This window comes from Haliotis cracherodii, unplaced genomic scaffold, assembly GCF_022045235.1.
Source record: "Haliotis cracherodii isolate W230 unplaced genomic scaffold, xgHalCrac1.p SCAF_8, whole genome shotgun sequence".
Taxonomy (NCBI): Eukaryota; Metazoa; Mollusca; class Gastropoda; order Lepetellida; family Haliotidae; genus Haliotis; species Haliotis cracherodii.
This window is the reverse complement of record NW_027266341.1, coordinates 12,894,963-13,016,858: the sequence shown is the minus strand read 5'-3', so window position 1 is coordinate 13,016,858 and position 121,896 is coordinate 12,894,963. Positions and strand designations below refer to the sequence as shown.

At 41.2% G+C, this 121,896-nt stretch overlaps 6 protein-coding genes across 10 annotated transcripts; 3 read left to right on the top strand and 3 right to left on the bottom strand.

Annotated features, from left to right (window-relative positions):
* Positions 1 to 492: 492 nt before the first annotated feature.
* On the bottom strand, positions 493 to 24,492 carry LOC139450679 (heat shock 70 kDa protein 4-like). The gene is made up of 16 exons (XM_071232478.1): positions 24,211 to 24,492; positions 23,099 to 23,303; positions 16,163 to 16,285; positions 15,553 to 15,652; positions 14,744 to 14,877; positions 12,758 to 13,002; positions 11,433 to 11,509; positions 10,653 to 10,804; positions 9,924 to 10,027; positions 8,931 to 9,064; positions 7,841 to 8,190; positions 7,150 to 7,278; positions 6,120 to 6,245; positions 5,404 to 5,511; positions 4,575 to 4,856; positions 493 to 3,428 (listed from the first exon to the last, which is right to left on the bottom strand). Exons 1-16 carry the CDS (start codon positions 24,315 to 24,317, stop codon positions 3,255 to 3,257), a joined length of 2,550 nt encoding a protein of 849 aa, XP_071088579.1. The 5' UTR covers positions 24,318 to 24,492; the 3' UTR covers positions 493 to 3,254.
* Positions 24,493 to 27,050: 2,558 nt separating this feature from the next.
* On the top strand, positions 27,051 to 39,710 carry LOC139449570 (serine/threonine-protein kinase PLK4-like). 2 transcript variants are annotated; one of them, XM_071231022.1, is made up of 18 exons: positions 27,051 to 27,219; positions 28,053 to 28,148; positions 28,420 to 28,515; positions 28,794 to 28,908; positions 29,265 to 29,377; positions 29,703 to 29,791; positions 29,931 to 30,163; positions 30,580 to 30,644; positions 30,803 to 31,077; positions 31,412 to 32,213; positions 32,833 to 32,937; positions 33,751 to 33,890; positions 34,255 to 34,370; positions 34,673 to 34,806; positions 35,320 to 35,529; positions 35,733 to 35,951; positions 37,966 to 38,072; positions 38,613 to 39,710. In XM_071231022.1, exons 1-18 carry the CDS (start codon positions 27,202 to 27,204, stop codon positions 38,737 to 38,739), a joined length of 3,060 nt encoding a protein of 1,019 aa, XP_071087123.1. In that variant the 5' UTR covers positions 27,051 to 27,201; the 3' UTR covers positions 38,740 to 39,710. The 2 variants fall into 2 exon arrangements, with proteins under 2 accessions (XP_071087123.1, XP_071087124.1); XM_071231023.1 differs by lacking the exon at positions 27,051 to 27,219 and adding an exon at positions 27,354 to 27,616.
* Positions 39,711 to 43,395: 3,685 nt separating this feature from the next.
* On the bottom strand, positions 43,396 to 48,232 carry LOC139450126 (uncharacterized). The gene is made up of 3 exons (XM_071231777.1): positions 48,183 to 48,232; positions 44,971 to 45,163; positions 43,396 to 43,518 (listed from the first exon to the last, which is right to left on the bottom strand). The coding sequence occupies exons 1-3, from the start codon at positions 48,230 to 48,232 to the stop codon at positions 43,396 to 43,398; spliced, it is 366 nt and encodes a 121-aa protein (XP_071087878.1).
* Positions 48,233 to 53,230: 4,998 nt separating this feature from the next.
* LOC139450292 (uncharacterized) lies at positions 53,231 to 54,371 on the top strand. Its single transcript, XM_071231971.1, has 2 exons — positions 53,231 to 53,501; positions 54,193 to 54,371. Exons 1-2 carry the CDS (start codon positions 53,231 to 53,233, stop codon positions 54,369 to 54,371), a joined length of 450 nt encoding a protein of 149 aa, XP_071088072.1.
* A 1,537-nt stretch (positions 54,372 to 55,908) lies between these two features.
* On the bottom strand, positions 55,909 to 96,092 carry LOC139450499 (adhesion G protein-coupled receptor L4-like). Of its 4 annotated transcripts, none has more exons than XM_071232223.1 (27): positions 95,869 to 96,092; positions 84,442 to 84,506; positions 79,136 to 79,377; positions 78,379 to 78,520; positions 77,473 to 77,651; positions 75,988 to 76,135; positions 74,129 to 74,734; positions 72,985 to 73,095; positions 72,115 to 72,227; positions 70,973 to 71,185; positions 70,589 to 70,657; positions 69,794 to 69,938; positions 68,990 to 69,118; positions 68,806 to 68,884; positions 67,922 to 68,042; positions 66,659 to 66,717; positions 65,740 to 65,863; positions 64,770 to 64,879; positions 64,499 to 64,610; positions 63,852 to 64,002; positions 62,891 to 62,957; positions 62,056 to 62,119; positions 61,191 to 61,291; positions 59,428 to 59,569; positions 59,037 to 59,078; positions 57,825 to 57,968; positions 55,909 to 56,901 (listed from the first exon to the last, which is right to left on the bottom strand). In XM_071232223.1, the coding sequence occupies exons 2-27, from the start codon at positions 84,485 to 84,487 to the stop codon at positions 56,620 to 56,622; spliced, it is 3,741 nt and encodes a 1,246-aa protein (XP_071088324.1). In that variant the 5' UTR covers positions 84,488 to 84,506; positions 95,869 to 96,092; the 3' UTR covers positions 55,909 to 56,619. The 4 variants fall into 4 exon arrangements, with proteins under 4 accessions (XP_071088324.1, XP_071088325.1, XP_071088322.1 ...); XM_071232224.1 differs by lacking the exon at positions 95,869 to 96,092 and adding an exon at positions 88,204 to 88,222; XM_071232221.1 differs by having other exon boundaries at positions 55,910 to 56,901; positions 95,873 to 96,092.
* An 8,368-nt stretch (positions 96,093 to 104,460) lies between these two features.
* LOC139450239 (polyprenal reductase-like) lies at positions 104,461 to 113,451 on the top strand. The gene is made up of 5 exons (XM_071231917.1): positions 104,461 to 104,642; positions 105,737 to 105,882; positions 106,803 to 107,006; positions 107,245 to 107,361; positions 108,701 to 113,451. Exons 1-5 carry the CDS (start codon positions 104,461 to 104,463, stop codon positions 108,958 to 108,960), a joined length of 909 nt encoding a protein of 302 aa, XP_071088018.1. The 3' UTR covers positions 108,961 to 113,451.
* The last annotated feature ends 8,445 nt before the right edge of the window (positions 113,452 to 121,896 follow it).

The following is a 121,896-nucleotide window of genomic DNA, read 5'->3' as shown; positions in this document are numbered from 1 at the left end:
GAATGTGAGTGAGTGAGTTGGGTTTAACACCGCTTTTAACAGTATTCCAGTCATATCACGGCGTGTCAGCTTAATGTGGGAGGAAAGCCCGAAGTGATGCAGGTCTCAGACGTTTACCACTTCGGTGAAACCCACGAGCACGGGTATGGTGCTGACAAACCTAGAAACATAATCGGGGCGAACTGGGATTCGAACCCACAATCATAGGTTTCTGTCGTGCCCAAGGGACGCAACTCTGCACAGCGAATCGCGGCGCCTGAGACGACTGGGCCACCCGTGCCCCCACACCTGAATGTATCCAAGGTTAAGGATAGCGTATCCAAGGTTAAGGATAACATATCCAAGGTTAAGGATAATGTACCCAAGGTTAAGGATAACATATCCAAGGTTAAAGATAATGTATCCAAGGTTAAGGATAATTAATGTATTCAAGGTTCAGGATGATGTATTCAAGGTTAAGGATAAGAGTCTACAGACAACACAAGGCATATCAATACAGCAACTGTTTTAACAGAGATGACAAAGTAAATACAATAGTTACAATTTTATTACAATTTTAAAATGTACATCGATGGTTGGACAGAAATGTAGTGACTCAAAACATAGAACGCCTTCCTTTGATCCATGCTGCTCAAAGATGGATTAATTGGTGAGTTGTGAACAAATTTGCCATTAAATATTGCAATTCAAGTAACCTTGCAACAACAAAAAGCTTTATCAACAAAACTACATCAGATGTAGAGGAGGCTGTTTTTTCAGAAAACATACGACCAACAGATGTTTCAATGACTGCATGATGATCTATAAATAAGAATGTGAATAATTTGTATGTATGGTGTGATAAAACTGTTGACTGACTAGCCCAGACTCTTATCTTAACGCCACACCCTCCATTTACAACCAAACTCTACATGTTTCCATGGAAATATGAAATTGATATATATATATCAATAAACCCTACCTCCACTATCAACACATCTATGTCTTCTTTAGGAATATTTCCATGGTTGTGTTACTACTAACCCAAATCTAGGAAGAAATGGGCTGAAAGAGCCTTGGCACCTTGATCGTTCTAAAACGACTGTTGGCATCCATTCATTTCTTGCTTGAAATCAACTACAAGTATCATATTTGTAAAAATATTGTACACTCATAACATAATGTGGCAACTTTTAACAAGGGCCTACACACGATTAATGTGACTGCATGTGGTATGACGCTCATTTTGACGACCACCCAAAGCTCACCACAAAGAGTACAACAGTGAAATACTGTAGCTCAGGGATATCCAGCATGTCAGCTCTTGGAGAGGAATCCCCGAACTGACACAGGTCGTCATTGCTTACAACTTCAGGGAAACCAAAAGCATAACCAATGAGCTGATAGACGCAGAACATTATCGGCGGCAAACTTGGATTGGAATTCTCCTCCACTGTCCTGTGCGTGTCTCTAATGATGAACACCAAGTCCATTGCAACATTAGCTTAGGAAGTGACATCACTATTTTGGTCTCTTATCAGGAACTTCAGTCTGAAGATCCCATCCCTCATTATTGATTAACAGCTATTTAGATGTTTCATTAAAAAATGACTCAATGCTTGCTAATGGGTTCATGGTACTTATCATAAATGAAAGGACATACAATACCAAGCTCCTCACAGCGATCGCCCATTTGTGGAGTACTCTATATTATCACTACCACCAGTCACAGCTCCCCGCTGTCCTAGGCAGCCACAGCCATGCATGGAATTGAACTTGCAACTGATTGACTTGTTGACAGATGACTGACATGATGCTGAATACTTTTCCCTCAGCTAAATTGCATTGTTTCATTAACAAGTTGAATTTCTATTTCATTTCAACTATCATAAAGTAGTATAGTGAGAAGGTACAGGGGAAGATTGGTGCTTTTCAGTTTGTTTAATCAGATTGGTACGAGATTGCAAACTAACTTAAATTTATCTTGGAAATATTAAGTTATTTGGTAAACGTTTCCCAATTCACTAGAATGGCATTCTCACTGGCCAAGACAAAAATAAAAGTATCACCTCATTTGGGGTTAGAGGAAAAATTTGGCAATATGCACACTGGTGGCAGCGATGATACCGTAAGGTAACGAAGGTGTCGTGTTGGGAAGAAGCTTGATATAATACACTTGGTCTGAGATGCTAAGGGACAACTCTGCATAGCAAGTTGTGTAAGACCACTGGTCCCCGATGCCCCTTGTACATGGTGCAACATTAGGCGGGAGTACCTCAGCAAAACACAAACAATATTTTCAGAGGATAACAGTAACATGAGAATGATAAATCATAACTTATAACTTTTCACATGAATAAATCAGTAACATTTTGATTCCTGCCTAAACATCACAAACGTTACACATATAACACTAAGTACAGTAGCATCCGAGGCAAAGATAACAACGATCTCTAATCATCCCTAATGATCTCACTTCTAACTGCCATTATGAATAGAATACATCATAGAGGGAATTTCAGGGTCAGAAATTGGACCTTTTTTTCTTCTCTGGTCTGTAAAACATTTCTGCTACAGACATACCATCCACTTAATGGCAAAGGACACAAGAGATGTCACTAGTCCTTCCCGTCTGCTACAGACATACCATCCACTTAATGGCAAAGGACACAAGAGATGTCACTAGTCCTTCCCGTCTGCTACAGACATACCATCCACTTAATGGTAAAGGACACAAGAGATGTCACTAGTCCTTCCCGACTTACTTGTCTTGGACTAACGAACATGTTAATTTTGAACCCTGAATTTACTTATCCGACTTATGTCACCTTCAACTCAGCATGTCAACAAAAGACAGTTCATTTGATGCTGTACAGGTTATTTAAGATGTTTGTACCTGTCCTCAATGCAAGTGAGCCCTGTTGAAGATTTACTCGACTCCGAGACGTAAAGGTTGCACTATGATCAGTGACATCCTCTAATGTATATTTTGGAAATGCAGAACAAAGATCACCTAACAACATTTCAGGATTTGGATGTCCTGAATTACCATTAACTAAATGACTGAGACGATAGACGTGCGGAACTTTCTTCATTGGCGTAACAACTTGTGTGTGACAATTGTGAACATTATGAAACACAATTAAACAAATCGGATTTGAAATAAGTTAGAGAACAGCACTTTCATTCAACTTCAAGAACGTTCTTCTGATGCCTGACTGCAGTACAACTTGCCGCCAGTTTCACTCAAACAATACCCTAGGGTTGGCAAATTATTAATCTACATCCATTTCCGGCTTAACCTCCGGTTCTTGTTTTGTTGACTTTGGTTCCTCAGGGGCGGCTTCTTCTTTCTTCTCTCCTTCTTTCTTCTCCTTCTTTTCTTCTTTCGGAGGTTCTACTTTAGGTTTGGGTTTTGACATGATCGGTGCCACAGTACTCTCTAGGGACTGAAAGCAAAAGACTGACAACATGAGTACAGAGCTACAGATAAGCTGCGTATTTGCGTAAAACCCCGCCCCCAAAATATTAAAAACCCAAATTTTTTTCAATTAACAGAACACAGAATACAGAAACACACGCATTAAATGAAAAACTCAAATGTATCAAAACAGCACGCACAAATACCCAATGAAGCTTTTTCAGCATGCGTACCCGACAGACAAGTGAAAAAAAATATTGTTTACCCATTGAAAAATGTAATAACTAATTAAAATAGAAACCGTCGAGTAAAATCTCAATTGCTCAAAATGTTATCTGGAGCTGTGAGTACAAGGAGGTATTTAAAGGATTCCAAACAAGATTGCCTGGCCGGGTAAACAGTGAAAAATCATATGCTGCAGTCTTGAGACGAATATAGGCCTATAAACAGGTCTAGATATATCACAGACAACACTAAGACAACGGTGAGATGTTTGTTAATGTCAGTCATCAATATTTCAGATACATAACAATGATGTGTGATTCTTTTGTTTGTTTGTTGTTTAACGCCGCACTCAGCAATATTCCAGCTATATGATTGCGATCTGTAAAATAATCGAGTCTGAACCAGACAATCCAGTGATTGACATTATGAGCATCGATCCACGCAATTGGGATCGATGACATGTATCAACCGAGTCATTGAGCCTGACCACCGATCCTGTTAGTCACATTTTACGACAAGCATAGTCGCCTTTTACGGCAAGTATGGGTTGCTGAAGACCTTTTCTACCCCGGAATCTTCACGGGTCAATAATGTGTGAAGATGTCTGGGCCAGGCAAGTAAGTGACAGAAATCATGAGCAACGATCTACAACGTCAAGTTCATGTGATGCAACTTTACTGTGAACATACAAAAAGCCAACTGCAGTGTTACCTTTCAGTCAGGACAACAAATTATCCAATCTGAACTCGCAAAAAGCCACAAGGCATCAGATAATTATTTGCTAAAAATTGAGTAGAAAAATATTTTTCCTTTTTTTTTTCTTGTTATGTTACGTTGCACTTAACAGTATTCTAGCTATAAGATGGTGGCCTCTACATAACATGGTCTGGACCACACTCCAGTAATTGATATTTGAACAATCCATGACAGCAAAATAAAGATGACTCACCTGCTTCTGTTGTAAAATCTGTGAAACCAGCACAACAGGACTCTCATATTTCTTAGCATTGTTTGAAACGTTCATGTTTGTCTCGTACCACTTTAACTTTTCATCGTAACATTTCTGCACTTTGTCCACATCAGACTTGTCTATATGGTCATACTTCTCATCCTTTTGACTCCACATATCCAAGAATTTCCTCACATGCTGTAGTGAGCTGCCTATCTCATTGAAAGCCTGTGGCCGGTCCTGGGCTTCTCTCTGGCGGTCCACAATTGGCTGGCCAAGTTTCTGAAATGAATAAATGCTTTGGGTTTAACATGTTTAATGCCGTTTGAACAGTGTGCTAGTCAAGTCACAGCGAGTCAGCTGGTTTTGGGAGGGAAGCAAAAATTAACGCAGGTCACAAACAATTCCCCGTTCAGTGAAAACCACAAGCACAGATACTGTGCTAACACACAAGGATCTGATTCAGGGGAATCTTGTATTTCAAGCCAGTGACCATCCATGCCTTATACAGTCAAGGGATGCCATTCTGCATAATAAATTGTTCATGGCACTTATTTTTAACCAATAAGAATTGATCCATTATTAGATAGATTAGCCCATGTTTGGAAGGAAGGATTAAGGCTTCTGTGCTATGTCAATATTTCAGTAGGCAGATGATCAGCAAAGCATTGATCCATCCATCCAGAAGGGACCAAATCATCCAGATGAACCTGGCCATACAGATATTATCCACATGGAACAACCATGGTCACCCTACCCCAACCTTAGTTCCTCCCATGACAAGCATAGCACTGGTCTTGGGAGTTACATTTTCTGATCAGGTACGAACCTTTAAACTTGCCAGTTTGTCAACATAGACTTGCTTATTCTGATCGTCTCCCTCGTCATAGAGCCAATCTTCTGTCTGCTCCAACAACTTGCTTAGGTGAGCCCGATCCTGTAACACACCCACGGAACTATAGTCTCTGTCAGGTTTTTGTTCACACAATCATTTTCTAAAATCAAACCTATTTCAATAAAAAACAAAAACAGATTTGACTTCACATGAAAAGAAATATATCAACTGCAAAAAGCATCCACTAAAAGCCTTAAACTTGTTCATAAGCAGTGATCAGAGCCTTCATAACATCTTGAGGGACACAAGCATCCCACCATGACATCACCACGGACAGGTCACACGAGGTCACCCCGACACACAGGAGAACCCTGTGGGCCAGAGATTACCCATGATCCCTCACCTTGCGGTGTTTCCATGGCAACAGGCACGTGATCTCAGAGAATGGATTAAGCGTTTCATCATGTCACTGTTAACAGCGTGCCTAAAGTGATGCAGGTCTTGATATAGATTACTTTGATGAAACCCATGAACAAGGGTAAGGCGCCGACAGATCAGGGAGCAAATCAGAACGAATATGGGATACTAACCCATAACTGATACTAATAAGGCTAAAACTGTGGCGAAATTCATCAATAAAGAAACCAATGTGAACATGTGATGGACTGTGGGTGTATTTCCAGTGCCTGTAACACATGGTCTGTCCTCACCTCCTCCTTGGCGTACTCCTCCAGCGTCGTGCTAAGTTTCTCCCTCATCTCATACACATACTCCTCCACTGCATTCTTGGAGTCCGCCCGCTCCTTCTCCAGCTTGTCCTGCATGATCATCTGGTTCTGGGGAACACAATCATAACACAACTTTATTCACTTGCCTGTTTGTTGTTTGACACAGCATGTGAAGCCTGCTGAGAAATCAATCAGAACACATTCTAGGTATCTTACTTATCTCGCAAAAGTATCATTGAGTTTCTGAAATGAACCGATGTTTATCTAAATGTATTTGGCAAAGGGAAGTAACTTGGTTTGTTTCGCATCATCTGCCCTTTGTTTTGTATTTTTACTCAAGACAGTCTTGCTAACACCTGTATGAATGAATGTTGGTAACATAAATTGGTTGTCAACCGATCCCTCTAGGCATATTGTGTGATGTGCCCCGTCTGCCTGATGTCAGACTCACACTGGGTGTAGGATCCAGGTGGACCCAGGTGGACCCAGACCCCTTCCCACCGAGAGGTGAGGTGAGGTGAGGTGAGGTGAAATGGGGTTTAACGTCGCGTCCAAGATTATTGCACTTATATAGCGACGTGCATGTATGTGTGCGTGTTTGTGTGGCTGCTTGTACTAGTCCGGACTGATGCCGATTTATAGTGCTAGCTCACAGAGATACCATGCCGCAGTTTAACATGAATACCCCACTCAGACACAGTATACTGACTCCGAGCCGACCAGTCCTTGTTTTAGCCCCTTAATGCTGAACACCAGACAGGGTAACAACAAGTACCATCTTTTAACGTCTTTGGGTATGAGGCGGCAGGGGATCGAACCCCGGACCTTCAGCTCTCCGGGCGGACGCTCTACCACTAGACCATGGAGGCGGTCTCCCACTGAGAGTATTTTGATATTTTGGATCCCTCCTTTTAAAAAATGCTGGATTGGCCCTTGCTTGGTACATAACACAATATACCCCTCCAGAATGGTTGAGAACACATAAAGAAGCCGGAGGGTGATGATAACATACCTCTTTCTCTATATACAAATTAAGCTGATCTTTAGGGATTGCTGGGGTGGTTGACTGGACCGGGAGTTCGACTGTCCGTGTCGTTTTCTTGGGTTTCTTGTTTCCCTTCTTCTTGTCCTCCTCCCCTTCCTGGCAGAGCACAAACAGAACACATCAATATCATTCGTATCATATCATATCAATTAAGTAAGAAATCAGACTTCCGTATTCTAGTTGCAAATTTGTTACAAATAAGAAAATTAAGACAGTTAGCAGCTATGGTATCAGAAGTATTTATCATATTTTACATGTTTTTGCAATGAACTGTTTGACATGGTTAATAAATCCTGTTTCTACCACTCCTGTTAAAAGTCTACTAGCCTGACCACGCGTTTTGGCATCATTTTCATGCCCTGTGACGTTATGAGCTCATCGTACTCGTGTGTAAAGTGGCCATGACTAGTGCTACACATTGCCCTGAATATTCACACTGATAATCAGAGATTTTTTTTCTCACTGAGCACTAATTGTTTTTGTGAGTCAGGCTTTAAACTGCGAGACAGCATACATATTACTTACAGAATTGCTTTATCAATGTGTCGTTTTAGAAATCAATGAATGTCAAGTTTGATTGAGTATTTGATCACATACACCACTACATGTGTTTAATACACTCAGCCTTGTGGAACATGGCAGGTACTACATCACCTACCGCTAGTTTCTCATCAGAGTTGGACATAGGTTGGGATTCGTCCCCAGCTTGTTCTGTGCTGTTTTCCCCCGCGGGGGCGTCGTCAGTCTGCATGGGCGTCTCCTCGCTGCCGGCCTCCTTGGTCTCCTCCTCCATGCTGGCATTAGCTTCTCCATTCTTCTTCTCCTCATTTTTCTTCTCGTCGTCCACCTCCATCTGCTCATTCTGGGCGCTCTCCTCCTCTCCGAGCTTCTCCACCATGCTGGCCTGTGCTATTTTGAATATACCATTGCTGTCTATCCTTACTTTCACCTTCACCTTGGAGCTCTCCCCACTGCTCTGGGGTACGACCTTTTCTATTAAGAAAGTTCCTAGAAAAAAGAAATAACATCATTAACAAGTGTCAAATTGTTGATCAATAACAACATTATTTAGAATCTTTGTAAAGAAACTGTCTCATAATTTTTAAAGATATATGATCACACATGGTGGTAAGCATTTTGAATATAGACAATGCGTAACAAGGTGATGTCCATGATAATTCTTAATAACACACCCCAGCTGGTCAGTGCTACTCACAGATGACCAGAAGCCTACTCTATGCAAATTGCTGAAACACATATTGCATTCATCACATTTTGTGTTTGTTGTTTAACGCCGCACTCAGTATTATTCAAGCTATATGACAGCGGCCTGTAGTGAGTGTGGCTTCACTGTGCTTTAGCAAAATTCCAGCAATATCACGGTGGGGGACACCAGAGATAGGCTTCACACATCGTACCCATTTGGGGAATCAAACCTGGATGGGTCTTCAGTGTGACGAGTGCTTTAAGCACTAGGCTACCCCACCGCCCTTACGGCGGTCTGTAAATAATCGAGTCTGAACCAGACAATCCAGTGATTTTAGATCATGAGCATTGATCCACGCAATTGGAGTATGATGACATGCATCAACCAAGTCAGTGAGACTGACCACCCGATCCTGGTATTCGCCTCTTACGACAAGCATAGTCACCTTTTACGGCAAGAATGGGTTGCTGAAGACCTATTCTACCCGGGTCTTCACAGGTTTATTAACGAAACACTATGATAATCAACGTAATTCAATTACCTATCTCTGGTTTAGGGTATGGAATATTGTTGGGGTATGTGTATTTAGCAAACAGTGAGAATGGTTCCTTCCTGTAGAATGTCAGCATCTTGGAGAAGGGTGCAGCGTGATTCTGTGGAAACACCTCTAACGAACTGAAACATACATTGAGTGTTACATTACAGAACAGAAATGCTTCACAGTAACATTTAACCCAACACAGAACTCTTGATGCCTGGTTCTTGTAATTATGGCTAAAACAATTCTCAGCTGCATCAAACTCAATATAGAAACTTTAAATTTAATTCTTGTAATTACAGTTGCATGGGTCACAGATTCACCTCTACATATTAGTCAACAATATGATACACTTCTTTCTGATTGATTTAATGAGAGGATAACCTATATCAATGCAATGATCTGTTGTCAGTGTTAATAAGAAATTGTAGAGAAAACCTCTTTGATTAAACATATATATATATATATATATATATATTGTAATATATACAAAATTCTTGTCATGTTCAACTCTTATTTTTAAATCTACACATATTTGCACATAATGATCAGTAATATTTAACGAATTTGAACATTTGATTAAAGGAAACGACATTTAGAAAATTTGAACCATTAAGTAAGCAGATACCATATTTGCAGTATAAGGTTCCCTATGCACTACAAAAATTGACAAAAGGGGAGTACCTATTGAAACCATACACAAGTTACACATATCTTCAGAAATTGAGCGGTAATGAACAAATTTAGTTCAAACATTGATGAAACTAAAACAATAGCAAATATATACCCCTTCTATGCAACTGTTCTGTCAAATACACAAGAACATATGGACTGTCATATATATTTTCGGTCTGAGTAACGGGGATTACTTACGATTTGTCCAGAACTGGGTCAAGGGAGGTTATTGTAGCAGGGTGCTTAATAGGCAAATACGGTAATGGAGGGTACATTGGAACAATGTGGAAAAGCGCCCAGTGAGTAAGTTAAGCTGCTCACCTGTCTTCGTCTATTGTTCCCTGCCAGCTGAGGGTGATGGGGTAGGGCTGCGAGTTGGTCACATGGAAGTCCCGCACACGGAACGTCGGTGACAGAATTGCACACTGGAAACACATTCCATCACATACATGTACGACATACCTTTAAACTATGAAAGGTGCTTGTATCACTTAGAAAACCTACAAACATCAGCCCATACACTGCATTTTCCTAAATGCCAAAAAATGTTGCTAAGACACTTATTTCCTCAACATAGACCAGGTACACCTGCCTCCCTGAATCTGTTTAAAATAACCATGAATGACCGCCATGTGTAATTCAGCCAATCAGATGGCAGGAATGTGTTCAGGACCCGGTTCTATCAAACCATCATTAACTAATGACGCATTAAACCCAAATGATAATGATGGGAAATGATACTACTCAAAAGACGTGCCCAATATTTTCATGTGCTTATAAGTTATGGCCATGACGGACAGAGGGACAGCATCAATTCCAATATCCCCTGCCCACTTCTTGGTGGGAGGGGGTTGAAGGGGGGAAGAGGGCGGGATAATATAATAATGACAATTGTTCTCTTACATTGCAACAAAATTTCAATAAGTTTATTTTTTAATTTTTATTCATTTTGTCTGAAAGTAGAAATTGATGTGGGTTGTTTCAATAATGATTACTGGCCTAAGAATTAAGGATGGTTTATCTAGCCTGGCATTAGAGAAGCCCCATTACCTGTAGTGCACAGCCTCTAGATGTTGCCTCGTCAGAATTGAGAGTGGTACTAGGCTCTTTGCCAAATATGGTTGTAACCAGTTTCTTGAATGACGGAATACGACTAGAACCACCAACAATCTCCACCGAGTATATGTCACTAGTTTTCCACACTGAAACAAAACAGAATTTCAGCAAACATGAGAATGAAAATGAACGCTTCATCATACGCAGCCAGCCACCTTTGTTTGTTAGTTTGTTGCTTAATGACATGCATCAACCAAGTCAGCGAGTCTGACTACTCGACCCGTTAGTCGCCTCTTATGACAAGCATAGTCACCTTTTACGGCAAGCCTCGGGTGCTGAAGGCCTATTCTGACACGGATCTTCATGGGTAAAGTTACTTATTGATTTGCTTCAAGCAAGCAGGACAGCATTTTTTAATCTTTTCTTTGACAAGTATTGAATCATTAACTTCAAAGGATAACTGAAGCAGTTGTTCCTAAGAAGAAAAGAATACAAGTTTCTGTGTTTATCAGCAGAGCTAGTGAGTGAGTGAGTTGGGTTCAACACCATTTTGAACAGAATTCCCGTAACGTCACTCGTGGGAGGAAACATTTACCACTTTGGTTAAAACACACGAGCACAAGTATTAGAAACAATTAGGGTGAACAGGGATTCGAACCCACGATATAGATTTCTGGTCTGTTCAAGGGATGCATCCTTGTACAGCAAATTGCATCACCTTAGATCATCATCATTATCATCATCATCATCATGTAAGGATGAACAGTAACTTACTGGACTTCTCCAGAATATCCTTCAGGAGAGATTCTATTCTTTTTAGCAAATCATCAGAGAGCTCTTCAAATTGTGTTCTGAAAGATGAAATATGTTTACAACCATGACAGTCTTCAGATATAAAGGAAAACAAGTGCATAGTCGACGAAGTCATCTGTATCCCGATACAGTCAAGTTCTAGAAATAAAGCCCAGTAATATAAATTTCTAAAGCTCCTAAATAGCAAAAGGCACCAGTTCATCATGTGCCTGTTAGACATGCAAAGTTTTGTAAGAAAGTACTTAACAAGTTTGAGTTACGCCCCGGAAATGAACACCACCCTCATAGAACCAAATCCAACTTGTTGCTATGGAATGTAAAAAATAGAAATTTCTAAAATTCCTAAATAGCAAAAGGCACCAGTTCAGCATGAGTCTGACAGACATGCAAAGTTTCGTAGAGAAATATTAAACGGTTCTGGACACACACCCACACATGGACGGAACCCATTTCAATATCCCCCGCCAACTTTGTTGCATGTATGTTTTTGACACATATCACCATGGTTCCCATGATGCGGCTACTTCAGCAAATAAGCAGGTTAATGCTGATGTCAGCAATATTTAGTTTAACCATGGCAGCCTGTAAACAAATGTAGACACCATTGCTCATATTGAAATAGTTACGCAGGTCATTTCAGACTGATACAGTAACAACACATACCATCTTTTAACATATTTTGGAATGACATGGCCAGGGAATCACTGACCTTCCACTCAGTTGGCAGACTCTATCCACTAGAGCCATGCTGGGAAACATTCAATCATCAACTTGAACGATAAGTTTGTTTTTGTTTTGATCGTTTAACGCCATACACAGCCATATTCCAGCTATATGACGTCGGTCTGTAAATAATCGAGTCTGGACCAGACAGACAATCAAATGAATGACATCATGAGCATGGTTCCACACAATTGGGATACAATGACATGCATCAACCGAGTCAACAAGTCTGACCACCCGATCCCATTAGTCGCCTCTTATGGCAAGCATGGGTTGCTGAAGACCTATTCTACCCCGGATCTTTTTAAGCCAAACCTCTACATTTTGAGGACTGTGGCCTTAGGTCTGTCGCACATCCGGGCAGAAAGCAGTGCTTTCCAATTAGCTTTAATACGATTTCATATGCATCAATTTTTATCAACTCCTATGGTGGGTCAAAATATTGGACTGAGTACAGTGAATCCTAACACCTTTAATCACATTGTGAACCTATTGCTTAAACCTGGACAATCATAGAACCTGTAAGTAGTTACATTAGTATGAAGGTTGACTTTCATGCTAACCTTTCCATTCTGGATTTGAAATCTTTGTCATCTGAGAGACACTCAATATTGATTGGAATGCTCTGTGTGTTTGCACTCATCAGCTTCTTGAGTTTCTCGCACTCTTGAAGCATGCGCAGATAAGGCTTTGGCCTCGTCTCCAGGTCTATTTTGTACTTTGTCTTGAATTCTTCCCGGAACACCTGGTGAAGCTTTTCGTCAAAGTTGCGTCCACCCAGCTGGGGGTCCGAGGATGTTGCGACCACCTGAAATATGGAGAATGTTTGTAAGTTGTGTATCATGTCCTAGTAGTGAGTGAGTGAGTTGGGTTTTACACTGCTTTTAACAGCATTCCAGTTATATCGTGACGTGTCAGCTTAATGTGGGATGAAAGTCCGAAGTGATGCAGGTCTCAGACGTTTACCACCTCGGTGAAACCCACGACCACGGGTATGGTGCTGACAAACCTAGAAACAAAATCTGGGCGACTCGGGATTCAAACCCACAATCATAGGTTTCTGGCGTGCCCAAGGGACGCAACTCTGCACAGCCAATCGTGGCGCCTTAGACGTGCCCCCCTGTGCCCCCCAAAATAATATTTAACAAAACAGGTCTTGATCCTCAAAATTGACTGATATCTGATAGGAGCATCCAAACAAGTACATATGTCAGTACAGCCAATTGCTTAGACAACTAGGCCACCTGTGCCCCCTCATGTCTTAGTAAACAGTGCTTCGGTCACACCCAACATGTCAGCTTAATGTGGGAGGAAACCTGATAATAATTAAATACCGTATATCGCTGTGTATAAGGCAAGTTTTTCTTACCTAAAATGAGGGGGTTAAGAAGGGGGGTCGTCTTATGCACGGAGTCGAAGATCTCACATTTTTTCCACTGGCGATGTCAACCGGCGTCCAATAGCCAGCCCAGCATTTGACAAAAAAACCTTCGCATTTCGTCCTAAATAACTGTTCCAATAACTATTTCCATACATAAACATGATTGGTATCTCTTTTCCTTGAATAAAGTTTAATAATTTCTGCAAATAAAGTTGAAATGACCCTCGCCTCGTGCAGATTGTGAAACCACCTGACACGCCAAAACAATCAACATACGTGAGTAGAGAGCCGGAAGTACCGGTAAGCATTTGCATATTGCACATGTGACCTAACATGTGATAACCGGTGAAGCTGAAATCAATTCCCGCTGTTTTTACAGTTGTATTAACAAGTGTTGGAGAAGGTGTGTACATGTGATTGTGGAATAAACACGCTGAATGTGAAGCAAACATAAGCCTAGTTAGTTACAACATAGTTAATTGGCGATTAAATTACTCACCATTGTCTCTTACATGTTGTGACTTCATAAATGAATTTTATTTTACAGGCACCAATTTGGTGTCGTACCGTGTAAACACAAAATGGCGACGTGTGCATTGCATATATAAGGTTTGATGTGCTTCATTCCAGGTCACCTTATACACGGAGTATAGGATTTTGGGTCGATTTTGAAGGCGTGTACAGGCGTATACGTGGGGTCGCCTTATACACAGCGATATACGGTAACATAACATAAATAGATGTTTCCTCTTGCCCCTGAAACATGAAATAGCTGTTTTCCCCATACCCCTTAAAACACCAAAACAGCTGGTTTCCCCATATCCCTGAAAGATGAAATAGGTAGTTTCCCCATATCCCAGAAATATGAACTAGCCCGTACCCCTGATTTGAAACAATTGATAGATAGTAAGAAATGAGTGAAGTGAGCAAGTGAGTTCAAGTGAAAATTTGATTGCAATATTTCAGTTGGACGAGACAATCCAATAACTGATATGGGCTTTGTCCAACATTGTACAACATTGTCCACTCTCGCCTGACCTCCCCTTATCCCCACTATTGCTTCTTATGACAAGCTGAAGTTGGCAAGGACCAATTTTAACTCAAGAGTCCCCCATGGGGAGTCCGAGTCTGTGTGACTTTCTCTCATGGGTGGGCAGACAATTCATACCTTCAGTTTGCCTTTGTGGAATGAGCACGCCGCTGTCTGCATGGAGGAATAGCCAAAGTCGATGATGATGACGTTCCTGGGCTTTTCCGTCTCAGCTGGAAGGTCCTGCTTGTAGATGCCATAGGCAAGAGCCGCTGCAAGCACCATTGTCATAATAATAGTCAACTTTTTCCATCAGACAATTGTTGTAAGAAAACGTCCAACAACCAGAAAGACTCGTGGTTAAATAAATAAACCCATGGTTTCACAGACTGCAAAGGGCCTTGAAAATCACAATAAAAAGGAAGGCAGACTTTTTATATGACAACCTACTCTTACACACCTGTGTGTGAGAAACCCATCTGAGATAACTGGTCTAAGATATGTGTGATATTTAATTTCAGGACCGTAATTGGCTACTCCATGGTGATGACCTACGGATTACGAATGACAACATTCCTGATTGTAATCATTGATAAGTTTCTCGAGCTCAGCCGAGTACTTCGATCTTATCTAGTTTGAATCGCCTGGATAATCCACAGATATGATGAAAACTTTAGTATGGAGTGTCACAGTAGGTATGAGTAGTAAGCCAGATGACATCACTCATGGCTGTTGTGTTGTGTACTAATTATGAGATATAGACAAAATATGTGATTCGATGCCAAAATGGTGAGAAAATTGGGTGTGTAAGAACAGATTATTGCACTCGTGCCTGTCATATACCATTGATCTTACAACTTGTTTCAAAACATATGTAACTCGTTTTCGCTCATATCCTAGACACACCCATGAAGTAATGTCTGTATCTAGCTCCAAGCGACACCTACCTGCTGTGGTGTCATTCATGAGCCGGAGACAGTTGAGTCCAGCCATTTGACAGGCATCAAGGAGAGCATGTCTCTCAGCATCTGTGTAGTATGTCGGCACCTACAACAAAGGCCAGGAGTCAACAACATTTCCATACAAGTGCCAACATAAAGCAAACATTAGTTTTCTCATCTATTATAAGTATCGAAAAGTTCCAATAGTTCTGCAATCAATGTTCAATTATTAACAACTTAATCTTTATCCAATAGTTACTCTTTTGAGAACAAAACCCCAGGGGCAGACTTTACAACAAATTTGTATGTAACCAACAGCTCCTTTTAAAAGTTACTGGCCCTTCTCCGAACTAATTGGCCTTCAACTAAATGGCGGAGACTGCGAAGTGGCCGAACCTGAGGTCGTGTAGCCACCTAGCAGGTGTCTGATATTTTTAGAACTCCCCACATCTGAAACGCCATGTACTTTACGTTTCAGCAAGCCCTTTGTAATTTTAACTGGAAACGGGCCAACAGTTCAGGAGCTAACAGGCTACTTCTGAAACCCTGTCATGACAATTCTATCATAAACCGGTTATTACAAGCTGTTCAAAGGTAACAGAGGTAGTTGACTTACAGACAGGACGACGTCAACAACTTTGGTCTTCAGTGCCGACTCTGCTATGTGTTTCAGCTTACTCAACATCATGCCAGTCAGCTGTTCTGGTGTGAAGCTCTGCTTCTCTCCCATGTACATCACCTGCAAGCAGAACCAGTCGGTCAGTCAGCCAGTGAATCAAGGAATGAGTCAGTGAATCAAGGAGCCAGTGCTTGTTTGTTGTTCAGTGCCTCACAGTACGCTCTGCACAATGGTGAGCAATGTTCCAGCAATAATAACAGCTGTAAATAAAGTCTGGACCAGACAATCCAGCGATTGATATTATGAGCATTGATCTACGTAAATGGCAAACGATAACATGCATCACCCAAGACAGTGAGCCCAAGCCTGTTAATCGCCTCTTAGATTTGGTTGGTTGGTTTGTTGTTTAACGCCGCACTCAGCAATATTCCAGCTCTATGACGGCGGTCTGTAAATAATTGAGTCTGGACCAGACAATCCAGTGATTAATATGAGCATCGATCCACGCAATTGGGATCAATGACATGCACCAACCAAGTCAGCGAGTCTGACCACCCGATTCCGTTAGTCGCCTTTTACAGCAAGCATGGGTTGCTGAAGACCTATTCTACCCCGGAATCTTCACGGGTTACGCCTCTTAGAGAAAGCTGGATCTTCACAAGTATATGGAACAAGTGAGTGATATGATGAATGGGTGAGGGCAGTTTACAGGAAGGTTTTGGTCTAAGTGGCCTCGTTTGAAAAGACCACTTCCTTCTGACAATATTTTTAAATACTTTAGTTTATCACACCCAGCTATAAAATAACAACTCGTTGTATGAGATTATAGCTGTTGACCATCATGGTAAAACCTCGGATAGGTATGGTTCTGTCAGATACAGGATTATAATGAATGGACCCTGGGATTCAAACTTACAACCAGGCTATCCTGACAGAACGCAGTGACACACACCACTGGGCCACCCGTGCACTTCCTCATATCTACATGTGTAAACCATCTCACTCTTTAGAACATTAAGACATTATAAGCAGAACTCCCTTCAAGTGAGGTGGAACAAAACATTCAAAGGCACAGTGGAAATGGATACAGCAATGTCAATAGAGCAGTGATCAGAGCCTTCGTAACATCTTGAGGGACACGAGCATCCCACCATGACGTCACCACGGACAGGTCACACGAGGTCACCCAGACACACAGGAGAACCCTGGGGGCCAGAGATTACCCATGATCCCTCACCTTGCGGTGTTTCCATAGCAACAGTCACGTGATCTCAGAGAATGGATTAAGCGTTTCATCATGTCACTGTCTACCTGAAGTTCTCGAGCAAAAGAAAAATCACAAAGTGAAACTACCCTATACTAAAGGGAACGATTATTTTGTTTTCTCAGTCATTGAACCACGACATCACTTTGACAACCCCTTTCGGCATTAGCTAGATTAGTAGCAAAAGAGTGTATTTTGTTTTTTTCGTTTGCTGTTTAACGCCACACTCTGCAATATTCCAGCAACATGACGGTGGTCTGTAAATAATTGAGTCTGGATCAGACAATCCAGGGATTGACATCATGAGCATGGATCCACACAATTGGGGTTCCGAAGACAAGCATCAACTACGTCAGTGAGTCTGACCACCCGAGCCCGTTAGTTGCCCCTTATGACAAGCATAGACAGCTTTTACGGCAAGCATGGGTTGCTGAAGACGTATTCTCTACCCGTTCTTCAACAAAAGAATGTAACCTCATTAGAGGCCACTGTGTTGGACTAGGGTTTGAATAGTCCCAGACAACCTATGCTTGTCATAGAGGCAACTAAATGCATTGGGTGGTCAGGCATGGTAACTTGGTTGATTGAATGTCCTTGTACTCTAATTGTGTAAATTGCTGCTTATAATCACTTGTTTGTCTAGGGCAGACTCAATTATTCACACTCGCTGCCATGGAGCTTGAATATTGCTGAGTGCAGCATTTAACAACAAACATGAGTATACACTTACAACAAGTATTGCATAATGGGGAAACATTATCGGGTACTAGGACTTATTTTCACTGTGTTTTAACGATTGAAGCTTTCAGATTTTCAGCTGTGAGCAGTGAGCAGTGATCAGAGCCTTCATAACATCTTGAGGGACACGAGCATCCCACCATGACGTCACCACGGACAGGTCACACGAGGTCACCCCGACACACAGGAGAACCCTGGGGGCCAGAGATTACCCATGATCCCTCACCTTGCGGTGTTTCCATGGCAACAGTCACGTGATCTCAGAGAATGGATTAAGCGTTTCATCATGTCACTGTTCAACTTAATGTTCCAATCGTAACAGTGTGCATCGTAAGCAAGACGATGTCACATCACCAACATTTAGAATAAAACATAAAACTCGATAAGACAACATGACTTACGATAGTCATAGCGATAAAGTCTCTCTGCGGAACGGGTCTTAAGCACAGAGTAGTGGTTGGATGATTCACCAATGCATTGATGGGTCGCGATATTTTACTTCCCAATACACGTATCGATCACAGTTGCACATAAAGTAAGATATTTTGATTCATACCTTAAATGTTGACCTTGTTTGTTACACCAAACACTAATTAGTAAAAAAAAACAACAACTCAATATTTTCATCCAATGTGCCATACTTGACACTGCCAACAGTAAATCAGTGTGCAAGGTATTTGACTATCCTGTCGATGAAAAATATGGGTTATGCACTACAGATACGAGCACATACAAGTATTGTTATACCTATTGGATCGTGAGCAAGGTATTGGGATATGTATCAGATCACACAGTTGGTGTATCGTCCCAACCCTAGTAAAGAAGTTACTGAAAGCATAAGTCCCAGTCTGATCTCTAGTCCAAAGCCTGAGTCTTGTTAAATCTGACCAGACTGGTAAGCTCAGTTAATAAGTCGACATATTACACTTAAGTCTACTGTAAATGAAAGCCAAGTTTGAGCTAGTAGTCTCAAAAGTGTCTAGTGTTATGCACAGAGTGTAAGATTCCAATTTCCACCATCTGAGCATGATGAGACACCCATCAACGTCGTACATCCAGGGATGCCCAGTCCCCATTTAGTCTGCTCTCATGACATGCATGATCTGCACGGCATCTTTGTTTGTTGTTTAACGCTGCACTCAACAATATTTCAACTCTATGATGGCAGTCTGGGCCAGACAATCCTGTGATTGATATCATGAACATCGATCCACGCAATTGGGATACGATGACATGTATCAACCAAGTCAGTGAGCCTGACTACCTGGTCCACTTAGTCGCCTTTTACGACAAGCATCGTCGCCTTTTACGGCAAGCATGGGTTGCTGAAGACCTATTCTACCCCAGATCTTCACGGATCTTGGGATCTAGTATGATAATTATACATAGTGATTGGGGTGTAACTGTAACCATTGGCAGATTGCCTTACAGTTTCTCTTATCTCCAATGTAATTACACCTGAAGTGACAGCTAGTGGCGAGACAGACGATCTTGTTCCCCACATCTCCGCTGATTACAGCCGGTGAGGAACAGGTCGTTGTCTGATGGTAATCGGGACTGATGTAGATAGGAGAATCTAGGTCATGTAGGACACTGCACATGTGATGAGAATATTGTGTTTCCTATATGCATCATAACATAATTAGGATGGATGCATATTTTACCCACAGTGAGTCCCATTTACTGCAAACGACTATGGCTGTTGGAATGGGGTTAACACATGTGTAAGAATAATCTGATAGTTCTGTTTGGACAACATTCATTCAAGGATTTTATTATCATGGGTGTTGATGATTCACTAACGTTGATCGGGGTGACTATTGGCACTATTTTCACTATTGCGATTATATTGCATTAGTACACCTCACTTTTGCAATAGTGGGTGATAGTTATAATTTGAACAATTAAAACTATCGAATGTTATGCATACTATTGACAATACTATTGGTATATCTAATTCCTATCTATATAGTACCATCGTAGGGCAAACAATTGCGACAGTTCGATTTAATCGTTACACTCAACAAGTTCCTCGTGTTTATTCATTGTGTTAGACATGGATATGGTTTGTTTGTTGTGTAACGCCACACTCCGCAATATTCCAGCAGTCTGTAAATAATCGAATCTAGACCAGACAATCCAGTGATTGTTAGGTCCAGACTCGCTTATGATTTGGCACAATTCAAGACATGGATATGCTTGTTCCAATTCACTGTGAAATAATTTTGATTAAGTTTTAGAATATAAATTAAATTGCTGCTGCATGCTGTCTGTTGTATCTGATGCCATTTTCTGCAATTAATTCTCAAAACCGTAACCGTTATAACCTTCGTGATTATGTACATTGTGTTCATTGTCAACACAATTAGTTGTGCCTGTAACACTAACCCCATCAACATTTGTATTGTATCATTGCAAGGTAATTAAAGCCTATAAATGCAGTGTAATCTTCAACCCAGCAAGAGATAATATTTCATGTAACATCGTCGGCCATACTCTCAGTTACATCTTAATGTCATTGATTGCCCATCACAGGAACATATCATGTACAGTGCATGGACAGACAAGGCTTAGTATTATTCTCAAAATCTGAATTTAGTTTACTCATGCAGCCTTTAAATTCACATTATTCACCCACCCCCAACACCTACCAGCAAACGTACTAACAACTGAAGCCATCAACCTGAGTAGTGTGTATCATACTTTCAAATTATTATAACATTTAGTAGGAAATCCTCCCAACTTATGTATACAACTCAAAAAAAACTGAAGCAGACCCTATCAATGCCAGATTGATAGGGGTGAAACGATACACTGGTGCATCACAATTTGTCATTCTACAATGGGATATATTTTTTTCTGAATCGATACAAGATGATACACTAGCTAAAAAAATTATTTTGCTTGTTTTCTTAAGGGTGGAAGAACCTGTTTGACAATGATGCAAGACGACAGAAAACACTACTTTCTGGATAACAACTCCTATTTTATTGGTCATGTTGGACAGATTGCAGCTGTGCCAACTCCCTACCCCTTCTACCACCCAACAATCCACCACTCCTTCCTTACAGATCCATACATCACTATGAAACAAAGACTTGGTGCTTGTGCAAGCTTCCCAGTACAAACCTATCTGTTACATCAAACGTCCTTGGGCCTGTCAGACTTGTGGAACAGGCACTGAAGCCTCACAAACAGGTTATATTTGTTTAACAAATGTCACATTCTTAGCAAACATCATAAACAAGGAAATGTTTTCTAAAACAGAATGCAACAACCACTATAAATTAAATACACAGCAGTTGATGAAATAATCTAAGTTAGCTGTGAGCAGTGATCAGAGCCTTCATAACATCTTGAGGGACACGAGCATCCCACCATGACGTCACCACGGACAGGTCACACGAGGTCACCCCGACACACAGGAGAACCCTGTGGGCCAGAGATTACCCATGATCCCTCACCTCGCGGTGTTTCCATGGCAACAGTCACGTGATCTCAGAGAATGGATTAAGCGTTTCATCATGTCACTGTCTACCATAGGTTCTTATGAAAAAGGAAGTGAAACACAAACTAAACACTTACTTCACAAAGTGAAACGATTTTATTGTGTTCCCACTCCATTGTATAACTATTACGACAACCCAAATGAATGTTGTTTTGTGCTGCATCATTTACTCAAAACCAGTGCCTTTAAAAATCTGGGAAACTGTTTTGTTTGATGTTTAACTCTGCACTCAATGTTCTAGCTGTATGACGCCAGTCTGTTATAAGTTGAGTCTGGTCCGACAATCTAGGGATCATTATTTTGAGCAACGTGGGGAACTATGACATGCAATCAACCAAGTCACCGAGCCTTACCACTCGATCCATTTGGTCGCATAGAATACTGGGAGCCTCTTCTTACCTAGAATCCCCACAGGATTTGGGCCCGAAGGACTAGTGGTTGATGGCATGAGTACTGATCAACATCCGAGGGGTCACACATAATGTACCATCTGTGACCCCAATAGTAGCCCCCTCAGAGGATTCGGGTTCAAATAGGTCCCAGGCAACCTACACTTGACATACAACTTACAAGGCAATGTATTGCGCGGTCAGGCTTTGTGATACAGCAATTTCAACAGAGCAGTGATCAGAGCCTTCGTAACATCTTGAGGGACACGAGCATCCCACCATGACGTCACCACGGACAGGTCACATGAGGTCACCCCGACACACAGGAGAACCCTGAGGGCCAGAGATTACCCATGATCCCTCACCTTGCGGTGTTTCCATGGCAACAGTCACGTGATCTCAGAGAATGGATTAAGCGTTTCATCATGTCACTGCCAGGTTGATGTGATAACTAATCTATGAGTAATAATAAATGTTCATTGCCAAAGTCATTTGAGTGACCAGGATCTGCTGATAATTTGTTCAAATATCATACTTACCTTGACAGTGAATTTGATCCTTATGCACAGTTAACTTCCTTAATATATTTTAGGGGTCAAGGACAATCAAAACTTTTAATTTTAAGGGTCTCAGGTTAACAAATGGAGAACCTGGACAAAGATACTGATTCAGATACCCATTGTCATACATTTTGAGTCTACTGCTTCACATCTTTACATTCTTTAAAAGTAGATTCCAGGATGAGCAATTTCCAAGCAACCTAAGCTGGTCGAAAAAGATAACTTAATAGACTGGGTGGTCAGGCTCTGGCTTGATCGAGAGGCATATCATCTTACCCCAACTGCCTGGATTGCTCCTCTTGATATCAATCACTGATTTATGTGGCAAAGGCTTCTTTATTTACAGGCTGAGGTCATGTATTGTGTTTGCCGTTATTCTATGTAGACTTAAGTATTACTCATTGTGTACTGGCTGATCAGCGTATCTACTCAGGCTTGGCCTAGTAGTTACAGTGGCAGTCAGTTAAAACCTACCTGAATAACTGCATTGCCAGCCTTGTCAGTGGAAACTTCATTTGGTCTGAAGAATGATTTCACCTCACTCTGCACTGCTGGATCATTAAACTTCCGTCCAACAATGCGTGTGAAACCTGCTACTGTGTTCTTGAAGTTGGTTACACTTTGCTGCTTGGCACCATAACCAATAGTTCGGTTCTTTTCGTTGAATGACACAAAGGTCCTACAAAAGAAAGTCAAGTTGAGAACTAAGGTGTGAGCGAATGAGTGTAATGTGAGTGTCTTTAATGCCATGTAACTGACAATGTTGTGCATCAATTTTTAATCTGACTGTAATGGAGGGGTTCGAAATCAAGGGAAAGGTACAAAATATCGGCTAATCAACTCGTCTCGCTCGGCTAGGCAATATCGCCATAAAATTAACAAAACATGGTCATTTGACCATTTAAGTTTTAACAGAAATAAGTGTTCTCAAAGATAAGACTTCATTTTAAAGTATTGGCATTATAATTAGACATGTGGTGGTAATGACTTTTTGGGTGGCCGTTTTGACTTTTGAGGCCGTTTTAAATACAAACTTAAAGAGGAATATTACTTTGGCTCGAAAACCTAGAAGACGAAGATAATATTATCGCACCAGCACCATGTATTGATGAATAACGTATATTTTAACGAGAAAAGTTCCTGAAAGCTAAGTTTTTCGTTAATTTAACCGAAAAGAGAACTGGTCATTGTGAAATGTCACTTAACTAAAAAACATTATTGCCCTTTGAAAGATATAATTTTGTTCTAATTTATATAGATCTAAAGCCCTGGTCGTGAAGCTGTAAATGGTGGTTGAAATAATCAAAGTTGAATAATAAAACTGAAATTTTGATTTCTACATGGCTGCTGAAAAGATCTGGAATTCTGAAATGAACTTCCTCAATCAAAATCTTTCATACATTCTCTTTCACAAATGACAAAATAACCCAAATAATTAGGGAGCGTGCGTGTGAATTTTCACCAAGCATGGCAATGAGATCTGCAATATTTCTAGAGTGAACAGAACAGATCTAGGAGAAGATAAATTACACACAATGAATTATATTTCATAGAGTCGCTCCTACTGTAACATTTGTGCTACTTACGGTGTCATTCTTGCGCTGTACTCATTATCAATTGTTTCAATCCCTCCTGCTCGAGCGACAGCGATGTAGGAGGAATATGAACCAAGATCAATCCCTACAACAGCCATGGCTGACACTTTTGTTAGGTCAGAATTCTCTTGATCGCCAGTATATCTTGTGCTCTTGAGTGCTGGGACCACGAGGTATTAATAGTCTTCTATCCGTGTCTAGAAGTTTCAGTTATTTACCAGCACCCGGCGAAACTTCTCGAACAACACGTGAATCACCGCCTCGGCGCACAAGACAAAGATATGACATGTTATATTCCTAACGATAAGTTATATTGGATATCAAGGAAAGAATACTCTACTGGATATGTGGCAGCGACTTAGGTTTTCTGAATGCAAAATATAAGAGTTACATGGTGGTCGTAGATCACCAGCAAATATATAATTCCTATCAAGTCTCGCTATGCTAAAACAATTATATTTTGATAATACATTTCATAGTTTTTGCAGTGTAGATATAAATCTTTACTGATTAAAATATCAGACATTTCAGAACGTAAAACAACCAAAGACGAAATGGCATGTTCCCTACTCAGACTGCACGCATACACATAACAATTCTTTTTTCAAACACGAATATTAAATTTCAATAAAACACATTACATATGCTTTAAAAAAGACATATAATCCTCTGTAGTGCGAGATAGGTGTCCATGAATTTAATACTCCTTTAAGTGGCATTTAGAAGTTGGTGAGATGAAGTAAGACAAGTTCTATGGATTGTAATAAAGAAGTTGTTCATCCATAGAACTTGTCTTACTTCATGAATTTATTGTTATCTTTTGATACCGAACATCAGAGGAACTGGCTCAGTAAACTTCCATATTAAAGCCCCACTTTAATTTTTGGGTTTACAGATTTTGATTGTGAAAATTTTAAAGGCATCGTACGGAATATTTCAAACTCACCTTCACGTTTGATTTGGATCGGTAGGGGATACAAACAAGAAATCTTTGCCAGGTTTGGGTCCTTATAGATATTCAAATCTGACGACATCATTTCAGTGTAATGGATTGGTTTGTCTGACAATGGATAAGGGTTCAACATTTATATTGAAATAATTCTGGTTTAGTCACATAACATTCCTAAGATTTTTATATTTTTTTTATCGTCAAAGCGATAGATCTCTTACTGTCGGCTCTATAAAAAAACCTGTTATTATTCTGATTGTTTTTCTTTCTGTATTTTCGATTTTTAAGGTCGGATCCTTAAAACAAGGAAAAGGAATGTAAGGCCTAATAAGGAATGCATTCCAACTGGAATATTTCTAGGGGTTTCCCCATGAATGTCCAGAGAAGATGGGGATTTTACAAAACACTCCCAATGAATATCCCATAACAAACAAACAACAACAACAACAACAGCCTTTCAACAAGAAGTATAATGTGTTACTAGATTTCATTCTTATAGGATCGTGTCCTTAATTATCGAAGTTTCAACAAAAATTGAATTATGCTATTTGTTTGTAACTATTATTAATAATAACAAAAAAGGCAAAGTTATATTTCTATTTAATTTATGTGGTTTATATGACACACACAGGTCACACAGGTGGTACGGATACGGGCATGGATGATGCTGACGATTAAGCGACACATGGCGGTCTGTGTGTAGTGTCGGATCTCGTCAGAAAATTAAGATGAAGAATGAGCCTGTGTGTGTTCTGTTGTAATGATATTCTCCGTCAATAATGAATAATTACATTCTTTTCAAGAATACATCTTTCTCAGCACTTTGACAAATAATCCTCACAAAATAAATTTCAACAAAGCCGTATCATCTTTGAAGTACCTTATGTTTCTCCCAAACTCATTACTCACTTCCAAATACCATTATTTTCCTTTAAGTCTACAAGGTAGGAGATCAACTGGAGAAGAGAACTAATTAGTGGTTCCGATAGAAGTTTTCTACCCAACTTGAGCAGACGAGCCGATGGGTGTAATCCTAACAGTACTATCGGAGATTTCATGCTCAATTGCTCATTTAATTTTAAATTGATAGATAAAATTAGGTTTAAGTCTAATCCATCAATACAGTCTTTAATTTTTGTCTCACAATAATCTCTCAATCTGTTTTCAAAGGAATTACAGGTGTCGCTAACAAGTTACGTTACCATGCCAACGTATGTTTGACGGTTTGACACAATGGCTGGTCGTTATTGGTAATTAGTCAATGACAGGAAAGGCACTAATCTCTCTGGGTCCACCGTCTACCCCCGCCCGCCATCTGTGTTTGATACCGGCGTCTTTCCTCGAATCGTATTCAGCTGACCGCCCATAACATGATATTAGGCATAGGTCGAATGTTACTCAGAAGATTTCTTGCAACAGTTCAAGATTTTATACATGATGTGTCATGGACATTATATTTTTATCATCACCTCATTAAGTATATGACGATTATTCATATTATAAAATAGGAAAATGATCTACAAACGATTAAAATAAAATGATTTCAAATGCAACTTTTATGAAATATTTTCCTCATCTAGTTACCAATATAACAAAAAGTGCAACTGTCTTATTTACTCGAGCACCTTTCCGTTAAAGGAAGCAACAGAAATAGTTTTAACGAATATAGTATTTCATCACTGCAGAGTAAAATTATGAAAACTGTATCTAGACATTTTTACCAAATATATGATAAACCGTTTCTTTAATTTGGATTACAAAATGAGAAATTATTGATAAATATATTCTAGAATGATGAAAGCAGACTTAAGTGTTCTCTTTTCTATCCAATCATATTCACGATGTGGTGTTTTCCGCGCGCCTATTATCCGTCGGCGGATAGGCGCGATTTTGAAAACAGTGGATAACAGGAGAACAACAAAATATGCTTCAAAGTACACAAACTACACGGAAGATATTCATTTTACAATATGGTCACCTAGGATAACTGATTGTGATTCGGGAAATTAACAGATCTAACGGGATAATCAACCATGACGGAAAGTATCGAGGTATGTTCGTCGTGTTGATCTTTTGGGATTGGAAACAAGGGAGGTAATTTGCATTGTGCAAGTCTGATCACGTATTAGCGCTAATGAGGGTTAATCCTAAGCCGTTTCCCGACACACAGGGAAATGTTTGATGATCGATTCCTCACGCCTTTATTACACATTATCACATCTGATTTGTGGACATAACTGTCTTGGATGTCGTTGGAGTTACATCGATGATATTCGTATGTTCGATGTTAGCCACGCCAAGATTGTTTACATTCGAAACGGAACTTGGATATGACATGTGTGCCTAACTTGACACTTACGGATTACAATCTCACATCCCGCACTCCGCTGATGATCATAAACATCATTCTGTGCTTACTTGTCATTTGAACCTACCAACATGATCATGGTTTGTGTTTTACTTTCTTAGCATAACTGTAGGTTCTATTCTAATCATTATTTTCATAGAAATGTATGCATCTTACGTTTGTATTTTGTTTGTTTTGTTATAGCATCAGTCTGATAAAATATAGTGATATTTATGACTGTTGTCATTGTGAATATCATTTACAACGACTTTGTTAAGTTATTCAATTTGTCGTTATCATGGTTATGGTTATAATTTCCCTTTTTCAAGTATGGACTTGTGTTTTATCATGTTCATCTTCATATATAGGTTCATTGTCACCACTATGGTTGTGATACTTAGATGTCAAGGAAAAGTTTATCAGTTTGAAGTTTGATATTGCAATAACTTGAATAATTGCACATATAATCTGATCATGCTGATTATTATTAACTGTTAATTTAAATATTTGATTCTCATTTTTGTTATGCTTGTTCAGGATTATCAAGTCTTGAACCTCCTTGGCAAAGGGGGGTTTGCGTGTGTCTACCGTGCAAGATCAAATAAAACTGGGCAAGAAGTAGCCATAAAAATGGTAAGGTTTTCAACATCATAACAATTATGAACATATGCCATTAACCATATTACATATATCCTTGTAATGTATATCTTCTACGTAAATGAATGAAGCATTTGCATTAGTCATGTAAGTTAATGTTTCACATAACTAGCAATTTTCATCAGGTTTACTTAATAGTAAGAATTTGTTTTGTTGGAAGATCATTTATGAAACTTCCATTTTTGTTCATAGTGCCATGTGTTTTATATTTTCTTATCCCTGCTATATATATTGTTTTTATTTACAGATTGATAAAAAATTAATGAAAGCTGCCAATATGGTAGTGAGGGTTCGAAAAGAAGTAGAAATTCACTCAAGATTAAAGCATCCTGCAGTATTGGAGGTTTGTAATGATTGAATTCATCGTTTTTGAATGTTCTCATTGAGATTACCTGTATATCATATTCTACATTTCCGGCATAAACGATGTAAACACCATTCCGTTGCTTCATATAGGAACTATGGAAAGATGTTGACATGCCATGCTACCATGTGCTACAATCATCTATGATACATTATACATCAATGTGTGAATTAGCTTATTGGTTGATGTAATAACTATTTCGAAAAATAAACTTGAATAATTTGATGTCATATTCACCGATGTGTCTTTCCATGCAGCTATACAACTACTTTGAGGACAGCAACTATGTGTATCTGGTGTTGGAGATCTGCCACAATGGGGAACTACAGAGATACCTCAAAACCAACTGTAAAGTGCTCACTGAAGATGAAGGTATACAAACATTACTGTAATGATGAGATAACAGATTACAAAATACTGTAACCATGGTAACAGGCAAGAGATGTTACACTCTGGCTCTGAACAAGATAAATTCTTTTCTGTCTATAAACATAAAGACATAAAACGTTTATGGATAACAACTTTTTAATTATTTTTAACATTTCAGGGCTATTTCTTGTCCCTTGTTTGGTGAATCACTGAAGCTTCCAGAAACATCATGAGAAATCGCAAAGAAGTTGTTATGGATGAAAGTTTTGTGTCTCCATGTTCTTCCAGCTTTTAAGTTCCAGTCATTATTGAAAGATGAAAATTGCCAAGTTGGTGAATTCGTCATTTTGATGTTCCAGCTCGTCATTTCATGAAGCAGATAGTTGAGGGGATGCTGTACCTGCACTCACATGGCATCCTCCACAGGGATCTCACACTGTCAAATCTACTTCTCTCCAAGAACATGAATGTTGTAAGTAATCAATTGCATAACCTGTTCAACCAGTTGTATGATTTTTGTTTGTTTGTTTGTTTGTTTGTTGTTTAACACCGCACTCAGCAATATTCCAGCTATATGATGGCGGTCTGTAAATAATCGAGTCTGGATCAGACAATCCAGTGATTGATGATTGATGACTTATGATTGTTTTTCTCAGTATTTTATGTACATTTGTATGATGAAATAATCTTTTTTAATTTATTGTTTGATATCTTCACTAAACAATTTGCTTGACCTTGATTTAAGATTTTGTTGGTATCGGCATGACATAATGTGTAAACCTGTCTCTATTACACAGAAAATAGGCGATTTTGGATTGGCGACACAGCTGAGTGTTCCGGATGAGAAGCATTTCACAATGTGTGGCACACCAAACTACATATCTCCGTGAGTAGCACCATCTAATTTGTGTAGCTGTAAAATTGATATTGTTTGTCTTAAATTTGAGTAAATTTTCTTTGTATTATCTATCAAGTTGTGGTAAACTATGTTGCTAATGTTTGAACTGTTACTTCTATTTTTCCAGAGAGGTGGCAATGAGAGCTGCTCATGGTCTGGAAACTGATGTCTGGTCTCTGGGCTGCATGTTGTACACATTTCTTGTGGGCCAGCCACCATTTGACACAGACGCTGTGAAGAAGACGCTGAATCGTGTAATATCAGCAGAGTATGATCTGCCGGAGCACCTGTCTAGAGAAGCAAGGGATCTCATTCAGGGACTATTACGCAAGAATCCAAAAGAACGAATCCCTATCCAAGGTATGGAATCGGCTGATTTGTCCTGAAATGTTTATTTCCATGTATCAAATGTAGCTTAGGATATTGATGAGAAATGAGTGAGTATGGGTTTTACGCTGCTTTTAGCAATAGTCGGCAATAGCTCGACAGGGGACACCAAAAATGGGCTTGACACATTGTACCAATGTGGGGCTTTGAACAAGGGCCTTAGACATGAGTAGCAAATGCTTTAACCACTAGGTATTCCACTTCCACAAGGATATTGATGGAAGAGCAACAATAGAATATAACTGTTCTTCATTAAAACTTGTAATATTATGAACATTACATATTGTTGATTTGTTTACGGATAAACGTGACCCAGATTTGCTTTGTTTTTATCAAGATATGAAAAGATTCTTTGAACCTTAAGTTAACCATGTAATTTCCTGTTTCAGAAATTTTAAGTCATCCTTTCATGGCCAACAGTTCTTCCTCAGGCAGCAGGAAAATTGCCCACAAGGTGAGTGTCACTTTCTTAAAGCTTAAATTTGATTTTTGTGTATTTGAATTACATTGAAATCAATAGCAGATTTCTTGTCTTTTGTAGAAATGTGGTGACATGATTTGTTTCAAAATAACAGTAATAACTGAAACTGTACTGTTATTTCTTTACTGCAGTGTCCGGAAGTGTCGATGGACAGTGGTCGAGGTACAATGGCTACTGTGATGTCAGGGAGATCAGGTTTGTCAAGTAGCCGTAAACCGATGCCAGCGTTCCCCATCAAGGAACTCAAGTCTCAGATCATGGAGGATGAAGAACGCTATGGCAACGGCTACTACAGCAATATTTCGGACAGTGGGAGTTACACCAGCGGTGGGCATCAGCAGCTATTGGGCGGTCAGTCAGCTCACCAGCGTCATCCCCCATCACCCCCAGTCAGGCTTCGAGACAGGTAGGACAGTGTTCAGTGCATGGGACTCTTCGTATGATGTTCAGTGGCTGTTTCCCTTTTGGAATGAGCGGCTTGTCTATACCATTCATGTGATACTCGCACGATAATCAGTGTAGATTAGTGTTACATTCAATCCACACAATGCAAATCAATGGCAGTTCTAACTTATATCTGCCTATTTTACAGTTCAAACGAATAGGATGTGAGTTTGAAGTGTTAACATGTTGTTTGGTTCTTAAGTATGAAAAGGGTTTGGTTCTTGTTTGGGTGTAAAGTCTGATTATTTTGAGTTCTGAATAGTGATTGTGATGTAATGAATGTAATATCATTGTAGTGAGCGAGAGGCTGAGCTGTACCAGGCTCGTCAGAGCAACCTTGCTAGTCAGCACCGAGTGTTGAGTCACGCCCAACATACCGACAAACCAGTCATCCGGAAGTACAGCTCCCAAGAAAACATGTTAGACTATTCCAAGCGAAACACTGACAATATGGTGGCCACCAAGGCCCCCGTGCCCCACCTGTTTGACCCCACCCGGTACCAGGAGGGATCCCAGACCAACAGCTCCTCCACGTGGTCATGTGCCTCCTTCCACAGCTCGAGCACGGGGAGGGTCCAGGCCAGTCCCGGGCTCCGAGGGCTCTCCGACACCTGCAGCAGTGCTGACATTGCACAGTCAGTTAAACCATATCTCAGTGCTGGATCAGATTCTTCTTCACATGATGGAGACTTCAGTTTACAAAACACGAAACGAGTGTTGACGTTTGACTCGAAACCTGGGAGTTTGCATGAACCTGAGAATGTTTCGTCAAGTCATGGTTCTCAGGGCCTGTGTATTGGGAATGTTCAGAGTCCGTTCTTGAGGTCAGCTTCTGTTGAGGAGAAGCTGTCACATGTGCCCAACTTGCATGGACCCGTGGAGTTTTCGTCGCCGTATGGACAGAGGGTTCACATTTCGGAGAAGGAGGTGAACGCGTGTGCTAAGTCTCAGTCAATGCAGGATCTCATTGGGCCTCGAGGGGATTCACATCGACACGGGGAGAAGAGTGAAAAGAAGGATCGACACAGTCCAGAGACGGTCTCACAACTTAATGCTCAGAGATTACGTCCCATCCGGCAGAAGACAAAGAATGCTATTGTAAGTTGAACATTTTCATCATGGTTGCATTTAGTTTCCAATAATGTTAACGTCTCATGACAAGTTTGCAGATGTATGTTTAGTACAGTTTGTTTGAGTGAACATTGTGAAAAGAGTCTCATACTAGTTTTTGAAGTTTTACAAAATGTTGAGAATTAGAATCAATATCTATTCTTATTAATGATTAGGCCATCATTTTTGTGTTTTCAAACTCAAGTTTGACGTGTGACTGGATGTTAAATGTAGATGATCAATCAGATTCTGTGTGTGTCAGTATCTGAGAGAAGTGACAAACCAAGTAACAACAACAACAACAACACATATTTGTTGTGTGATTGCACAATTTGGCAAACATGTGTTGCTGAAGACTTATTCAACCCCGGATCTTCAAAGGTCTATTTATCCATGTACATCTGCCTAAAGAAATAGATGGGGAGTAAATTGTTTAAATACAGTAATATTCAGATTGATCTAGGGATGTCACTTTTCCTTGACTCATGTTTCTTAAGATCAACTTAATATCCAGAATAAACCCTGGCTTGTTTTGTTGAAGGTATGATCTGATGATGTATCAGTGTATTGAATCAGTTTTAAAAGTGACTTTTCTGTATAACTTCAGGTAAATATTCTGGAGACAGGGGAAGTGTGCCTTGAATTCCTGAAGAACAAGAATAAGGTGGAGAAAGTGGTGGAGGTCTTCTCGATATCAGCAGATGGCAGTCAGGTAGGTTGAAGGAACAATTTAAAAGACAAAATTAAAAAACTAAAATTTGAAAAATTGAAATGGGTTGGAAATGTTTGTTTTTGTTTGATGTTCATTCTTTGTACGTGTTGTATAAAGAAAATATCAAATACTGTCATGAAAGGGTCATCATTATGCTGCTATCTTTTATTATCCTGCTTTATATTCTTGTTTAAGATGTTGAAGCTAAATTCCTGTCAATTTTAGTTCCAAATCTAAACATTCCATTTCTACCAACCGATATAGTTAATATTGCTTTTCCAAGGTGCTAATCACCTACAATAATGACAAATTATCTCCCTTTGACTGTGATTGGCTCCCTGTGGTGTTCCTCCCACCTGTGAGCAGTAGCTAATAATTCTTGCATTGTCCATCACTTAAGAATCTGTTGATTTGTACAACATCTATGGTTGTCCTGACCAACCGAAGGTGAATGTTTCTGACACCCCTCCATCTGTGTTGGTGCACTGAGAAGGGTGGAGAGGGTACAGAGGTACTAATGGTGTGAACTCTCCCAGGGAAGTGTTTTAACACAAGACGTGCCAGGTGTGAAATACAACCTAGGGAGCTGATGAATGTAGTTTTGTTGGTGGCAATGGAGTTGGTGTTTATTCTCACATATGGTGATAAAGTGTTCATTAGAACCAGTGGGTGGTATTGTGAACTGTTTAGATTGTGGAAACTTTGTGTGAAGAACAAAATGGTGAATTGTAATGCTGTACTGTTCTTTGTATTCATCTACTGATGTTGATGTTGGTGAAGAAATATGTTGCTACAGTGGCTGTTTTGTTACAGGTCAGTGTGTATCAGCCTAACGAGGGCCATGGGGTAGTTGTCACGGACCGACCGCCGTCACCAGATGATGAAATGCTCAAAACATTTGCGTATGGGTCAATGCCAGAAAAGTATTACAAGAAATACCAGTATGCTACAAGGTAAGATATTCCTTTTAAAAATGGTTGTAATAGCAACTGCAAATGATAGTGATTGTGATGGGGGTGTTAAAGATTATTCTTAATTTTTTTCTATATTTAAATAGTAAGAATTCAAATTTGGAAAATCTTTAGAAAACTTCTCTTTATAAACTACAAGGCCCTGTGTGCTGAATTCTTTTTATTAATATATATGTAGGCCTGTGTAATATTGATTTCTACACAGCATGGAAAAATTGAAAACATATGCATTAATAGAGTGCAGAAATTCATGCATTCTGTGCAGCTTGTGTTGTTTGGTGTGGCAGTCATTAAAAAAAATAACTAAATCTACATGTTTTCTAACCATGTTGTCTTTATGAATCAGGTTTGTCAACCTAGTACGGTCCAAGACCCCGAAGGTCACAATGTACACTCACAGAGCCAAGTGTATGTTGATGGAGAATGCTCCGGATGCAGACTTTGAAGCTGTATTTTATGATGGTGAGGAGTGTTTGATAATATTGTGTGTATGCTACATGACGAGTCATTTTAAAAATATGAATGATTGAGTATTGTGTTTTTAACATCACAATAAGCTTTTTGTTCTTTTTACCTAAGTGCTTAGTTATTTAATTTACATTAATATGCTTTAATTTATCTTCATATGCTTGACATTCTTGTGGGTGAAATTAAATCATGACAGCAAATTAATTGGAATTTGCGAGTTGCGATATTTCTTTGAACGAAGAGACTATGAAGGATTCATATCGGTTTTCATGTGTGATATGTTGCTTGTTTTCAAGGTGCTAAGTTCACAGCCAACAGTAAGGGTATGAGGATCATTGAAAAGGATGGCACCTCTCTAGCTCTGGAGTCGCAGGCCATGGAGCAACACCTCAGTTATGACACAAAGGAGTTACTGGTGTATGTCAAACAGGTCAGTTGTCTCCCTTGTTCCAAATTCAACATGGAAGTGCACTGATCTTATCAGAAGCAAAGTAAATTGCAAGAACTGAAAACTTTACTGGACTGATCGTAAGAGAAGTTGTTCTTCAGAATTGTACTAATTCCGAAAACCAGTAGTATAGACACCTGAAGCAAATTTAGATTCATATTTGTCTTTGTGAATTTGTGAATTTGTAAATCTTGAGTTGTTGTACCCTGCTGTGATACTGCAGCATCACTAAGGAATAAATAAAAGATCTGGGTTAAAATTGGTCTTTGGCAAGAGGCTTCTCGTGAGAGGCAACAACAGGATTGGTAGTCAGAATTGCTGACTTAGTTGATGCATGTCGTATCCCAATTGCATAGATTGATGCTTGTGATGTGAATCACTGGATTATGAGGTCCAGATGCATCTATTTACAGAGTGCAGTGTTATGTTAAACAGCAAACAAACAAACAACAGCATTAACAAATCATTAACCCAACATTTTATTTGCTGTGACAGTGTCAGACACAGTGCATGGAGCTGGAGTCTGTCATCAGAAGCCTGCAAAGCACTGGGTGTGGGAAGGACCATCTCTTCCCTGTCATCGTCGGGAGGCGCCCACACTCTGGTCTAGGAGACCTCAGCAAGTCTAGCGACAACACAACTGATACCAGATCTTCTCAAGACCATGACACAACCAAGTGTTCTCAGATGAAGTCACCTCCCATGGTAAGGACTGAACATTGTTAGACTTCTATGCTGTGTATGAAATTTTTTTCAGAAATATTAACTATTATTATTAGATGTAATGAAGATACATTATTTGAATCAGGAATTTCTATTTATAATTTTCAAAGAAAATAACATCCGATGTCAGGTTTTTTATTATTTCAATAGTGTATGGTTTTGATGACAGTGTTTGTGTTTTTCAGATGACATCATTTGATGGCACAGTTGTAAGTGCTGTGACAGAGGTAGGAAGTCAATGCACATCACGGCTGACGACAGGCGACAGACACAATTCTACTCTCACCTCACAGGCTTCCATGGCAACCAGCAGCACATCCTCAGGAACCAGTGCTGATCCCAGGAAGCCCAACAAGGATGTCGTCCACCAGATGTTTGTTCCCAACATTGGCTGGGGACAGAAGGTATGTACTGTACACCTTGAATGTAGGCGGCAATGGCAGCTCATCTTAACACCTTTCCCAGTAATTGTACAGACATGGATGTACTGTACACCTTGAACGTAGGCGGCAATGGTAGCTCATCTTAACACCTTTACCAGTAATTGTACTGACATGGATGTAATGTACACCTTGAATGTAGGCGGCAATGGTAACTCATCTTAACACCTTTACCAGTAATTGTACTGACATGGATGTAATGTACACCTTGAACGTAGGCGGCAATGGCAGCTCATCTTAACACCTTTACCAGTAATTGTACTGACATGGATGTACTGTACACCTCGAACGTAGGCGGCAATGGTAGCCCATCTTAACACCTTTACCAGTAATTGTACAGACATGGATGTACTGTACACCTCGAACGTAGGCGGCAATGGTAGCTCATCTTAACACCTTTACCAGTAATTGTACAGACATGGATGTAATGTACACCTTGAACGTAGGCGGCAATGGTAGCTCATCTTAACACCTTTACAAGTAATTGTACTGACATGGATGTAATGTACACCTTGAACGTAGGCGGCAATGGTAGCTCATCTTAACACCTTTACCAGTAATTGTACAGACATGGATGTAATGTACACCTTGAATGTAGGCGGCAATGGTAGCTCATCTTAACACCTTTACCAGTAATTGTACAGACATGGATGTAATGTACACCTTGAACGTAGGCGGCAATGGTAGCTCATCTTAACACCTTTACCAGTAATTGTACTGACATGGATGTACTGTACACCTTGAACGTAGGCGGCAATGGTAGCTCATCTTAACACCTTTACCAGTAATTGTACAGACATGGATGTAATGTACACCTTGAATGTAGGCGGCAATGGTAGCTCATCTTAACACCTTTACCAGTAATTGTACTGACATGGATGTACTGTACACCTTGAATGTAGGCGGCAATGGTAGCTCATCTTAACACCTTTACCAGTAATTGTACTGACATGGATGTACTGTACACCTTGAATGTAGGCGGCAATGGTAGCTCATCTTAACACCTTTACCAGTAATTGTACAGACATGGATGTACTGTACACCTTGAACGTAGGCGGCAATGGTAGCCCATCTTAACACCTTTACCAGTAATTGTACAGACATGGATGTACTGTACACCTCGAACGTAGGCGGCAATGGTAGCTCATCTTAACACCTTTACCAGTAATTGTACAGACATGGATGTAATGTACACCTTGAACGTAGGCGGCAATGGTAGCCCATCTTAACACCTTTACCAGTAATTGTACAGACATGGATGTACTGTACACCTCGAACGTAGGCGGCAATGGTAGCTCATCTTAACACCTTTCCCAGTAATTGTACAGACATGGATGTAATGTACACCTTGAACGTAGGCGGCAATGGTAGCTCATCTTAACACCTTTACCAGTAATTGTACAGACATGGATGTACTGTACACCTCGAACGTAGGCGGCAATGGTAGCTCATATTAACACCTTTCCCAGTAATTGTACAGACATGGATGTACTGTACACCTTGAACGTAGGCGGCAATGGTAGCTCATCTTAACACCTTTACCAGTAATTGTACTGACATGGATGTAATGTACACCTTGAATGTAGGCGGCAATGGTAACTCATCTTAACACCTTTACCAGTAATTGTACTGACATGGATGTACTGTACACCTTGAACGTAGGCGGCAATGGTAGCTCATCTTAACACCTTTACCAGTAATTGTACTGACATGGATGTACTGTACACCTTGAACGTAGGCGGCAGTGGTAGCTCATCTCAACACCTTTACCAAGTGACACTTTTACCAGTAATTATACTGACATGGGTGCATTTTCAGTGTAAAACATGTCTGTAGGTGTATCTAGGTAGGGGACTATTTTAATTGGTCTCCATGAAACAAATGCACTGGTTTCCTTTTCATTCCTTTGACTTTGATTTTTCAGGTTTGGGATGTGTGTATCTTGTGTATCTCTGTAACACAATATTTCCTGTTTCAGTATTCAAATGGGGAGATTGTGGTGAACTTCAATGATGGCACACAACTAGGGATGAAGTCGAATGCTACAACCGTCACCTTCATTGACCAGCAGGGCAAGACACTCAGGTGGGTCTCACTACAGACCAGTGCACAGGGCATTATCTGATGGGGGCAGGGCTTGCCCTAATATTGTCCACAGCTGCATCCCTCTGCTGTGCTAGTATCTAATGATCATGGCATGAAGTCCAGATTTCTGCCTGATTATGTTTACCAAAGCACTCAGTTTACCAAAGTGGTAAATTCAGGAATAGAATTAGTGAATATAACTAGTCTGCTAACCCACTCCATTGTTGTTAATGTTAATGGTATCCTAATGGCAAAAGAATTTCAAACATTGTTTGGGGTATTGCCATTTGTTATCACTAACTGGGCTAGTAGACTTTCTTGGTTAATTCTATCCCTGCAGTAAACATACGTGACACTCGAGGTTACTCATTTTGACATAACTGAAATAGTGTTCAGTTCTGAACCCAACTCTCTCAGTAGGATGAAACATGAAATGAAAGCTTTATCATAAGACACTTATACTGTGTATTGAAATTGAACTGAATCACATGTACATGCTGTTTGAGACTGGCATTAATCATGACAACCATTATGTTTCAGGTTTTACCAAAACGACCACCTACCTGACTACGTGAAGTCACGCCTGGAGAAGGTGCCCCTAGTGTTGGAGCACATGAGGAAGTCAGCCCAGATGTCGGTTATATCCGCGGCTCAGTCCAGGAGATAGTACTAACATAGCAGCCGGGACAGTAGTCAACAGATGCTGTGTTTAGGTCCGCCTGCATTACTGACACTAGGCACCTCTAGGCTGGGAGGGAATAACCAAGGGCATGTTCGTTGTCCATCAAATAGCTGTAGAGTAATTGTGTTATTAGAATATTTGTAGAAAAAGTATTTAAGATGAATTACATCTGTTTTGACTATTTATTTGAGAATTATACTCTTTGTTTTCCCTGCAGCTACTGTTAGTGCTATATTTATTGTATGCATCTCTGGCATTCCTATCTCCTTGAGTCTCGCAACAAGTGCTCACACACATTCAATGATTTCCTTCCAATTTGCGAACTTTGTATTCAGCAGGTTTATTTCAAAATTTGAATGAGGAGCAAATTTTTGCCTCGTATATACTCTAGATATAGACATTAGGATATTTAGCAAATTGTTAGTGGATGGGCTTCCAGATTTGACTGATGGGGTCTGACATCTATTTTGCTTCCCAATTGTACAGAGTTGTGTCTATGCAGACAGCCGCATGTGTCTTAAAAGATAGTGCCATTGTTCCTGTCTCAGTACGACTGACTTGCTTGATTGCCGTCATGATTGTGAGATCTGTATGATTGTCGAGATTTGCATCCGTAGATTGACTGTCAAGACGTGACTTGGTGTGACTGTTGAGATCTGACAGTAGTTGTGTATACGCTGTACATTAGAAACTGTATTATAGTGTATACTAGTGTCCATTGTTTTGTATATAAAGTTGTATGTAAATATGTACATAGAGTATGTGCTAGTGTCTGCCATCTTCCATTCTCATCTCATCTCATCATGTTATAGTCTTCAAGCATCACGCTGAGGTGCTGCTGAAAGTGACAAGGGATAGTCCTTTTACTTATCCAATTGAATAATTTAATTTCTATTACATTTATTATAATTTCAGTTGATTTTTATTTGTCATATACTTTTCGAGTGTATTTTCATAAGAATTATTTAATCATCTGAGTTCTTTTAAAGAAAAACAAAAATGTATAAATATTATTTATGAAATTTGTATGTTTGTATCAATTTTAAGTTTTATGATTTTAAACCTTAGTCTTTACAAATGTAATTTTTAGGAATTTTTAATTGTTATCTGAATTTATTGGTCACTTTCAGAGTTTCTGATATCTGTGATAGGTCCAGGAATGTTGAGCATGTTACTGTACACCACAAAGTAGAAAAGTGTTCAAAATATCTTGATTAGAAGGATATTAGATTATGATAATTTTGAGGTTTCTACAACATATATATAACGTCGCCTTCAGGTCAATACACATGCTGCTGGTATTTACCCAAGTTATAAATGTTTAAGAATTGCATCATGTGAAACAACTGAAATACTGTTTAAAGCAATATTAACTCAAACTCCCTCACCAAATACATGAATTGTTATGTTATGATAATGTTTGAATCAAAGCACCCACCTTAAAAAAAGAATCAAGTAATTAAGATTCCTTGCTTACATTATTTTAAAATTTGGTGTATTTTACATGGTGTTGATCCTGTCACAGCATCTTCTGCTGTCCATCAGTAGCGCCTGGTCACATCCCTGGACCTACAGCAGCCGCTGTTACTCTGTTGTTGTTGAACTTGTCATCTTTTACAACTGCCGATGCTTCTATAATAAACTGTTACAGAAATATGTCTCTTCATTGACTGTTGTCCCATGTAATTTACATCTAGTTTATCAAGTGAGTGAGTTTGGGGATGGTGAATATATTAGGAATAAACATTGTTTTTCGTGAGCCATGGCGAGCTAAATACGTATTGTTTATTCCTAATACAGAATATTTACCATCTCCAAACACACAAGGTGATGACCTCTTTATCATATATTGTCATTCTTCAATTCTGTGCTCTAAGAGCCTCTTCGCATCTCTCGAAAAACATGTTTCTTATACAGTGGCGTAACTGGTTGCAAAACAGCAACTGCCTACACAAGTTGTTTCTACTTGCCTTTCGCGACAATCCGTCGTTGTGTCCGCTAGAGTTACTGCCCTTTATCAAAGGAACGCTATTCTAACCCTAGTCTGTGAGACATCACGTTTGTTTAGTCTGCCTGTCCTGTCATAACGTTGCGAAGTGCAGTCAGGTGTTTACACAGCGAAAAAAACCAAACAAAGTATCAATTCGGAATATATTTCGTTTTAATTGGTGAAAAGCTGCCATGCCGCAGAGGTCTACAAGCACAACTATGGAAACTGATCCCGCTTGTCTTTTGTCCTCGCTAATTTGTTTCGCAATTTATATCTCCAAAGTTGCCAAAAAGTGGAAAATGCAGTAGCTACGTCACAGTTAGACTCAGCATATTAGACTAATCTTTTGATAATGATAGCTATTATCCCAGTAGTTTCTCCTGATTCTCGATGGTTAATTCTGACTCGATCGCCGAATGACAAAGGAGACGCCACGTTTGTAAACAATGAAAGTAGTCCCTACTTGACCTTCTATATTTGCATCTCTATCCGCATATGACCCCAACGGATATCGTTTTTATCCGCTGGCTTTATCCTACCGAGAAACCTACCCATTATATGATAAACCTTTATATCCATGGTAGCTATCACTTACACATGTAGAGGGGGCGGTCGGGTAGCCTAGTGGTTAAAGCGTTCGCTCGTCACGCCGAAGACCCGAGTTCGAATCCCGACATGGGTACAATGTGTGAAGCCCATTTCTGGTGTCCCCCGCCGTGATATTGCTGGAATATTGCTAAAAGCGGCGTAAAACCATACTCACTCACTCACTCACTCACTACACATGAAGAGGGTAAATTGAAAAGGTAGCAGGTGCACTTGAAATTTAGAAGCAAAGACTGAAAATATTGCGGGAAACTATATGCGTTTGTGAGCCAAAATATATTCAGTTAATAATTATTATAGTCACCAAATAATTTTTGTGTTGACGTGATTTGTATGTTTGAAAAGGCGAGATGTGACGTGGGTGCACACCCCTGCATACCTTCTGGGTCCTGTATGCCATGTCACAAGAGTAAGGGGCACTGGGAAGTAATTCAAAGCCGTTTTCCTTGACAGCTTCTCTCAACTGACATAGTTATGTGGCATAGTATTGTCCATTGATAGTCTGCAGATAGTCTGTCGAGATTATACCCTTACAGTCCAAGAAAACCGAAGCTGATTTGGCTAACTGGCGCCATCCACACCTTGTATTCTTTTGGTGAGGGTGAGACTAAATGTTTCCACTGTTTGCTCAGAGGGTTTAACTCTGGATCAAAGTGATGGACCCAGGTTTAATCCTTGGTTAATAATCGCATCAAGCATTGATCGGGATTAAGCTGATAACGGGTCAAAGGTCCCTGGATATGTTCTTTCACAGGGTTGCATCACTTGGGCACGCTAGAAAGCTTATGATCATGGGTTCGAATCCTGGTTTTCACCGATTATTTCTCCAGGTTTGTCAGCACGATACCCCTGCTTGTGGGATTCACCAAATAGGTGCACTAAACGTGGGAAACGTCCAGGGCCTGCATCACTTCGGGCTTTCCTCCTACATCATGCGCCGTGATATAACTGGAATACTGCTCAATGCCGCGTTAACACTATATGGCTGACATAATGCCGATGCGACTGCGACGTTAAATTTTAACTCACTCACTCACTCAATGCCGCGTTACACCCAACTCATTCACTCGCATTACACAAAGGAATGTCTTTGAGGCCACGAACCTTTCGATTTATCCTTGTATCTGAAAGTCAACCCTGTCTGGCGACTTAAAGTTCTCCGTGGACCTGTTAATGCATTCAGCACAGATGCATGCATATATGAAAGACAAGGGTAGGAAATAACCAAGCACAACCATAAAGTAGTTTAGACACAAATAAACCCACACAAGTTGTTACTACTCGATTACTTTATTTGATCTATGTTTGTCTCAACGTGTACATTGGATTGAGTGTGTGGGTCCTGAGTTTGGTCGCGAGTAGTGATGTGGCACATAAGCTTCAGCTTGGTACTTGCCCATTATGTCGAGAGAAGATACAGCGTGCAATTAATTCATTATGCATTTCATCTTCAGTTCACATCCTCGATTATCCAGCGCATTATATCTTCTTTCCTTGTTTGATAAATACCGTTGGCCAACATTAATACCGGTTAACTTCGTTTCGTGACGTCACTACATCCATCGGGCCAATCTCTAACTTAGCACCGAATTTCTCTCGCTCGTGAGCGTTATTTGATTAAGTAGCTATTTTCAATAATAATAATAATAATAATAATAATAATAATCCCATTTATAATGTGTAATATTTCTTTCACCAAGTCAATACTAATGGTGCTAGAGGGTTATGGCACATTAACAGCTCATCCTACCGGGTACCCATTCACTGTGTGGTGAACAGATGCATCTTTAAAAAAAACGTCACTTGCCTAAGGAGACACTAGATGTGGAAGGTGTTTCAGTATGGGCAGGACGGAAGCCCAAGGAACTCACGATTCTAGCTGTCACTCATCCACCAAATTTCTGCTTAACTTCCTCTGATCTGTGACCTGGGCGCTGTACTGAATGGGTCGACGGTATTAGAGATATCTGGGATATAATACCCCGGATAATCGAGGATGATCATTGACGGAAAGGAGAGCTACTGTGCATGTGTCATTGACGTAATCAGGGGTAAATTAGGTCCACCTGTTCCACTGTTATCCTTCCATGGATGGTCACGTGACTGACGAGTCTGAGAGCCTGAGTTTTGTATTCACACAGGGTCATCTCCTGGTCATCCACCATTATCTGGAACAACCAGAGGATCGTGGACTACACTGCAATGTAATGTTTCATATGTTTTCAATGTAGATATGTAGATATTGGTCCCCCAGCAACCTATGCAGGTCGTAAGTGACCACCAAATGGACAGGGTGGTCAGGCTCGGTGGCTTGGTTGATTGCGTGTCATCGTATACTAACGGCGTGGGTCGTTGCTCATAATATCGATCACTGGATTGTCTGGCCCAGACTCGATTATATGCAGGACCCTGTCATGCAGCTGAAGATCCGGGTTAGAATAGGTCTTCAGCAACCCATGCTTGCCGCAAGAGGCGACTAAAGGGATGGGGTGGTCAGACTTGCTGCCTTGGTCGATGCATGTCATTCTATCCCTATTGCGTTGATCGCTGCTCATGATGTCAATCACTGGATTGTCTGGTCCAAATTCGATTATGTACAGACAGCCGTCATATATCTGTAATATTGCTGAGTGCGGCGTTAAAGACCAAACAATAAAACTAAAACCACACAGCTCAAATATTGCTGAATGCGCCGTTAAGCGACAAACAAACAAACACCACGTTAGTAGAAAACGACAGTCATCGCGAGAGCGTGCTTACATTCAAATAGGACAATCTACAAATTTAACTTAAATACGAAGAACCTTACAGGGGGCAAATGATATTTAGGAGATATGCGACATAAAGGGAACATATGATATAATGAAACAATACAACATGCCTATATCCCCTCTCTCGGTTTCTGTCTCTCATTCGAGAGAGATATCGAATTTATGTTACAAACAAATACAGTATATCATCACTTAATACATAATACGAGAAAATATTTGTTTTTTCTTGTCAATTACATGCTCATCCCATCGGTAGTTTGATCATTTCATGAATGGCGCATGCACGACTGAAAACGTTAGATTTTTCAGGTCACACTTTAAGCCAGATGTTCAGTAAGAATAATAAGTGTTTGTTATTCTTACTGTACATCTGGCTTCAGCCAATCATCTGTGTGCTACTTGTTATCTACTTCCTGCACATATACCCCTCTTCACTTGGTTGTAGTCACTCTATCTTGATAACGGTGTTCGAATCTACATCGAAACTTCGCTTTTTGCAATAAACCAGTAGTTGTACGTTGTCTTATACACACCGAGTTCTAGAATCACTCACTTGTTTATGTGAACAGAGTTGTTTCCCTTTTTATCGAGGGTGAGAAAGCCAGTTCCATCCTGATTAAGTCTGTTTCTCAGCAACATACCCGTGTGCGCGGGCTTCACCAAAGTGGTAGCATATTTCTGGTGACCCCCTCCCGTGATATTACTGGAATATTACACTCACTCACGAAAGAGGTACCCGCCTAAGACCTACATTACTTCGTTGTCTTTCCCAATTCAAGCTTACGCACCGTGTGATATAAGTGAAATAGTTTTCAAAGCGACATTAACCAGACTCACTCACTCACTCACCCGGATGTTGTCGACTAGCACACTGAGTGTGATGTTGAACGTCTGTCGCGCCGTGAAGGGGAATGTACTCCAGGTGTCGTCAGCCGCCATATCGGCAACCTCGTGGTATCTGCGGGCGGTTCTGGTCGACATGTCCACATCCATGGCGAGCACCTTCCTGTCTGTTGTCAGATCCTCGAAGGCGATAGTGAACCTTACAACATACATCTTGGTGAGGATCATGTCATTTCCTTCCCTACCAACACGCTAAGTCAGGTTTTCACCAAGCAGCATCGTGAGTAACTTGACTTAATGTGGCAGCATTACGAAATGCTGGATGCTGGAGGTGAGGTGAGGTGAGGTGAAATAGGATTTAACGTCGCGTCCAAGATTATTGCACATATATAGCGACGTGCACGCACGTGTGTGTGCTGGATGCTGGATGCTGGATGCTGGAGTACTAATGAAGACTTTCATGGATTTCCTTTGAAATCAACTGCTTGCAAAATGTATTGACATCAATAAATTGATAAAAGTACTGACATCTATACTGAAACGCCGCGTTGAAAGAGCGTCGGTTACTTGACAAAAGTACTGGCATCTATTCGTAAACGCCGCGTTGAAAGAGTGTCGCTCACTTGATAAAGGTACTGGCATCTAGACTGAAACGCTTCGTTGAAAGAGCGTCGGTTACTTGATAAAGGTACTGACGTCTAGACTGAAACGCCGCGTTGAAAGAGCGTCGGTTACTTGATAAAGGTACTGGCATCTAGACTGAAACGCCGCGTTGAAAGAGCGTCGCTTACTTGATAAAGGTACTGACGTCTAGACTGAAACGTCGCGTTGAAAGAGCGTCGCTTACTTGATAAAGGTACTGGCATCTAGACTGAAACGCCGCGTTGTAGGAGCGTCGCTTACTTGATAAAGGTACTGACGTCTAGACTGAAACGCCGCGTTGAAAGAGCGTCGCTTACTTGATAAAGGTACTGGCATCTAGAGTGAAACGCCGCGTTGAAAGTGCGTCGCTTACTTGATAAAGGTACTGACGTCTAGACTGAAACGTCGCGTTGAAAGAGTGAGTGATTGAGTTGGGTTTAACGCCACTTTTAACAGTATTATAGTTATATCGCGGCGTATCAGCTTAATGTGTGAGGAAAGCCCGAAGTGATGCAGGTCTCAGACGTTTACCACTTCGGTGAAACCCACGAGCACGGGTATAGTGCTGACAAACCTAGAAACATAATAGGGGCGAACCGGGATTCGAACCCACAATCATAGGTTTCTGGCGTGCCCAAGGGACGCAACTCTGCACAGCGAATAGCGGCGCCTTAGACGACTGGGCCACCCGTGCCCCCCGCGTTGAAAGAGCGTTGCTTACTTATTAAAGGTACTGGCATCTGGACTTTAAAGAACGTCGCTTGCTTTTCGCGTAAGTCAGACCTGTCTTCATTAATATATGAATACCATTAATTAAATCAAAAGTTTTCAAAGCAAATAATAAACTAAGCGGCAAAAGAAAGTATAGGTTGGCAATTTGTAATTTTCCTAAAAACAGCGATAACTAGTGGAAAGTTGGTATTGGGAATATGACTGCCCAGGAGCAGGTACCAAAAAACACCTCACCCGAACGCGCCACCTTTGACGGCACTCGTGCGGTGCCAAAAAAAATGGTGAGACAGATTTCCGGCCTATGACATAAACTGCACGTGCATATTTGCTGTATAAATGCGTTCGTCTGCAGGGTATAACCACACAAAAGATGAAAAGAACACAAAAGAAATGCCACGACTGTCACAGGAGCAGAGAGAGAGAGAGAGAGAGAGAGAGAGAGAGAGAGAGAGAGAGAGAGAGAGAGAGAGAGAGAGAGAGAGAGCCATCGGTATGGCCGAATTGGGGGCAACACAGGTCCAAATTGCCAGAAGGTTTGGTTGTACACCATTGACAGTAGCCAGGCTGATTCAACGGAAGAGCCAGACAGGGAGGACACAGGACAGGCCTAGAACCGGACCACCCCGAGTGACAAAACCACTGGAAGACGGTCAGATACGACTCATTCACCTGCGAAACAGATTCGTAACGGCGACGGCGACGGCAGCAACAGCGTTGGGACATCCCATTAGCCAACGTACAGTACTACGACGACTTCGTGCTGCTGGAATCCGAGCGTATCGTCCTTTCCGACGAATGGTACTGACTGCTCAACATCGACGCCTGAGACTGCGATGGGCGAGGCAGGTTAGACGCTGGCAAGTGAGAAATTGCCATCGAGTGCTGTTTACTGATGAAAGTAGGTTTAACTTGTTTCGTAATGACGGCAGAGTACGAGTTATCGACGCAGAGGGGAACGTTTGGCTCCGGCGTGTATTCTAGAGGTCCATCCATTCGGCGGGGGAGGTCTCATGGTGTGGGGCGGTATTTGTGGAGATCAGAAGACTGATTTGGTGATTATACAGGAAAACCTGAACTCTGTGCAGTTCAGAGTCCAAGTGTTGCAGCCAGTTGTGCTTCCGTTCTTACAAAACCAACAGCAGGGGACATTGTTTCAACACGACAATGCCATGCCCCATACTGCAAGACTGACTCGGAACTTTCTAAACCAGCAGAACGTTGACGTTTTGCCCTGGCCTGCCCACTCACTCGATATGAATCCTATTGAACATCTGTGGGACCATCTTGAAAGACAGATTAGAGCACGCCATCAGCCTCCCGTCAACAGACAAGAATTGCAGCAGGCCCTGAGAGACGAGTGGCAACGGATTCCAGTCCACGTCATCAGAAGACTGACGTCATCGATGAGGCGGCGTATCACAGCATGCATTGAGGCAGGTGGACGTCATACACGCTATTGAAGGCTGTGTCGACAATGAACTTGTAGTGTGTCGGACAATTTTTTGGTGACATTTCAGACAACTTTTGAAAATGAAATTTCTTACCCCACCATTGTTTACCTTGAGCTTATATTACCTGTGATTGTTACCCCTCCCTAGATTATATTAGATTACAAAACCTCTTCTTGTTATTATTTTTATCGATCATGGAACTCGACCTATACTTTCTTTTGCCGCCCAGTTTATAACCTCTGTTATAACGTGTTAACCCGGTGTATTTTGCGTTTGTAAGATTGAAAACAGACAGGATTGAGTGTAGAAAGTTGATTTTTCTTCATCATTGATAAATAAATGCTCGCGGAAGAGGAGATATATGATTTAGATAATGTTAACAATATTGCTTACTTGTCTGTATCCGTACACCGACCCAGGATACTGATCCTGGTTCCCGCCATTAGGTAATAGGGAAGGGCTTCCGTGAAGTTGCCTGCCTGTAAACATCCATACACGTGTAATCACTATATACAGAATGGCTGGCTATTCGAGTTATTACAGCCGGGGACACCAGACATGAGCTCCACACATTGTTCCCATTCGGGGAATCCATCCCAGGCCCACGTCGTGACGAGCGATCACTTAACCAATTGGCTGCCTCACCGTCGTTTGTCGTTAAGCCGCATAAAATAGGGATATGTGACATGCACATGCTTTCAGACAGGACCCATGAAGATCCTTGTCAGAATAGGTCTTCACCAACCCATGCTTGTCTACCAATAGAAATCCGGGTAAGATAGGTCCCATGCGTGCTGTAACAGGTGGTTTAAAGAGTCCCTCACAGCAAGAATGACGTCACCACCATTTGCATAATTCTTGCCAGACAGTTCTTTCTTCAAGTTTGAGAAGAGATGGAAATCTGACGGTGCCATATCTGGCGACAACGGAGGATATTTGATAGATTCAAAGCCAGTCATGCATTACAACCGCCTCCGTGGTCTAGTGGAAGAGCCTCTACCCGGAGAGCGCCAGGTCGAAGGTTCGATCCCCGGTCGCGTCATACCAAAAGACGTTAAAAGATTTTTTCAAGTATTATTATAAGGTATGTGCAAATAATGACGCCATTTCTGCTGTGAAGGACCTTTTGCACCACCAGGAGGAGGCCTTCTACATCAGTTGGGTTCAGACGCTCCAGCATGGTTGGCAGGAATGTACATGTCTAGACCGGAGGGGTTATATTGAAAAATATCCAGCAACCAACCAGTCCTTCATAGTAAGAATCAGAACTCTCCAGCCATCCCTCGTATGCTCTGTCCCTATAGCGAGACTCGTAATCAAGATGCCATTCCTGTTTAGTTGGGGAACAACTGAACATCTATTTGTTCTTAATTGAAAAAAAATTAACATAAAAAGGGTATATTGTGAGTACTTACAGTTACTTATGTGGCTATAAATACTCGCATATGAATTACGTATAATGCTTATATTGTTCAGTAAACAATGATTGATTGGAATTATTCAATGCACAACACTTTCGGAAGAGTGTCAAGAAAATGAAATGTGATTACGGGATTTGTCCAAGTGGATTCGTAACACTGCCCCGTCTCGTCTGTATAGGACTTCCATAATCCACTCGCCGTGCACGTGATCTGTGAACCCTGACCCAGGTAGGTGTAGTTGTCGTCACAGACGATGTTGGCAGTGGCACCAACCATTGTGCTGCTGTAGTCCACGTGGCCGTACTCCGGGGCAACAGGCTTCGGACAATGACCTTGTCAACAAAGGAATTCTGTTAGTTCTGTGGAAGTGGAACACTCCGCCATACATTCTATTTGAACTTTTCCTTTTTAATGTTTAAGTGGCGGTCGGATAGCCTAGTGGTTAAAGCGCTCGTTCGTTACTCCGGAGCCCCGGGTTCGATTCCCGACACGGATACAATGTGTGAAGGCCATTTCTCGTGTCTCCTGCCGTGATATTGCTGGAATATTGCTAAAACGGCGTAAAGCCATACTCACTCTCTCACTTTGTTGTTTAACGTCACAAACCAGTGATTAATATCATGAGCATCGACCCACGCCTCCCGGGTTATATGATGCTCTGTCAACATAGTCACCTCGTCATGAAAATATCATAAAATATATTTTACAGAAAATGAGATAAATAGAAGTTCTCCCACCTTCAACCGGAACCGACATTTGTACGACATCCGGGGAATTTGACACCTGGGTGCTTAGGTTCTTCAATTTGTTCTTCAGTCTCGCGACGTCTGCTCTGCACGTGTCCAAATCTTCCCGAAGAGCAATCAGTGGACCCACAGGCGTCCCCGCAGAACGCGCACGTAGAGGAGTGTCAACCATTTTACTTTGTGACAGAACACGGAACATCTCCTGTACATTCTGAGGCACGAAGTCATCTATGTCCTGACACGTTACCATAGTAACCATGACATGACACACTGTCAACACGGTTCCAAACTTCATCAGTGGCTTTTGTGTATTACACAATTTAATTCACCTGAAAGCAATTCCCACGATCACGACGATGCCAAAATGTATATACCTGCCTTTTCCCTAGACTGATCGGTGCGAACAGAACAAACGAATACTCTCTTTAAACACTAAAAAATATATAATAACACATTCACTGTGATAAAAATAATGAGGTTAATTACAATAATAACCCTTTTTAAGAAGAAATTAATAGATTCGTGACAAATGATATATAGTCACGCTATACGCTGGCACACCACAATAGCTTCTTGAAGTGTTCATTGACCCACGTCGGTAATAGGATACATTGTAAGAACACTATAGGGATTGTTGTTTCATAATTCAAAGTAAACTGCTGTCATTAACAAATCAAAGAAACAAACACAAGTTTCCTCTGCATTGAGAGTTCGGAGTTGTAGGTCACATCAAAGTTGTGCCAAAGCGAATGTTCTGTGGTTTGTGATTTTGAAACTTAGCACGATATATATACAGTAAAGGGTGTTTTTACAGACTGTTGAAATCGGTGCACGAACAAGTGCTTTGGTCCCTAGACAGGTTAACAATTGAATTCTAGAAGGCACACGTTGTTGTTTTTTGTGTTTAAAAACAAGCTAAAAGTGTGACAATTATGCAAAGGTGACAACACGACATTTGATCATTTGTCGCATTGGACAATATTTTGGAATTTAACCAGAGGGAGACAATCAGAGACCATTATATTTTTCAAGGTCAAAATATGTCGCGTTGTCGCCAAATCTAAACTTTTAGAAAGGTCCGAACACCTGATCCATTTGGTTTCCTCTGACGACCAGCGTTGGTTGCTGGAGAAGTAAACCAAACCCTCAAAGTCCTTTCATGCACAACATAAACATTTTAAATCGGCGTTTACATTTCAACTGATCCGGATTAGAATAGGTCTTCAGCAACCAATGCTTGTCGTAACAGGCGAATATGCTTGTCGTAAGAAGCGACTAACGGGATCGGGTGGTCAGGCCTGCTGACTTGGTTAAGGCGCGTCATCGTATCCAAATTGCATTGATTGATGCTCATGATGTCAGTCACTGGCTTGTCTGGTCCAGACTCGCATATTTACAGTGGAGTGTGGCGTTTAACGATTAACAAACAACAAACAACAAATACATTTGAACGAGATAACTGTATGGTTTAATTTAGTCATGCACTAAGTAAACAACTCAACCAAGTGGAATTGGAATTTAGAAGTCTAAATAAAGCTTAATGGACATTAATGTTTTGATCTCAGTTGATAGCCGTGGCTGGTGGCCTCATCCCTGACCATCTTCCCGGGGAAAGGGAGTTACTGACTTTAAAAATCCAGTTTCCACCCTTGCCGAACTAGGCGGGTATTATGGGGTTATGTTGGCTAGACAAAGAGTCTAAAGAGTCTGGATTTCGGTCGATTGCAGGATTTGCAAAGCATGTGCACCGCCAACTCGGTGTCAGCATATATTTTACAAGTCTTTTCATGTTTTTAATCAAGGTGTTCGCGTGATTTGATGCACTTTGCGCTGTAAGACCCGTTTTATCACAATATTGATCTTGATTATTGATCAGATCGTCTTGACTGGGCGCCGCCATTTTGTTTGTAGCAAATGCAGGCGATACAAGATGTGTATCTTGGCCAATAGGAGAGGCATAGAAGGGACACAATTCGTACTAACCACTGGTGGCCCTACGATCGAACCCAGAAATTCCAGTCTAGTTCGGCAAGGGTGGAAACTGGACTTTTATAGTCAGTTAGCTCCCTTGATGCCTCCTGACTGTAAGCAGAAAAAAACATTGATCCCCGTCAATATTATTTGTGTACGACATTCACAGACTCTTGCACAATTAGTGTAAAAACATTTGTATTCTTCAAAACAAATGGGGGAGTCATTTGAGTCTACGACGGGGGAGTCGTTTGGGCCTAATCGGAGTCATCTTAGCCTAGACTCAAATGACTCTAGAGTCATTTGTGCCTCGTACACTGGGTTAGAATTGGCCCAAACAGCCTGTGCTGGCCGCAAGAGGCGACCAAATGGATGGGTTGGTCAGGGTAGGTGATTTTGTGGATTTCATGTCCTCGTACCATGAATCTGGCTTGAATCATGATTGCTCACAATATCAATCACTGGATTGTCTGGTCCAGACTCGATTATTTACAGGCAGCGTTAAACCTGAAACATACAAACAAAAACAACAGTTGCACAAGGCAAATAGAGCCAGAGGGAGTCTCCCACCAGCATAGACAAACTGCTCCAATTATGTTAAACCAATCTATCATCTTCATTTGTTTTACCGATATTTTGATTCGGTGAGTGAATATTGATTCATGCCGCTCCAGCAATTGTAGATCGTTTGTCGTTGCAGGTCATCGGTTTTCATGTCATCGTACCAGACGGCGTGAATCGTTGCTCACAATATCAATCACTGGATTGACTGGTTCAGATTTGATTATTTACAGGCCTACGTCATGCAGCTGGATTAATGTTAAGTGCAGCGTTAAACTTAAAACAGACAAACACAAACAACAGTTGCACAAGACACATACAGCCAGAACGAGGCTCCCACCAACGTGGACAAACTGCGCCAATTATGTTAAACCCAGCTATCATCTTCCAGCATTATTTGTTTCACCAACAAACCGATCTTTTGATTTGGGGAGTGAATATTGATATACACCGCTCCAGCAATTATAGACCCTTTGTCGTTGCATGTCATTGGTGCGTGCGAATAAAGGAAATAAACGCGGCAATACAATTATGGCAATCATTTTAATTTTCTATAATCGTACTCTTTATGCTGAAAGTAGGATAAACCTATCGAAACATTCCATTGTTCATGTAAGGAAAACTGGAAATTTGATATAATTGTGTTCAAAGAGTTTTTAATTCGTCTGAACTGTGTTTCTCTGACTGGCGACACATATTCCAGATCCTAGAAGACCCCAGTTTGCCCACCATAAAAAACACTATGAAGCTAGCTCTTTGGGTAGTGCTGTTTTTTGCGTATGAGACTGGCGCTAGGTCCAGGTTCGATCCAAACAAGGTTGTAGTGAAGGCAGAAGCACCTGTCTATGATGGGTGGAACTTCACGTTGGACGAAACGTTCGTGTCCGATTTGCAGGAGTTATCGGCGTGTCGCTGGGATCTCAGGGCATTACAGGGGGAGGCAGCTCACCTTGATACCAGTCCCGAGGCAAGTGGGCAACAGTGGGCGGAAGAAGGAACAGCTGGATCTCCAGGTTGGTTCAGCAGGTTTTCGTTGTTGTCGAAGCTATATGTTTATGTGATACGACACAGTGTGGTGTGAGCGAGTGAAACGTAGTTTATGCCGTATCAACAATTACTGGGGAATGTTGTCTCTTGTCCTGTCGAACGAGACACCAACGGCCCTGCAAATACTCTGTGATTTTCACTTCAGGTACATTTTACTAGACACCGTAATTAAGGTTCTATGTGTAGTGGAAAAGTGGCCGTAAGCTGCCAAGATTAAGTCAACGTGGGTTCGAATCTCATTTACCTGTGCTCGCGGGATTCGACCAAGGATCCTTCATGCCAACCGATCCCAGAGTTAAGGTCGCAACTCCCCTACTTTAACATAGTCGTGGTGCTTAGATCGTACTGTGACGACTGGTTCAACGGGTCCTTTTGGATTTATTTCCACGTGCAGCTGAGAGGCTTTTGAAATGCTGTCATAGCTGCGTTAAACCCTAATATCAAAGAAATTGATGTAAGTAAAAGCGACAAAACTATTTCCATAATAAAAAGAAATCTCCGCTGATGATGATAGTGGTGATAGTGATGCCACACGGTGTTGGTTGCAGATAGAGTAACTGTTTCGGGCTTGATCGGACTGCAATCTCACCTTTAAAACTTTAAAACGGTCACTGGTTACTCTATTGGTCTATAGTCTATGAGTGCTACCTGTTTCAGAATGTCCGAAGCCACCGCCATTGAACAACGCGATTGTGACTAGAGACGGAAACGAGGCTTGGTATTCTTGCAAAAACAACTTCCGTTTTCGAGGTACAAGCCAATCAGCTTCTTGCAGTGCGGACGGAGAGTGGAAGTTTTTGTCCAACACTTTGGGAGTTTGTTCTAGAACAGTGTAGCAATAAAAGTGTTGATATGTTAGTATTGACATACTGATTATTACATGTTTCAAATGCTTTACATTGACCATTCTCTTCGATCTATAAAATGACATTAATATATTCATATTAGTGGTGTGTGTGGAACTGTAGGTTTATCTGTGAAGTATGATATCCACGTATTGCTGCAATACACGGTAAACATGAACATAAATCTCCTCTTGAGTTATGGGGCCTTTACTCAGGAGGGCGAGCGACCTTGTGCCTCCCGTGTGCGACCATAGAATTTGCCAGGTCGTCGTTGGAGGCTCAAAGGAGGCAGAATGGTTGCCTAGGTCGTTCCAAGGTGGTACACAGGAGGCTCAGACATCGCCATGGACGCCATGGTCGCCGTGAATTTTTGAACATGTTCAAAACAGTCGCACAAAGGTCGCCGAGGAGGTTGGTTGCTCAAAGGGGGCTCAAAGGAGGCAGAAGGGGGGCACAAGCATTGCCGTTGTTGCAGAATGAAGGCACAGTGGTCGCCCAATGCTCGCCAGGTAATAGATGTCCCGTAAATCTGGGCGATGTTTCTTTGGGCGACCAACAGCGTGCATTAAACGATGAGTATGGCGATCGCCGTGCCTGCATTCGGCGACCACGGCAACACTTGGGACACCATGGCAATGTTTCTGCCCCCTTTGAGCTACCTGTAGTGCCTCCTCAGCCTGATTATAAATAGAGGGCTTGTACCTGCAGTGTGATTGCAGACGTTGAACAACTCGAGTAGTTTACTGCTGAACAACTGCTGGAGCAGTTACATGGAAACATGATTTTCTGGGTTTAGGCGACCATTGAGCGTCCTGGCCAGTTTTTGATCGCTCGAAGGTGGCACAAAGGTCGCAGCCCTGTGTAATGGGGACCTTAGCAGCTGAGTTTGTACTGAAAGTTGCCCAAGCGCAATGCCCTCAGATGCCCAGTGATGCAGGTCTCAGACGTTTACCACTTTGGTGAAACCCACGAGCAAAGGTGTGGTGCTGACGAACTTAGAAACATAATCAGGGCGAACCTGGAATCAGGCTCAAGATACTAGTTTCCTGGCATGCCCAAGGGTCCTCCTATAATGTGTGAATGAGTTGGGTTTAACGCCGCTTTTAACATTATTTCAGTTATATCGCGGCGTGTCAGCTTAATGTGGAAGGAAAGCCCGAAGTGATGCAAGTCTAAGACGTTTCCCATTTCGGTGAAACCCACGAGCACGGGTATGGTGCTGACAAATCTAGAAACATAATGGGGGCGAACCGGGATTCGAACCCATTATCATAGGTTTCTGGCCCAAGGGACGCAACTCTGCACAGTGAATCGCGGCGCCTTAGACGACTGGGTCACCTGTGCCCCCTACTCGATAAGAGAAACATGGTATTTCGTTTTCCTTCCTCATGAGTGATCCTCAAAATCTACCAATCACCCCTCGCAAAGACAGGTTGAAACATAATAACTAGAAGACAAATTTATAAATAATAAATTGCTTTATTTCACAAAACCTTTCAAAAGAACGGTAGTATTGACATTGTCACTTAAACATCACTTAAACATAACATTTTGAATTATAAAATGCCTTTCTACTTAAAAAACGAGGTATTTGATTATCAATTACGAAATAATTTATGATATAACAATACAGGATAATTTAGATGTGAAAATACACATACTAGCAAACTGATCAGACAAAATCTAAAACGCACTGAACCATGATATGATTACGATACATAAAACAAATTAGAAAAAAATACTAAACATAACGACATTTATTTAATTCTTATAAACAATAAACTAAATTTGAACCATTAGGAATGTGTAGAATGGGAGGGTTAAATAGAGCAGAGGAATGCACCTCGAAAGTGGCAAGTAAAAAGATGAGTATATATCATTAATGTCTACTGACAACTGGATACTGACTGGATATTCTCGAAGACATTTCTACCATGTCGGTCACACGGTTATTGACAACTTATCTGTAGACCTTTGAACTGTTACTTGGTTGCAAGATACATTTAAGGGTGATGGTTGCTTCAACTTAAACGCACGCCTCTTATGGAATTTTTCGGTCCATGTCCATTTCGGTATTGGAATGAAAACGATTTAAAAAAACCAAACCAAATAAGACAAATTTAATATGGTTGATGTAATCTTTGAATGTTGTTATCACCGATGCGTCCCGATAAACATATTGCAGCTTACAGAAAGAAACGAGTTGATTAGACAAATGAATCAGTCTGTGGACCATCCATCAGTGGAACTTGACCGTTGACCCTGGAGGGCCATCGAACGCGGACTCCATGTCGTTTGCATTAGGGAAACCGGCATTGTAGGTTCCAATCTGCCGGAAGTGACGTGGGAAGGAGTCATAGCGCATGTCCTGGTCCACAGAGCTGCGACGCCATATTTTCTCGGTGTCGGAGACATCGTAGTCGTCGAAGTTGCTGTGTTGACGTTCCAGCTGCATCTGTTCATCGGGGTACGTTCTGCTGTCTTTCCGCGCAACGAATGAAATGTCGAAGTTTTTGTCCATCTGAAACAGAAATCTAACACATCAGGAAATACAGATATACAACTCAGAATGTAATATTGGACCCATTCTACATTACAGCGTGTACAATGGGAGAGAATTTTAAAGTGTACCAAATACAATATATAGGATTGCATGTCATTTCATGGCATTTTTATTGGCTAACCAAGCAATATGTTTTGCGTTAAACGTTTCAATAAACTTTAACAAATTGTTTGAACGTTTGTTTGTTGTTTAACGCCGCACTCAGCAATATTCCAGCAATATGGCGGCGGTCTGTAAATAATCAAGTCTGGACCAGACAATCCAGTGATCGATATCATGAGCATCGATCCACGCAATTGAGATACGATGACATGCATCAACCAAGTCAGCGAGCCTGACCACCCGGTCCCGTTAGTCGTCTCTTACGACAAGCATAGTCGCCTTTTTAAACAAAGTGTACTATGGCAGATTAACTATAGTAGAATGAAAGAATCGAGTGGTCCTTAACTTCTCTTGAACAGAATATCAGTTGAAGGTCCGCGTTCTATAATTTTATATATAAGTCGTCAATTTCGAGATCAACAACTTAGACAAATAGAAATATTCTGGTTTGAATGTTATCAGATATGGCTTCATTAATCTTCGTTAATCCAGACGGTTGAAAGAATAATAATCCGGATTATCGGATTAAAAAACGAACAGGGTGGCAGTGTAATGAGATCCACTATGTGAGTAAGGTTTTACACAGCTTTTAGCAGTATTCCAGCAATATCATGGCGTGGGAACCAGAAATGGGCTTCAGTGTACCCATGTGGGGAATTGAACCCGGGTCTTCAGCGTGACGAGAGAACGCTTTAACCACTTGGCCATGCCACCGCCCCACATCCGCATCCACACGCTGACTGACAACATGGACTGTGGGTGAGCAGCTGTAACGTTACCGATGTTTTCACGGTTGAGGGCTCGGCAACATAGGTGTCATTGTCGGAGGAGCTCTTCTTCCGCCGCAGTGTCGTTATGTCGTTAGATGTCATTGTTGTCAGTCGTTTCCTCTTCTTGTACCGACGGTCATAGGCGGAATGTACCTACAAAAAAGATCAAGCCCAAACTCAGGTCTGTTTATGTTTTATGGAGTGAGTGAGTGAGTTTTACTTTTAGCAATATTCCTGCAATATCATGGCGTGGGAATCAGAAATGGGCTTCATTGTACCCATGTGGGGAATTGAACCCGGGTCTTCAGCGTGACGAGAGAACGCTTTAACCACTAGGCTACCCGACCGCCCCCGGTTTTATGGAAGTCTCAACGCTCTAACTCTAGAGATACCATTTTTAGATAAGTAGTAGACACAAACTAAACACTCATATACTCAGGAAAAGTTCGTTTGTTGTTTAACGACGCACTCTTCAATAGCAAGACGTTCTGCAAATAATCGAAACAGACCAACACGATTCAGTGATTGACACTATGAACATCGATCTACCTAGGAGGGCCATGATGACATGCATCAACCAGGTCTGCAGCCTGATCCCGTTGGTCACCTCTTATGACGGGCTCTTACCTCAGCAAACGGTATTGACATGAATCAACCATGTAGCGTCCCTCCGTTACACAGGAACTAGATTGGAGTGAGTGAGTATGGTTTTACGCCGCTTTTGGCAATATCCTCAGCAATATCAGGGCTGGGACATCAGAAATGGGGTTCACACAATGTACCCATGTCGGGAATAAAACGCTGTGACGAGCAAACGCTTTAACCACAAGGCTACCCGACCGTCCCAAACTAGATTGGAACATTTTTATCAAACATTTAAGGCAAATAATGTCACATTTTACCATAAATAACACGCCACAAGCACAACTGAAAAACCCCAAACTTGCATCCGCAACACACCAATGACGAGGAAAAGACTGTTCCTCCATGTTTATATGTTAGTTATAAAATGTAGGTAGGTGAAAGGACTGGTTCAGTCCCACGAAGGAACGCACTAACAACATGCTTGGTTGTCTCGTTTATGTGTTGATGTAACAGGTATGTCGCACATAACTTAAAATCTGTTCAGGTTTTATTCCGATTCTGAAATATGTTTTGGCTTGTTTCCACTGCTCTTAATATAATCACATCAACATATTGTTTAGAAAACGCTAAACTCACGTCAGAGTTGAGTAGGCAGTGGAATAGGAAGAAGACGACACCCTGAAAATAAACAGATAAACTGACACTGCGAAAAGTTGAACAAATATGAAAAAAAGACAAATTAAATTCTCCATGTATAATATAGCTGTAGAAATTCGCTTTTTTAAGACTTATGTAAACCTCATTTCACAAGTCCTCAGATCATGTAGCTAGTCATTCTTGAACAAGACAAACATCTTTACTGTGTCAGTTTTATTCAGTTCCAAATTGTCGGAAAATTGGAGCATTGAGGACTAGCTCAGAATTGCTACAAGCCAATGAGGACTACCTTCATTGCAATTTTACTTGCCCTCGGTACAATTTAGCGTGGATTACGAAGGCCGATGTCACCATAGTGTCCTGTCGTTACCTGGAAGCTGTTGCAGATGGTGAAGAGGTATGTGAAGACGTAGCCGAGGACTTCAGTGCCGGGGACGTCCACTGCCAGGAACCCCAACATCCACGTCAGCCCCAACAATGGCAGCAACACGGCGGCAGCCTTCAAGCTCATCCTGAACCAATCAGCGTACATTCACTCATTTAGACGTACAACAACAACAATAATAATAATTAGTGTATTCATTTAAATGAATCAAAAACGTATATAATATTCCTTAGGATTACCTCAAGTGGGATTGTGTGTCGCGTATATGTTATAAGTTCAAACAACGGAACAGCTAAATCAGCGTGTACAACAGTTTGAAATGGTTTCCCAAAGCCTTAAGTTGTTCTGAACGTGTCACTGAATCAGTGTAGCAGTTAGTGATACGGCTAGGGAATCAGGCGCTGATGGCTCCAGTCAATGACAGGTCATGAATCATCCGATCACGGCATAAACAACATGGGAATGACCAGGGTCTTATATGATCCTTAACAAATCAAAATGAAAGCCGAATCTAATTATTTAAGTTGTCCATTATAACATGGGCACCAATTATGCTCCCCTTCTTGCTTATCTGTTTCTTTATGTACAGGGGTCAGAGTTTTTGCTCGAATTGGCAAAGTCAAAATAATGTAATCTGGCCTAAAAGTTTAACTTAAGCTTCAGGTATATGGATGATCTGGCATCGTTCAATAACCATAGAACAGCCAATTCCCTTCCACTGATTTACCCAACTAGGCTAGAAATAAGAAAGACCGGTGAGACCGCCTCGTCTGTTTCATATTTATATCTATGCATAAAAATTCAGAGTTACTAAACACTCTCCACAAGACTGTATTTCCCAATGGATGTCCATGTAGGTAATTAGGCCGCCTCCGTGGTCTAGTGGTACAGCGTCTGCCCGGAGAGCGGAAGGTCCGGGGTTCGATCTCCGGCCGCGTCATACCAAAAGACGTTAAAAGATTGTACTTGTTGTTACCCTGTCTGGCGCTCGGCATTAAGGGGCTAAAACAAGGACTGGTCGGCTCGGATTCACTATACTGTGTCTGAGTGGGGTATTCATGTTAAACTGCGGCATGGTATCTCATTGAGCGAGCAGTATAAATCGGCATCAGTCCGGACTAGTACAAGCAGCCACACAAACACACAAACGTACATGCACGTCGCTATATAAGTGCAATAATCTTGGACGCGACTTTGAACCCGATTTCACCTCACCTCACCATGTAGGTAATTAGGCACTACGGTCCCATCGGTTCAGGACTCGTAGAGCCTCTAACTGCCATGTGAGTTACAGAGCAACATCTCAGACTCGCAATGACGACACGAAATGGTGAGATGGGAACCCTAAGCTACGTACAACAATAGGAATGAACATATCAAATGTTATATTTGGGATAACACTTAGTAGTAAAGTACAAATTCTGGTATTTTGTTTGGTTGGGTCGAACCCACACTCCCAGAGTGAGGCACCTAATCACCCGCACACAAAGTCAGCGATATAACCCACTCAGCCACCGAGGCTTCCACACAAACTGAAGTCCGACAACTGGTAGTCTAGATCACGTACTTTGTGTACCCCTCTGATAAGTGTAAATTGGCACGGCTCCCTAGGCGAATATGTACTTTTCTAAGAAAGTGTTATCCCAAATATAACATTTGTTACACTTGACCACTTTCTAAATGACATTGTGTATTAATAGGAATGGACAGTACTCAATTCCTATAGTAGTGGAACGTCATGATATTACCAAAGTCCTGACTTCTCCTCCTTGCTGGAGGCGACTTTAGCCGACGAGTGAAGCGACCTCAACATCACCCGCAGCACCATACACAGGATCACCGTGTTGATCTACGTCATGGAAACATCATTACAATCCGTTCTGTCTTACACCATGCTATGGTTGATATATCATTTCTCATAACATTTTGCATAATAAACATTAGTTGCGTCAGTTGTACTTGTTTAGAATGCAGATTCAGAATGGCCAGTGAATTCCTGGCTCAGAATCAACTGCAAGACCAAAAGTGTGACGTCATCATAATCGTATAATTCTGCTGTCCAGCTGTTTGATGAGTCTATTAATGGATACAGTAAGGACATCAATTCAGCAATGTGTAAAACTAAATGTTCCACGTATACACTCAGTGATATCAACTACGAATACGGTAACATAATTTCAGCAATGTTTTGTTTGTTGGTTGTTAAACGCCGCACCCAGCAATATTCCAGCTATATGACGGCGGTCTGTAAATAATCGAGTCTGGGCAAGACAATCCAGTGATTGACATCATGAGCGTCGATCCACGCAATTGGATACGATGACATGCATAAACCAAGTCAGCGAGCCTGACCACCCGATCCCGTTAGTCGCCTCTTACGACAAGCATAGTCGCCTGTTACAGCAAGCATGGGACCTATCCTACCCAGACAAGCATGGATTGGTGAAGACCTATTCTGACCAGGATCTTCATGTCACATATTCATCTATTCTATGCGGCTCGCCTTTTACGGCAAGATTGAATTGCAAAAGACCTATTCTGACCCGTATTTCACGGGTGCGTTTCAGCAATGTGAAAAACGGAAATTCGACAGATGAAATAGGAAACACTCACCACCACCACGAGGCCTACGGTAGGCACAAAGCACACCAACAGCATCTCGTTGTTCAGCCAGCAGCTGGATCATAACAAGGCAATAGTTATATCTTTGTGGAGGCGGTGGGGTAGCCTTGTGGTTAAAGTGTTCGCTCGTCACCCTGAAGGCTCAGGTTGGATTCCCATATATGTACAGTGTATGGAGCCCATGTCTGGCGTCTCCCGCTGTGATATTGTTGGAATATTGCTAAAAGCGGCGTAAAACCATACTCACTCATCACTATCATCGTGTATCACATGTCTGAGAGCTTGTGATTGCTTAATGAGGTGGTGATACTGTTTTGACGCTTCCAGCAATTTTACCGTAACATCACGCTGAAGTACATTTTGAGTTTGACATAATGTATTGGAATGAAGAATCAACCAAGGACCTCGTCTGGCCCAAGAAACCATTGGACAAGTCTTATCACCAATATCCAATGCTAATTCAACAGGGTCTCAAGGCAACAGCAAAAAATCTGGATGCCATTGTCATTACAAAGTGTGACTCTGTTGTTAACCAAGCGTTGTATGAGTGAGTGAGTGGGTTTAACATCAAATCAGAATCAGTCTTACCCACGATCATAGGATCCTGACAAACCTAAGGGGCAGAAATCTGCACAGGGAATTACAGTGCTTGAGATGACTTGAACACCCAAACCCAAAACCTATTGTACAAAATCGTAAGCCTACAGGAAGGGTAGGTACATTGTGTGTGACTGTGACTATTATTACAATTACATGTTATAGACGACATTACACTTACATCACATTTAATGTTAACCTACATGTTTTACACGTACATCACACTTACATTTTGTTAGTTCCGTAGCTGTGATAGAACACGCCCACTGAGATCCCAACAATCACCAGCGGCACCCCTGGGGATATGAAGTGTACGTTACAGTCAACTTTTAAAGATACAAACACTTCATTATTTATGGATATCAGTCTGAACATTGTCACGTCGGAAAAAGAATGATAAAAATACATAAAAAGACTATTACAAGATTTCAAATATTCAACAGTCAACTTTGCTTTATGTCCAGCAATATTCTACCAGCCCAGAATTTGGATCTACATTTCAAACTTTTGAGGTACAATCAAGCATGCACTTTCAACAAAGATTTCAAAGTGCATCTAACGACTCTCTCTCAAAGATTGTTTGATCAGTGTTACGGCATTTAAGGCCCCAGTAAAGCTTTCAAATCGTTTTATTTTGGACACGTGGATGACCTTTCCAGATCTGACGCATCATTGACCAAAATGATATCTGATGCAATTTCCTATTTGAATGTGTACAGCATATTCCTTTGTTTCTTCAGGTGAATACTTGACTTGCCAATGCATGCGTTTGTGACGGGTGCCTCCGGAAGGGCATGATACGCTCACCTTTCCGCGAACACCCGGTACACTTATTAGCGGTTCATAAACACAGGCTTCTGATATACAGTGAACTACGTTTATAACGAACACGCTTATAATGAACTGGCGGATATAACGACCTGTTCTTTTGGTCCCGACCATTGGCTGTATATATGCTATATATATGCTAAAGGCTTATAACAAACAACGGTTATAACGAACTAAAAATTGTGGTCCCTTTGAGTTCGTTATAACCGTAGTTTACTGTAGTCGGAATCGTACATTGGACTCTGATATAGCAGAGGTGTCTTATGATCATGGACAGAGTTTTGTCGCTTGTTTATGGATGAAGTTCCCTGCAGATGGTTCTTGAGGGGAACGATTGGAACTGCGTCATGTACGGTACCTACCCCATCCAATAGCGACGTATTTCTTGATATGACTGCCGCGCTTGAAGACCTTGACGAGCGCCACGTAAAGATGGATGCCTTCCACGAGCATCCAGCAGAACATGGCGGTTAGGAAGTAGTGCAGCAGGATGGCCACCGTCTTGCACGCCCACTGTAGTTGGAGAGAACGATTCAATGTCTCACAGAAGATGGATGAGACCTAGCCAGGCCTAAAACTAGTTCTACTGTTGGTTCGCTCATTCAGCCAACAGACATCGGCCAAAATATTTCCGGTTATCGGTGCGCATGCGTAGCGTTCGTGATTACGAATATACATTAACACGGAGGCATGTGTACACCTCGCAAGATCTGTTGGGGCGACAAAAAATATGACAAAATGTCTCGCTGATGTTAGTATTTGAGACATTGAGACATTTGGCATGTGTCGTCTAAACGCAGGCTACGAGATATAATGAGTAATATTGCAGTAATAGACACACTGTTGATTTTGAGTACATGAGAGAAGTTGCCAGGACTCCGTTACACGAAGCGACCGTAGCTGTACGAGTGTCGCAACTATGATAACCTTCATATTTTAACATAGATGACAATGTCTACCACAATATGCTGCCAATTTCTGATTAATATTAAGTCTATACTAGTCTTACTGTTGGCGTGGCGCTGTTCTCCGTGCGGCTGAAACCTATCAAGAACACAGCTTGGACACAGATGATACACGCTGCTAACTGTTCATGGATGCGCACTCGGTCACTGCGCAGTCTGAAATAATTAATTAATGAAAGAATATTAAGAATAGAAGATGTACAAGATCTATATAAATGTTTTATTAATGTCTTTGAATGATGACGATGCGGTTTCAAAAATGAAAGTTTTGAGGAAGGACAGCCTAGGATGGCCTTATAGCCATGACAACGTTACCGGAAGTACTGGAAGACGATGATGGTGGCGAGACAGCCGAGGATGGAGAGGCTGCCGCCGATGTAGGAGATGTAGGATAGCACAAGGCTGTTACTGTCGTCTAGCTGCTCCTGCAACGGGTATGTAAGCTATGAAGGTAAACCCCCTTATTCCAGACGGTGCCGTTCCTAGTGATATCGTGTGGATTATAAACATTCCGGATTAACGAATCCGTGGAACGCCGCACTCAGCAATATTCCAGCTAAATGACGACGGTCTGTTATTAATCCAGTCTGCACCAGACGATCCAGTGATTAAAAAAACTATTATGTGCATGGACCAACGCAATTGGGGTACGATTGCATGCAACAATCCAGTCAGAGAGCCCGTTTCAACAAAACAAGTAAACGCGTTATCGTGTCACCAGATTGTCTGGTCCAGACGATTGTCCGCAAGCAGAAGTCCTCTGGCAGGAGTATTGGTGGACGACGAACAAACACTTACATTTTTATGCACATTGTGTGAGTGGCGGGTGATATGTTTACAATTTCGCTATCACCTGGGCCCACTTGCACAAAGCGATCTTAGCGCTACGATGATCGTAACTTCCATATTTTAACATAGGTTAACAATAGTCGTAGCTAAGATCGCTTTGTGCAAGTGGGCCCTGGTGTCGTCACTGATTTACAGTGCCCCATTCATATTATTTTCATCACTATTTTGCCTATGGAATCTGTTTCAGTGGATAACCGCGACGTATTCTTTTTTATATAAATTTTATATTTCCACAAAGAGAGCTATCTAAAACAAGTGAAGATCTTGAAGATTGTTCAAACAGAAATGCCTATGCCTATACCTATACATCAAGATGTTAAAATAAAAGGTCTCTGTGGAAATCTGTTACCACGTTGGTTTCATTCTGGTTTCACACAATGTGTCCAACAATACGATGAACACAACCGTTTCATCGCAAATGAATAGCGCCACCTACCGAGGTCCCATACACGTCCATCAGAATGGCAAAGTTTGTCAGATGGTAGCAATGACAGGTCACGTGACTTCCGTTAAAGCTCTTTAGCTGGCATCCATCTCGGGACCATCGGGTTTTGTCAGACCTGTACAAGTTTCATAGCGTATAATGATCATATTGGTCAGTGTAGAATACAACTTCCGCTGAATATCCTCTACTGCTAGATAATAGCCTGAATCATTATTGTGATTTATTATTACATCACAACAGATGATGACGGCACACGGGAGCTTTGTTGAGGTCGTGTCGACAAGGGTGTCTTCTCTACAGCCACTACAGGGGGCACTGGTGGCCCAGTCGTCTAAGACGCCGCGATTCGCTGTGCAGAGTTGCGTCCCTTGGGCACGCCAGAAACCTATGATTGTGGGTTCGAATCCCGGTTCGCCCCGATTATGTTTCTAGGTTTGTCAGCACTATACCCGTGCTCGTGGGTTTCACCGAAGTGGTAAACGTCTGAGACCTGCATCACTTCGGGCTTACCTCCCACATTAAGCTGAGACGCCGCGATATAACTGGAATACTGTTAAAAGCGGCGTTAAACCCCAAATCACTTACTCACTCACTCTCTGCAGGTACTAAAGTGTTGATAATAATATAATTTTACATTTTGTGGGTAGCCTGCTGATATCAGGGGACGGTGGTTCAAGCGTTCGCTCGTCACGCCGAAGACACGGGTTCGATTCCCCACATGGGTACAATGTGTGAAGCCATATCTGGTGTCCCCCGCCATGATATTGCTGGAATATTGTCAAAGAGCGGCGTAAAACCATATTCACCCACTACTGATTTTGATGCTATTGATCGGGACAAAAATTCTGTCACTGGTGTCGTCAAAGACACACGCACACATGTACGTACTAATCTCTACCTATGTACTTACAGAGCTGTCATGTTCATGAAGACGCAGTACTCAGTCAGGTTGCCCCTCAGTGTTGTGTTCTGGATCAGTAAAATCAAACTTAATGTCTAGGACATGCAGGTACAGACTCTGCACTGGTATTATCACTGGTACAATTAATATATATGCATGTTTGCATAAGCTCAGAGTGGAGACAAGAAGACATAAAGATGAAAACCCAGAAGAACGTTCATGTAAATATTGTGTAAATTTTGGATTGGGCAATGTCGAAAATGAATGCCATTTCTCGTTAGTATGCCAACAATATTCAGAATTACGAACTGGCCATGTTGATGTGCATCATTTATTCCATCAGTCTTTCAGTAACTTTGTAAATCTTATCTTATCTTTGTCTTCAACAGTAACGATATATATCACCCTATGAAACTTATAATGTCGCTCCACATGCAACGTTTATTAAGGTTTATGTATATATTCATTGACATGTCAAATATCACGGCTTTGTATATCTATGGGCCTGTGGCCTTAGAGCTTCTGAATAAACTCATTATTCTATATGCATATTGGAGGGCATGGTTCACTGCATCCTCGATTATTCTGGGCCCATTCCCCACCACAGCTTCGCCAATTCTCCACCTCGCCAATCACTAACTTTGCACAGACTTTGTGTCATTTGATTGGAAGCAAATACAAGTGATAAGAGAGATGGAATCTGATTGATCAATAGGAGGGACATAGAAGGGACATAACTCGTAATAACCACTGGTGGCGCTACGATCAACTCTGGAAATTTCAGCCTAGTTCAGAAGGGTAGAAACTGGACTTTTATAGACAGTTAACTCTCTTGCCTCGGGAAGATGCCGTATTATGACTAAACTACTGTAATCAGTGGGGCTGAACCCTAATAAACTCGCGATTCATCCACACATCTCATCATACGTCTGTTAAAACAAATTACATTTCGAGTCACCATATTCGAAAATGTCAGTTCTACAAAATCTGGTAGACTGGGTAGCGCACGGGTTGACAAGTCATCAAAGGCACGGCAATTCGCTCTGGCAGGATCCTATGGCCGTGGGTTCGCATCCCTGATTTACCCTGATGGTTTCAAGTCATGGTCTTCATCACTTCAGGTTTTCCTCTCACACTGATATACACTGTATCATAAAGTTGAAATACTGTTCAAAGCAGCATTATAAACCAAACTCACTCACTCACTCACTCACCCATCACTGTACCGAAACACAACAACGTGATACTACAAGATCCTAATGTGTCCCTGACCTTGAGACTGAAGGTGACGATGACGGGTTGATCTAGAGACCTGAAGGAGGTCTCCGGCACCCCGAGGACCCGACTGGATATCACATCCGAGTTGACCACGCCCACTGTACCCGGCTCCGAGCTGACGTTACAACAGAAACAACAGAATGGGAGTGTTGTTGAAACAACATCTGTCCGCTACCAACGAAAATTCGATATAGGTTTATAGCGTTTTGTATGAAAGTATGATCCTTTGTGCCGTGATACAAGTATGTCATGTGCAGATACAAAACAATACAAATATGTATAATGATTGCAAAATGATATGAAAAAGAATTGTAATACACACTATTTTTTACGGTATTTTTAAGTTCTCAAGTTGTTATTTTACTCGAATGTACCAAATATCTGTCTAGCACCTATATTTTATTCGTTCTACTGAACAATGCCTTTTGCCTTAAATATCGTATCGTATCGGGGGCAAGGGTGGTTCAGTTGGCTAATGCGCAGTTCTTAGCTGAGTTGCGTTTGTCAGGCGTGCTAGAAATCTTTTATACTGGGTTCGAATCTCAGATTCGTCCTCAATATATTTCTAGGCTTTATCGGGGCGGTCGGGTAGCCTCGTGGGTAAACCGTTCGCCCTTCACGCCGAGGACCCGGGTTCGATTCCCGACATGGGTACAATATGTGAAGCCCATTTCTGGTGTCCCCGCTGTGATATTGCTGGAATATTGCTAAAAGAGGCGTAAAACCATACACACTCACTCAATCTAGGCCTCATCGGGACCATACCCGTAATCTTGGGTTTCATTAAAGGGATAGATTTCTAAGGCCCCCATCACTATGGGCTTTCCTCCCACGTGACGCTGACATGATTCAGGGGGCGTGCTACAGGGGCAACCTACCCATTGTGTCGATCTTCCTTCAACGACAGCAACGTTGCCACGGACCGGAACTTGGCGTAGTAGATGTTGAAAGACGAACCTGAAACAGCGGAGACGACTTGATAACATCTAACAAATCCTAACGAGAATCAGGGTCATGATTCCATGGTAATGAAAGAATCATTGTCATCTCGAATGTACTGACCGTCAGTGTTTCCAGACGCAATGTCCGCCACGGTGGAGGGCAGTTCAATAAAGCTGGAGTCTGCAGATCCTGCAAACGCCGGAAGGTGGGTAACGTTGACCCCTTTCTGGACACTGGTGACGCGGAACTCTACAACAAGATGGCGGCATTACAAACCCAAGCCTGATAAGTGTGTGAGTTAGTGAGTTAGTGGGGGTCAAGTTACTTTATAAACAATAAATGTATTTGATATCAATCACGTCAGTTGCTCTCGACGCAAAGGGCGGCAAAATTGCCGATGCGGCATTAAGCAGCATTAACAAACTCTCAATCTTAACGTGAATTCAACGCCTTTTTGAATATTATTTCAGTTTTATCGGCGCGAGCCTACAATGTATCTAGAACATATTTGTGCCTATTTCAATGTTAAAGTTAAAGTTTTGCCAATATGTCTTGCAATAAGAACCCAAAGCCCCTTTAGCATAACTGATATCACGACTTTATCCACTAGGCCATCATACATTGATACAGTGAGTGAGTGAGTTAAACTTTAACGTCGCATCGGCATTATTTCAGCCATATAGCGACGAGACCAAGTTAATATATTTACAATTAAGTTATTAATGCAAATTCTTATTTAAAATTATTGAAATAGGCTAAAATAGCCCTACGTATGTAACAATCGTTACTAAGGATAGTCCTGGTGGTCCATATTTTCCCCAGCATCGCATGCGGCGGAATAGACACTGGACTTTCTTTCACCAACAACATTATCAAGTGTATGTTAATTACACGTGTTTCCACGACAACAGTCACGTGACCTACCCAGGTTCCTTGATGTGACAACAAGAGGGTCATTTGACGTGATGGAGTTCACAGATCGACGTCGTCTAAATTGATGCATCATTAAATTCTCAGCCAAAGCCTCCGTCGACTCCAGCAGTGACGTCATCTTCTCCCCTATCATGCTCTACATATAAGAAAAAAACTTCAGTGGAATCTGACAAGCCATTATCTCGATGACTTTGGTCGATTTCAGAATATTACTCAATTTCTAAAACTTTTAAAGTTTCATTAGGTCTATTAGTATCACTGGTTACAAGTGAGAGTCACCAATCGTATCACTTGCGTTTGCTTCAATCAAAATTGCGGCGCCCAGTCACGACGATCTGATCGATAATAAAGATCTTTATTGTCATAAAACGTATCTTACATCACGAAGTGAATCAAATCACGTAAGCACCTTGATTAAAAACATGAAAGGATTTGGATAGTATCCGTTGACACCGAGTTGGCGCCGGGCGTGCTTTGCAAATCCTGCAATCGACCGAAATCTGCATGACGGTTTACGAACCGGATTTCGATTTCATTGCGAGATTTTGATTGGACTATGCATAGACTCATTAGTCCAGCCAAAATCTAACTCCATAATACCAGCCTAGTTCGGCAAGGGTGTAAACTGGACCTTTACAGTCAGTTAACTCTCTTGCCCCGGGAAGATGGGTGACAAGTACCGTGTCTGTTGCTATGACTCGGCCATGAGATCGAACCACCGACCTTCCCGTTATATTTGTCGTATATGTGAGCATGCAGGGAAAGCTGAAGTTTGTGTGCACGTACCGTTTTAGTATTTCTCCATATGATGATTGTCTCCGGGTCAACGATGTTGTCAACTGCATCACCATACAGCTGTGTACATCAAGAATATATCTCAGATTTAAACTGAGCCCCAAAAAGTTCATGAAATTGACGACGGTCTGGACCAGACAATCCAGCGACTGATATTTCGAATATGTGTATATATTCTTTATTCGCATTGCGGGAATTCAACAAATTTTTCATCAGTTGGACAGTCTCTGGACTTTACTTTAATGGCATCTTACACAACTTTCTTCCAGGTATGACACCTGGGGAATGTGCCATGGGTACTAAAGGTAGAGTCGGGTAATCCTTAACTTCTTTTGAGTTGTATATAAGATAATGATGCAGAAGAAAAATAGTTACATCTGCGATCGACTGCAGTTGGTCAGATAGGTCATGGGCAGTTGTCACAGCTATCGACACTATTCGGACGATCCCTGTCGCGAAAACCAGGTCGCCCGGATATAGCTGCGCCCCCTGGTGGTCTCTTACAACGGAAGTGGCGTTTGCCAGCCGTCGCGTGACGTCTTCAATGGCGGCGCTGTCGACAGTCCTGGAGTCTTGCAGGGCCTTGGCCTGCAGCACACACCAGTCCAATAAACAGAAAATAACAAAATATGGGACAGAAAGAAACAGTAAAATATCTGGACTGTGCACTGTGAAACGAATAAGAGTGTGCGGTGCAATTGACTGGTTGGTAAACATTGTTAAACGGGATTCGATGCCTGGAAATCTCCTGGACTATTCACTGCGCATGAATACTTTTCCTGATAAGAGTCATGTCCCAGGTTTGAAAACTCAGTAACACCCCAGCAAAATGACACCGGTCTATAAATAATCGACCCTGACCAGACAATCCAGTGATTGACATCATGGGCATCGATCTTCACAAATTAGATACAATGACATGCATCAACCAAGTCAGCGAGCCTGACCACCCGATCCCTTTAGTCGCCTCTTACAAGCATAGTCGCCTTTTACGGCAAACATGGGTTGCTGAAGACCTATTCTACCCCGGATCTTCACGGCATGTCAACAACTATACCGAATCTCTTTTTTGTTATTTAATTCCTACTCACAAAAAACGAAACTTCAGTTGACTATGGAGACAGACCTGTTGTGTTTTAAATGTTGAGGTTGGCTCACTGTTGATTCGATTCCTTTTATTTTAAACCAGGTAAGGATAAGACATATGGAGGAACAACTTCTTTATTACAATTAGGAGCGACGTTGCGGTGTAGGTTCTAACACCACTACAAAGCAAGTGATAAAGCCATCACTTGTTTGATAACGGTGTTAGAACATACACCACAACGTCGCTCCTAATTGTAATAAAGAAGTTGTTCCTCTATATATCTTATCCTTACTTAGTACTCCCAGTTAAACCGAACAGAATGTTTCCAGGTTTTGTACTGCTAATTATTATCATCAATACATGATCCATTCCGTTGATCCGGCACGTTATTGAACCTGGTAAGCGAAAATACCCAACGCCGTATAGTTACCAGTTCGTTGATTTCCATGATCCGTGGACTGACGCATTCCCCAAGGTCTGGGCGAGTCCATCTTCCGCCGGTTGGGGTAGAAGAGTCGTGGACGCACTTTCTAGTAGCATTACCTTACGAAATGTGAGACAGATTCAATATTTGGCGTCAAGAACTATAACTTGATATTGTCTTTAAGGTCATACATTGGATTCATATGGAGAAATACTAAAACGGTCCTATTAGGCTGCGAAAGAGCTGCTTTTTTGAGCCCGAAACACTCCATTCCAGAGAATGTTAGATTATCAATACAATTAAAAGTAGTGTTCGTGTGGTACTAAAAGGCATGAAGGCCTATCGTAACACGTGACCTGAATACGTCACAATAGAATCCCTCTCTGCACACATCAGTAGTACATCTTCATTGAACCTCATCCACAAAACGGGGCGGTCGGGTAGCCTAGTGGTTAAAGCGTTGGATCGTCACGCCGAAGACCCGGGTTTGATTCCCGACATGGGTACAATGTGTGAAGCCCATTTCTGGTGTCTCCCGCCGTGATATTGCTTGAATATTGCTAAAAGCGGCGTAAAACCCTACTCACTCACTCATCCACAAAACAAACAAATTGAATAACTGTTGTAGTGTCATGTGAAAGCCGTTTGTGAATTGTCTGTCTGATGGCTATCTGTATTCAATGTAAACCAATGTTTGAGTGGCTGGAGTTCAACGCCACTTATGATGGTTTTTCAGTAACATCCTGACGAGCATCGCAGTTTTGAGTTGACTATCAAGCTAGTGCTCCACCGCCAGGCGTTACACAGTGGAGGTGGGATGTGCTACGTCTATGTGGTGTCGGTATCAAGCTGTTCTCTGTGCAGTGCATTCCTTACCGATGATCCCTGGCGGACATGACACGATGTCCACACGGTCCGCGAGGGTGTCCTGCCACGTCAGTCCGCTGCCGAACGTCCTGTCCTGATCTTCGAGACAGTGGGCCGAATCTGGTGGAGACATTGAACCATTCAACTGAATGATGATTATATGGATTTTATTACAGTTTTATATACACAAAACTACTTGCAATTAGCATTATAACACGACTGTATTCAATGCAACGACGCATGTTAGCTATGCTTGATCAACTTTGATATAAAAGACTAACAACTCTTTCCTCCCAAAAAACAACAACAAACTCAAAACAAAACAATCAACAACAAACAAAGCAGCCAGCATCAAAACAACCTGTACCTGGAGTCAGACCAGCGTTCTAGACGTGATGAAAACATACAATAAACCAGGCTAAGTCTGTGACGACCCCGGCTCCATGGTAATGGGATATTGGTAACCTATTCTTCCCCGCAGGGGCCACGACCTGGAAGCTATTGCCATTCTAAGCCTAGAGGTTGTCATTTTGCGACATTGCCTCTACGTAATTATGGAGTGGTTGCATAAAAACTGTTTCTCCGACACACATTGCTCAACAATCTCTTAGTTCTCCCTACCGCTAAACAAATATTTGAGGACATCCCATTACATGTCACGTCAGATCACCTTTTGCGAATTTTGACTGGCCAATGAAATGACGAACAAGAAGTCGACATTAGCCATTCAGAAAGCAGCTTTCTCGAGGTAAACGGTCGACTTCCATTTAAATTTTAAGACTGAACAAAAGAACATTCTGGGATGTCTAATAAATGGTCAAGATTGCATGGCAGTATTTCCCAAGGGCTACGGAAAATATTTTAGTTCAAATGTTTATCTCACTGAAGCTATAGTTAGAACAATGAACTTTTCCTTGGCAATAAAAATGACTGACGCGCAGGATTTGGAGTGACTCGCCGATGCCCACGAAACATTTCCTTTCTTGCCCTGAGCATTAACTGCAGGATATATATATCTCATAAAGCTTGGGTTTACAGTCCGGTAACGTATGTTTTGAATGGCTTGAATTAAACTTGCTAGAGCTGCCTATTTTCCACACGTAGTTCACCTTTAACCATTACTTCTCCAAGCGGGTAGCGGGTATTTACTTACCGATAGGAATAGAGCACTTGCGTCCTGTGTACTCTGGTGTACATGCGCAATGGAAGCCATCTTTCTCCTCTAGGCACGTGCCTCCATGGTAACACGGCTCCCAATCACAGTCGTCGTACGGAAGTTCACATTGGTTCCCTTTGTATCCTTTTGCGCATGTGCAAGAATACGACCCAATTTTGTTTTCACACGTACCTTCATGTTGGCACGGACTGACTTCACACTCATTAATGTCAATTTCACAGAGCTGACCTCTGTATCCGGTTACGCATGCGCACTGAAACTGATCAGTTCCATCCACACACGTTCCGCCATTTTGACAGGCAACGCCATTACAGAAGTCAATGTCTGTTTCGCAATTTTTCCCAGTATAACCCTCCAGGCAGCCACATTGATAAGAATGATCAACCTCTGTGCAGCTCCCGTTGTGTTGACATGGGGTGGAGTAGCAGGGTTCTAGCGTGGACTTTGCCACTTCGCAGTGCTTGCCGGCGTACTTCTCTTCACAGATACATGTGTACATCCGCCCTGTCAAGTCTCGCGGATCCAGACATGTCTTTAGGTTGTCTGTGCTGTTGTCACACATGTTTGAGCAAGATGGCCGACCTACAAATTGAAGAGACTAAGTGAATGAAATTGTAGTCGGCATCATACGATATTACATCTTGAAGCCATCTGTAATTATGCGAGTCCCACAAAACGACGTCGAGAACGTCAGCAATGACCGACGTTGGTGGAGTCGGTTCACACATTGTATACCCAACCGATCCTCATTTTCAGCATCTGTTTTCTTTTGTTTGTTTTGACGCCGCAATATGAAGGCTGCCTGTACATAATCGAATCTGGACCAGACAATCCAGTTATTGACTTCATGATTATCGATCTACGCAATTTGGATATAATGACCGACCAAGTAAGCGAGCCTGACCACCCGATCCCATTAGTCGCCTCTGAAGACCAATTCTTACCCGGATCTTCGCAGATTCTAGAGGCTGTTATGAGGGTCTCTCAAACAGGAATTCTTAGAGATTAGATGAGGTGAAATAGGGTTTCTCGCCGCGCTAATATTATTACACTTATAGAGCGACATTTTCCCTAGGCAAGAGAGTTAACTGACTTTAAAAATCCAGTTTCCACCCTTGCCGAACTTGCCTTGCTGGAATAACTGGGCTCGATCGTAGCGCCACCTGTGGGTATTACCAGTTATGTCCCTTCTAAGCCTCTCCTATGGACCAATCAGATTCCACCTCTCGTATCACTTGCGTTTGCTCCACACAAAAATGTGGCGCCGAGTCAGGATGATCTGATCGATAACCAAGATCTATATTGTGATAAAACGGGTCTTACATCGCGAAATGCATAAAATCAAGTGAGCACCTTAATTGAAAACATGAAAGGATTTGGAAAATATTTGTTGACAACGAGTTAGCGGTGCACATGTTTTGCAAATCCTGCAATCGACCGAAATCTGCACGACAGTTTACGAACCTGATTTCGATTTCGTTGCGCGATTTTGATTGGACTATACATAGACTCGTTAGTCCAGCCAAAATGTTACTCCATAATACCAGCCTAGTTCGACAAGGGGTGAAACTGGACTTTTATAGTCAGTTAACTCTCTTGCCTCGGGAAGATGATGGAGCGAGTGCATGGACGTTTGTGTGTGTGGTTGCTTGTACTAGTCCGGACTTATGTCACTTTGATAGTGCCAGACCACTGATTTACATGGATACGCCTGAATACACAGAATACTGACTCCGAAGCGGCCAGTCCTTGTATTATACCTATAATGCCGAGCGCTAGGCAGGGGAGCAACAAGCACCACCATATAACGTCTTTGTCGTGCACCATCAACTCACCTGGCTTGTAGATGACCTGCAGTCTGCCCACCCAGGGGTTGGTGTCAGCGGTGGCGTTATACACCAGGGTGATGTTCCCTGGGGAGAAGAGGGCGTAGTCCGCCAGACACAGCTCCTTGTTCCACACCTCGTTCTCCTCGTTGATGGCCTGTGTACAGGGGACAGTATACAGTGTGTTGTCAGATGTGTATGTTTATTTGTTTGTTGTTTAACTATGACCTACCAATGAAATGACCAACTGGAAGTCGACGTTAGCCACTTAGAAAGCAGCTTTCTTAAGCTTTAGGTCCCAGTTTCAAAGTTGCGACTTCCATTCCAGACTATGCTTTTTGAATAAGTAATACAGTCTGTAACAGTTGTTTTGTGTTAGACTTTAGAGGTTGCATGATTAAAAACATATTCCGCCAACAATGTAACATAACAATATGAATATTAATTTTATATTTTTTATTACGTGTTTGAATCCTTATATCTGTCGTGTAGTTGTCCGATTTTCGATCACGAACGTTGTTACTCCTTAATTTCGTTTTTCCGACATAATTGTTAATCCGACATAATCGTACGCAACCATCGATGTCGGATAAACGGAACCTGACTGTATATGACGGCGGTTTGTAAATAATCGAGTCTGGGCCAGACAATCCAGTGATTGACATCATGAGCATCGATCCACTCAATTGGGATACGATGGCATGCATCAACCAAGTCAGCGAGCCTGATCACCCGATCTCGTTAGTCACCTCTTACGACAAGCATAGTTGCCTCTTACGGCAAGCATGGGTTGCTGAAGACCCGTTACGGGTCCATGTTGTCAGAGTCATGAGTGAGTGATTAGTGGCTTAGTGGAATAATGTGTTTTCAACAATATTCCGGCTGCATGACTGCGATCTGTCAACAATCGAGTCTGGACCAGACAATCCAGTGATTGACATCATGAGCATCGATCCACGCAATTGGGATACAATGACACGCAATCAACAAAATCACCAAGCCCGACCATCCGATCCATTAAGGCGACACTTTCGACAGGAATACGTTGTGGGTAGCTTTTCCTACTAAATCGCCTTTTCTAACTCTTTTCTAACCCAGAATCGCCACGGGGCGAAAAGGGTGTCTCTCCTTGAACCAGAGTCGTATCTTTCAAATTTAAGATTCAAACACCTCCGCAATACCTTTGTACGGTTAAGTGATCAAAAAGATACAAATAAAGGAAACGTTTTAGATATTGAAAAGATTCACTAAGATTTGCCCATCTGTAGCCTTGGTGTTAAAGACGAATTTCATTTCATAATTGTCTGCCCTGTATGTAACAAAATAAGAATGGAATATCTACCTGCCTGGCCCTTTTCATGTATATCTACTGATAACTTTGTATGTCTGCTGTCAAACAGAACTTACGTTACGGGGTCTCCACCTGGACCCACAGTGGAAGATTGAGAGCGCATTCTGGTGGATGTCTCAGGAAACGGCCATGTTATGACTTACCGTTACAGGCGAGTCCCCGCACCAAGGCAGGGAGTCGTTAAATGCAATCCCACGTACAATGGTTATGGCATTTTCTTTAGGGGCAATCTTCCACTCGAATATCTGGTCACGGGGCGGGTAGTCTGGATAACCGGGTGTTTCTATGAAAGTGTCTTCAGAGATTTCGTCACTTGGAACACCTGTAAAAAAGTTAATATTTTCCTGATTGTTTCCAGCCAGTGGCACCACATTCACATTATCGCTGTTGCCTATTTCTAATCCAGTTCCTAATCTTTGAGTCAACAGTTGTGCCATTGCTTTTTACATTCCCTTCTTACAAAGAACAGGGGCGGTCGGGTAGCCTAGTGGTTAAAACGTTCGCTCGTCACGCCGAAGACCCTGGTTCGATTCCCGACATGGGTACAATGTGTGAAGCCCATTTCTGGTGTCCCCTGCCGTGATATTGTTGGAATATAGCTAAAAGCGGCGTAAAACCCTACTCACTCACTCACTCTTACAAAGAACAAACAATTTAAATGTTTCTTAATTTAACAGACAAGTATGTGTGAGAAGATCATTAAAAAAGTTTGCATTTTATCTATGTCGGAAAATATATGATGATACATTGGATGTACACGGGTCATAATCCCGGTCGTCTGGAGATTTTCCCCATTCTCTATTCATACCTTTCACAAGATAAACATTAACGTACGTCCTCATAAATTCTGTGTTCTAACAAGATGCTTACTTAAAACTGAAACTATCCTTGTTATTATAGGTTAACTCTTGCACGTTGGTAGACCTGGGGTCATTCATCACCACTCGTGTCTTTCCGTGACCTTCACGATGGCCATTCGGAATGGCTTAACGCTTCGGGTGTAGTAATCTTGGTAAGAATCTCGACATGGTGAATGTGACCCGCTATACCTGTGTACTGGAGGCTGAATCCAGGGGGTTGTCCGCTCTCGTCCGTCACAAAGTTTATTGTCACTTCGTTGGAGTTCGACAACAGACCCTCTGTGCCCTGCTTTCCGCAGCCTTGAAATAACACATCCGACCCGTCAGTTATCTGAAGCAAAATATTTATATCAGTTTTCGCACTGTTTCTTTTGCCCATACCAATGACTAGATTCACGGATGGATTTTGGATAAGCAAAATACAAACGTTGGTGTATGAGAATAAATCACTGAGCAATAGGACAAATTACGATACTTTACTACTGTCTGAAACCTAAAAGAAAAAAACAATTATTATTTTTACATATTGTTGTTAACAATTCCATTTTACCAATAACATGTTCAAATTAACAGGGGCGATCGGGTAGCCTAGTGGTTAAAGCGTTCGCTCGTCACGCCGAAGACCCGGGTACGATTCCCGACATGGGTACAATGTGTGAAGCCCATTTCTGGCGTCCCCCGCCGTGGTATTGCTGGAATATTGCTAAAAGCGGCGTAAAACCATATTCACTCACTCAAATTAACAGGTTTCCGGATAAGCAAATCCGTGCTTAGTGTATATGAATAATTTACTCTGGTTTTCAAAAGTAACGAATTTGTACTATAAACAAATTACTATTGTTTACATGTTATATGAGTGCAAGGCACTAGGTTTAATATATTTGATTTCGTTTTAATTGTTTTTGCAGTGATTACCACTGGAAACACAATTTAACGTTATGCGTACCCTCACGTAGTCCGTGCACGTGTTTTTCTTATCTCTGGGGTCGGCGTTGATGAACCTCCCGACTTCAAGGTCAAACTGGGTGAAGGTCATGTTGATTCTACTCCCGGAATTGACCCTGATGTTCCATGTACAATTCTGGTAGTTCGGGTACATACGCTTCTCAAACCCGGGACTGCGCACCACCCCGCTCCATCGGATCAAGCTGATTGGCTGCTCGCCTAGTTCGCAGTCTGCACGTGCAGCTGTGGGTAAACAACATGTCACGACGTCAATCTCATTAAAATTAGATCATAGTTTTCGCTACCGCTAACCAAAGATCTGAGGACATCTCATTACGGGTCACGTCAGAACGACCTTTCGCGAACATTGACCTACCTATGAAATGACTGACAAGAAATCGACATTTGCCAATCAGAAGGCAGCTATCTCGAGCTTTACGGCACTAGTTTCAAACTGGCGACTACGCTTCGAAACATATTTTGATGTGTTCTCGATTTAAAAAAATATTAAAACTGGCCAAAACAACATTCTGGAATGACTAATAGATGGCCTTAGTTGCATGGGTATGATAATAAAACCCGTAACTGTCGTTCGGAATACTCTCTCTTAAATATATCGAGGATGCATGATTAGAAAACACATTTCGACTGTCACTTTCAGGATCTGGTAAGCGACGCTCTGATTGGTTGGATGAAAGGTCGTGCTGACGTGACCCGTAATGGGATGTCCTCAGATCTTTGTTTGGCGGTAGCGAGAACTAAGATCTGATTTTAATGAGATTGACCACGACATTAAAGTGCAAAACCACGACTACATACGGCTTTGGCTACAGGAAAGGTGGAAGATTCGTGGAGTATCTTTTGAAAAGGATAACTGTAGTTTGAAAAAGGGGGTCCATATAAGGTCATTGCCGGTTGAAGTAAAATTAAAAAGCCGCTTTTTTTAAAGGTTCATGATCTATGCACTTTAGATTGTAAATTCCTCAATGTGTTAAAGTTAAGAAATTGTTTCTGTGATAGGACTATAATTGCCATGGATGGAACAGCGTTCACGTAGCTCCCTGAAATGCTGCTTTTGTTTGTTTGTTTGTTTGTTTATTTGTTGTTTAACGCTGCACTCGGCTATAGAAGAGCTATATGACGGCGGTCTGTAATTAATCGAGTCTGGACCAGATAATCCAGAGTTCGATATCATGAGCATCGATCTACACAGTTGGAATACGACCAATTGCTGGGGACCAATTCTCACTCGGATGTTCACATGTGGGGATTCCGGTTAGAATTGTCGTATATACATGTCGCGACAGCCGACTGAAATGGGTCGGTTGGTGGGGTTCCAAGACTTGTTTGGTCGTGTGTCATCGTACTCTGACGACGATTATTTACAGGTAGTTGTGGCGTAATTGTAATATTTCTGTGCGGTTTAAACAACATTCACTCGTTCATAGCATTGGCAGTGTGGATCAGTGATCAACAGGACGATAAACGTGGCGGTGCATGGTTGTGACCCTTGGTTGCCATGATCCGCTGATTCGCCTCAAGTATGATCCTTGGCATACCGGCACTACACCAGCGATCATCAAACACAGTTTCACAGATCGATGCTCATTTCTTACAACGGGATCGGGTGGTCAGGCTTGCTGACTTGTTTTTTGCATGTCATCGTATCCCAATTGCGTAGGTCGATGCTCATGTTGTCAATCACTTGATTGTCTGGTCCAGACTCAATTATTTACAGTTCGCCCTCATGTTGCTGGAATATTGCTCAGAGCGACGTTAAACAACAAACAAACAAATACTAAAAACCGCTGCCATATAGTTGGAATATTGCCGAGTACGGCAAATGACAAACAGATATACAAACAAACACCTTATTTAATTGTTTCGAACAAAAAAAACCACCTGCAATTCAAGTGACCGCCTCACCTTATCACTGAATAAACTATCAAACCAATTGTACACATTGAAAAACCACTACCATCTATGAAATTCACGCGTCTCGAAATAGTATATGGGTGAAACTAGTTCACCGACAGTTTTATATGTATATCATGAGGCTCTAGTTTATTACGTTGATAAGGCGAATGATTATGTGTACTTCACTTTAAAACCAACACACCTCAACAACTATACACCTTCGGCTCGGAGAGCTATTCATCAACACCAGCGGCATTCAAAGGCGGTGATACTGTTGAAGACTTCATCCAAAACAAACACGCGGGGCAAAAGGTTACACTTTAAAGCTTTTGAAACTAGACTGAGAAATATTTAGTAATTAATATTGAGCTGAGTTCGCGTCCTCTAAGCTGGGGTCATGATTTATCACGAACCCCCCGGAAACCGGTTGTAACCTTGGCTTAATTGACAAGTCCTGTAGATCGTGATTCGGTGGCTGTGTATGTGTGTTGGAGAGCGTGATGATAAACTACGGTGGCGGTCCATTTGGTGTCGACAACATACACGCCATTCTCTGTTAGACAGCTTTACACAGAGGAGTGCCATACCTTCATATTAGAATGATGAGATCTGATTGGTTCACGTGAACTTGATTAAATACGATGTATCCCTTACACCCCGGCATTAAGAATACAGGCTGCTCGTGGATTTCTCAGCGGAAGAATAAATCCTTTATACCCCGCCATGAAGAAAACAGGCTGCTCGTGGATTTCTCAGCGGGAGAATAAATCCCTTATACCCCGCTTCGAGGCAAAAAGCCTTACGATTTTTCCGAGTCAATGATAATCACATGCAAAAACACAAGTTTACCTCAACTCACTGAAACAGTTGTTTCTATCAATTTATTTGAATTCTTTTACAATGTCATGTTAAAACATGTCGGAGAATCAATTTGTTGTAGCAGGATCACTCGGGGTACATGTTTTTATGCGTTCCAAGTAAGGTTTTATAACACTCGCCTCCGGGTCGTATATATTGTAAACAAATGTGTAGCCTGGACTCTAACCTTCGTCCCATGGCTCGCCGTGCCCATTAATTGTAGCATTGTGTATTTGGTTAATGGTTTGGTTAATGGACAAAACCGGTAAACCGCATTTAGTCCTACTCACTCACTCACTCACTCACTCGTACTTCTTTTCCTCGGTGAGATACCGGATTTCACCACAGAGTTATGGTATGATATTTAACAATTATCAAAAGTTTGTCAAATATTCTGACATTGTGAGTGAGTGAGTGGGTTGGGTTTTACGCCGCTCTTATTCATATCTACAACAGAATAACGTGTCTTTACGTATTGCATCTATATGGAAAATCGAACCCGGTACTTTGACGTGAAGAGCCAATACTATACCAACAATGCCACCCCCGCCACCCAATGTCATTGTGGCAGTCTTATAAAGACAAAGACATAACTTAATGTGCTTTAAATACTTGTAAAACTAATAACTGAAAGCAAACGCGTGTTTTAACATTGTTCAACATGAAACGCCGAGTTATTTCCAAGCAAACGTTCGGTGATATGAAACACCTACAAATAACTGGATCAGAATGTGGCGTATGTTTCAGTATATTGTTTAGATATTTCATTGAATCTGTCAGTAGCCATATGTTTAGCGTGTTATGATTGACTACGGGTAGTTAGACAACAATTTTATTTATCTGATAATATAGTTCGGAATGTAAATTAGGGCGGCTAGTTAAATGAAATCCTCCCACAAACATAGAAGTCAATATTTAGTTTCCAGGTTTAATCTTCTGGAACGTGATGAGTCCAAACTTTCGAGTTTCCGTTTTACGTGAATACGTGATGCGATTCCTTTGATTTATCTAATATCGAATATTATCGAATATTAAAACCCCCAACAAAAACCTGTATAAAAACCAACCCTAAGGGACGTTCGTCATTCCCATTAATTTTTATATTTTTTTTGCTCCGATACCATACCGCCCTACCTGAAGTGAAACAACTCGATACATTCACCAAAAGTTACACCAAGCACCCCCAAGCAATACTGTCCCGCCCAGTACTACACGCGACAGCAATACTGCCCCGCCCAGTACAACCACGTGTTTAACGTCGAGATTGACACAGACAGCAATGCTGCTCCGCCCAGTACTACACGTGTATAACGTCGGGTGTGACACAGACAGCAATGCTGCCCCGTCCAGTACTACACGTGTATAACGTCGAGATTGACACAGACAGCAATACTGCCCCGTCCAGTACTACACGTGTATAACGTCGAGATTGACACAGACAACAATGCTGCTCCACCCAGTACTACACGTGTTTAACGTCGGGTGTGACACAGACAGCAATGCTGTCCCGCCCAGTACTACACGTGTATAACGTCGGGTGTGACACAGACAGCAATGCTGCCCCGCCCAGTACTACACACGTGTAACCTCGGGTCTGTCACAGACAGCAATGCTGCTCCGCCCAGTACTACACGTGTGTAACGTCGGGTGTGACACAGACAGCAATGCTGCTCCGCCCAGTACTACACGTGTTAAACGTCGAGTGTGACACAGACAGCAATGCTGCCCCGTCCAGTACTACACATGTGTAACGTCGAGATTGACACAGACAGCAATGCTGCCCCGCCCAGTACTACACGTGTTTAACGTCGGGTGTGACACAGACAGCAATGCTGCCCCGCCCAGTACTACACGTGTATAACGTCGGGTATGACACAGACAGCAATGCTGCTCCGCCCAGTACTACACGTGTATAACGTCGGGTGTGACACAGACAGCAATGCTGCCCCGTCCAGTACTACACGTGTATAACGCCGAGATTGACACAGACAGCAATACTGCCCCGTCCAGTACTAGACGGGTGTAACGTCGGGTGTGACACAGACAGCAATGCTACCCCGTCCAGTACTACACGTGTTTAACGTCGGGATTCACACAGACAGCAATGCTGCCCCGCCCAGTACTACACGTGTATAACGTCGGGTGTGACACAGACAGCAATACTGCCCTGTCCAGTACTACACATGTATAACGTCGAGATTGACACAGACAGCAATACTGCCCCGTCCAGTACTACACGTGTATAACGTCGAGATTGACACAGACAGCAATACTGCCCCGTCCAGTACTACACGTGTATAACGTCGAGATTGACACAGACAGCAATACTGCCCCGTCCAGTACTACACGTGTATAACGTCGGGTGTGAAACAGACAGCAATGCTGCCCCGTCCAGTACTACACGTGTTTAACGTCGGGATTGACACAGACAGCAATGCTGCTCCGCCCAGTACGACACGGGTGTAACGTCGGGTCTGACACAGGCAGGCATGCGTGGAATCTGGTGGGTACGGAAGACCAATATTGACCTACCTGACAGGCTGCAGAGAAACACAACGCCAAGCAAAACTGTCTTCATGTCTATCTACGTCGGACAACTGAAAGACAGAAGAACATTCAGATAAGATAGGTTAACATTACCCATTAATGTTTAGATGGTTACCATTGGTCAACTGAAAGAAAAGAAATTGTTAACATATTTTATATTTACTCTTTTTTTTCACACTTTTTATAAAGAGAGTCTTTTACGAGCAAATTTTATTGAGTAATACAAACGTGCCAAGCTAAACCTTACTTGATAACGATAACGAGCAACTGTAATTGAAATTTGATTTTAAGAATAATAAAGTTTGCATAAGCAAATTTCAAACTAAGAAATAGGAAACATAGATAGCATTGTACACGAGTTGTTTAATAATTCATTATGTAAAGTGTTTGCTATAACTCAACGCAGGCATCCATCAGAGCGTAAAAGACGATAAAGCTACAGGATAACCAGATCTCTCTCTCTCTCTCCCCCCCCCCCCCCCCCCCCCCACACACACACACACACGCGCGCGCGCGCGGAAGCATGACATTAAACCATTCGAGAATACATAGGTGATCGGGAATACTTGAAATAAACATAACACAACAACATGATACACTCACTGCTAAATGAGAAACGCACCCGTCCTTTGTCTGAAATAACAAATCCGCAATACAATGCTCTTTTTCAGTCAGACCTTAGTAAAGCCGCGTGAAGTGTACATGTTCTGTAAGGAGGTCCGTGAAGGGTTCTGGGTTGATCTGCTGGTCCACACGCAGAGTCAGAGGTCACCCGCCCACGCCACCACGTAAAAACTAAAACATTGTCTAGTCATTATACATTGTGTGTGCATCAATAAATACTATTGATGAAGGCGATCCTTCAACAGTGCTGTGATACGGAAAATCTATGACAAACTTGACAGATGATCTAATCTGACTAGTATATTGACACTAACAGATAATTTAATCATCAAATGTGTTTTAATGTGCTCGGGCGCGACAACCGAATTATGTGTAGTGGCGTGATAAATCTTTTTAACATCGATATGGAAATATAGGAAATGTTATGCTGCAGTCAACCCGTCGTTGATGAAGTTCTTCCCCTGCTGCCCCACGTGCTTGTATAGTGTTATGATGTTTGTTGTTTAACGCCGCGGTCTGTAAATAATAGCCTGGACGAGGCAATCAAGTGCTTGAAATAATGAGCATCGACTCACAATTTAAATACGATGACAAGTAACCAACCAAGTCAGCGAGCCTGACCATGCGTCCGCTCCAATTAGTCGTTGTCCGACGTATATTCTTAGTATTTCTTATCTCTGATCCCAAAGGTTACGGTGCAATGAAAGCAAGGAAACATTAATTCCGCAGATTAGCAGAGCAATTGTCCGTCCTTGTTTAAGTCCTTGCGAGCCCACAGTGAAATATATACTGCATACCGCGTTCCCTACGAATTGGTTTCTATCTTAGCTTGATGCTTGTATGCTTTTATGGAAAAAAATGTTATGTGCAAGTAATTTTAAATGGCGGAAGAAACTGTTGTATATTTATTTGATGTAACTGTCAGAGGCAGCAAAGGATTGAACTACTTGTGAAAAATAAAACAATATAACAAGTGCTGCCGTGGCCATTTTGAAAGGCAGTCAACGGTGGCGTTTGGAGCCTTCCAGAATGGGTTGGTACAAGAATAAGAGTTATCTGCCCTTGTTGTAAAATGGCAGGCTTGATTGTCCAAGAGGATTCTGGGCGGGACGGTTTAAAGTAGGCTGGCTGATCCAATAAAATATCGACAATGGGGTGATTCGAGACCTTTTCGACCTGACTTGTATCTCGTCTACTTGCCAAGTGTGGTTGGGATACAATTTGGAAATCACATGGTCCATGTCATCAATGGCACTGATTAAGATTCTTCTACACCCCCACCTCACCTCACCCACCCTACACACTATAGTCTCATGTAAAGTGTCTTGCTCATGTTCTGGTTTGAGACGCATACTAGTTTAACACTGCAAACACAAGTTTATCCATATTGTGTCCGTTGTATTATGTTTATAGTATCTACGGCTGTCGATAGTTTATTGTGGTATTGACTGCAGCTATTGGTATTTGAATTGTCATTATTTTACATATATCGGACATTAACAAGTGCAGTGTATGTACAATTCAATGGCCACATTCCCATAGTTCACCCATGTGCCCGACACCAGTGCTTTCGTGTATGAGCATTATTTTAAGTGAGTGAGTGAGTGAATTGGGTTTAACGCCGCTTTTAACAGTATTACAGTTATAACACGGCGTATCAGCTTAATGTGGGAGGAAAGCCCGAAGTGATGCAGGTCTCGGACGTTTACCACTTCGGTGAAACCCACGAGCACGGTGCTGACAAACCTAGAAACATAATCGGGGCGAACTGGGATTCGAGCCCACAATGATAAGTTTCTGGCGTGCCCAAAGGACGCAACTTTGCACAGCGAATCGCGGCGCCTTAGACGACTGGGCCACCCGTTCCCCCTTATTTTAAGACTACGACGCGTTGACAATTCTTGCACTTAATTGGCATCAAATATGATCGGATAAGACATGATGCTTTATCTGACCCCACAGTTCCAAAACCGTATCATGCTAAGCTATACGGTAGAAAAGAATCATCATCTACAATGATATACTAAATGCAATATCTGTATTCAAGAGCAAATGAATTTGAGCAAATTCGCAAAATTCAACAACGGACATATTTTTTCACTGAACGCAGACAACGCTTTCATGAAGTGTCCACTCGAAATCAATTAGGAGATGTTGTACGCGGATTGTGGCTGCTTGTCCACCCAAATCACCATAAACTGTAACGAGAGCGCTTCTGGTGTTGAGTTTGGGGAAATTAGACGTCACATCTCGTGTCATCTCGCCGTGGACGGGATATCGACGTGGGTGTGACGGTCTCATGTATTCGCTGTGTGATTAATTGTCGTTTAGTCCGCTGTTTATTCGGACAATCCCTACACAAACTGGCCGTCAGACGTGAACGCATGTCGTTTATCTTGCCGCGTAACGCCGAGGCCGAAGTTAATTAGGAGGCTTGTGTAGCATGCCTACGAACGAGATTGAAAAAAAAATGGGTTGCTGTTTTCTTGATTGACAGGTGTTGTCAACAGGATGCTGGTACGGACTGTGCTTTTTGTGGTATTCGCTTAAAAGACGAATCACTGTATCATCCAATACAAAATTTAGTACTCTTTGTTTTTATGCTGAAATAATGTTCTACTAACTCATTCACAACAGGGTATTTTTTATTAATAAAACCAACAGAACTTTCGAAATATATGTCAGTAAATAAAAACAACAAATATCCTCATAGTACTTTCCTTTCAATGCTACATTTTATCCTGATTGACAGGGTGTGATGTTGTTACGATGCCGTTTAGTTTTATTTACCTAAAAGACGTATCACTGTATTATACATTTCCAGTGATATTATTATGGTGGAATCACCTTCAATAATATGACAATTACTGTTTACAAGACAGAACATTCAAATCTATGTAACATTTTTTTTATTTAAGGCATTTCTTATTTTCAGTGCTACCTTTTTGCAAACCAATGTATAGCAAAATACGTTATATGTTCGATCCATAGTATGTTTTTTCCATTTCTGGCAACTGTCACGATGACTATAGACATAACAAAATTAATGCATGTTATACTAACTTCATCTGAAACTATAGAGCATTAACATTCATACAGTTCAGAATGCAAGTGGATACTCACATTCTACAGCGAACACAAGAAGGTTGTTTACAGGGTCAATATTGAAGGACGAGACCTCATCGTGATGACCCGCGTGTTTAGTTCGTCTTTTCCGCGAAGTAAAAGACATTTCCAACCATGTGACAAGAGACGAATATTCGCACAATCTCAAGAACACACGTATTGTAACACGACTCACTACTGACTTGAAATGAAGCAATGTTAGAAAATAAACCTGGCATTTAATTCAGACAATACCGAAAAAGTACAACATCTTTGTACGGACAAGCACGTGTTGAGTTTGTATGACCTTGCTTGACCTTCGGGAGTTGTTAGCACAACAAACCCGTGCAAACATTTTCCCCGGTTGTAGAGAAGAGAAAGTGGGTGGAGGTACGTCTCACGGTTTCACACATATACGAGTTGCCTTCATTGGTATATGTAGTATTGACACTTGGGACGCTTGTCGGTATTTCCTCTTCGCGCCGTCATTATACCCGGATCAACTCAAGTCAGGTGGACTTCTGGCCTTGAATGAGTAACCCCGGGGCAACAGGATGTTTAGGTTGTGTGTAGAAATTGCGCCATTTCTTGAAACAAAAGTCAATTAGGATACGTCCCTATGTCCAACTCGGCCCAACTTGAGTGCAGTTTTGTCACAAAGGTCACATGCAATTCGTTTTTTGTTTCAAACGTGTGATTATCGCAGGCGTGCATGGCAGCTTCAGTGCTTGTCATAGACTGATATACTCTGATAGTTACATCCAACAGATGCTAATACCTCATCCACTGATGGAGTTGCAATCATCCGATACTTTTGATTTTACACTTAAGATTTTGTGTTTTGGTGAGCAGTAACAGCAGTAGCGGATGCGGAAAGGGGCCGGGGCGTCTGGGGTGCTCACTCCCATTTTACCTTATTATCTGATCACGTGTTTGATGCACATCGCCAACTATGACAACATGTTGAGTTGGTTGTTAAAGTAAACTTGATAATGCTTTAGGTAATAATGATTTATACATCCTGTTTATTATTTTTGGATTGGCATTGGGTACAGTTTTTACCGGCAAAGATAAAATCTAACAAATGTTATATTTGGGATAACACTTTCTTAGTAAAGTACAGATTCTAGTACTTCTTTTGGTTTGAGTCCCGTGCGGGATTCGAACCCACACTTGCCAGAGTGAGGCACCTAATCGCCAGCACACAAAGTCAGCGATCTAACCCACTCAGCCACCGAATCTTTTGTTACATTTGTTACATTTGACCACTTTCTAAATGGCATTGTGTATTCAAAGATAAAATCGACATCTCACTCGAGTTCTGTATTCGGAACTACTTTCCGTCTGGCTCAATGAAACACTGTGTTTATAGAAGGATCATGAAGAAGTTTATCACTATTGTATTTTTCTGTTCTCGAGCAGTAAAAACAGTATTATAACGTTGTGAATACTAGTGTTATCGCATTAAACAAATCCGTTAAACATATCATGATCCGATAATTAGGCAAATGAGGTCACTTCGCAGGAACTACATGTATTTTCAATCTCCATATCAATGTTTGATTGCTCAAAACACTATTGACTATCGTTCCCAATATATAGGGGTTTCTGTAGACAAACATGGTTGCAAATAACTTGGTACTATAAGGTAATTTGGGCGGTTAACTCAAATACTATATTACTAGTATATTTCTGAAGTTACTTCATTAAGGTGAGGGGAATTTGGGTTTAACGTCACGTCCAAGATTATTGCACTTATACAGCGACGTGCATGCATTTGTGTGTGTGTGTGGCTGCTTGTGCTTGTCCGGACTGATTCCGATTTATAGTGCTAGCGCACTGAGATACAATGCCGCAGTTTAATATGAATACCCCACTCAGACACAGTATACTGACTCCGAGCCGACCAGTCCTTGTTTTAGCCCCCCAATGCCGAGCACCAGATAGGGTAACAACAAGTACCATCTTTTAACGTCTTTTGGTATGACGCGGCCGGGGATTGAACACCGAACCTTCCGCTCTCCGGGCGGACGCTCTACCACTAGACCACAGAGGCGGTCAGTTCACTGAGGGAATTACGACTTAGTTACTGTAAGAATAACATATGCTGACGAGTTTATCATCCTCGTGTGTTTCTGTATCGTAAATATAAACGATCAGGGATAAAAAAGAGGCTCGCAGAATATAATTTCTATTCTTAACATATGATATATACGATACAGAAACACACGGCATTGTCTGACAAACAAGAATGTCCGGTCGGCCAGAAGAACCGGTAAACCTCTGGTAACTGTTTGGTTTTTTTAACATCAATTTTAAGGAAAATATTCATCGAACGTTATACCTATTTAATACAAAGGAATATTAAGCTGGTAGTAAGAGTGAGTGAGTGTTGTTAGCAACATTCAAGCAATATCACGGCGGTGGACACTTTGTACCCATGTCGGGAATCGAACCCGGGTCTTCGGCGTGACGAGCGAACGCTTTAACCACTAGGCTACCCGACCGCCCCTCTGGTACCAAGAGGTGACCCAAAGGATAGGGTGATCGGGTACCTTTAATATTAATATCGGGTAATATTAATCACTGGATTGTCTGCTCCAGCCGCGATAACATACAGACCGCCGTTATGTAGCTGGTATATTGCTTATTGCGGCATTTATTTAGATATTTGTGTTGGGTGTCCAATAATCATTCTTATAATTATTCATTTTAATAAAACGTTTCTCTCCAACTGTAAACGTAGTATCTTCCATGACACATACATATCCGTAAATGACTAAAAGTATTCGCTTCATTAGTATGAACCATTTAAACCTCAAACTGCAAGTCAAAGAACTTTGACCCAATATCTACGTTTCTGTAATGAATGTCCGGTGAGCGTGCGTCGTTGACACAGCCCACGTTCCGGAGTTAACCGATCATTAACGACGAGTTTATAAACCTGTCTCTCCGTAATGAACTTTTCGGCATGTTGGGGGGTCTGTTTAGGTCAAACATTAAAAGGGCAGAAACGTGCTTGAAAGAAATTTATAGCGGTGTTTCCACAGCTTTGGCGATAAAGTATATACATACTTACACAGATGCCGTCAATAGGGTCATGGGGGTCATATGATGACGTTACATGACCTCTGTATGTGCATCTGTTTGGTATCGGCTGTCGACTGTTCAAGTTTCAAGTGGACTGTCGTTAAAAGAAACATCATTTTTCGATACTAATTTAATTAATATCAGTTCTTTGACAACAATACTCTTCTGTGTGAAGATTTCTTAAGTCGTGACTATGCTTGTCGTAAGAAGCGACTAACGGGATCGGGAGGTCAGGCTCGCTGACTTGGTTGATGCAATATCATTGTATCCAATTGCGTAGATCGTTGCTCATGATGTCAATCACTGGATTGTCTGGTCCAGACTTGATTATTTACAGACCGCCGTCATATAGCTGGAATATTGCTGAGTGCGGCGTTGTACAACAAACAAAATATGTGAAAATCTAAGGACACCTCTATACGGGGTGAACTACTAGCATCTGATCAGACAGTCAGCGTCAAGACTTCCAAATTGTCGCGAGCGATGCATATCTTATATCTGTATCTCGAACACGTGCTAAAATGACAAGTTACGGAAGTAGAAATACAAGGCGGTGCCGTTATATTGTTGTGGGTATAATATATTGCCGTCGTTTCTGAGCGCAATCTACATCCAAAGTAGTGTACTAGTTAAGGTATAATTGTGTTCTGTTACTGTTTACTTTGGCTAAGATCAAAATTTTAGAATCGAGGTGGTAAAGAAATGAATCCGAAAGCTGACATCTGATTGGCTCAAAACCCTACACATCTTTTAGGCTGGACTGCGCGGCATAGAGCTATATATGTGCCTGATTCGACGGAATATTTGTGACCGACTATTTCATAGTATCAGGATTTACTAAAAAAAGAAATAATTATTCACTGGACATACTAGATGTTTTGAAAATACAACGTGTTGCACTCAAAAAAATTGTTCCATGACCCCTTCCAGAGAAAATAATTGTTCATGAAGAAACAACGCGAACCCCCTACGACCAACTCTTGTCGCAAAGACCACTCCACCCTGTACTTCAGTTGCACATTCTCTTGTTATGACCAAGAACTATCTATTCCACGTGTTCTGAGACGTGTGAGGACCATCTCGACGTCGGCCGGATTGTTTATGTTGGTGTCCTCCGTGTTTCCCGTCCACCGTGTGTGTAGATAGTGTTGTATAGGGAGTTCCCCGCGTATTTCGCCACCCCGTGTCATCAAATCCCCTTAATGACCGCGTTTGTTTCTTAAACTTCAATGACTGTCTGATAATTGACTTTCCCACGACTGTCTTCAGTGACCCAACTCCGAATGAACTGGGTCAAGAAACGCTATTCAAAGATATTCATGAAAGTAAACGCGAACACCTAGATGCGTAAATGGACATATAAGCGAACACCTAGACACGTAAATGGACATATAAGCGAACACCTAGATACGTAAATGGACATAAGAGCGAACACCTAGATACGTAAATGGACATATAAGCGAACACCTAGATACGTAAATGGACATATAAGCGAACACCCATCCTAGCCTGCATGTATACAATCTTTACGCAAGTATTTTACTACGGACATCAATGATAACTGGACAACAATGAACCTCATGATTTCGCACTGCGCATGCTCAAAGAACGTCATTATTACCCTGTCTCACATATCAGGGGTCATCTCAGCTCCCTGAGGAGTATACAGCCCAACGCCAGAAAGTTTTGCGTTCAGATTGCATCTCATCCTACCGGGTATCCTTTGCTGCTGGTTTAACATGAAGCAATTTTCGAATGCATTCACTGGCCGTAACAGACACGCATGTAATATGTCGCCTGCGATTATGTGGTGGGGTGAAACGAAGGCCGAGCGTTGTCACCCACCCAACCCCATTCCGCCGCCAGCTTAGCTTAACTGCATCTTGTTTGTTAACCACAATGCGATCATCGACCCCGGATGCCAGAGAACAATGGAAAAGTAAGCAGGCAGTTAGTTCCCCAATGAACACGTGTCTCCACTTAAAACGGGCTTCACACATTGTACCCACGTGTGTGCAATAGAACCCAGGCCTTCGGCGAAACGAACGAATGTTTAAAACAATAGGCATATATATTTTTATGTCAAATAATGCGTGTTTCTTAAGTGTTCGTTCGTCACGCCGAACACATGGGTTCAATTCCATACAGGGGTACAATGTGTGATGTGGCTGGTATATCGCTGAAAACGTCGCAAACCTCATCTCCGTCTCTCTCTCCGATCTCAGTGAAGGCGTTTACCGTTACACCCGGCACTGTGAAGTCATACTCAGGTTTGACGCAGGAATATTTACATCCAAAATACTTCATATCAATGTTTCAATGAATCATATTTGGCGCAACCTATTTTAAGGAGTCAGCTCTAGTAACTACAAAAAAACATCCATGAAACTACAGAAATTGTGGGGTTTTTTAATACAGGATTTTCGTTATATTATTTACTATTATCAATATCTTGTAGACTAAAGTTTAAAAATATTAATGAATCTAAATTGTGTCCATGACGCACAAAACAATATGCAGTGAGTCACGGTAACTTATGTTTTAGGAGAGGAGGTGAAACCCTGCGCATTATAAGTCAGATCTTCATTCTGTAAAACTTTTTTTCCAGTTGATGTTTTAGTATACGCATATCTCCCCAACATGTAAATAAAAAAATGTTTGATCAAGGTTACAACATTTAATGCCTCAGAAAGATTTCAAAAGTTTTTATGGTAGACAAGTGAAGTGAATTTCTAAATATGACGCTTCATTGACAAAAATGATAATCTGACTTCCCTATTGAGTTGTTTTCCTCTTTTTTTCAGGTGAACAATTGATTTGCCTTTGCATGTATTCGTGACGGGTGCCACCGGTGAAGCAGCTTACGCTCACATTTTCGCGAACACCTGGTATCATCACTATCTGATAGCGATTCATAAACACGTATCCTTGAACAAGTCGGAATCGTACGATAGACTTCTTTTTGTGACGATTTCTTATGAACGTGGAAAGGATTTTGTCTTTTTATATACAGGAGTCACACAATGTCAATAGACCTTCCACATCGTTCTACTGAACCAATTCATGTATGCGGGTATCCGCTCCCTACCCAGTCAGTGTTATATGCTTCACAATTTCAGCAACAGTTCAACTTATTTACAGTAGCATGTACACATGATGTTTCCCTGCTCTCTATTTCCAGTGTATACGAGCACTTATGGTTTCACTAATCTATTGTCCGCTGTAATGTGGCCTCTGGGTCAATTGGTTTCCGCAGACAGGTTGCCCAGGATTCGGTTTACATACGGGGTTTGGACTGTTAGTTATGATAATTCGAGGCGTTGAATCAAGGTTCGAGCCGAGTACGGGTATGTTGCCAAATAACGACGATAGACCTAACAGAGATATGAGTATACGATACACATTTCTGGTCAATATTTGAATATGTAATAAGCAAATTATAACTATTATGCTAACCGAAATAAGACTTAAGTTTGTATTACAATGAATGTACTATTCGTATTTATTCTATGGTCTTAGATGGTCGTATTTGTCGCTGATTTCAGCATATTGCTGTATCGTTCTGATGATAAAACGTCTGTCAGTTTCTTTAACAGTGTAACACGATAATCACTGGTCCGGGAGGAGTGAGTGAGTGAGTATGGTTTTACGCCGCTTTTAGCAATATTCCAGCAATATCACGGCGGGGGACACCAGAAATGGGCTTCACATATTGTACCCATGTCGGGAATCGAACCCGGGTCTTGGGTGTGACGAGCGAACGCTTTAACCACTAGGCTACCCGACCGCCCCTGGTCCAGGAGGAAATAGATGAGATCATTTAGAATAGATAAAAAAGAACATATATTAAAGTTATGTTCATTGCGACAGCTTTCCCGTGTTTGGGTTTCTCACAGTGAACTAAAGCTGTGCTTGATTTAGGTGGTGTAATACAAGGTTGTGTACTTTGTCGTATTTATTTAATTTTTTTTAACATTTCTAACTCTCAGCTGCATCAAATACCGACACAATCAAGTATGGGAGGTGCTGTGTATATACAGTCAATATCATAACACAGTCATGCAGAGCGGGTATCTAACCGCGGGTTGGGACAGTTGAATACGTCTGTACCCATATAACATGGATAGGGATCGTGTAATTCTTTTTCTCACTCTCACACGTTATACCTGAAAAGTGTACATAAACCTTAATATACACATTATACATACATACATACATACATACATACATACATATAGCTCATATTTACAAAATGTTTTCTAACAAATAATTATGTCCTATATTTAATAAAAATAATTATTTGAGAAGTGTTATTTCTCAATATAGAGTTTAATGTTTTGTTATGATGAACAATGAACGATAGTTGTGTGTGATTTGGGTAAAACAAGTTTGTTCATCTGTTTCGATACGTTCGATCTTGAAAGATTACGGGTAAAATTCCTTTCATTTTTTCAACATTAACGCGCACGCGCCAAACCTACCTTTCCTTGGAAGTAGGTAGTCCAGTCATTCACCACATGTTACTCCTAGAGCGGGAATGTTTAAGACATTGTGCACATCAAGTCTGTGCTGCGCATCATCCGGGATACCTACCTACCTTATATCAATGTTGTCCTCTCCTCCACCGCGTCACTGGTATGTTCACGAGTTGTGTTGTTTCCCAGTCTTACGCTCGCATTATCTTACATCGGAACTCTCTCCCAAACTCCCCTATCTCTCGACCTCTAATGAGGATCGCCATAGCAACTCGAAAACCTTATTAACTAAGGTTGATGAATGTGTGTGGTTTGTCAACAAAGGGAGGCAAACACTGAAGGAGATACCGTTTGCCCTGGAAAAAAAGTACCCGAATAATGTTCAACCTACTGAACAATCTTCACAAAATACATCTACAGAGGGGAGGCAATTGTTAGAAAGAACGTATAAAACCTTGAAAAAACATACGATAGATTTGACAGTGATTAGTACGATATAAAGGGAGATAACTACTATTGAAGGAATAATAATCTAGCCCTATAGAGAGAACACGGTGCGCAATGTTTAATTACAAGTGAACGGGTAGATATAGCGTCCAGCCTGTTCTCCTCAGGCGAGCGTTCTTTCATGGAGATGTTTACCTTAGTACGTTCACAGATGAGTACGAGTCTGTAAACCTCTCGCAATAATGAGAACCCCTATGGAGAATCACAAATGTTGCCAAGTGTCTTAAACAAAGTGTAACTTAATTAAAAAGAAAACTCCCGTTAAGGGCCTCGTTGAATGTTGTCCGGGTGTCAGCGTCTTGTGCGCTGAAGGCGACGAGATATGCCGAGGGCGGGGAGCTCTTATTTTGTGATACCTAGGCAGAAAATCTGCTTGGTTTGAAAGAAAATAGATGAAAGAGTTACCGACAACAAAACACAGACAGTTTAGTTTTGAGAACACAGGTTTTGCAACTTTAATGCACATGTTGAGACCACGTTTCTTAAGATTTTAGAGAGTGATGGATTGTGAGACTTTGTAAACGCCCAGTGATATTACAGCTTTATCACGACTGTCTGTGAGTGATCAAGTCATGGCTAGGCAAACAATGGTCGATAGCATGAACATCAACCAACGATGATGGAGCACCATGACATGCAATGAGCCAGTTCAGACGACTCATTCCCTAATTTGATATTTTACGGCAAGCATTGGTTTAACTAATCCTAACCTTAAAGGCTGTTTGAACAATACTTAAGCGTGTCGGCTTAATGTGTGAGGAAAGACACAAGTGATTCAGGTCTGAGACGTTTGCCATGTTTGTGAAACCCACGAGCATGGGTGGTTCTTAAAACATAACCGGGGGGAATCTTGGTTTCGAACGTACGATCATAGGTTTCTGGCACGCCTAAGGGAGGCAACTCTGTACAGAAAATATGTTGAAGAAAATATGTTGAACTGATCTCCATATTTTATATTATGTGAGTCGCCATATGGCTGAAATTACGTTGCGACGTTAGATTTTAGGTCACTCAATATACTCGTATGTAACAGAAACTACAGGGACTCCTTTTGATATAACCCTGACAGAACATAACGCTGTTCACTCAAAGCTACATAGCATAGCATAATGGGGTAGTTATCAGAGATCTATATACACATATTCAACAAACTTCAATATCAGCTGGTTCTTCCCAGATAGCACTACTCATATCTCTACTCTGCCACTCATTAATTAACACTACCAGGGAGCGCGGGCCAACTTGGCTACATCTAACTTGGTTACCTCTTCCCGAGGCAAGATAGTTAACTGACTATAAAGGTCCAGTTAGCACCCTTGCCAAAATAGGCTGGTATTCTTGAGTTACATTTTGGCTGGACTAACGAGTCTATGCATAGTCCAATCAAAATCGCACACCGAAATCGAAATCCGGTTCGTAAACTGTCGTGCAGATTTCGGTCGATTGCAGGATTTGCAAAGCATTTGTACCGCCAACTCGTTGTCAGCAGATATTTTCCAAATCTTTTCATGTTTATAATCAAGGTGACAAAGTGATTTGATGCATTTCACGGTGTAAGCCCCTTTTTTATCACAATATAGATCTTGATTATCGATCAGATCGTCCTTACTGGGCGCCACCATTTTGTGTGAATACACAAGTGATACGAGAGGTGGAATCTGATTGGTCCATAGAAGAGGCTTAGAAGAGACATTACTGGTAATAGCCACTGGTGGCGCTACGATCGAGCCCAGTAATTCCAGCCTAGTTCGGCAGGGGTGGAAACTGGACTTTTAAAGTCAGTTAACTCTCTTGCCTTGGGAAGATGACTTCGTTACAGGTGTTTTGCTTTTTAAAAAATCAGGCTCATTGATTTATATTAATTAAATGGTCGGTCACTTATCTTTTTTTTTCAATCTAGCCTTTAGCTTCGGTGTTTATGCATACTTAAGCATGGTTTGCTGGTATGAAATAAAACATTTGCAAAAAGAAGAATGAAGTCAACAGGATCCAAATCATCACAAACAAATCACTTCATTAAGTTGTTTCGGAAAAGATTTCAAGCGAAAGCTAAAGTGGTAAACATCTAAGACTTGCATCCCTTAGTGCACTCCTCCCTCATTTAGCCGACATTCCGTGACATTAATGGAATACAAAGCGGCGTTAAACCTATCTTACTCACTCACTCTGAATGAAATATTATCGCATCAGCTCAGGCTTTTTATTGAAAGGGTTTTCGACGACGGATAATATTTAACCGTATGTAATCTTACACAGATATTAAAAGTGGCCAACAAAAAACCTTTATTGTGCCTTCATCTATTTCACGAAGCATTTGATACAGTATGGAAGCAGGAATCTGGTTAAAAATGCGGAAAATCGTTTTTTTTATGATATATTTCTCCCTTTAGTCCAAAATGTGTATCAAAGAATAAAGTGGGTCGTATGACAAATGGTATGTCCTCCATGTATCGCCTATATCTCTCTGTTGTAAGGGGGGCACGGGTGGCCCAGTCGTCTAAGCACCGCGATTCGCTGTGCAGAGTTGCGTCCCTTGGGCACTCCAGAAACCTATGATTGTGGGTTCGAATCCCGGTTCGCCCCTATTATGTTTCTAGGTTTGTCAGCACCATACCCGTGCTCGTGGGTTTCACCGAAGTGGTAAACGTCTGAGACCTGCATCACTTCGGGCTTTCCTCCCACATTAAGCTGACACGCCGCGATATAACTGGAATACTGTTAAAAGCGGCGTTAAACCAAACTCACTCACTCACTCACTCTCTGGGGTAAGACAAGGGGAACATGTGTCGCCAGTTCTTTTCATATCTGTATTCCCGTGGATGTAAAGGGGTAAATCTTGAGTGGGTTAGTGAAAACATTGTTTTTACATTTTTCTGTTTTATTATATGCATTACGATAGTGTTATTTTTTACGGAAATGCTGTTGGTTTACGAAACGTTACAGATGCATTTATGATTATAGTAATTCACGGAAATTCTGATATAGTGGTGTGCCTGCACAAATTAGTAAGTTAAGTTTCAACGATGGTGGTAAACTGTTTGAAGCTGTTGATAGTTATACGTACCAAGGAATTAGTGTACATAGGAACAGGAGATTTGTAAATGGAATGAAATCCTTAACTGAAAAAATGCAACCAAAACCACGTACCGTCTCTTGGAAAAAGCTCGAAATCTACACCTACTTGTCGATTGTGTGCTCACAGCATTTCATACAAAGGCTGTACATATTGTGTATGGTTCCGAAATATGAGGTTTGGGAGAAATTAAATATTGTAGAAAGAGTTCATCTACACTTTCTCAAACTTACATCTGAAATTCCCAAACCGAATTATATAATGTATGGTGAACTCCTGAACCCATAAATATCCCAAGAATATATACGTGTTTTAATCTTTCCTATCAAGTTGTTATTTTAAGGTTATCACATATACACTAGTACATAAGGTATGATTCTGTTAGAAACGTATATGCTCACCCATGGCTGAACGTGGTTAAAACGAGCTAAGGTAATGTTAATACATAACCCGTCTCCTTGCACAACACCTTGGCAGATCTCAAAGGTTGATCAGAATTTAACAGATCAATTTACTCAAAACTGGAAAAGTAACAGTCGCTCGAGTTCAAAAGGATTTATAAAGATAATTATTTAAATAACTACCAGAATTTGAAATTATTTACCCCTTTCTTGAGACATATCTTTGGCCATACTTAAACTTAAAACTATAAACCATAACCTACCTGTTTAGACTGGCCGGTGGAATGATGGACCACGTGAATACCGACTATGTAATGTATGTAACTCTCCTGCAGATGGAGACAAATTCCACAACTTGTCCAGATTAACCCTTATCCCTGTACAATACAGACAGAGGCGAAATTTATTTAAATTAAGCAAAATGTTTACAAAAAAATAATATTAGAAACCTGAAAAACCCGTCGGGATTTGTTGTCCACCTGTCTGAATTAATTAGCTGTGAGAAATTAATTACCTGCCATCTTGATGAATTGTTTATGTCAATATGTTGTAAATTGTATTTCGCTCGTGTAATACCGTTGGTGTTCTTAACGAATAAAAGTGAAGTAGAGCACGATGACGGTATATCCGACCTCGCTATAACAACATTGTGCTCTATCAACTTCGTTAAAACTGTATGCTACTCTCTCACGGTATCCGTTATTACACCATGATGCGATATCGACCTCGTTATAACAACGTGATGCTCTATCCGACTTCTTTTTAACATATGGACGACGTTCTTAGCATTGGATTAGACGAAGGGCCCAATGTCGGGGTATTATTCAAATGATGACACAAACATGACACTTTTTTTATTAGTATTCTTGTTGGTATGTGTATAAAGAAAAAAAAGAGCCTTAGAGAAAATCCAAGATGGCTGTCTAATTTCAAGATGGCCACCAATTGTCATATTATGTGTTTCTATCATAGACATTCATAGATATTGTCCGATTTGGGCGATCTTTGTGTTGTTCAAAGTGTTCAAAGTTCATAAGGATGCCGAGTGTGATGTTGCTACTTTGAAACATCACAGATAGATAGTTTCATGATTACAGGAAACCATCAAAACATAGACCGCCAATGACTTGTATAGTTCTGACTCACTTTCATGACTAATATTGTCTGCAATGAACTGTGGTTTTGACCATATCCCATTGGTTTGACACTCTTTGTGTAAACTGTAAAATAGTGTTTTTGAAATCCCCAATACTTTGGTAAGTTAACAACATGGAGAAATATGGATTTTTCAGAAGTCATGGATTGAAATGGCATAACAATGGCATTCATGGTATATTTTGCAAGATTACAAAATTTATTCGTCTACTTAATAGGATTTGAGAGTACAGCGCTACTATTCTAGATTTATAGCTCTACTCAATACTTTAACTATCGACGATTTGCTCAGTTTGTATTCTGCATCCAACTACAGAAGGAAACAATCAAAACTTTGGTCTGTATATAAAACAGGGTATGTCACGTGTTGGTTAGTGAAAACTGCGATGCCAGTCCGTCCTGTTCCTCTATGGAGACGTATGGTGTTTACATCTAGATTGGCAACTTTTTAAGCAGACTGGTAGACTTGCCAGTCCAGCTGTCTGGCTTGAATTTATCTGGATCTTAAACACTGGTATAAAGCCAGTCCATGTTCAGTGGGATTCGTTGTCCATCCAACTTTCCAGTTGTCAACCTCTTCCAAACTGAAACTATGCAAGGAAGATGTGAACGATTTGCTGTAATTTTTTTTTGTCAGGATATTAGCGAGTGAGTGAATATTGCTCAACCCCACACCAACAATCGTGCAGCAGTTCGCGGCGATGTCGGGATATCAATCAGGGCGACCGCCTCCGTGGTCTAATGGTAGAGAGTCGCCTGGAGAGCGAAATGTCCGGGTTCGATCCCCTGCCGCGTCATACCAAAAGACGTTAAAAGATGGTACTTGTTGTTACCCGGTCTGGCGCTCGGCATTACGGGGCTAAAAGAAGGACTGGTCGGCTCGGAGTCAGTATCCTGTGTCTGATTGGGGTATTCATGTTAAACTGCGGCATGGTATCTCAGTTTGCTAGCACCATAAATCGACATCAGTCCGGACTAGTACAAGCAGACACACAAACACACACACGTACATGCACGTCCCTATATAAGTGCAATAATCTTGGACGCGACGTTAAACCCCATTTCACCTCACCTCACCTTAATCAGGGCGACAGTATTGTAGACGCTATTAACAAAATGTCTATCTGCTGTTAGATTTGCATTCGTGCATCTTCAAACATCTACAATGTTTCGTTATGTGTGTGTAGCTTGATTCTGTTATGACCAGTTATATTTAACTGAAATTCTGTTTAAAGCTGCTTCAGTACCAACTCACTTCCTCACTATCATTATCCAGGATGATGAGTTGTGTTTTTAACACTGACATTGATTCTAAACGGATTCTATCTAGAAATATATGTATTTCTTATATATCAGGAAATAGTTGTTAAGATTATGTCTACCAGTTCAGATTGTAATGTGCCCGTCTCGATCACATCAAACAGTAAATAAAAAGCTACACATATGAAATGATTTGGCACTTCTGTTAATGTGCCACACAGGCCGTATAATGGAGGACAACGCGGATAAAAAATTAAGATGACCCCGTTGTTGTATTAATGTCTAAAACACCTTTGTTTTGACAATACAAATAATCTGTAGCTAAGATTCATATCTGCATTGAGTTCTCTATAACAATCCTTTGTATCAGGCCCAGGAAAGATAAGGGGAAACGCCTCTTAGCCTAAGCTTTCAGTGTTAGTGTGTCTACCGTGCGTACCCAAGAAAAAACATCAACAAATATGGAGTAAGGCTTTGAAGACGGCTACCGCAGGCTTGACAGCTAGCTATCCATGTTACTGAGTCACGACCAGGGCCCACTTGCACAGAGCGATCTGAAAACCTATGTCTTAATAAACCTCTTGTACAATAAACCTCTTTGGTCATGTGGACAAGGCGTCCGACCTCGGACCAGAAGGTCCGTGGTTCGAATCCCATCATGGGACTCGGAACTTTTATGGCCGCTACATTGGTTCAACCAGTCGCTTCGTACGATGGATCCTCGCTTCAGGTGCGCTGCGACACATTCATTCGTCACCACTCGCCCCTTTCCGGAAGTCCCGGAGTAGTCACGAATGATTGTTAATAGAGATGAAGAGAAACTAAATTCGTTTCCTGTTTACTACTGATTATTTGATACCAGCACACATCATGTTGTCATTAGTAGTTGAACAGAACTACTTTTGTTCAGGCTGAACTAGAACACGACAAGATGGAGAAAAACGCAATGAAGTATTTTATGTCAACGTCAGTCGTGGCTTCTAGATGTGATAACAAACCCATGAAAGAAATACTATATGTTATCCCAAAATAAGTTATATTGATGGACACGCAAAAAGTATTGAAATTGGAGGGATATATTTACAAGCTTGCAAACGCCGCCCTATGGCTCGTGCTTATATAACTATGTGCTTATATATTTATGTGTTTATATAACTATGTGCTTATATATTTATACGTTTATATAACTATGTGCTTATATATTTATACGTTTATATAACTATGTGTTTATATATGTATGTGTTTATATAACGATGTGCTGATATATTTGTGTGTTTATATAACTATGTGCTTATATATTTATGCGTTTATGTAACTATGTGCTTATATATTTATGTATTTATATAACGATGTGCTGATATATTTATGTGTTTATATAACTATGTGCTTATATATTTATGTGTTCATATAACTATGTGCTTATATATTTATGTGTTTTTCTTCGTGTTCAAAAGTCACATACTCAACAGATTGCTCACGGAAAAATGATCTGTTTAGCAGACACCTTTTTGTTTCATTGAAGGAACTTTATGATTCCTGCCACACCGATTGGAAATGAACAAAAGTGGTGTATATTGAATTTTCTATCTACGTCCGACAACAACTTGCCAGAGTTGTGAGAGCTGAAAAATGATCATGATTTAGAATATTGAAAATAACCAAGGCTAATGCCAAGGAAAATAGAGAGAATCAAAATGAGCTTTATCTGTTGTAATTATCTTAGCTATGTCACAGCAAACGTGGAGGGCAGTGAAATGTAAAACATTGGGGTGTACAACACTGTTATTATCAAATTGAATATTGGTGTGATTTATTTTAATTTACTACATAAAGAAAGAGTGTACTTAGTAAATGCCCTTCAATATCTATACAGCACTATTAAATGTTGCATATACTTTTTTTGCCAAAACATTTCATGCACCAACCATATTCAATGGCATTAATGTATCAGCAATATTGGACTGGTGTGGTATGGATTTGGAAGTGTTTATGTATGACATGTTATGACATGGTATGACATGATGTGTGATGTGATATGCCATCACATGATATTGTGTTTCTTCAGTAAGCCGTGGCCACTGGAATACACAATTAACAAATTTGTGAGAATCAAAATTTGTTTTAATGTAGCCTAATTGTGCATGCCCAAAACTCTATGAGACTAGATAACATCTCGATTAATAATAGTTCAAATATATTTTATCAGCTGATAGCGTGTTTGCGTAACGATCAGTGTCGCTCTGCAGCAATAGAGCTAGTCTTCCGATATACCTATCGACCAATCATATTCGAGCGCAGGTGCGGGGTTTTCAAAATGGCGGTGTCTGTAGGAAGTGGACTGTGGATCATTTTGACATTAGCCGTTGTCCTTTTCTATTTCCTGGTTTTCGATGTTTTCCCAAAGGTTGAACTACTTGCCAGGTTATTCCTGATAGGAAAGCTTAGAGAAAAGGGGAACAGATCGAAAATATTCAACCTTTTCGACGTTCCAAAGCGGTAAGGCGCCGAGCTAATATCAAACTTTGATTCTGTAACTGTCAGAACCTTTGTCATCACTAGACTCTTTAGATTCTAAGTGGCGTTTCTGTGTACTGCCAACTATATTCTCAAGTCGGTGGATAATGTATATGTTTTGAACAGTAAGGTTGTATGCATCCTAACTCGAAATTCAGTTGTGGTTCAGTTGTTTTAGGCCAAGGCCTGGAAGAGAGTCGCGATCGAGTCGATGGAGGTTGTGACCACAGGCCCCTGAAGCAGGATAATGACATTACTGAAATACCTGACCATGTACATAATGGGTTTCTGTCATATCACTATCCTGCGTCAGGGGTCTGTGGTAGTAGCCGCGGCCCACGAAAATCAGTAGGCCTACAGTTTACCGGACGCAGCTTATAGCGCTAAAGGTTGTGGCTCTCCATTCACTGATCTCCCATGCATCTTCGATCGTTGTGATTAATGGTGTTAGGGTTAGTGTAGGTTGCCTCCGATTGTAAGCACTCGTTTACAATCATTAGGTTAAGTACATTTTGTCAGTCCAGCACTCCTTTACAGTCCTTATGGCTAGTTGTGAGTGAGGCAGACAGCCTATTGCTTTACCATTGAAATCTACCCTTTGTACCAACGGTCTAGCGAGTTGTACCCAGATTATTGTTGCTGTATTGTTTTGTACCCAAACCATGTCTAAGAGTACCCTGATTGAAATCTCATGATGCATTTGGGAAATGAGTTGAAGGTGGAGACAAGACCTTCATCACATGCAGTCGCAAATCACTTATAATAATTAATATATCATTTAGTTCTGTAGATGTAAAGATTTTTAATTGCACTTAATTGTTTTCAATTCAATTGCATTTTATGTCCAGATGTAGTCTCAGTCAGTATTTTATCATTTCATAAAACACAATTCTGTATCTATTATTGATGTTGTGATCCTGTTCGTCGATGCATTCTTTTATTTATATCATCAGTTTATTTGGGGGTGAAGCTATTGTTGATATATCTACACTGACTCGCGATAGATTTCTATAATGCAGGTATACTTCGATATGGTCTCGGTACGAAATGATGCTCATCAACAATGCTTGTTTCAGATGGTTCACCCACTTCTATATGCTTGGCGTCGTGGTGAACACTTCCCTGCTTATCCTACTGGCGAGAGTAGTGGTGTTCCGCGTTCCCTTCCCACAGCCAGTGCAGAATATCTTCAACACTCTGTGGGCACCCAACCACACACCTGGTGAGAGATGCAGGGGAGACAACTCAGTTTACTCAACACTTGCTTGAGTTGATAGTACAGAGATTTAGATTGACACGAATACTCTCTGTGTAAAGTTACTGTAAACCCTCAATTGATTTATTAGGCATAAAATGTTTGTTAATGATGCTTGAATATTCTTCAAAATGGGACAAAGGGGATATATAAAAATTCAAAGAAAGTAACTCATTCAAGTCACTGATCCTTAAGATCATGATGATGATGTATCGATCAGTATGTAGGAAATCAAGAAACCCTTCCAAATTTAAATCCTTTTTAACCATGGATATTGGTCCCGTGGATAACATTACAATGTAGAATGTGTTAGTGCTCTAGACCTAGTACATGAGTAGTGTGGGTTCCCTTCCACATACAAATTTTAGCACTACAAATAGTACAATGATGGTTACTCCCATACTCTATTTATCACGTTTATAGCACTAAGATCGCTTTATGGAACAGTGACCTGGTGTGATAATGCTGTCGCCTCTGTGGCTGCACATGCTTTGTGTTAGGCAATGTTGGTCGCTGAGGGTCCTTGGATGGGTGACTGTTTTGAAGCTTAACTTATGAGAGCTTCAAGAGATCTGGTCCTGCTCTACACTGAATCACATGTATCACATGTATCACATGTATCACATGTATCACATGTGGGCTCCCCTTAGGCAAGTGACTTGTTCACTGAGTGGTGAATGGGTACTTGGTAGGATGAGGTGATAGTGTGACTGTTAACCTATAGCGCCTCCCCATGTGTGACAGGCACACAGGATGAAAACTGCGTGCACACTGATCCATTGACCTGGGTCCTAATAATGTAGTGCTTTGAGCATTCTCTTGGTGAATGGCATCTGAAGCATTTATAAATGGACTTATTTTCATGTTGATTTTCGTATCTTTTGCAGAGGGCGTGTCAGGAACAGCTGTTGTGTTGGTGTTGGTGATGGAAGAGCTGCAGGTGTTGCGGCGATGTTATGAGTGTCTGTTTGTCAGTGTGTTCTCGGACAGCAAGATCAGTGTCGTACATTACATCATGGGGCTACTGCTGTATCTCACCTTCGGCAGCTGTATTCTCGCATCAACTGATTTTAACAACTTCAGAATGACAGGTCTCATATTCATATTAATATTAATATTATATATATATATATATGTTATGTTTTAAAATATATGATTGTCTCAATTACACCTACTGAAAAAACCAGCAGTGATCATCATGATGGAGCCACGCTTAAATTTCTGGCTTTTTAGATTGCATGTATTTCTTGATGCATCGTTATATCCTCATGATTTACCATGAGCTGTATGAAGATTCAAGTGCTAAGGTATTTGTGGTGGTTGTTGCAGGTGTTGATCAGATGGGCCTGGTGTGTGTCGTTGTGGGCTGCTTTCTCTTCTTCCTGGCGTCAATGTTGCAGCATCAGACACTACATATCCTGTCCAAACTCAGGAAAAGCCACTCTGGTGAGATGACTGGCATTTGTCTCTTACGATCACAAACTAAATGCCTTTGGCATCTTTGGCAAGCAAATTGGAAATGTTCAAAAAGTATTTTGTTCAAATTTATTTTCCTTAATTCAGAGGTATTTATTTTAACCTTGAATTTTAACATTGCACTCAATACAATGATGTTACCAGTAAGCTGAACATTTAAGCCTTTTCCTCTATATCAGTTAAATACAAGTTGCTTTACAATGTTGCAGCATTAGTTATGAATTAGGGCTGGGACGGGTAACTCTGGTCTGTGGGTCGGGTAATTACTGAGTAGGACCTTGGTACCCACAGGACTACCTTGACCTTTGGTTAGTCATGTGATATATAGTTTAATGACAAAAATTATCTAGAACTCTATGGTTACACTACAAGTCACTAATGTTCGCATTTCTTTCTGACTATGCACCCATTCCTTCTGACTTTTCATATGGTTGAATAAAGATATAACAAGTCAACTTCAGTGTATGCATGACCAGATCATTTAATACATGTATCTAAATACGTTTTGCAAGTGCTGAGGTAAAAAAAAAAATCCCAATCGGACATTTTGTATATCTTGAGACCTACAGTGGGTACCCAGGTAGGGTCGGGTAATAGGGGGTTGGGTACCCGGTTAGTAAATTTGGACTCGTCCCATCCCTATTATGAATATAACAGCATGAATTGGGAAATCTTTTAATCCAATTTGGTTTTTTTTGCGACATTTACTTCAGACTTAGGGCAAAATATCATGTCCCAAAAAATGATGCTCCCACCAATTTTCATAATGTTTTGGCTGTACTTGACTAGTGGCCATTTCTTACTAAGAACTTGTCTATAAGGGGGATTTGATATGGAGTGGTAATCCAGAGTATTATATATCTCTGGACCCATCAGACACCAAGGCTACATCTTAAACCTGATTTAAATGTCACAAGCCTTTGAATAACTGCCCAATGATATCACAAATTTTGTGCTGAGCTTGAGATTCGAGAGATGGAAGTGGTGACGTCACTTCCGGAACAAAGCAAAAGTGGGAAACTGGTCCTGGGTGTTTATCATAATAGAATTGAGACATAGTACATTAGATAACTGAAGATTTTATTGAACTGAATATGTCTCTGTACTGGCGTAACACAAATTTATGCTTACAGGGATTGAAGAGTTATTTCCCTTAGACAGAAAATTGGGCAAAATGAAAACTAGCCGAAATACAAGCTTGGGACTTTGAAAGGTTTCTATATGTCAGAACATGATTAAGGTGAATTAATTCTAGTTAAATATCTCTTTTTTTAATTCAACTCAATGTTACCTCTTTCTTTTCATGCAGGAGTGGTGGAGAATCGCCAGCATCTGTTGCCCAATGGCGGACTGTTTGAGTACGTGTCCTGCCCTCACTTCTTCACTGAGATCCTCATCTACCTGGCCATGAACATCGTGGTCCAGTTCCAGCATCAGGCCTGCCTTAGCATCGGCATCTTCGTTCTTGTCAACCAAGTGATCATGTCCCTCATGACTCACGACTGGTATCGCAAAAACTTTCGCATGTTTCCAAAAGACAGAAAAGCTGTCTTTCCTTATCTTTTGTAAAAAACACATCTTGGTATTTCAGAACATATTTGAAAGATGAAAATATTTTGTACGCTATTTATATATAGTTCGATCAGTATTTGTATCCTATTTCTCATCTCTGTAATGTTTTATCATGGCCATGTGCATCCTCAATTATTCAGTGTATCACATTTCCATTTTGTTGTGATAAGTACCCTGGACCCATACTATAGCAAGGCTCCAGAAGTGACGAGGCCTCAATCTCTCTTGCCACTTAACTGAGAACTTCTGTAACTCATGAGGTAGCCCAGTTGTCTATGGAGCCGTGGTTCACTGTGCATCCCTTGGGCACGCCACAAACCTATGATCTTGGGTTCAAGTACCGGTTCGCCCTGATTTTGTTTCTAGGTTTGTCAGCTCCACACCTGTTCTCGTGGGTTTCACCAAAGTGGTAAACGTCTGAGACATCCGTCTCTTCAGGCTTTCCTCCCACATCAAGCTGACATGCTGTGATATAAGAGGCATAAACCCAACTCACTCATACTCTCTCTCACTGTAGCTTTGTTCCGGAAGTGGCAGCACCATCTCAATCTATCTTTTCACTGTAACTCACAGAACGTCTCTTGCTCATGAGCTTGAAATCCTAAACCTATCCATTATCAATCATCTTTCTGGATGGGAGTTTGCTGAGACCTACATTTTATGATCGTGATCTCATCTGATCAAACCCTGAATGTATTTCATTGAAGAAATCTCATGAATAAACTTTAAGCTGGAAAAGATGGGGTCTTTTTTAAAATGTATTTGCGATGTCAAAAGTCAAAATGAGTACTGGTGAAAATTGCTGAATGAACAGGTTAGTTTGATTGGTCATCTATTTTAGAGTCTTCATTATGACCCCACTCAAAACAAAGGTATGGTGGCAAATGGATCCAAGGTATGTATCATTTTAGAAAGGAGATATATTATCCTGGATAATTGAGGATGGCCCATTATGGGTGAAATAAGGTTAAGGCTAAACAATAAAATACTAGTGTTTCAGGTAACATGGACCCAACATATATGGGTCTGTAGGTAGTTGTTTTTTCATTTCATTTAATATTTCCTTCACTAATGTTTGATACAACTCACTTCTTTAGAACTGATGTTAGTTGCAATGTTTCTTGAATTTGTAGGTCAAAATAGCTACTGCAACAATATGTGAAAACACTAGATTGTATTCCAAATGTTACACATGGGTTTCTTATGACTATTTCTAGCTGTGATGAAAAGCACATGAAACAGTGGGTTACCTGAGACACAAGTCTTTTTAGTTGACATGATTTAAAGTTTATTTTTTAGAACAAAGTATGAATGCATAATCTCTTGAGTCAAAACTGCTTCTTAGAATGTATATCTAAGCCACTGCTTTCATTGAATTCTGTGTTGTATAAAGCAGAATTTTTTAAAGCATTTTACTAGTCAAAAACCCACTTGTGTGCTGATTCTTGATTGGATGGCTGATTGTGGTGTTTTTCAGTTTTTCTTACTGAACGGTTGTAGTTGCCTTGCTGTAAAAGGCAATTATGCTTGTCGTAAGAGGCAACTAACGAAATTGGGTGGTCAGGGTCTCTGATGTGGTTGATGCGTGTCATTGCATCTCAGTTTTGTTGATTGATGCTCATGCTGCAATCACTGGATTATCTCGTCCAGACCGCCGTCATGTAGCTGGAATATTGCCGAGTGTGGCAAACGAACAAACAAAACATAAGTGATCAAGTACTAGGCTATTCTGAAACCTGAGAAAAGGTATTTTCTTTTCAAATCTGTAATTGCATGCAGACAACAATGTACCGGTTACTGACACATTTTGACAATAATTTAGTTCATGCGTTGAACTGTTTTGCTGACTCGACATCTTATGTAAAGCTATATTGTGTATACATACAACAATTTGCACATGCTTTGTAGTGTTGTCTGTCAATTTTCAATTGTCAATTACTGTTGATTTAGCCTGACGCTGCTATATTTGTTCTGAAATATGCTTGTGTTTTTCCATGCAGATGTTAAGAAACAACTTCTGGAATCTTTTTCTATCTTATTTCTCAAAGCTGTCCATTCTGCAATAAGAAAACTGATAATGATAAAGGAAAAGATTTTTATAGTTGAAGGTTATAAGTATACAGAAACATGAATTGTTAATGCATAATTGAAGTTGCTATGAGTAATTGATAGTAGACTGTATGAGTGTATTGGATACCTGGGTGTAAGTACAACGTATTACTGCATGTGATGATATTCAGCTAATGTACACAATTGTTTCTTTCAGGCACTTGTTCTCAATTATCTTAGTTATTGTTTTTTGTTAAGGTTTTTCAAACTGCTCCCATGTTCTTTAGAACTCCTTGCAGTATTTTATGGTTAATATTTTATTAAGGTAATTTTTACAATGAAGTTATTGTGCAATCAACAGTTCAGTATTTAAGCTTGCTGATTTTTCTGTACACGTGTTTAGCAACATTGGTATATATCATTCAGCTAATAAATTTGACAATATTTTTTCAGTTTTGTGCGGGTTCCCCCGAACATAGGCATTTCTTGTTGTAGCCCTTTGATGTTTTTAATAATGATGTCCGGGTGTTCGAGTTTTAGAATAACTGTTGCCTGACCCCTGTGTTCAGTAGTGTTACACTGATTCATCTATCTGTGTATTCATAAACGTCGGCCTATAGGGTATTTTTACAAACAGGCTGTGTTATAAAGTTACATGTGGTATCCTGACGACTGTTCAGAGCTCTGTTTAGACCATGAGAGACACTGTTCAACAGAGTTACCCTGATAACTATATATATGACCTGTTACTATGGCACCTATTTATTATTACTATGCTATACTTGTATTAGTGCCATGACTTTTCAGTAGGGTGTTACCATGGCAGCTATGTTTGTATTAAGACAATGATGACTTGTCACCTTGATCATGCTGATGCCTTACTTTCTGTTGACTGGTATTCATACGTGTCTATTAGAGCCTCCAGTGTCAGATCAGTGACCAGTAGAGATACGATTATGATGTACTGAGATTATTACTCTGGTTTGTTTCTATATCTTAAATGTCATGTGTAGAATGAAATATGACATTTATGATAATATGTAAACCCATCTCTTCAAAGTTGAATACATATTTCATTTCTCCAAATAGGTTATTTAGCTATTGATTTTCTGTACTTCGGCCCTTGTATTACTAGCATGTTATCATTCTTATTTGTTACTCATATTTTTCTTTGGATGTTTGGTATATATTATAGTTTTACTCCTTTCAGTTTGGGTCATGCCTGTTTCATATTTTTGAGTAGATACTTTATGGAAGTATTCCTGCTTAAAGTGATGTTTCATTTGACTTTTTATTTGCATTTATACATGAGCTGCCCCAAGTGTGTAACATGTCGCATATTGACGCATATGGTCATAACTTCATGTCTAAGATACTTATGATATCTAATTTACAATAAGCAAGACATAGCACCTGTGTACATTATTCATTGCTGTAGAGTTCATGTATGTGTTGACTGCATTCATTCAGTAAATAAAGATCTATCGGGTACAACTGGGCCCACTTGCTTAAAGCGATCTTAGCGCTAAGATGACTGTAACTCCAATTCGTTAACATAGGCTTTTGATAGTCTTAGTGCAAAGATCGCTTTGTGCAATTAGGCCCTGGTGTGCATATAATTCATGCATATCTGTATGCAAGAAACTCAGTTGGTTAATGGTAAATATCTATGTGTACTTGCAGATACACATCTTACATGAGAAACTGCTGAGGTATACAGGGCTAGGTTTATTAACGGTCAGGTTGACATTCTTTTCCTGCCTCACTGCAGTGAACAACCTCAATTGTCATATTTGCTGCTATTTTTGTTTATAGACACTCATATAATGGAAACAGAAGCTATGACAACAAACTGCCTTGGGCGCAAAATGCAGTGAATATTGTACTGTTGATGTGTCCCAACACCATATGCTCTGCAGTATTGCAAATGTGAGGTTGATTTATAACTCACTAGCTCTGAATTATCATTAACAAAAATATATATGCATGGACATTATTTATCATTTCACTTTGATTCTAAGAAGAATAAAGTATATGAAAACAGATAACATTTAAGAATCTACATATTTTGAGGACTTATTACTTGTTAGCTTACCTAAATCATGGTTCATATGAGGTGATGTCAGTGCATGTTCATCAGAAACCCATGTCGGTCATAAACGTTTACTTTTTGTTCACTAAACACATCCAGTCTACGGCAGTTGTGGGTATTGTTGACATCTTACAAGCTTCCATTGTAAACCTTTCACTAGAAGGATCATCTAGGCATGAGTGAAAACATTATTTCTACAAATGTCACAATTACCCCATTCTAATTAATCATGTTAACTGATAGTATTTATTGTTAGGAATCATTTGAAATTGTTAGATGTTTTCATGTTAGTTTTACTTCAGCATCCTTTTATTATGACTTTATTGACATATACATTTGATATGATTACTTGCCATTTACATTTATTCTAATTTATCATATTTATGAAATTCATACTCCAAAATAAAGCTCATATAAAATGTCTTCTTTTGATCAGTGGGCACAGGTGGCCCACTTGTAAAATGTGCTGGAGTTCATTTTGCAACATTACATCCTTGACTCTGGGTTTGAATACAGTAACAATACTTGTTTTGATTGTTCGATTGTCAGCACCCAACACATGCTTGTGAGCTTCAGACAGAGTCGTCAACACACACATACAACAGGCACCACATTGGGTTTTTGTCCTGACATGTTTGATATAACTTGCGAAAAAAACCAGTATGTCCACACACCGAGCCAATGCATGGTGTACTGTTGTTGGCTGGACCAGTGTTTCTGTCCACTGAGGCAATGTATAGTGTATGGTGTTGGCTGGACCAGGGTGTACGGGTGTTGGCATGTCGTATGATCTTGAGAGAGGTAAGGCATTTGATCAGTAGCTGGATGTATTTAATCCATGACTGTGCTCAAAAGTTGACCCAGTTATTTTCCAGAACCCTCTTCTAAGGCCTCAGTGACCATGAAAATCACACAATCACTCTATTTTAACCATGGCAGTCCAATGCTGTCGGAGGGCAACGGTGGGCCAGTTTATGGTGCACACAGTGACGAACCTCATCTCAGAATCCTATGATTATGGGTTCCAATTCCAGATGATTCTAGGTTTGCTGGCGCCATACTAGCCGTGCTAGCGGTAGTAACATGGTGTCATGGTGTTCCTCCCACACCGGGGCAGGGTGGTCCATTAGTCTAAGACGCCATGCAGAGTTGCGTCTGAGTTTTTTTACCAGGAAGCTATGACACCTGTGAAAATCGTGGAGATTGATACTCATGATATCAATCACTTGATTGTCTGGTCCAGATTGGATTATTTACAGACCACTGTAATAGCTGTAATATTGCTGAGTGTGGCGTTAAACAACAAACAACCAACCATATCCATGTTCGTGGGTTTCACTAAAGTGGTAACTCTAAGACCTGCACCACTTCGGGCTTTCCTCCCACATTAATTGGACACCCTATTATGTAAGTGAAAGACCGTTGACAGCTGCACTGACCCCAAGTAACAATCACTCCTGGCACATCAAGCTAACACGGAGTGATACAATCTTCAAAGCCGTGTTAACCAGACTCACCTTCTCGAATTTTTTCATGGACATCATGACCCTTGAAGATCCGGGTTAGAATAGGTCTTCAGCAACCCATGCTTGCCGTAAAAGGCGATTATGCTTGTCGTAAGAGGCGACTAACGGGATCGGGTGGTCAGGCTCGCTGACTTGGTTGATGTATGTCATCGTGAGTCAATTGCGTAGATCGATGTTCATGATGTCAATCACTGGATTGTCTGGCCCAGACTAGATTATTACCAAACCGCCGTCATATATCATGAATATTGCTGTGTGCGGCGTTAAACAATAAACAAACAAATCATGGACATCATTTGACATTTTCAGTTTTGTCAAGGAATCCCATCATTATCGAAAGCTACGTTATCCGGGTTCTGCCCAACCCTACTCGACCTAAAGTAAATTACAGGTCTTCTACATTTGATATTGTATTACAAAACCCAAACATGCCAATCTGCAGAGTTACAACCAAATGCATGTAGTTCAGAATCCGTAGAAGTCTTTCATTAGCATGCCCTGCACGGAAGCGAAGTGTCATACTCCGCCCTGTCGACATGCCGATGGGCCTGAACGTACTTCTGACAGCTTGGGTTAACTATCACTAATCAGATTAACATATCTTTGTTTCAAGCCGCGATCGGAAATCCCAACTCTGAACTGATGACGTTTTCAGCACCAACTGATGATAGCCTGCTAGAATTCCCGGACAGTATAATTGTTGACTTAAGTGAGAGTGATTTGGGATAAAGCCAAATGTATGTGAGTGCGTGAGCGCGTGAGTTTGTTGTTTAATATTCTAGTTATATGACACGGCCTGTAGATAATCGATTCTGGTCCACACAATCCAGTGATTGATATTACGAGGACCGTCCCACGCCGTCGGGGTACGTTAACACGCCATAATCCAAGTCGCCAACTCAATGCATTAAGTCGCCTCTTACGCCCAGGATTGGTTGCTAGGGAACAATTCTAACAGGGAATATCCACGGGTTAGATCAAATATAACCTAAATGTGACGGAAGGTCGTACATATTTAACACTTTGGGGAAACCCACAATAACGTGGATGGTTCTAGGACCATAGTAGAGGGGAAGTTGGGGACGGGGCCCATGATCACCGGATCCTGGCATGGCAGAGGGATGCAGTCATGTACATTGATTACAGTCTTCCTACCCTGTATTGTATTTGGGTAGTCGACCCATGAAGATCCGGGTAGAATAGGTCTTCAGCAACCCATGCTTGCCGTAAAAGGCGACTATGCTTGTCGCAAGAGGCGACTAACGGGATCGTGTGGTCAGGCTCGTTGACCTGCTTGATGTGTGTCATCGATCCCAATTGCGTAGATCGATCCTCATGATGTCAATCACTGGATTATCTCGTCCAGACTTGATGATTTACAGACCGCCGTCACATAGCTGGAATATTGCTGAGTGCGGCGTTAAACAACAAACAAACAACATGTCTGATGTTGACTTAACATGAAACAAACAAGAAATGGTTATTCGATGGTGATGAACTTTATAGGGGTATCATGGTTGTGGGTTGTACCGTTGTCTGTACTGTGTTCAGAAAACCGCCGTCATAAAGCTGGTATATTACTTAGTACGGCGTTAAACAACAAACAAACAAACCAAATTTGGGTATCCTCCTGTAGCTGCCTATGTTTCCCGATGTTGATTAACGCTCACACTGTAAGACACTGGCGTGTGCTTCAGATTGAAGTCATTCTCATACATTCTCCACCGCAGTGTGAAGTCGTGATGCACACTGAACTAGCTCTACGGTATTCTTATAATGGTCTGAGACCGCCTCCGTGGTCTAGTAGTAGAGCGTCCGCCCGGAGAGTGGAAGGTCCGGGGTTCGATCCCCGACCGCGTCATACCAAAAGACGTTAAAAGATGGTACTTGTTGTTACCCTGTCTGGCGCTCGGCATTAAGGGGCTAAAACAAGGCCTGGTCGGCTCGGAGTCAGTATACTGTATATGAATGGGGTATTCATGTTAAACTGCGGCATGGTATCTCAGTGAGCTAGCACTATAAATCGGCATCAGTCCGGACTAGTACAAGCAGCCACACAAACACACAAACGTACATGCACGTCGCTATATAAGTGCAATAATCTTGGACGCGACGTTAAACCCAATTTCACCTCACCTTATAACGGTCTGAAGAGAAAACAACGACATGCACGGAAATCAGTTGTAAAGAATGCATGTCAGTGATTTAATTGAGTCTTGTACCATTATGATTTTCAGATTATCACATATTACCTCGAACCCTATTTGGCATTAATCCATCTCATTACAAAAGCTGGAGTAATCTCAGCAATGCTACATGAAGATGAAATGTTTCATTAGGTAACCAAGCCTAGGGAATCAGCAGCAGGATGTACGGCAGGCCAAGACGACCCAAGGACGCCCACTCTGAGTCGATCTGGCGGCTGATAGGTGTTCTGTAACTATTCTTCTCGCTGTGTGTAACAGACCCAGTGGAATCGAACCGGAATAGGTTTGGAATTAGTAATGCCACAACTCACCTGTTATGTATGAAACCGGTTTGGACAGAACGTTATTTTTTCAAGCGTTTCTATTTCCCAATTAAGATGGAAAGAAGCCAGACAAGCGTGGTTGTGTATCCTGTTGACGTGGAGGATGTAGGAATGGGCAATGGAGCCGAGTTGGTGGCTTGTCTGTGGAGCTCCATTGTGGTCAGGCCGGAAAGTTAATTCATTTATTCATAACAAAACTAAGAAGTACTTTTTCATGTCCGGGGTTCCGTATCTCCATGCAATATTATTTTATTTTGCTAAACTACACCGGGACTCGTTTCCTTTCGTTTTTATTAATGAATCAGTGTCGTGCTGCGTTAGACTGTTCAGTTGATCTAATCACAACACACGACCAGAGTGAATGTTGTTTAACGCTTTCAGCAATATTCCAGCTGTCACGGCTGCCTGTAAATGAATGAGTCTGTGCCAGACAAACCAGTGATTGATATAATGAGCAACGCCCCACGTCGTTGTATCTCTAGTCACAGTCTGACGATGGTCCAATTTAGGTGCCCGGATTGATTGTAATGACATTGGTAAGTAAGCCATTTTATTGGTATGATTTTAGACTATATCATCATTGTTTCAGCAGGTGCATTTGCCTGGAGGGAGGAATATTGGTGATTCGATCCCCGATCGCGTCTTACTAGAATACGATACATACTAGTACTAGTTTTTACCTTGCCTGGCGCGCGGCATTCGGGGATAAAACAAGGACAGGTCAGCTCGGAGTCAGTATACTGTGTCTTAGCTGTGTATTCATGATAAAATGCGACATGGTACCTGAGTGGGTTGGCACTATAAAACCGGCATTAGTACTGCACTACACACACACGCACGCAGGCACGCACGCACCAAGCAGGTTTTATGAGAATCTACCGTATTTATTCCCCACAGAGTTTTACATCACTGTTGCACTATGCTGATTGCCGTGCCTGATTTGTTTTTGGTTTGAGAACGTTACATGGGTATGAGTGATAGTTGGAAAGATGTGAACCATCTTGAAAGAAACTTTATCTTTTGTCCCACATATGTATAATGGTATGCGTACAAAAGAAATACACAAATATTATATGTTTAAAACATAACTAACGGTAAATTATTACTCTAAACATGGTTATGTTATTCGGCAATCATAAGAGAGAGGGGGACTCGCCCAGACCTACACTTTTTTACCTGTGCGCTCCTCGCCTGTAGCCGCAAGGAAGCAATGGGCAGGGTATCAGTCAAGCTCTGTCCGACCTATTTCCCCATACAGCATTTCGCTGCGATAAAACGTTGACCCATTTCCGTGGAGCGGGTCTGTCGAGAAGGACGGCGACAGTCATACAGCATATCGCTCTGCGGGAAACGTTGTCCAAAGTTCTGTTTAGCGAGTCTGCCTGTCGAGAGGGAGGGGGATAGGCCTATAGCATATCGCTAAGCGGGAAACGTTGCCCAGTTTCCGTGTAGCGAGATATTAGCACTTTTGGACAGTGTGCATAATTGACGTGTCAGGCTAAAAGAGTAAACATATGACCATTAGGGAGGTAACGATCATAAATGTTTGGTTCATAACAAACGCATTCACAACGTTGTGGGTTTCAATGTTAACAATATCTGCATGTCTCCACAGATATACTTCATTATAAAATAATATTACAACAATGTAGCTATTACGTTGAAAAGATTAATTTTGAACAAAATATGAATAAATTTACCACAGTAGATATATCAATGTCAACAGTATCATTTAAACCACTATGATTGTGTCAACTTAATACCCAATGTTCTTGAAAACAATAACAAATGTTTCAGGAGGTCATTGTTGTGAAAACATATTACACATACATACACGTACTTGCACGTCGCTATATAAGTGCAATAATCTTGGACGCGACGTTAAACCCCATTTCACCTCACATATTCTCATTCCTGATTTTAAAAGTACCACATGCTAGATATAATGTGTTTTACCTTCTGGGTAACACATCCGCCCGGAGAGCGGAAGGTCCGGGGTACTTGATGGTACTTGTTGTTACCCTGTCTGGCGCTCGGCATTAAGGGGCTAAAACAAGGACTGGTCGGCTCGGAGTCAGTATACTGTCTCTGAGTGGGGTATTCATGTTAAACTGCGACATGGTATCTCAGTGAGCTAGCACTATAAATCGGCATCAGTCCGGACTAGTACAAGCAGCCACACACACACACACACACACACACACACACACACACACACACACACACATGTGTAAACCCCATTTCAGCTCACCTCACCTCTGGATAATACATGTGCGCTTTATGACAGATAAGTACTTGCATTAATAGGTAGGAATGCTACAAAATTTCTTTGCGCTGTGTTGATCCTCTGGATCAAAGTTGTCATGTAGAAACGATACTGAGATCCTATACAAGACGTCATGGGCGATGTCACAGTAGCCAGACTAGCCTTTGGAGTGCCATATGCCCTTAGGCTGAGACAGACAAGCCTCAAGGAATTCTTGTTTACGTCACATGTGGGTCACCTGGTGCTTCACCCCACTTTCTGTTAAAATCTTAAAATATAGAGCAATTAGATAGATCGTTGGTTCCTCTCCAATCTAAAGATTATCACCTCAAGGCGGAAATACCGTCAATATGCCGATGGTGTTCGTTTTACAAAAAACACCAAATAAGCCTTTCATCTCTGTCAAGCAAGGACTCCACCACACTGCCGCCATGTGTTCCACGTAGTGCCGTCGGGGCTGCTTTCAACAAGGGGGTCGCTATTGTCACCGCGATGAATCCTGGCTGTCGTTTTTCCAAAAGGGATATTTTATTACCCACTAAGAATCGTTCAATCTCCTTTCAAACTCAATTTGGATGATGGAGCCATGTGGCCTGAAGCAATGGTGTCTTTTGAAGCTACCGTAACGTGTGTCCGTTACACTGGTCACGGTGTCGGTGTGAGGAGCATGGCCACTGTTCATGTATCGGTAGTTTCGGTACGTAACTGTGTCATTTCTTGAAGATTACAGACTATCAAACTATATATTAATAATTCATCCCAAAGGTTTTTTTAAACATGATTTGATAAATGTTCCTTATTTGCCAAGCTATCAGCTCGGAAATCGGTTCAAGAATGGCACCACATTGCGTGTCCTGGGGGTGATACAGAGGCACGGAATTAATAAACCGGATTAAAAGATGGATATCGATTCTATAATGTGGCTTGAATACGATTCAGAAATTTGATTTGGTTTGGAAGACAGATTTTCTAAAAAAAATTAAGAAAAAGTAATTTAACGCAAATAATGGGGCTGTACATATATCTATTTTTTTTTATTGAAATAGGTTATTTTGTACGCATCATTAGATAAAGGAAAAGTAATTGGATTTGAGAAATTGGTCAATACAGAAACCAGTCAAATCTCGGGATGAAGAAAATAATGTTAGGTTTGGAAGAAATTTTAATGTAGTTTTAAGCGCTGAAAGCTATTCCAAGCAAGTGTTACGTCACAGAAGCATAACCGTAAGGAAGGGAACGGGAGATTCCAGTAACGTTAGGGGGTGTGGGGTTGGGGGTGTGGGGTTGGGGGCTGTAGGTTTGGGCGATATAAATAATATGCTGACCGTGTTTTGTCTCTGTACTGGACAGTAGCGGGTGATGCGTACGTAAAATGCAATATATTTGAAAGACTAACGTTAAAAGATGCTTTGTGGCGAGTGTAAATGTTGTATATTAATCGAGTCTGAACCAGACAAAATCAGTGATTGAAAGCACGAGGTGAGGTGAAATTGTGTTTAACGTCGCGTCCAAGATTATTGCACTTATATAGCGACGTGCATGTATGCACGTGCGTGTGCGTGTACGTGTGTGTGTGTGCGTGTGTGCGTGTGTGCGTGTGTGTGTGTGTGTGTGTGTGTGTGTGTGTGTGTGTGTGTGTGTGTGTGTGTGTGTGTGTGTGTGTGTGTGTGCGAGAGAGGCTGCTTGTACTGGTCCGGACTGATGCCAATTTTATAGTAAAATACCTTATCGCAGTTTAACGTGAATACCCTTTTCAGACAGAGTATACTGACGCCGAGCCAACCAGTCCTTGTCTTAGCCCCTTAATGCCGAGCGCCAGGCAGGGTGACAACAAGTACCATCTTTTAACGTCTTTTGGTATGACGCAGCCGGACCCCGGAGCTTCCACTCTCCTGGCGGACGCTCTACCACTAGACCACGGAGGCGGTCCTGAAAGCATGAACAATGATGCACCATGCATGCACGTGAGCGTGCAATCGGCCAAATCGACGGAACTCATCACTCCTTCTACTCAACAAACGTGAGGTGCTGGAGGCCTCTTGTTCCCTGGAATCATCGTCACTTGAGACTGTGTTTAAGCTATAGTACCGCGACAGTTAAACACTATTGGCCTATTATTGCATGTATTCCACTAGTATTCCACAGTATTCCACAGACTTCCACTAGTAACGAGACCACAATGATGTTCTCCTAGCTATAGTGGACATGATTCACCGTTTTCTGGAGTCAGTAAGATATATGCACGATGTATTGTCGGATACAAAACATGAACGTATTCATAACAAGTTGTGTTATTGATGCAGACAGTATTATTGTACTTGTACCATCAATACATACAATGCAGTGCCCTGGACAGACGTTTGACGGTGTACTCGCCCAGACACCGTGGCGTGGATAGAATTGCTACGGTATAATCGCTCCGACTGGGAAGCGTGGATAGAATTGCTACGGTATAATCGCTCCGACTGGG

Coding starts and splice junctions, on each gene's coding strand:
- LOC139450679 (XM_071232478.1), bottom strand. CDS start 24,317: ATGGCTGTTGTAGGGATTGATCTTGGTTCATATTCCTCCTACATCGCT. Junction 10,028..10,652: donor CTAGAGGCTGTGCACTACAG/GTAATGGGGCTT, acceptor ATGTGTTTCCAG/TGTGCAATTCTGTCACCGAC. Junction 5,512..6,119: donor AGGAGTACGCCAAGGAGGAG/GTGAGGACAGAC, acceptor GGTGTGTTACAG/GATCGGGCTCACCTAAGCAA.
- LOC139449570 (XM_071231022.1), top strand. Junction 34,807..35,319: donor TACTGGTGTATGTCAAACAG/GTCAGTTGTCTC, acceptor TTGCTGTGACAG/TGTCAGACACAGTGCATGGA. Junction 38,073..38,612: donor CAGCAGGGCAAGACACTCAG/GTGGGTCTCACT, acceptor ATTATGTTTCAG/GTTTTACCAAAACGACCACC.
- LOC139450126 (XM_071231777.1), bottom strand. CDS start 48,232: ATGGCGGGAACCAGGATCAGTATCCTGGGTCGGTGTACGGATACAGAC. Junction 45,164..48,182: donor CGGTGTACGGATACAGACAA/GTAAGCAATATT, acceptor GTATGTTGTAAG/GTTCACTATCGCCTTCGAGG. Junction 43,519..44,970: donor TGCTAGTCGACAACATCCGG/GTGAGTGAGTGA, acceptor TGGTTGTTCCAG/ATAATGGTGGATGACCAGGA.
- LOC139450292 (XM_071231971.1), top strand. CDS start 53,231: ATGAAGCTAGCTCTTTGGGTAGTGCTGTTTTTTGCGTATGAGACTGGC. Junction 53,502..54,192: donor AGGAACAGCTGGATCTCCAG/GTTGGTTCAGCA, acceptor TACCTGTTTCAG/AATGTCCGAAGCCACCGCCA.
- LOC139450499 (XM_071232223.1), bottom strand. CDS start 84,487: ATGAAGACAGTTTTGCTTGGCGTTGTGTTTCTCTGCAGCCTGTCAG. Junction 69,939..70,588: donor TATGGAGAAATACTAAAACG/GTACGTGCACAC, acceptor TCTTATATGTAG/AGCATGATAGGGGAGAAGAT. Junction 59,079..59,427: donor CCATCTGCAACAGCTTCCAG/GTAACGACAGGA, acceptor GTTTATTTTCAG/GGTGTCGTCTTCTTCCTATT.
- LOC139450239 (XM_071231917.1), top strand. CDS start 104,461: ATGGCGGTGTCTGTAGGAAGTGGACTGTGGATCATTTTGACATTAGCC. Junction 107,007..107,244: donor TAACAACTTCAGAATGACAG/GTCTCATATTCA, acceptor TGGTTGTTGCAG/GTGTTGATCAGATGGGCCTG. Junction 107,362..108,700: donor ACTCAGGAAAAGCCACTCTG/GTGAGATGACTG, acceptor CTTTTCATGCAG/GAGTGGTGGAGAATCGCCAG.